General features: G+C 40.7%; 2 protein-coding genes across 8 annotated transcripts; one reads left to right on the forward strand and one right to left on the reverse strand.

Moving 5' to 3' along the window:
* The first annotated feature begins 2740 nt into the window (after positions 1 to 2740).
* Positions 2741 to 66448, forward strand: copg2 (COPI coat complex subunit gamma 2). The gene is made up of 24 exons (XM_060842708.1): positions 2741 to 2826; positions 16935 to 16987; positions 21350 to 21430; positions 26974 to 27045; positions 31258 to 31337; positions 33340 to 33415; positions 34475 to 34567; positions 35916 to 36002; positions 37849 to 38006; positions 39539 to 39672; positions 40726 to 40793; positions 41536 to 41724; positions 42383 to 42478; positions 43284 to 43527; positions 46316 to 46391; positions 48236 to 48339; positions 49530 to 49655; positions 50073 to 50138; positions 54073 to 54212; positions 60399 to 60570; positions 61189 to 61286; positions 62649 to 62787; positions 63335 to 63433; positions 66053 to 66448. The coding sequence occupies exons 1-24, from the start codon at positions 2790 to 2792 to the stop codon at positions 66181 to 66183; spliced, it is 2619 nt and encodes an 872-aa protein (XP_060698691.1). The 5' UTR covers positions 2741 to 2789; the 3' UTR covers positions 66184 to 66448.
* On the reverse strand, positions 63634 to 96461 carry mest (mesoderm specific transcript). 7 transcript variants are annotated; one of them, XM_060842710.1, is made up of 13 exons: positions 96429 to 96457; positions 95478 to 95578; positions 92768 to 93003; positions 91757 to 91836; positions 89276 to 89353; positions 86871 to 87007; positions 85304 to 85362; positions 85163 to 85203; positions 83503 to 83573; positions 82037 to 82138; positions 79206 to 79282; positions 71902 to 71965; positions 63634 to 63957 (listed from the first exon to the last, which is right to left on the reverse strand). In XM_060842710.1, exons 3-13 carry the CDS (start codon positions 92919 to 92921, stop codon positions 63834 to 63836), a joined length of 987 nt encoding a protein of 328 aa, XP_060698693.1. In that variant the 5' UTR covers positions 92922 to 93003; positions 95478 to 95578; positions 96429 to 96457; the 3' UTR covers positions 63634 to 63833. The 7 variants fall into 7 exon arrangements, with proteins under 7 accessions (XP_060698693.1, XP_060698692.1, XP_060698694.1 ...); XM_060842713.1 differs by lacking the exon at positions 95478 to 95578 and adding an exon at positions 69184 to 69350 and having other exon boundaries at positions 63916 to 63954; positions 96429 to 96461; XM_060842709.1 differs by lacking the exon at positions 95478 to 95578 and having other exon boundaries at positions 96429 to 96461.
* Between the last annotated feature and the right edge of the window lie 7774 nt (positions 96462 to 104235).

Genomic DNA, 104235 nt, shown 5'->3' on the forward strand with positions numbered 1-104235 from the left:
ATGACAAATGGATTTTAATATAAGTAAACGTGTAGTGCTGGAAAAGCACAGCAGGTCAGGCAGCATCCAAGGAGCAGGAGAATCAACGTTTCAGGTAAGAGCCCTTCATCAGGAATGAGGCTTGTGAGCCAAGGGGGTGGAGAGATAACTGGGAGGGGGTGGGGTTGGAGGGAAGGTAGCTAAGAGTGAAATCTGTAGATGGAGGTTGGGATAATGCTGATAGGTCAGAGAGGAGAGTGGAGCAGATAGGTGGAAAGGAAGATTGGACGAGTCATGAGGACGATGCTGAGTTAGATGCTGTCTGACCTGCTGTGCTTTTCCAGCACCACACTATCGACTTAGTATAGGATATGGGCCAAGTGCAAGGAAATGAGGTTAGCTTGGATGGATATTTGGTCGGCATTGACTAGTTTGAGCTTGTCTCCATGCTGTAGAACTCTATGACGAGTGAGATTTGGGGGTTCAGATGCATTGCTCTTTAAAATGCCATGACCAAGTACAGAAAATAGTCAAGAAAGCCAATGGAATGCTGGGCTTCATATCTAAAGGGCTGGAGAATAGGCGTGCTAAGGTTTGCTCCAGTTATACAAAACACTAGTTAGACCCCACTTAGACTATTGTGAGCAGACTTGTGCACCACACATTAGGAAAGATGTTTTAGCCCTGGAGGGATTTCAATGTAGATTTACAAGTCTGATACTTGGACTTTAGGAGTTATGAGGAGAGATTAGAAAATTAGGCCTTTATTCTCCAGAATATATAATCTAGGTCTAATCAAGATCTTCAGGATTTTTACAGCGAAACACAGGGCAGATTAAGATAAATTAATTCTACTGGTTGAAAATTCTAGAACCAGGGGAAATAGTCTAAGTATTAGAGCCAGGCTATTCAGGAGAAATGTTAAAAAAAAACACTTCTACACACAAAGTGCAGTGGAAGTTTGGAACTCCCTTCCTCAAATGGTGGTCGATGCTAATTCAATTATTAAATTTAAATCAAGCATCAAGATGGCAGTGAATATAGCTCCTGTTCTGAAGGTCATTCATTCCAACCACTTCACTTACTTCCCTTTACTTACTATCAGTGACAGAGATGAATCCCAGCACGGACGCAAGTGGGCTCATCACGGACCTCATGGCGGCAGTGAGCGGTCCAGTGCAGATCTCATGGCGGTGACTAGAGAACCTATTTACTTTTCTGGGGCAAGCATGGGACCTGGCATCAATATCAGCAGCAGCTACATTGGCAGAGATGACGTCAGCGAGGTAGGCCCAGCAGCAAAGGATATTGCCTGAGAATTGGCGACTTTGTCTTTGGTTGGGTCCAACGCTGGTGGTGGTAGTAAAGGGATAGTGTGGAAGGGCACCACAGCAACATTGTCAAGGTGGGTTCAGTGACATGAGATGCAGCTCTGATGGTAGTGGGCCTGGTGCAGGCAGCAGTGAGACATTAGCAGAGAAGAATCATCTCAATGGCAAAAGCTAGCGCCTGAATAGTGGCGACTTCAACAGTGGTTAGATCTGGGGTCGATGGCATCAAGGCAGTGGAGGAATGGCGCAGGTGTCATTGATGATGGTTCAAGACTGATGGTCTCTCTTTAACCTATATCTCTTTATTTCATTTCTTATTTCTTAAAACTTTTCAAAATGGTGCCGGATTGTGGCGACAGAGGAAAAGCTTTTCACGGCATTTTACTGTTTTTCTCCCTTAAAACACACGTGACAATAAATCATAACTCAGAGATAGCCAAATGTTTATGAAGCAAGGATATCAAGGGATGTGAGCACCCTCTAGCAGATGTATGAAGTTACCACAGATGAGCCATACTCTTCTTGAATGGCAGTGCAGGCTTGACGGGCTGAAAGGTCTACGCCAGTCATTCATTTTGAGAGGCAGGGCTCCATGGTTATTAAGCTGTCAGCTCTTCCGATACATGGGGCTCAATGGCTACTGAAATGTCAGAGCCTGGGAGCCTCTGTGGGTATTGAAAAGTCTCTTATTTTAAGAGCCGGTGCTGAGGCGTATCGAAATGTCCTTCATGGTGAGGGGCGGGGCTCTGGGGTAATGGATTGTCAATCATTTCGAGGGGCGGGGCTCTGGTGCAATGACCTGTCTGTCATTATGATGGGCGGAGCTCTGGGACATGAACTGTCCGTCATTGTGATGGGCGGAGCTCTGGGCCATGAACTGTCCGTCATTGTGAGGGGCGGTGCTCTGGGTAATGAACTGTCCGTCATTGTGATGGGCGGAGCTCTGGCGTATCAAAAAATGCGTTATTGTGAGGGGCGGCACTCTGGGTCGTGAACTGTCCGTCATTGTGAGGGGCGGTGCTCTGGGTAATGAACTGTCCGTCATTGTGAGGGGCGGTGCTCTGGGTAATGAACTGTCCGTCATTGTGAGGGGCGGTGCTCTGGGTAATGAACTGTCCGTCATTGTGAGGGGCGGTGCTCTGGGTAATGAACTGTCCGTCATTGTGAGGGGCGGGACTCTGGGACTTGAGCCGTCAGTCATTATCAGGGGCGGAGCTCATGGGGTAATAAACTATCCATCATTGTTAGGAGTATGTCTGGTAATCCAAAATAAAAAGCAGAAAATGCTGGAAATCCTCAGCAGCTTCCGTAGCGAGAGAAACGAAATAAAGGATTCCGGTCGTGAGTGACTTGTTTAAATGGGAGCTGATTTGAGAGCGGTTAGGGATGTGGGCGTGTCCTTTAACTGTCAATCAGAGTGGGAGGGTGTGGCCAAGTGCTGTCTCCCTGACGACGGCCGCTGGACTCGCTGCTGTGAAAATGTTGAAGAAATTCGATAAAAAAGATGAAGAGTTAGGTCAGTGATTGTGTCTAGGACGTAGAATTGCTGTTTAGTGGTTAATTCTTTTCACTCGCTGTTGCTCGGAGTCAGACCGCCAGCCGTGAGCTGAGGGAACGGCTCACCGAGCATCACAGCAGGGGTCGACTGGACCTCCCAGCCAGCGTCCATTTCAATTCCCCAACCACTCCCTTTCCGACATGACCATCTTTGGCCTTATCCATTGCCAAAACAAACCACAGCTCACGTTGGAGGAATAACATTTTTATCTACCGCCTGGGCACCCTACAGCCCAGAGGAGTCAACATTGAGTTCTCCAGTTTCAAATAACCTCCCTCCCCGTCCCCGGTGTCCCTCCCCCTCACTGCTCCCTGCCACCAACCAGATTCAGTGCATCCACAAACCAACCAAGTTGTACCCTTCACCTGTCCTGACTTCACCACCTCACCCTTTATCTGCAGCTCCCCCCATACTCACTTCCAGCCCTGAAGAAGAGTTCGTTCCTGATGAAGGACTTTTGCCTGAAACCTCGACTTTCCTGCTCCTCGGATGCTGCCTGACCTGCTGTGCTTTTCCAACACCGCTCTAATTTTACACCTGAAATGTCAACTTCTACACCTCCTCATGCTGCTTGGCTTGCTGTGTCTTCTTCCAGCCTCCTTCCTGTCTACTTTGGATTCCAGCATCTGCAGTATTTTTTTTGTCTCCATATCTGGGGATGGGTAGGCAGCAGCTGCTGACCTTGCTCGTGTTTATCACAAAAGAAAGGTTCAGTCTCTGTATTAGACTGCTGTGGGAGTAGTTTAAATGTTTATTCTGGAATACTTATTTCCAGAGAGGCATTGAATTGGAGCTATTAGCATGTTTATTGTCAAGAGATTTAACTGATCACTGTCATCTGAGGGAGAGCGTGATCAATGGTGCACTGCAGATAACGATAAATTGGAACTCCAAGGATCTATAGCAGATTCTCGTTTGCTTTTCTTTTGGGTGGGGGATTGGTGATTGTCCAGCCAGTGTGCTGAAATAGATGTATAATTGAGATTCTAACCACTACACTGCAGCAACTCAAAAATCCAGTACTCTGGGATTGTTCTGGTTGCTAGGCTCAGTTAGTTATCTATGTTGTCCTGTGATGATATGGCCTAGGTCCTATCTTATATGTTAACATGGAGCCCTTCAGTGTCAAGCATCAGATTCCACTTGAGCATTAACAACACTACGGGAGTCAAAGGGTGGGTCAGTAAATTTGCAGACGATACTAAGATTGGTGGAGTAGTGGATAGTGAGGAGGGCTGTTGTTGGCTGCAAAGGAACTTAGATATGATGTAGAGCTGGGCTGAGGAGTGGCAGATGGAGTTCAACCCTGTCAAGTGTGAGGTTGTCCATTTTGGAAGGACAAATAAGAATGCGGAATACAGAGTTAACAGTAGGGTTCTTAGTAAGGTGGAGGAGCAGAGGGATCTTGGGGTCTATGTTCATAGCTCTTTGAAAGTTGCCACTCGGGTGGATAGAGCTTGTAAGAAGGCCTATGGTGTATTAGCGTTCATTAGCAGAGGGATTGAATTCAAGAGTCGTGAGGTGATGTTGCAGCTGTACAGGACTTGGTAAGGCCACATTTGGAGTACTATGTGCAGTTCTGGTCGCCTCACTTTAGGAAAGATGTGGAAGCTTTGGAGAGGGTGCAGAGGAGATTTACCAGGATGTTGCCTGGAATGGAGAATAGGTCATACAAGGATAAGTTGAGACTGCTAGGCCTTTTCTCATTGTAACAGCGAAGGATGAGGGTGACTTGATAGAAGTTTATAAGATGACCAGGGGAATAGATAGAGTAGACAGTCGGAGACTTTTTCCCTAGGTACAACAGAGTGTTACAAGGGGACATAAATTTAAGGTGTAGGGGGGATGTCAGGGGTAAGTTCTTTACCCAGAGAATGGTGGGGGCATGGAATGTGCTGCCTGTGGGAGTGGCAGAGTCAGAATCATTGGTGACCTTTAAGTGGCACTTGGATAGGCACTTGGATAGGTGCTTAAGCTAGGACAAATGTTCGGCACAACATCGTGGGCTGAAAGGCCTGTTCTGTGCTGTATTGTTCTATGTTCTACTACACTTGATCATTGTCTCTGATCTGTTGTGCTTATGGTCTGGCATTCAGTGTGAATAAGACCAAATGTATGCCTCCACTAACACACTGTTCTCCAGCTTCCAGTTCATCCCTTCCATTAGTCATTGTGATACTCGATGATAATGTGCACCATATCCAGAATGACCTCAACAAAAGTCAGACTTGGCCTGCTAAGTAGCATATAATATTTGTGATAGGCGATAACTGTTTCAAAAAGCAAGAATTTAATCACCTCCACTTGAAATTTGATGGCATTATCATTGCTAAATTACCCATCAGCAATGTTCTGGGGTCACCTTTGACCAAAGATTCAATGGTATCAATCACACACATACTGTGGCTCGAAGATGTCTGAGGTTAGGTATTCTGCAATGAGCAACTTACCTCCTGACTCCTCAAAACTTTTCTACCATCTATATAGCCAAGCCAGGGATGTGCATTTCCAGGATGAATGCTGTGCCAATAATATTGATGATAATCCATACCATTCGGGATAAATGTTGGTTGATACCCATTCACACTCTTAACATATGCTGTTTTCACCAACTGTAGCATCTATCTTCCATAAGATACATTGCAGTAACCCACTAAGGCTTCTTAGAGAGCACCTCCTAAACTCTTGATCACCTAGAAGAACAAGCACATTGGAATTTTCACTACCTGCATGTTCAACTCCAAATCATAATTTCCTGATTTAGAAATGTCATCCATCATTTCTAAATCAGGAAATTATGATTTGGAGTTGAACATGCAGGTAGTGAAAATTCCAATGTGCTTGTTCTTCTAGGTTCTTGAAGTCACCTGTAAAGGAGCAGTGCTCTGAAAGCTTGTGATTGCAAATAAACCTGTTGTATTATAACCTGGTTGATTGACTTCTGACCAAATCTTTGGTCACCTGATATTTATTTTGCCTGATAATGGCTCTGTAAAGCAGCTCAAGATGTTTTACAAAGTTATACAGTTATAACTTCAAAATGCTATCATTAATGTTTGGTTCTTCATTCGGTGAGAAACATACCAGTCCTCTGCTCTTTAACTGCACTGCTATACAACAATGGCTCTGCATGCACTTGGACGATTCTCAGCATTTTTGTTAGAATAATATTTCTCAACCCATAATCTTTACATCAAGAAGGACAAGCAGCTACAGTTTCTGTATTAACTTTCAGTTTGAGGGACGGAAAAGATTTTAAACTTAAAGAAGGGCATGAAATCAGAGCTAGCTAAAGTGAACTGACAAATTACACTAGATCACTAGAAATACAGTAACAGACATTAAGGAGATATTTTCCGTTCATACAATAGATACGTTCCATTGAGAAAGAAAATTTTCAGGAGAGCATCTACCATCCATGGTTAATTTAAAAAAGACAAGGATCTATCAAAGGGGTAAAAAAGCAACCAAGTAAAGATGAGTGACAAGTCAGAAGATTGGAAAGAATGTAAACAATGATGAATGTTATTTTAAAAATTAATGAGAGAAAACTGCAGAGCATGAGAACATGTTAGCTAGAAATATAAAAACAGATGGCAAGGGTTTCTATAGATTTTTTAAACAAGCGTTAAAAGGAGTGATTGTCTTATAGAAAGTGAGTCTTGGAAATTAATATTGGAAAATAAGGTGATGCCAGATAAGCAAGTATTTTCTCTAAATCTTCACTATGACAATACAAGTAACATCTCTGAAATAGTCTAAAATAAAAAAAAAGGGAGGGAGGGAGAAACTCAGAAAATTGCAGTCACGATGGAAATGGTATTATGTGAACTGTTGGAGCTGTGGGCTGACAAGTCTTCCAGGTCCTGTGGACTTCATCCTCTGGTTTGAAAAGAAGTGGCTGATGAAATACTTGATGCATTGGTTTTTCCACAGTGTGGAAACAGGCCATTTCAGCCCAACAAGTCCACACCAACCCTCCAAAGAGTAACCCACCTAAATCACTCTGCATTTCCCCTGACCAATGCACCTAACCTACACAACCCTGAACAATATGGGCAATTGAGCATGACCACTTCACCTAACCTGCGCATCTTTGGACTGTGGGAGGAAACTAGAGCACCCAGCGAAAACCCACGCAGATACAGGGAGAATGTGCAAACTCCACAGACAGTCGCCCAAGGTTGGAATCGAATCCAGGTCACTGGTGCTGTGAGGCAGCAGTGCTAACCACTGAGCCACCGTGCTGCCCCACAGTTTTAAATTTCCAAAATTTCTGATATTCATGCAATTTTCTATTAAATTAGAAAATACAGAAAAATAACTTCTTTATTTAATTAAAGAGATAGGTAGAAAGCCAGAAGCAACAGTCCAATTGGTTTAATATATCTTACTAAGGATGTTACAGTTATGCATTTTGAAAAATTCAAGAGAATCAGGCACAGTCACATGGTCTTGTGAAAGGGAAATCATGTTTAACCAACTTAATGGAATTCTTTGAGAAGTAATATACTGTGAATAAAGGGGAACTCCTGGATGTACTGTATATATCATTCTTGAACTTATTTCATAAGGTGCTACATCAAAGATGTTGAAAATAAGATCTTGTGGTGTACAAAGTAACGTACTAGCATGGATAGCAGATTGCCTAGTTCGCTGAAAACATTAGCTTTAAATGAGTCATTTTCTGGTTGGTGAGATGTGCTAATCGGTTATTGATTAGATTCTGACTAGTAGAGGCATTACCATGGAGAATGTATCCATTAATGATGACATTTAACTACCAAGCTTTGTAAACATTTTAAACCAGCCAGGTTGACTCTGGTCAAACAATGCCTTGAGAAATGAATGGTGAATTTTCAGCACCCAAAATGTAATTAGATTAGATTACTTACAGTGTGGAAACAGGCCCTTCGGCCCAACAAGTCCACACCGACCCGCCGAAGCGCAACCCACCCACACCCCTACATTTACCCCTTACCTAAGGCTACAGGCAATTTAGCATGGCCAATTCACCTGACCCGCACATCTTTGGACTGTGGGAGGAAACCGGAGCACCCGGAGGAAACCCACGCAGACACGGGGAGAACGTGCAAACTCCACACAGTCAGTCGCCTGAGTCGGGAATTGGACCTGGGTCTCAGGCGCTGTGAGGCAGCAGTGCTAACCACTGTGCCACCGTGTAATGCCAGACATTAGATGTGATACTGTCATTGGTCAGCATTTGACAGCTAATCTTGAATGTGTAAAGAATTATGTTGATAATCAATTTTGGATTGCCATTCAGGTTCAGGATGTGGTCCACTTGGGCATTCTGGAATCTGCGAATATTAATATACACAGTTCTTTAATTTGAAAACAGATCATATACATATACACTGCCTGTTTCAACTCAAACGAAATGCCCAATTGTTGGTTCATTTCTCAGGGCAATGCCATGATCAATCAAAATCAACCTGGCTGCCTTCAACTTAACAGATACATTCACATTGCATCACCTCTACATGTCACAGGCCACCTGTCAACCAATCAACACTCTTCATTCACCCAGTATAAATGTTACTTTTCCTTTACTTGATATTCTTGTAAATTGTCCTGATTAGTACAAGATGAAAAGCTCTAACAAAATGTGTTTTCTTTCAGCACTACTCAAGTTACGTCCAAAATACTCTCTCTCTGTCCTACAATAATTATCTTCTACTGAACTTACCATTATTGATCATAGCTACCCAAAAGATTTGCTAGTTCCTAAAGCTATGTATTTGATGTTGCTTTTCAGTAGGTGCTGTTATCAATTGACCTTTGATCTTTGTGTGTTTATCTCATTTGCCATACTGCACAAAAAATCATGATCTTTGTTGATTTTTTTTTCAAACTAACAACACAAATTTGTATTCATGTACTTATTTTACCTCTTAATTGCCTGAAGTAAGCCAATAAACTACAGCAGTGAGAGTATATGCTTGCATAATGTAGTGGAATTGGTGCATGATTATGTTCAATTACCTTATCAATGGGAAAATAAACAATTTTGTCTATGAAGGCAAAACCAAAAATGTCAGGATGTGAAAAATCAATTTGTCATTCTTGATGAGCTGAAATGCAAATTTAAACTATGGAAATGAAAGAAGAAATAAATCTTTCTTTTTCAGGATTCACTGTTTTGCATTTCAGTGTAAATTTAATTTTTTTGCAGTACATGGAAGACACAATGATTATTTTGGGAAATATTGTAGATTATATTTTGTGTTTAATACACTATTATTCAGACCTTAAGTTGGTAATTATGTTAAGCTGTAAATGTTAAGCACAAGTGGGTGGCACGGTGGCACAGTGGTTAGCACTGCTGCCTCACAGCGCCTGGGACCCGGGTTCAATTCCCGACTCAGGCGGCAGACTGTGTGGAGTTTGCACGTTCTCCCCGTGTCTGCGTGGGTTTCCTCCGGGTGCTCCGGTTTCCTCCCACAGTCCAAAGATGTGCGGGTCAGGTGAATTGGCCATGCTAAATTGCCCATAGTGTTAGGTAAGGGGTAAATGTAGGGGTATGGGTGGGTTGCGCTTCGGCGGGTCGGTGTGGACTTGTTGGGCCGAAGGGCCTGTTTCCACACTGTAAGTCTAATCTAATCTAATTCAATTGTAAATGGAGCAGCTTGAGTTGGAGGCTAGAGATGAGGGAAGGGCAGCAGAAATGAAACAGTTTGAGTTACAATTAAAAGCAGAAGAGAGAGGAAAAAGAGAGCCGAGAAAGAAAAAGAGAGACCGTTTAAACTTAACAAAAACTGACACTTAAGAAAAGTCAGCTTAAAAGACTGGGATAAAGGCAGAGGATAGGCTTAATGAGGAAGAGAGTGAGGATGAGCAAGCCCCTGGTAGTCAGAAGCCTAGTGAGAAACTGTTTTAAGTATGTTCAAGCATTGCCTAAATTTGATGAGAAGGATATAGAAGCCTTTTTCGTCTCATTTGAAAAGTGGCTAAACAAATGCAGTTGCCAGTGACAATGTGGGTTTTGTTAATCCAAACGAGACATGTAGGTAGGGCTAGTGAGGTCTTCACATCACTATCAGAGGAGGTCTCTAGGAAGTATGAGGAGGTGACAAAAGCCATTTTAAGTGCATATGAGCTTGTACCAGAAGCCTACAGACAATGTTTCAGGAATCTAAGGAGGGGCCCAGGTCAAAACTGTATTGAGTTTGAAAGGATCAAATAGAGTAACTTCGATAAGAGCTTTAAAAATCGAGTAAACCTGTGATTCCCTTAGAAAGGTAATTATTTTGGAGGAATTCAAAAATTCACTGCCTGAAGTAGTGCAACCTCATTTGGAAGAGCGGCACGTTAAAATGACAAGGTTAGCAGCTGAAATGGCTGATGATTATGAGCTGGTCCATAAAACACAGTTTGGCTTCCAGAATCCATTTCAGTCCACGAGGGATAGAAATTGGGGCAAAGAGAAACCCTCACGTGGAAAGGGAAAGTCAGATCTCAGTGGAGATCATAAGGATAACTTACCACAGGGTAAAAAAGAAACCCTTGAGGGTGACAAAGAAGTTTTAAAAATTCCAGCGTTTTCATTGTAATAAAGTGGACCACACAAAATCAGTGTTGGTGAGCTAGGAGAAAGCCAGATGTAGGAAAACCAGACAAGATTGGAAGTTTTTGTTGGACTAGTAACAAAAAGCACAAGGGAAGTTAGATAACTGCCTCAGACTGTACAAGATGATCAGAGGTTGATTAAGAAGGAGGTGCCAGATCTGCTTAAACAATATACATGCAAGTGTAAAGTTATTCACATAGGCCTGGAGCAGTAAGTAAAGAGGTTACAATATTATGGGACACTGGATCCTCTCAGATTGTAATGCTGAAGGATGAGGAGATATGTATGCCTGAGGGACTATTGCCAGAAAATGTACTGGTAACAGGAACTCATGGTGAGAAAAAAGCACTCAATTATGTAAAGTGAGGCTAGAGAGTTCAGAGAAGAGTGGAGAATTTGTGGTAGGAGCACTGGACAAACTCCCAGATCCAGGAATACAAGTTGTCCTTGCAAATGATATGACAGATTCACGGGTAGGTGTGCTGCCGACTCTACTTGAAAAACCAATAGAGATGCAAGCAACTGAAGACATGAAGGATGTTTATCCAAGAATCTTCCGAGATTGTGTGATCACAAGATCTGAGGCACAAGTTGAAGCAGGAGAGTTTAAAAAGCACAATAAGGATGCTGGCATAGCTTTATCCGAGACTTTTTTTTTGATCGGATAAATGACACAGCAGGAGCAAATAGGTAAACATGCAAGTATCTTTAGCTTGCTAAGCTGATTTAAGTTCTCCATGTTTCTGCTGTAACTCAAACAGTTGTATCAAAAGACATATACAGAAAAGGAAAGTGAATGCTTTCCTGTGTATTATTACTTAACAAATGGTGTCTTAATGAGGAAATGGAGACTCTCACACATTCAAGCAACTGAGAAATGGGTAGAGATTTATCAAATTGTTTTGCCCGTAGGATATAGAAAGGAAGTGCTGTGAGTGGTGCATGAGCTACTACTTGGAGGTCATTTAGGGGTGAGGAAAATATAAAGACATTTTTACTGGCCTGGACTACACAAGGATGTAGTTGAATTTTGCCAAAAGTGTCATACATGTCAGTTAATTGGAAAACCACAGGCAGTAATATAACCTGCACCTTTAATACCTATTCCAGCATTTGAGGAACCTTTCAGAAGAGTCTTGATTGATTGAGTAGGTCCCCTACCTCAAACAAAAAGTGGAAATAAGTATTTATTAACAATAATGGATGTGTCAGCTAGATTTCCGGAGGCAATCCCATTACACAACATCACAGTTAAAAGGATTGTAGAAGAATTACTTAATTTTTTTTACTAGACACTGACTACCAATAGCAATCTAGTCAGATCAAGGGTGAAACTTCACAACCAAACCATTCAAGGAGGTTATGGATAACTTGGGAATAAAGCAATTCAAATCTACTATGTACCATCCTGAATCGCAGGGAGCGCTAGAGAGATGGCATCGAACACGAGATCACGTTGAGAGCTTTTGGTCAGGATTATCTGGATGATTGGGATAAGGGAGTTCCATTTGTACTTTTTGCGTTCAGAGATGCATCAAATGAATCGACCAAATCCAGTCCATTTGAATTAATTTTTGGGCATGAAGTAAGAGGACCATTTAAAATTGATTAAAGAAAAATGATTAACTCAGAATTCAGAGACCATTTGGACTATGTGCCAAATTTCAGAGAAGGATTAAATAAAGCTGGGCAGTTGGCTAGACAGCATTTAAAAGTATCACAGCATACAATGTTTGGAAGCGGATTTGCAAAAATTTCCAGTAACAGGTGAGCCTTTAAAAGCAAGGTTTAGTGGACCTTATCAAATTGAGAAGAAATTGAGTGAAGTGAAGCACTTGATAAGGACTCCAGACAGGAAGAAATCTGTGTCATGCGAATGTGCTCAAAAGGTATTTTGATAGGGAAAGAAAGCAAGAGGAGAAGGTGTTAATGATTACAGCATAGAAGGAAGAACCAAGTTCAGAGGATTCTGAATTGGACATTCCTCAAATCAAATTAAGACAATGAGAAAGTTGTCAAAAATTGGGATAAATTATTGAGTTACCTTCCACAAGAGAGTCAAGATGACCTGAAAGAGTTATTACTATCACATGGGGAGATATGTGGAAATAAACTAAGATATACTAACTTAAACACGCATGATGTAGAGATAGGAGAAGCTGTTCTGATTAAGCAACGTTCTTATAGACATAACCCTCTAAAATTGGCACAGGTTCAGAAGGAGATAGAATGCGTGCTCCAAGATGGCATAATTGAAGTGAGTTACAGTGACTGGAGCTCACCCATAGTCATGAAGACAAACCAGATGGTACCAATGATAATGCGTGGACTATTGCAAAGTCTACGCCGTTACAAAGGCTGATGCATATCCAATTCCCCAGTTTGAGGACTGTGTTGAAAAGGTGGGACAAGCTACTTATAAATATAAGTTGGACTTGTTCAGAGGCTACTGGCAAGTACCTCTGTCAGAAAGAGCACAGACAATTTCTGCTTTTGTAACACCAAAAGGACTATACCAGCTCAAAGTCATGCCATTTGGTATGAGAGGGAGAAGGGAGCATCGAGAGTGTCAGTATTGCAGTTGAATAAATGGAATTATGGAGCTATGAGGAAGGAGCTGGCCAAAGTTCAATGGTTCAATACCCCAGCAGGGATGGCAGTGGAACAACAAAGGCAGGTATTTCTGGATATAATGCAGAAGGTGCAGGATCAGTTCATTTCAAAGGGGAAGAAAGATCCTAAGTGGAGGCAGGGGCAGCTGTGGCTGACGAGGGAAGTTAAGGACTGTATAAAGATAAGAGAGAAGAAGTATAACATAACAAAGATGAGCAGGAAGCTAGAGGACTGAGAAACCTTTAAAGAGCAACAGAGGATAACTAAAAAGGCAATACGCAGAGAAAAAAATGTACAAAGGCAAACTGTCCAAAAATATAAAGGAGGACAGTAAAGGCTTTTTTAGGTATGTGAAAAGAAAAAAAACATGGTTAAGATTAAAATTGGGGCCCTTGAAGACCGAAATGGGTAAATTTATTGTGGGCAACAAGGAAATGGCGCAAGAGTTGAATAGGTACTTTGGATCTGTCTTCCTTGGGGAAGACACAAGCAATCTCCCAGATGTAACAGTGGCTGAAGGACCTAGGGTAATGGATGAACTGAAGGGAATTTATATTAGGCAGGAAATGGTATTGGATAGACTGTTATGTCTGAAGGCTGATGAGTCCCCGGGACCTGATGGTCTGCACCCCAGAGTACTTTAGGAAGTGGCTTTAGAAATCGTGGATGCATTGGTAATCATTTTCCAATGTTCTGTTGATTTAAGGATCAGTTCCTGCGGATTGAAGGGTGGCTAATGTTGTCCCACTTTTTAAGATGGGAGGGAGAGAGAAATAGACTGGTTAGCCTGACGTCAATGGTGGAAAAGATGCTGAAGTCAATTATAAAAGATGAAATTATGACTCATTTGAATAGCAGTAACAGGATAGGTCAGTCAGCATAAATTTACAAAGAGGAAATCATGCTTGACTAATCTTCTGGAATTTTTTGAGGATGTAACTATGAAGATGGACAAGGGAGATAGTGGATGTAGAGTATCTAGACTTCCAGAAAGCCTTTGATAAGGTCCCACATAGGAGATAAGTGATCAAAATAAGGGCACATGGTATTGGGGGCAAGGTACTGACTTGGATTGAAAATTGGCTGACTGACTGACAGGAAGCAAAGAGTAGTGATAAACGGGTCCCTTTCGGAATGGCAGGCAGTGACCAGTGGGGTACCACAAGATTGAATGCTGGGCCCGCAGCTGTTTACTATATATGTCAATGATATGGATGAAAGCGTTAAAAGTAATAATAGCAAATTTGCTGATGACACAAAGCTGGGTGGCAGGGTGAAATGTGAGGAGGATGTTATGAGAATACAGGGTGACTTGGACAGGCTAGGTGAGTGGACGGATGCATGGCAGATACAGTTTAATGTGGATAAATGTGTGCTTATCCACTTTGGTGGCAAGAACAGGAAAGCAGATTACTATCTAAGTGGGGTCAAGTTATGTAAAGGGGAAGTACAATGAGATCTAGGTGTTCTTGTACATCAGTCAATGAAAGCAAGCATGCAGGTACAGTGAAGAAAGCTAATGGCATGCTGGCCTTCATAACAAGAGGAGTTGAAGGTAGGAGCAAAGAGGTCCTTCTGCAGCTGTACAGGGCACTGGTGAGACCACACCTGGAGTATTGTGTGCAGTTCTGGTCTCCAAATTTGAGGAAGGACATTCTGGCTATTGAGGGAGTGCAGCGTAGGTTCATGAGGTCAATTCCCGGAATGGTGAGACTATCATATGTTGAAAGATTGGAGTGACTGGGCTTGTATAAACTTGGATTTAGAAGGATGAAAGGGGATCTGACTAAGACATATAAAATTATTAATGGAATTGGACACTCTGGAGGCAGGAAGCATGTTTCTGCTGATGGGTGAGTCCAGAACCAGAGGACACACTTTAAAAGTAAGGGATAGGCCATTTAGAACAGAGTTGAGGAGAAACTTCTTCAGATTAGATTAGACTAGGTTAGGTTACTTAGTGTGGAAGCAGGACCTTCAGCCCAACAAGTCCACACCGGCCCTCCGAACAGCAACTCACCCATACCCCTACACCTAACACCCCTTCACACAGAGAGTAGTGAATATATGGAATGCTCTGCCCCATTAGGCAGTGGAGGTTAGTCTCTGGATACTTTCAAGAAAGAGATGGATAGAGACCTTAGAGATATGGGATCAAGGGTTATGGGGATAAGGCAGGAATAGGATACTGATTGTGGATGATCAGCCATGATCATAATAAATGATGGTGTTGGCTCGAAGGGCCAAATGGCCTACTCCTGCACCTATTGTCTATTGAAAAACTCTCCAGCCACACTTCAGAGACTAACTAATAAGGTGATTGCTGGATTATCCAACTGTGTGGTGTAAATTGATGGCCTGGTGATTTTTAGTCACTCGTGGAAGGAACATTTACGACATTGATTGGACTTGTTCGATTGACATCGGAAGCAGGCTTGGTAGTAAACCTGGCTAAAAGTGAATTTGCCAAAGCCCAAGTCACCTTCCTGAACCATGTTATTGAAAATTGGCATATAGCCCCATGGGATGTGAAAATGAAAGTAATTGGGGAATTTCCCAAACCATCAACAAACAAAAGCAGCGCTACAGTTCTTGGGATTGAGTGGATTTTACCGAAAGCTTGTGCCTAACTTTAGCAGCATAGCTGCTTCAGTCACTGAAATGTTAAAAAAGGGCAACAAGTTTCAGTGGACTGTCAAAAGGCATTTGACAACCTAAAAACTGTGTTATCCACTACCCCAGTATTTGCCATGCCAGATTACACAAAGCCCCTCAAGGTGGCCATCATTGCCAGTGATGCAGGTGTCGGTGCTGTGTTCCTGCAGGAGGATGACAAAGGGATAGAAAAACCCATCGGGTATTTTTCCAGGAAGTTGAATGTTCATCAACAAAAATATTCCAAGGTGGAGAAAGTGACTTTAAGTTTGGTGTTGGCTTTGCAATATTTTAGTCTTTATATTACCAGCAATGCATCTGAGACGCTCATTTACACTGATCATAACCCATTGACATTAGTGGAAAAATTTAATGATAAAAATGCCAGACTGGTTGGATGGAGCTTGTTGTTGCAGCCATTCAATTCAACAATTGTGCATATGGCAGGTCGCAAAAATGTTATTGCCAATGCATTATCAAGACTCGAATGTGATATGGGGGTGATCGGTGGCTGGTGTGCCACTGCCTGAATTCACATGTAGTTGTGCATGTTTTGTATGTTTATAGTTAGTATAGTATATGTGTTTAGACTACTAACAGGGATTTTGAAGGGTTCTAAAAATGAAGCCATCTTTTGATATTGATGGTTAAATTTTTTTAAGGGGGAAGGTGTCACAAAGCTGGTCCCTTCTTTCTAAAAGCTGGTCGTTTTTCTCAAGGAATACTGTGTCCTTAGGTTTTTCTGAGCGAGGTGATAAAACGCTCCCGCTGCTGATTAGACTGGTTTGGTACAGAGAGTAAAGGGTACTGAGAGGCCTTTTTGTTTATATGTAAACAGATGAGCCTTCAGGCCAAAGTGATATTGTTGTAGAAGTGATCTCTCCCTTCTCTCACCCCCCACCCCCCCAACTTCTCCCCCCTCTCCCCTCGAAATTGGCACCTACATAATTTGTGGTAAAATTCTGCCCATAATCTTCCTCATAGTTATACATACCAATCCTACAGTACTTTTGACATCCATAGAAATATTTAGACTGACTCCCATGAGGGTATGTAAATCTATGGGACAAACCAATAGCTCAAAAAAACTGAAGCAAACTGAGCTTAAATATTTGTCAAGACAGCTTTCAAAACACTTCATTTATAACACATAAAATAATACTAATTTGATGATCGTATTTACCTTCATTCTTTGCATGCTTTTTAGGAAGTGGATCCAATCCTTACCAACATTTGGAGAAGAGTGCAGTACTACAAGAGGCAAGTTTTCAACATCAACTTTCTTCTACTGTATTCTGGGAATCAAAGAAACAATGTCATTGCAAATGTTGTGTAATTTAATTTTAAAAAGATGACTTAATTTTTTTAAAAATCCTTCCTATATTCTTATGGTGACGAAAGAAAATTGTGATGCTCATGATGTAGATTTATAATAACTTCAATTTACAGCCCATTGTGTCTAGACTGGTTCTTCAAAAGTGTTTACTCCTACATATCTGATTTTACTCTTAGCCAAATAAGCTTCTCATCCCTAAGTATTTTTACAACTTCCTTTTAAAATTATTTATGAAATTGGCTTCCAGCACCTTTTGAGGGAGATTGTGACGGATCGCTGCAGGTCTTGGCATCTGTTCTCTAGACCTTTATCCAATGATTTTGTTTCTTGAATCTTAAAACTGACCCACTTGACAGATGGAATGTTTTTTCTTCAACTGCTGTGTCAAAATCCCTTCTCATCTTGGAAACTTTTAAAATAGAATGGTAACCTTTAAAAGGCAAAATAAGTATACAGATTTTATTCATGGGTGCATTAAATGCAAAGTTGATTTTTTTTTATCAAGGTATGCAAAATACTGACTAAGCTATATTTGCAATATTGAGCAGTTTTGGGAACATGGAAGTTATAGATGCGTGGAAAAGAGTAAAGGTTAATTGGAATTTATTAGAAATGAGAGGGTATAGTTACAAAATGTAGATTACAAAAAAAACTGAAGCTTTATCAGAAAGGTCATAGAAGCCATCAAAAGTTTAGAAGGTGTTTTAGGAAGGTGTTGTGCTTTATTTCTAGTTATCTGTAAGAAATAGCATAAGCTTGGGATTAGAACCCGGAAAGATAAGTAGTAATACAAGAAGAAATGGTTTCATGTAAACGATTATTACACTGTCAGATGCATTATGACAAGTATATATTAAAAGGTCAGAATTGATTCAAGTTTAAGGAGAATTAACATGAAACATCAGAGTACAGTTATTGATGGTTTTGGGTAAAGAACAACAGGATAATAGAACACATGAATGTGGCACAAACTGAATGGTCTCCATCCTGTGTAGAAATTTAAGTATTTCTCTCTACACTGACTGAATGACAGCCTTTTCATCTGATTGCTGAAAGCTCTGTAAAATGGCTATTTACATACAGAAAATGTTTTAAAAAGGTGCCTTCAACTAGCATTGGATTCAAATATTATTTCATTCCTGAACCAGTTAACCTGCTTGCATGAGATTACATGCCTAATTTAAACTTGTTTTATTTTAAAATATTTCAACAAGGTGAACTGAGCAATTGGCTGATAAATTTTCAGGCATTCAACCAACAGATCAGAAAGGTAAAAACAATGACTGCAGATGCTAGAAACCAGATTCTGGATTAGTGGTGCTGAAAGAGCACAGCAGTTCAGGCAGCATCCAAGGAGCAGCAAAATCGACGTTTCGGGCAAAAGCCCTTCATCAGGAATAAGGGCAGAGAGCCTGAAGCGTGGAGAGATAAGCTAGAGGAGGGTGGGGGTGGGGAGAAAGTAGCATAGAGTACAATAGGTGAGTGGGGAGGGGATGAAGGTGATAGGTCAGGGAGGAGAGAGTGGAGTGGATACGTGGAAAAGGAGATAGGCAGGTAGGACAAGTCATGGGGACAGTGCTGAGCTGGAAGTTTGGAATTAGGGTGAGGTGGGGGAAGGGGAAATGAGGAAACTGTTGAAGTTCACATTGATGCCCTGGGGTTGAAGTGTTCCAAGGCGGAAGATGAGGCATTCTTCCTATTTGCGTCTGGTGGTGAGGGGGCGGCGGTGAAGGAGGCCCAGGAACTCCATGTTCTCGGCAGAGTGGGAGAGTGAGTGCTACCATGCGGAGGTTGAGCATTCATCAACTTCACCAACACATTCCACCCTGACCTTAAATTTACCTGGACCACCTCTGACACCTCCCTCCCTTCCTGGACCTCTCCACCTCCATTAATGACGACCGACTTGACACTGACATTTTTTACAAACCCACCGACTCCCACAGCTACCTGGATTACACCTCTTCCCACCTTACCTCTTGCAAAAATGCCATCCCGTAATCCCAATTCCTCCGCCTCCGCCGTATCTGCTCCCAGGAGGACCAGTTCCACCACAGAACACACCAGATGGCCTCCCTCTTTAGAGACCGCAATTTCCCTTCCCACGTGATTAAAGATGCCCTCCAACGCATCTCATCCACATCCCGCACCTCTGCCCTTAGACCCCACCCCTCCAACTGTAACAAGGAGAGAACGCCCCTGGTGCTCAGCTTCCACCCTACCAACCTTCGCATAAACCAAATCATCCGCCGACATTTCCGCCACCTCCAAAAAGACCCCATCACCAGGGATATATTTCCCTCCCCACCCTTTTCCACCTTCCATAAAGACCGTTCCCTCCGTGACTACCTGGTCAGGTCCACGCCCCCCTACAAACCACCCTCCCATCCTGGCACCTTCCCCTGCCACCACAGGAACTGTAAAAACTGCGCCCACACCTCCTCCCTCACCTCTATCCAAGGCCCTAAAGGAGCCTTCCACATCCATCAAAGTTTAACCTGCACATCCACTAATATCATTTATTTTATCCGTTGCTCCCCGTGCAGTCTCCTCTACATTGGGGAGACTGGGCGCCTCCTGGCAGAGCACTTTAGGGAACATCTCCGGGACACCCGCACTAATCAACCACACCGCCCCGTGGCCCAACATTTCAACTCCCCCCTCCAACTCTGCTGAGGACATGGAGGTCCTGGGCCTCCTTCACCACCGCCCCCTCACCACCAGACGCAAATAGGAAGAATGCCTCATCTTCCGCCTTGGAACACTTCAACCCAAGGGCATCAATGTGTTTCCTCATTTCCCCTTCCCCCCACCCTAGTTCCAAACTTCCAGCTCAGCACTGTCCCCATGACTTGTCCAACCTGCCTATCTCCTTTTCCACCTATCCACTCCACCCTCTCCTCCCTGACCTATCGTCTTCATCCCCTCCCCCACTCACCTATTGTACTCTATGCTACTTTCTCCCCACCCCCACTCTCCTCAAGCTTATCTCTCCACGCTTCAGGCTCTCTGCCTTTATTCCTGATGAAGGGCTTTTGCCCGAAACGTCGATTTCGCTGCTCCTTGGATGCTGCCTGAATTGCTGTGCTCTTCCAGCACCACTAGTCCAGCAGATCAAAAAGTTTGGTTTGCATTTGATTTGCTTTGGTTCAATGTGTCATGGTCCAGATAGGAAAATTTGCAGAGGATCTTAAAGAGATTACCCTGAAATTGCATTATTTCAGTGCCAGAGTATTCACTTGAAATTTGTCCACTATTTTACTGGAGCTTTCAAATCATTTTGTTTTCATTTTTTATGTTTAAGACAAGAGCATCAAGTACTTCTGTTAGTTGTCAGTGTATTTCTGACTTCAGGTCAGTTTTTAAGTATTGGAGTGCATTATATGATCTTTAGAAGCACCAGAGAGCTGGTGGCAATTGCTGGTTATTATTTTAATGGTTGGCTGAGGACTGTTTGGTTTTCATTCTGAAAATTTCCATGAATATTAGATTGACTAATAGTATATTTAAAAATATCAAGGATACTTCAGTATCCTACAGAACAGGACTTAATTAAACACAATTTTTGTTAATTTTGAATTCATGTCAGTTGCACCATGTTTTTGATTTATATTTTGAAAAGTTCTTGATTATTCTGAGTAGTTGAGTGTTTGTCTATATATGTGATAAGCATGTATTCTTGGATATCTGTAGGAATTAATGTGTTAATATCCCATAGCTACCTTTTTATTAAGTTTTAATCCAGCACAATTTGTTAGCAACTTGTAACTTTACACCAACTCTGAAAGTCCTAGTTTAAATGTTTGGGTTGTCTCCCCTTGATCCTGATGATGCTGAGGCCCATATTTAAACAACTGACTGACTCCACCAGCAAGCAGTTGTTTTCTCCTAGTTTGGCCTGACTAATGGAAATGTCACATTAGTGCAGATGAGGGTACTTTTCTGATTGTGTGAAGCACGCTAGGAGAAAATCATATGTGTTGTGTTGTAAAATTGTAAAACTATTTGAAGGCTATGCTTAGAATTTCAGTCCACTGAGCTGAAATTATACCTTTTTTAATTTTGTATAAAGTTAAGACAAAAATCTCTACTCGACTTGCAACATAGTAGACCTAAACAAAGTTAATTATGACATTGGAAGTCATGTTTAGGAAAGGATCTTATTTCCCATCTTGTGGAGGACAAAACTGTCTGAAATAGAATTTTATCAAGGAACATCAGCTCATTTCAATAATTTTATTGCTAGATCTCTATGTTGCCTTAATGAAAGTTTTTATTGTCCACAGGCCCGTATTTTCAATGAAACGCCATTAAATCCCAGAAAATGCTTACATATTCTTACAAAGATTCTGTACCTGCTGAACCAGGTAAGGTGTTAGAGTATATAGAATAGTTACATCACAAAAGAAAATGTCTGTATTGGCTCTCAGGGCAACTCAACTAGTCTCAGTCTACCATATATTCCCCATAGCCCTGCAAGTATTATCCACTTCCCTTTTTCAATACCATAATTGAACAAGCCTCCACTACACTCAAGCTATGCAATTGTCAAGTATTCTTACTATCTGAGATCTTTGTGCACTAAATCTGTTCTTAAGTTTAGAGGGAGTTTACCTTTTGTTAAAATGTTTGTCTGTGAGCAAGATTTATTGAACTGAACTGAACTGAATTGAATTGACTTTGTCATGTGTACCAAGACACAGTGAAAAGCTTTGTCTTGCGAGTAATATAGGCAGATTACAGGATTAAGTAGCAAAGATAAGTAAATAATAGGTAAACAGCGGCAAAAACAAAAACACAGGTACCGGCGAATGTTAAGAGTTTGAGTCCATTCAGTATTCTAACAACAGTAGGGTAGAAACTGTTTCGAAACTGGCTGGTGCGTGTGTTCAGGCTTCTGTACCTTCTCCCCGATGGTAGAGGTTGTAGAAAAACATTGCCTGGATGGGATGGTTCTTTGAGAATGCTGCTGGTCTGCCTTTGACAGCGGGCCTGGTAGATGGATTCTCCAGATGAGAGGTTGGCCTTTGTGATTGTCCAGGCCAAGTTCACCACTCTCTATAACTGTCTCTGATCTTGAATGATACAGTTACCATACCAGGTAGTGATAGATCCAGACATAATGCTCTCGATGGCGCACCTGTAAAAGTTGGCAAGTTTATAAAATGTCTTGAGTGTAATATATTTCTAGGTCTGCATTTTCTATATTCCCTTCAAAGAAAGCATTCCCAGAAGGATCTGATGTATTAGTTTATACAACATGTGAGTCTAAGGAGTTTGGAGAAAATCATATATGCTGTTGCATTGTTTTGGAGAACGTTCTCAAGGGGGAAAGGGGCCAGCAGGAGGTCATTGTACACATTGGAACCAATGACATAGGAAGGGAAAAAGTTGAGATTCTGAGGGGAGATTACAGGGAGTTAAGCAGGAATTTAAAAAGGAGGTCCTCGAGAGTAGTAATATCTGGATTACTCCTGGTGCTATGAGCTAGTGAGAGCAGGAATAGGAGGATAGAGCAGATTAATGCATGACTGAGGAGCTGGTGTATGGGAGAAGGATTCAGGTTTTTGGACCAATGGATCATAGCAAATACAGAAACATGACTCCGGGATGGACAGGACTGGCAGCTTAATGTTCCAGGATACAAATGCTACAGGAAGGACAGAAAAGGTGGCAAGACAGGAGGGGGAGTGGCGTTTTTGGGATCCCACTTTCTTGGGATTGTATTATAGACCCCCTAATAGTCAGAGGGAAATTGAGAAACAAATTTGTTAGGAGTTCTATTATCCGTAAGAATAATAGGATGGTTTTGGTAGGGGATTTTAACTTTCCAAACACAGGTGGAGAGGAATTTAGGTGTGTACAAGAAAGCTTTGTGATTCAGTATGTGAATGTACCTACTAGAGAAGTTGCAAAACTTGACCTACTCTTGGGAAATACGGCAAGGCAGGTGACTGAGGTGTCAGTGGGGGAGCATTTTGGGGCCAACTAGGGAGAGAATAGGGCCCCTCAAAGATCGGCAAGGTGGCCTTTGTGTGGAGGTGCAGGAGATGGGGGAGATATTAAATGAGTATTTTGCATCATATTTATTGTGGAAAAGGATATAGAATGTAGGGAAATAGGTGGTGACATCTTGAAAAATGTCCATATTACAGAGGAGGAAGTACTGGATGTCTTGAAATGTATAAAAGTGGATAAAGCCTCAGGACCTGATCAGGTGTTCCCCAGCACTCCGTGGGAAGCTAGGGAAGTGATTGCTGGGCCTCTTACTGAGATGTTTAGATTAGACTTACAGTGTGGAAACAGGCCCTTCGGCCCAACAAGTCCACACCGACCCGCCGAAGCGCAACCCACCCATACCCCTACATTTACCCCTTACCTAACACTATGGGCAATTTAGCTTGGCCAATTCACCTGACCCGCACATCTTTGTGACTGTGGGAGGAAACCGGAGCACCCGGAGGAAACCCACGCAGACACGGGGAGAACGTGCAAACTCCACACGGTCAGTCGCCTGAGTCGGGAATCGAACCCGGGTCTACAGGCGCTGTGAGGCAGCAGTGCTAACCACTGTGCCACCGTGCCGCCCTTTACTGTGCCACCGTGCCGCCCTTAATCATTTGTATCATTTGTACTCATAGGTGAGGTGCCGGAAGACTAGAGTTTGGCTAAAGTGGTGCCACTGTTTAAGAAAGGTGGTAAGGACAGGCCAGGGATCTATAGACCAGTGAGCCTGACGTTGGTGATGGGCACGTTGCTGGAGGGAATCCTGAGGACAGGATGTACATGTATTTGGAAAGGCAAGGACTGATTCGGGATAGTCAACATGGCTTTGTGCGTGGAAAATCATGTCTCACAAACTTGATTGAATTTTTTGAAGAAGATTGATGAGGGCATAGCGGTAGATGTGATCTATATGGACTTCAGTAAGGCGTTCGACAAGGTTCCCCATGGGAGACTGATTAGCAAGATTAGATCTCATGGATTACATCTACCGCCAATTAGATACAGAACTGGCTCAAAGGTAGATGACAGAGTGGAGGTGGAGGGTTGTTTTTCAGACTGGAAGCCTATGACCAGTAGAGTACTACAAGGATCAGTGCTAGGGCAACTACTTTTCATCATTTATATAAATGATTTGGATGTGAGCATAAGAGATATAGTTGTAAATTTGCAGGCGACATCAAAATTGGAGGAGTAGTGGATAGCGAAGAGGGTTACTTCAGATTACAACAGGATCTTGATCAGATAGGCCAGTGGGCTGAGAAATGGCAGATGGAGTTTAAGTTAAATAAATGTGAAGTGCTGCATTTTGCGAAAGCAAACCTTAGTGGGATTTGCACAGTTAATGGTAAGGTCCTCGGGAGTGTAGCTAAACAAAGAGATCTTGGAGTGCAAGTTCATAGCTCCTTGAAAGTAGAGTCGTCGGTAGATAGGATAGTGAAGAAGGTGTTTGGTATGCTTTCCTTTATTGGTCAGAGTATTGAGCACAGGAGTTGGGAGGTCATGCTGCAGCTGTGCAGGACATTGGTTAGGCCACTGTTGGAATATTGCATGTAGTTCTGGTCTCCTTCCTATCGGAAAGATGTTGTGAAACTTGAAAGGGTTTGAGAAAAGATTTACAAGGATGTGCCAGGGCTGGAGGATTTGAACTATAGGGAGAGGCTGAAAAGGCTGGCGCTGTTTTCTCTCGAGTGTTGGAGGCTGGGTGGGGTCGGGGTGGGGGTGGGGGGTGGTGACCTTTATAGATGTTTAAAAATCATGAGTGGCATGGATAGGATAAATAGACAAAGTCTTTTCCCTGGGGTGGGGGAGTCCAGAACTAGAGGGCATAGGTTTAGGGTGAGAGGGGAAAGACCCAAGAGACCTAAGGGGCAATGTTTTCATGCAGAGGGTGGTACATGTATGAAATGAGCTCCCAGAGGAAGTGGTGGAGGCTGGTACAATTGCAACATTTAAGAGGCATCTGGATGGGTATATGAATAGGAAGGGTTTGGAGGGGTATGGGTTGGGTGCTGGCAGGTGGGACTAGATTGGGTTGGGATATCTGACTACATGGACAAGTTGGACTGAAAGGTCTGGTTCCATGCTGTACATCTCTGTGACTGTAATAACTGATTTTAGTGTCATTTTAGTGCAGAGGAGATTAAGTGTTTCCATTTCTGTATGCTTAGAAACAATTAGAATAATGTGGATTCATAAAGGCATCCAGCATCAAACGCTACCATGTCTGTGCTTGCACTCTGCTATGTCAGTCCAAAACTAATCCCACTGAACTGTCCATTCCTCTAGGTTTGCACCTTCCTTAGCTTCAAATGTTTATCTGAAAAGAAAACATATCTCTCTAATTGTTAATGTTTATTGTTGAGATAATAGAATCACGTGCAAATATTTTAAACATCTCTTCCCTCCTTAAATATTGATTGGCAATGACAATGTGATAGTAAACCAATATCTTCCAGTTCCTTCAGGTCATACAACCTGACTTGGAACTGTGTTGCTGTCCCTTCACTACTATGATATCAAAGTCCTGGAACTGTATCTCTCTCAGCACTGTAAGAGCACCTACACTACATGGACTGCAGTGGTTCCTGATGTGGCCCTTGTCAATAAGAGAGAGGCAATAAATGGTGAACTTGCCAGCAACATTAACAGCCAACAAATCAATAAAAGAAAAGTGAGCAAAAAGTTTGTTAGAAATGGAAGATTTGAATTTGTACAATGTAAAATTATATTTTTGAAACACTTCTGTTAACAGAAAACTTACTAGACCCTTCCATTTCAATCATTTTCAGAACCAGAAACAAGCTATTCTGAACTATTTTACTTTGCAAATATGCATAGCATAAACAAACTTGAAAAGTAAATTAGACTTACTCCAATGCTCTTTGCTGCACAATAAAAAGTCAATTTGTGTATTTGCTGACTAAAATTTCATTTTTTGTAAACAGAAAATTATTGTTGACTCAATTAAAATGGCGCACCCACTCTATTTAAATGATTGAACCTGGCCAGCTTAGTATGTGAGTTAGGTTCTGTTCAAAGAGACATGAGTGGATTATTGAACTGCAACACTGAAATGTTTTCTTTTATTTGTTCATGAGGTGGCAAAGCCAGCATCTTTTGCTCATCCCTACTTGTCCTTGAAAATAGTTCATCTGCATCACATTCTTATTGGTGTAATACTTTGATGCAATTAAGACTTCCGAGGACAAGCTTGCTAGAGAAAATCCTATCATAGGTATGAACTAACTAGGGTCTCTTCTAGAAACTGATTAAAGTTCCAGAGTGAGATGGGTAACTTTCTACAATGACTTAAATATTTTTCTTTGCTTTTTAAAACAGATTTGACATCTGAAAACAGTTACCCATAATTCATGGCTTATGTGATATGATATGCTATCTCCAAAGTGCATCTTAAGCAGTTAGTGTTAAAATTTTATTGGGACTGGCAAGCTCCTGGCCTTGTTCTTTAAAGGCATATCTGATGTTGTGAATTTTCAACTACTGTGTTACACAAAAGAAGTAATAAATAACACATGCATGGACGCAACCTTAGCACATCTTAAAGCATTTGATTGTCAATTAGCTACTTTTGAAATAGTCATTTTTGTAAATGCCGTGAAACCATCAAATTTTTAAACAGCAAGTCCTGCATCAAATAAAAGATAATGTGCACATAGTCTGTTTTAATTATGTCATTTGATGGACAGATAATAGCACTGAGGGAAGACGTGAAGATCATCAAGTTCGAGAACACCAACAGGGTGTTTTTCATGCAATGGCATAACATGATATTTTATCTTGTAATAATAAAAATGTAGCCAAAATTTTCAGAAGACCCAGCTGATGGCTCATTCCGACAATTTATCAGGTAGAGACTCTACTTCCTCTTTCTGTTCTCTTCAAGGGAGATCATTTTGGAACAGCAGAAGCTACTGAAGCCTTCTTTGCAATGACCAAACTGTTTCAGTGCAATGATGTAAGTATCTGTTGGATATGACCATGAAGGAAGTCCTAAGAATGTTTTGGCATTTTAATTAATGTTTTATACTTTTATTTTTGTGTGGCTAACTTCTAGATTACACTCTTAGTTGACTAAGGCGCACAGGATTGGTGCAACATATTAACATAGATTGACAATTGGTTAACAGAAGGAAAACCGTAGAAATAATTTAGTCACTTTGAGGTTGGAAAGAATACCACAAAGATCAGTTTTTGGATCTCAGATGCATATCGTCTATGTCAATGACTTTGAAGAGACAAAGTAATATATCTAAGTTTGCTTGATTGCACATCCAAGTGAGAAAGCTTTGAGGATGCCATAAAGAGGCAACAATGAGCAATGTACTGGTTAAGTGATCAGGCAGGAAGTTGGCTGATGACTATCATGTGTGAAAATGTGAAATTAGCCATTTGGTTGAAGGGAAAGGCAGGTCTTTTTTAAAAAGCAGTGAGGAGACTAATAAATGTGGGTATTCAAAGGGAGTAGGGTAACCTTCTACAAGAATCCAGAAAATGATATACAGGTACTGCAAGCAGTTAAGAAGGCAACTTGTTCATTAACATTTGTTGCAAAAGTGTTTACTACAAGAGAAATAGAATGTTACTACTAATATGCTAATATATAAAACATTGATATTGTGTAGCATTATCATCCTGATAATTGGGACAGATTTAGCAACTCAAAACTGAGGATCCATTGGCAGAGGGGCTGTCAGCAGCCACAAAATTGTATTAATTCAAAGTCTCTCACCCCACGGTCCAACATGTACCCCACTCTACTATTATAGCCGCGACAAATCCTGATTCAATGAAGATTGTAAGAGGACATGCCAAGAACAGCACCAGGCATGCCTAAAAATGAAATGACAAGCCATTGGAGATATTACAGAACTACATACAGTCTAGCTTTCTGTCCTGCCACATCTAGCTGTGAGTGGTAGTTGGCAATTGAACAGCTGACAGGATGAGGAAGCATTCCCATCTTCAGGGATGGGGGAGCGTAACCCATCAATGCGCAAGTCAAGGGTGATGTATTTTCATCCATTTTCAGCCAAAAGTGCTGAGTCTTTGCGTCCTCTGGAAGCCCCCAACAGTACAGATGGCAGTCTTCAGTCAATTGTATTCACTCTATATGATATCAAGAAATAGCTGAAGGCACTAGTTACTGCAAAAGCTATGAGCTCTGACAGTATTTCAGAAATAATACTGAACACTTGCACTCCAAAACTAGGTGCCCAGCCAAAATGTTCCAAGACAGATGTAAAGTTCTATCTACTTGACACTATGGAATGTTGTCTGGTACGTGCTGTGTACAAAGACGCAGGTCAAATCCAGTCTGACCAGTTACCACCCAGTTGTCAGTCACGTGATGAAGAGGGTCATCGACAGTGCAATGAAGCAGCACTTACAAAGAAATAATCTACTGACTAATGCAGCACATTGTGCGAAGCTAGGGATGAAATTGTGGGACCCCTAGCATAAATATTTGTAACGTTTATAAATGGGGAGAAGTATCGGAGGGCTGGAGGGTGACTAATGTATGATTGTTTAAGAAAGACTGTAAGGAGAAGCCTGGAAACTATTCACCTCTAACCCTGACATCAGTAGTAGGTAAGTTGTTTGAGGTGATTCTGTAAGATAGGATTTACATTCATTTGGAGAGGCAAGGACTAATTAGGGATAGTCAGCATGATTTTGTGCAAGGAAAATTGAAGTCACACAGACTTGATTGAGTTTTTTTTTACGAAGTAACAAAAAAAGATGAGGGCAGAGCAGGAGATATTGTTTAGTTAGACTTTAGTAAAGCCTTTGACAAGGTTCCATATGGTATACTAATTAATAAAGTTAGATCACGTGGAATTCAGGGTGCGTTTGCCAGTAGGAGCCAGAGAATGATGGTGGAGTGTTGTTTTTTGGACTGGAGGCCTGTGACCAGTGGTGTTCCACAGGGAGTGGTATTGGGTCTACTTTTATTTGTCATTTATCTAAATGATTTGGATTGAACGTATTGTGAACAGTGAAGAAGGTTATCTAAGCTTACAGAGATCTTGATCAATTGAGTCAAGGCGGTGAGGAGTAACAAATGAAGTTTAATTTGGATAAACGTGAGGTATTGTATTTTGGTAATACAAACAAGGACAGGACTTATACAATTAATGGTAGTGTCCTGGTTAGTGTTGTAGAACAGAGAGATGTAGGGGTTCAGGTACAGAAGTTTTTGAAATTTGCGTCAAAGGTAGACAGGATGGTTAAAAAGGCATTTAGCACGCTTCTCTTCATTGCTCAGACCTTTGAGTATAAGACTTAGGATGTCATTTTGAGGTTGTACAGAACATTGGTGAGACCACTTCTGGAATACAGTGTGCAGGTCTGATCACTCTACTGTGGGGAGGCTATTATTAAATTGGAGAGGGTTCAGGAAAGATTTGCCAGAATGTTAGTGGGAATGAAGAATTTGAGATATAAAAATAAACTGGAAAAGCTGAAACATTTTTCACTGGATTGTAAGAGGTTGATGGGTGACCTTATTGATTATAAGGTTCTGATGAGCCCTCCACATACTGGAAAGAAAAGTCCTGGAAGGACTCAGAAGAGACAGAAATATCATAATCCTCCCAGCAGACAAAAGGCACATGACTGTTGTCCTGAACAAAACACAATACATTGAAAAAGCAAGCATATTACTCACAGATACAAATACCTACCAACAGAAGCCAACGGACCTGACTCCACAGCTAGAAAAACTGTATTTTAGCATCCCTGAGGAAACTTCACAAGGCAGGTGAAATTAATAAGATAGACATCCACAGAATGAAACCTGAAGGATCCAACATACTAATTTCTACAGGTTACCAAAGGTACATAAACAAGGGTCCCCCCCCTCAGATCCATAGTCTCACTTCCCAGTACACTAACATACAGACTAGCAAAGGAACTGCAACACAAACTGAAACAGCTAGTAGAAAATTCAAGTCGCTCCATCCAGGAATTCCTTACCATCATCGAAAATACCAAGGTAGAGGATGACTAGGTCATGGTTTCCTTTGACATGACAGCTCTATTCACATTAATAAACATCACCCTAGCCAAAGAAACACTGGCCTCACTGCTAGACAAACCAAGGATACAAACCTGACAGCAGCAAGGACAGCATCCTCAAACTAGTAGATCTGTGCCTCACAACCCACTTCACCTTCAAAGGTGCTAGCTATGAAGAGAGGTTGAGTAGGTTAGGAGTGTTTTCATTAGAAAAAAGGAGATGGGTGGGGGGGGTGGGGGGGGGGGGGGGGGGGACTTGATTGAGGTCTACAAAATCATGAAGGGTATAAACTGGGTAGATAAAGAGAAGCTTTTTCCCAGGGTGAGGGATTCAATGACGAGAGGTCACAAGTTCAAAGTGAGAGGTGAAAAGTTTAAGGGGGATATATGTGGCAAGTACTTTACACAGAGGGTGGTAGGTGCCTGGAAGGCATTGGCAGTAGAGGTAGGTGCGGTAGATTCATTTAAGGTCTGGACAGATGCACGAGTAGGTGGGGAGCAGAAGGATACAGATGCTTAGGAGTTGGGTGATAGGTTTAGACAGTGGATTTGGATCGGCTCAGGCTTGGAGGTCCGAAGGGCCTGGGCTATAAATTTTCTTTGTTCTTTGAGCCCATGTTCTCTAAAGTTTAGAAAACCTAAGGTAATGTTATTGAAACATATGAAATTCTCAGCATCTAGCCTGTCAAGTCTTCTTTATAGGCTGTTTCCCTGGGCTGAAGAGTCTGGAATTACAGTCTCAGAATAAGGGAATGCCCATTTATGTGAAATGAAGAGAAACATCTTCACTCAGGTCTGAGATTTTTTGGAATTCTTGAGTTAAAGGACTGATGATGCTTAGTCAATAAATATTTTCCAGATCAAAATTAATAGATGTTAAGACAAAAGTGGAAGTAATATAAAAATGCAGCCTTAATAGTAAATTAAGGAACTGGCTTCAAGGCCTGTATTGTCTGCCCCAATCTTATTTCCTGTTTTTAAATGCATTAAAGAATAAAAAATAATTATATTCTTTGATCTGCTTAGGTGTTCTTCAATAACTTGTCTAATGTTCCAGGAAATAGTATTATTCCTCGTTGTTACAATTTAAGCTGCTCATTATTTTCCGAGAGACTATACACTTCTTTAAAAAGAAATTATTCATTTACAGCAAACTCTTAGAAGAATGTGCTACTTGACAATCAAAGAGATGGCGAACATATCAGAAGATGTAATAATAGTCACAAGCAGGTACGAGTGAGAAAGTACAATTAGCCTTAGTAATGAGTTTTTTGATGAAGTAACAAAGAAGATTGATGAGGGCAGAGCAGTCGATGTGATCTATATGAACTTCAGTAAGGCGTTCAACAAGGTTCCCCATGGGAGATTGATTAGCAAGCTTGGATCTCATGGAATACAGGAAGAACTAGCCATTTGGATACAGAACTGGCTCAAAGGTAGAAGACAGAGGGTGGTGGTGGAGGCCTGTGACCAGTGGAGTGCCACAAGGATCGGTGCTGGGCCCTCCACTTTTTGTCATTTACATAAATAATTTGGTTGCGAGCATAAGAGGTATAGTTAGTAAGTTTGCAGATGACACCAAAATTGGAGGTGCGGTGGACAGCGAAGAGGGTTACCTCAGATTACAACAGGATCTTGATCAAATGGGCCAATTGGCTGAGAAATGGCAGATGGAGTTTAACTCAGATAAATGCGAGGTGCTGCATTTTGGGAAAGCAAATCTTAGCAGGACTTATACACTTAATGGTAAGGTCCTAGGGAGTGTTGCTGAACAAAGATACCTTGGAGTGCAGGTTCATAACTCCTTGAAAGTGGATAGGATAGTGAAGAAGGTGTTTGGTATGCTTTCCTTTATTGGTCAGCGTATTGAGTACAGGAGTTGGGAGGTCATGTTGCGGCTGTACAGGACATTGGTTAGGCCAATGTTGGAATATTGCGTGCAATTCTGGTCTCCTTCCTATTGGAAAGATGTTGTGAAACATGAAAGGGTTCAGAAAAGATTTGCAAGGATGTTGCCAGGGTTGGAGGATTTGAGCTACAGGGAGAGGCTGAACAGGCTGGGGCTGTTTTCCCTGGAGCGTTGAGGTTGAAGGGTGACCTTAATAGAGGCTTACAAAATTAAGAGGGGCATGGATAGGATAAATAGGCAAAGTCATTTCCCTTTGGTTGAAGAGTCCAGAACTAGAGGGCATAGGTTTAGGGTGAGAGGGGAAAGATATAAAAGAGACCTAAGGGGCAACAATTTCACGTAGAGGGTGGTACGTGTATGGAATGAGCTGCCAGAGGATGTGGTGGAGGCTGGTACAATTGCAGCATTTAAGAGCCATTTGGATGGGTATATGAATAGGAAGGGTTTGGAGGGATATGGACCAGGTGCTGGCAGGTGGGACTACTTAATTATCTTCAGCACTTTGAGATATTCCAGTTGGAAAAGATGCTAGAACCATTATGTATTAGGGTAATGGTGTTTGGATGTGTAGCCAAGTTCTCAGGGAAATTTCTGAACTGGCCAAAATTACTTAAATAAATTTGCCAACAAAGTTGTGAGCAATTGGCTTTAAAAGCACTATCTGATCCCTTTTGGAAGTATGTGTTACAGCTTCTGGGGAACTACATAGTTACTCTTTTACTTGGGGAATGATGATTTTTCCATTTCTGGCTTTTTCTTTGGTGAAGTACTGATTTTATCTCAGCAATAAAAACTTAGGTAATTACATCTTTGGTATTATCATATTTATTATTTTCCAGTCTATTTCTAATTAACCTGTTCAGAGAGATGTTCTCACACACCTCTGGGAGGTAAGACTTGAACTTGGACTTTGGTGCTCAGACATAAGGGCACTAACATTGCATCATCAGAGCATCTATGCATATTTTGTTCACTTTTACTCACTCTCCTTCCATGTTAAAAACTTAAGGTACTCATGTAAAATTGGCTTGAGTAGGTAAAAACAATGAAGAGGTAGTCGGTAGTATGGAAAGTTCTTATTCCTCGTGACTCTTAGTTTAGAAACTGTCTCAAAGTAGCAAAGAAGTGTAATTGTTGGTGCGACTCTAGGGATACATTTTATGATTTTGGATTGACAAGAGCAGATTATAGTTCAAAATACTGCTAAATTCTATATTAGCTCATCATAATATTCTAAAACTCTATTTGCACACCAACCACGTGACTTTTTAAGGAAGATTTTCCAGTTAATTAATATTATTTTCTGTTTGTTAATATATCAAGTTTGACCAAGGACATGACTGGGAAGGATGATGTGTACAGAGGTCCGGCTGTAAGGGCGCTGTGCCGTATTACAGATGTAAGTACGCCTTCTGGAGAGAGAACAGGTTGTGCAGCTGCTGTGGAGGAATATAATGAAGCCTCCATTTCTTTATTATAAATTTGAGGAATTCTCTAGCAGATTTTGGCTATAATTTTATGTAAAAATGCAGGAAGCAGACTTGAAGCTAGGGCCAGTGGATGTGATTTAGAGTAAAAGTTAACCTGTCTGTTTATGATCAAATCAAAGTTCATGCTTCACTTTGTTGTATAGATGAAATTAAACCAATATCACCAACCTCAAATTTGAATCTAGTTCAGAAGGAAACTAATTGTATACCTGTAGGTTAACAAAAAGAACAAGATATTTCACCTTGTATCTGATAGATCGGTTAACTGAGACTGGTGATAACAGTGCCATACTGTCTGCTTGATTGCTTTTGGAATTTTCCAAACGTGATTTTCATAAATGGGTTTGTACATTCAGTAAGAGATTGCCTGGCTGAAGTTTTGTTTGCAAATCTCTCCATGGCTTGCACCTATCTATCTCTGACTTCCTCCAATCCTACAACCCTCTAAGATGTCTGTGCTTCTCCAATTCCAGCCCTTTGTGCATACCAAGTTTTAACTGCTTTATCAAATTCTCTCCTTGCATTCTCTCTACCTCTCTTTCATTCTTCATCTCATAATTCTGTGAAGTGCCTTGGGTTGGTTTACTCTATGTTAAAGGTGAATATAAATGCAAGTTGTTTTGATAGGACCAGCTAAATAGACTATTTGGTGTTTTCCTGTTTTAGTTTGTATATTCATCAAATTGTTTTGTATTTTAAGTTGATTTCCCCACTGAGCCAACAATTAAAGCACATACCTAGTTCTTTTGTTGGCATGTGCTCAATCAAGCTGACATCTGGAGCAGAGTTTCAGCCCACAGGTGGCTAACTCGGGTGAGATCAACTGAACCAAACAACAGCTCTGCAGCACTCTTCTTTTCACCATTGACAGATATTTAATGCAATGTTAGTGTTTTTGTAGCACAGGTAATATTAGAAGTATTAGAATATGTTTTATTTTAAGTTCATTCCTGTCATTCCCTTGGTAGGTGACAATGCTGCAGGGGATTGAACGTTATATGAAACAAGCTATTGTGGATAAGGTGGCAAGTGTTTCCAGCTCTGCCTTGGTGTCCTCTCTGGTAAAGATGCCTAAAATAGTAATTTTCCATTCATTTTAAAGAAGACCAGACCTTTTGATTGTTTGCAAAATATGAATTATTTTAAATTCAGTATTACCATTTCCAGTTAAAATGCATTATGTGAAGGTATAGCCATTCACAATATTACTATTACTTTGTTACCAGGGTGCATTTAAAGCTTGAATATTTTTCCAAAAAGGGAAGTTTTAAAGAAATATTAAACCTACATAATTTGATAGATAAGAAAAAAATTTACATAGTTTGTTCCTATCTATGAAAGGAAATGAAGGACAGTTTTACTTTGTTAATCCATGGGTCTCTGTGCAGAAAGTTGGGATTTACAAGAAGATGTTAACTTTTAGAAATTCTACCCAGAAATTAGCATCTAATTGACAAGATACCTATTTAAGACACTACTCAAAATAATAAATCTCAGTGGCGATTTTAAAGAACTTTCTCAGGCTAGCTGAAAATCAAAACCATATTTAAGATTCTTCTGCTCTGAATGATATTTCTTCTTATTGCTGGAGCAGGGACAATTTTAAACTAACAGCGCTCTGGGACTTTGACTAAATTTCCATGTTTCTTTAACATGATAGTCAACACACAAAGAACCTTTGCTCCATTTCCTCAAGGGAACTTACATTGTTCAACCATTGTGTTTTTCCCTCACTTCTGCCTATTCCTTTCTAATATTTGGGTTTTTCCCACAATTCCTCAAATGAAAAGTTGAATGATTGACCTCAATCAGGTCTCTGCCAAAACTGTTTTTATTTGTCCACAGCATTTTGCAGAAGAGCAGCCTGGCTTGAATCTTTCTTTTCCCAAGGAAAATAATGCAGTCATAGCTCTCCATTTCTCAACAGCACATTTGAAATGGGGAGAAATAAATGTCCTCCCTCTTTTTGACACACAAAGCCAATGCACAATCTGACTGTACCATTAAATCTCCAAATAAGTCTCTGAGAAACTTGCACAGCAAGTCAACAATATTTTGGAATTGCATTGCAACTAGGCCAATATCTGAAAGTAAGAGAGAGGCTTAATTATTCATTTGCAACTTTGAATTTGGAACAACAATCAAGTCTGTTGTCTCTGCAATTAGGGAGATTTCATTTTCTCGTCAACTGCCAGTGGCCTTTCTGTTTTCCAGAGCAAAAGGGAGATATAATGCAACATTTTCTGTTCTTATCTCCAGCATTCCCAAACTGTCTTTTCATCACCTCAAGAATTCTGTTAGCTATTCACCTAAGAGGTTTTATTTGCTAGTGACGAACACAGTATTAAAAATTATTCTTCAGTGTGCAAGGGCATTTATTCATTTCTCATGGTTTTAAAAATTCTTTAGCATCTCATATCTACAAGCTATGATGTGGTGAAACGTTGGGTGAATGAGGCTCAAGAGGCTGCCTCCAGTGATAATATCATGGTGCAGGTAAGCCAATACAGTTTAGCAAAATGGAATGAGACTAATTATATTGAGGCCAAAAGCTTGGGCTTTAAATACATTTAGTTTGTACCTCCCTCAGCCTTTCTACAAAGTTCACAGGTTTGAGTTCCTCGGAAAGAATGTGTTATAATTGAAATGTATGAACTTGGTCTTCAATTCAGCTTATTTGAGGCAGCAGGGAGGAAAAGGAACAGCAAGAAGCATCATTCTTAACCAGGTATTAGGTGTTCAAAATGGATCATTTTTCAATCCCCACAGTTTAACAGTTTAAATTTTTTAGTTTAGGAATAAGGAAAGGAAAGATCAAAAAAAGGTTGCATCCCTTTATTATGTCCTCAGAGTCCCTAAGATGCTTCACACCAATAAATTTTGAAGTCAAATATATTGCAAAACTATCTAGTTCATAATTAACATGTTTATATATACTGATTCATAATATTCTGACCTCCTGAATCACATAGTTAGATTTTCATGCAGGGGAAGTGAACATTTCAATTTTTCTCTTCGTCTTCATGAAACTGCTCTCCCTGTGTTCTGTGTTGTTTCAGAAGAAGTGCCTGTTCCTCTGTCTTGCTCCGTCTGTTCCATGATAATACTGAACTGCTCAATGGATCCTTGACATCTGCCTTGATTTAATAGCGACCTACCAATGTGGCACTCTCTCAGTACTGAAGTATTGGCCTAAACCTTGTGCAGAATTGTATGGTTTCAGTGTCAGAGGTGCAGGTGCTTCAATGGTTAGCACTGTTACCTTGCAGTGCCAGGAATCGGGGAGGGGAGTGGCGGGCGGGGGGGTGGGGGGGGGGGGGGGGGGGGGGGGTGCGGGGGAGGAGGTTTGGGGGCATGGGTGGTGGGGGGGGACAGGAGGTGGGATAGGGTCTGAATGGAATGAGTTTTGGTATGGACTCTATCGGCCAAGTGGCCTCTTTCCACACTGTAGAGATGATGTGATTGTATGAATACGACATGCAATTTTACTGAGTTATCGGATTATCTTGGCTTTCTGCTGCCACTCGTTATGACACTAGAGAGGATCAAAAGCAAAAGAGCATAGATTTAAAGTAATTGATAAAGAAGCAGATGTGATGTGAGAGAAAGATTTCCAAAGTAGGTAGAGGTTGTAATGCACTGCCTGAGTGCATGATAGATGCAGGTGGGAGATGGGTTGCTGGGAGAAGGCTGAAGCAAGGCACTAAAAAATGTTCATTTCGAGTGCCAGTACATACACAGTGGTATGAATGGCTGTCATCAGCACTGTAATTATTGTAATTTTATAATGGTGTCATATTAATTTGAAAAAAAGTACTGCACTGCCTGTAGATGGTTTCTGGTAAAAGTGAAGCAAGATATGCTGATAGATGACAATAAGGATCTTGACACCTTCCACATCTTATTGAGGACTAGATAATAGTACTTGATGACGATTGGTAGAAACTCTTTAGTAGACTGAATGATAGACTGGATCTCCATTAATTATTTTGGAACTTTATTGCTGTTGTCCTTCCAAATTTACCTTATTTTCTTGTATCCCAATGTGTTCTCCCATTTTGAAATGAAGGCTTATTGCTCAAATTTATTTTTAGTTTTCTATTTTTGCTGGAGCACAAATAGTAGTTCTTCACATTACAGACATGCATTATTCCTAAAACCTTATAGATTTTAAAGCATATGGCACTGTACCAAGAAGGGAATCCTGGTTTTCTAAAGAAATAGAAAGCAAATAGAGGAGTTGTTGCTGAAGAATAATCTGTTGAGGTTATTAATGTTTTCATTATTGATGCTTTGCTTGTTAATGTCTTCATGTCATTCTTACTTCCATGCTCTCTTTCAGTATCATGCTTTAGGCCTCTTGTATCACATACGGAAGACAGACCGGTTAGCTGTTACAAAGATGGTAAATAAATTCACAAAGTGTGGTCTGAAATCCCCATTTGCCTATTGCATGCTGATCCGTATTGCAAGTAAACTCTTGGAGGAAGCGGAGGGAGGGTAAGTTACTCCTTTTATTGTGTTATATTTGACATCCCAACCATATTGCCTAACAAGTTAACTTAGCCATTTTGGGAATCAAAGCAATTTCACTAATTGTATATCTAAAATGCTAAATTACATGGTCAGATATTTTGGTTAGATTTGTTGGTGCTGAGCCTCATTCAGGTTGCAGTCTTGTTTCCATCTCTGTGAAGTCTATCTGGAAAAACTTTTGAGAACCAGATTTTTGCTAGTGTAGATTCTACTGAAATAGTACATTTAGTCATGAAATGATTTTATGCTTGGGCCTTCTTCCTTTCTTAAAATTAGAGAAGACACTAGAACCACAAAGTCAACAGAATGGTTTCAGCACAAAAGGAGGCATTTCATCCTGTTATCTCTGGACAGACTATCTGCAAGAGGAATTCCGTTAGTGCACTTCCTCACCTTTTCCCTCAGACCTACATTTTTTTTTCCCCCTGGTCAAGTAATGATCGAGTTCTGTTTTGAAAGCCATGATTGAATCTGTCCCCACCACATTTTTCAACCACCTGCAGCATTAAAATAATTTTTCTCTTGCGTGCCATTATTTTTATTTTATTTATCTTCTTTTTACTTTGACTTTTTTTCATACAGAAAATGTTATTTTTGTTTATTTTCTACCTTTCCTGAGCTCTTGGGATGCTGCCCCATGGCCTTACCTTATGACGTAAGCTGAAAGAGTGATTCTTCTTATTTTTAAATTTCATTTTTTTCCAAGATGAATTGATCTCAGCCTTATTCACTTTTTTTCCTGTTAGAGTGCTAAGGTCAGAAAACTGTGAATAGTCTTCTTTATTGTGCACATTAAGAGAAATTAACTGTTAGTTGTAACTTGGAAGAAAAAAGAAATGGCGAGCCATGAGAACAAAAGCTGATTTAAAGCTTACTTCTTTAAATATGCATGGTAATTTTTCAACTTTGCTTTTCTGCTGTGAACCTTTCCCACCAGGACTATTTATCAGAAATTCAGGCATACACTGCACATCCTGTTCCAGCCATAATAACTGAAAATTATGTGTTTGCCTTTGTATTTTTGATACAAGCAACCAGAGGCTGAATTTCCCACAATCAGGCAAACTCAGAAAATTACTCTCAGTTGCTTTCAGAAGTTTGGGGTTTGAAAGCTGTCCATGGTGTGCTACAATGCCAACATCTTGTAAGGTGGCCCATTGTAATTAATGTGTTTAACTTGCAAAGTATTGTCACAATAACAACAAATGTACAAATTTGAAAGTGCATGACCAGATTGATAAATGATATTTGCTAACCAGCAAAATAAATCTAAATAAAGCTCTGTCCACAAACCATCATACAGTATATGTAAAGGTAAAAACATTAAAAGGTAAGAATTTTAATCCGGGTTTAGGTGATGGTTCTAATTGCCCAAACCTTGTACTCATTGATTTTGTCTGACCTCCTCTATTAGTTTATTACACTTTAGTCATTTTCAGGGTTCCATATTTCCTCAAATCCATTCATACTGACCCTGGAATCTTATAACCTAACAGGCAGGACTGTCCCTTATTTGATTTCATTGAAAGCTGCTTACGTAATAAACATGAAATGGTTGTCTATGAGGCAGCATCAGCCATCGTCCATCTACCTAACTGCACTGCTAGGGAGCTGGCACCAGCTGTCTCAGGTAAATACCTCACTGATAAGGCAAGTATGATACAACTTAATATTAGATGCAGGGCTGCAACACTAAACTAACCATTACTGAAGCCTGATTCATTACTCAGCCTCCTGAAAAGTTCTTTTTTAAAAAAAAAGTTGTTTGAAAACTGTGGTTCCCTTGATGGATTAATTGTGTAAATACAAAGCTTAGTAGTCAAGCATAGTTAGGAATAACTGACGTTGACTGTGGGAATTCTACTGTCAGTTTTCTGTGCTTGTGGACAAAGGAGAGGAAGAAAATCATCAGAAACATTACTTCATCAGACTCTGTATCTTTGTAGTAATTATATCAGCAATGTTATGGTAAAAAAGAAAGGAATTGACCATACTTCCCACTCTTCTTTATTTGGTCTCTGTACATGGCTTGGAATAAGAACCAGATCTGACATATTTTTGAAATCCACAATGACTGACACCTGCTCAATTTTCACTATTTAAGTTCATCTGAAGAATGGTTTCTGTTCTGAAGGGCTATTAGTTCTCACAACTGTACCCCAGACTTCTTTAGAAGTGGAGATAAAAGTTTTGTTGCCTGAGCCCAGTCTTTGGTTTATTGGCATTTCATCTTTGGATTACATTGGTCCTGGTTGAATAGCATTAGATGAATGAACCAGCATGCTTGTTCTGTTGCATTTGGAGTTTTCTGGTTTTGGAAATGCACCCTGTGATGAATTGGCTGCTTCAAGAAAGTGAATCTTATTACTACCGTCTGTGATAGTATATAATTCATTAGAAGGGCAGGATAACTGTCTCAAATAAATACAAAGAATATTGGAGAAACTGAGCAGGTGTTGCAGCATCTCTTCACAAGTGCTGCTAGGCATGCTGAGTTGTTCCAGCATTCTCTATTTATTTCAGATTTCCAGCAGCCAAGGTATTTTGCTTTTAGTTAGTTCAAGTAATATTTTTCATATCTTTATTTAGTTTTAAATTAATAATCTTTGCTGCTGTTGAATTTTACCTTATTAATTCTTCCTATTTGGTATAGTTGAGTTAACATATTTCATTTTTCAAACAGTTCTGCAGCTTTTCTGTAGTTCTTCCAAACCGGCTCTGAGATTCGCTGCTGTTCGAACTCTCAACAAAGTAAGCTCAGTTTGTTGCTTTTTTCACTATAATAAGTAATGTTTGTGCATTTTAAAAATGTATTAAGTCACTGAATCATTCATTGTACAATTTATTTTTGTTTTTTTTTGTATAACTATCATTGTTTTATCATTGTTTGGCATACACAAAAAGTCACCAAATTATTACGCTGAGAAACATACATAGGTAGACTTTTGCTTTTTCCAAAAGGAATACACATACTATCTTCTTAAAGGATGCTTTAGTTCTAAGAGCTCAGATGCACCTTGAAGGGCTGCATGGGGGCTCCACAGTGTGCATTGTATCGCTACAATTGAATTAATTGATACTTGAACAGCTTATCACTAGAATAGTTATAAACCTCCATCTGTTTGACCCAACTCGGATTATGCCTACAACTGCAGTGTCAGGTAACTGGGTTAGTGGAGTCACCTGAGTGCATTTCAACCTCCTTTGAAAGGCTTACCTTGCAATATTTAATGAGCTAGTGAAGCTAGTCAGTTATCCACAATACCATGCAGTGCTGTAGACCTATCTGTTTAGTTGCTGAATTATTGAAGCTTTTACAGGCAGTTGATTTGGTTCTGAACTTCCATTGTCAAGTGTGTCATCTTGAAGTCACCTGGATGCCATAGAACCCCTAGATACTTCAGTGAAAAACTGGGTTTAGTAGCAAGTATGAATTGCCAGTAAATGAACTGATTGTAACATTATCTCAGTATTTGTTTTTGTTTCCTGGAAGGTTGCGATGAAACACCCATCTGCTGTGACTGCTTGTAACCTGGACCTAGAGAACCTGATCACAGACTCGAACCGCAGTATTGCAACACTGGCTATTACCACATTGCTGAAAACTGGCAGTGAGAGTAGCGTAGATCGGCTTATGAAGCAGATCTCAACTTTCGTGTCTGAAATATCTGATGAATTTAAGGTGAAACATTCAGGAAAATCCTATCCAGCTGTGTGTCTAGAGAATAGGTTCAATGTAATGAAAGGGAGTCTGCACTTTTAGATTTTATTAGTTTTTTTTAAGTGTTCATGAACTCTTCAGTTTTCATTTAATTTTAGAATCATTTTATAATGAAAGTTTTTTTTAGAGAAAAACATTGACCTTAAAATTGTATTTATGGGATACTAAGATATGAATATTTAGCACATGTATCTGAGTTTAGCGAAAAATGTTAATCCATTGTTTAATTAGGTGAACAACTCCACTAATTTGAACAACCATTTTCAGTAAATGGGTTGAGATACTAACAACTTCACTGCAGGTAAAGAAAATGACACTGTAGCAGCATTCCACATGTTTTTGCAGAACTATAGCAGCCTATTTGCTTTATTTATCACTGTTATATTTTAAAGTATGAATATTTAAAGAATGTCTGGTGCTGGACAGAAACAACAATTTATTCACTTGCAAGAGCTGACCTAATTCATGATTTACATCTATTATTAAGTGTCAATTGCATTAAGGTTAGGTAAACATCAACGTCAAAGTATATAGACAAATGTTTGTAAAATGAGGAGATTAAATAGATTGTTTGTTAGAGAGTACTCATCTGAACTGCATTTATACAATTGCTGTTTAGGTGGTTGTAGTGGAAGCAATCAGTGCACTTTGCCAGAAATATCCTCGTAAGCACAGTGTTATGATGAACTTCCTTTCTAACATGCTGAGGGATGAGGTGAGCTAAAATCCTGCTATGGTACATTTTATTGAACATAATTTGTAGTTATGCAAATAGTTGTTGCACATGAACATATGAATTAGGAGCCTTTAATTTGATTCCTTTGTCCCATCAAGAATCAATCTAATTCCACCTAAAAATATTCAATGACCCTGCCTCCACTGCTCTCTGAAGAAAACTGATGTGGAGGTGCCAGTATTGAACTGGGGTGGACAAAGTCAGAAGTCACACAACACCAAGTTATAGTCCAACAGGTTTATTTGAAATCACAAACTTTTGGAGCGCTTTTCCTCCATCAAGTGAAGTCATTTCATCTGACTGTAACCTGGTGTTATGTAACTTCTGACTCTCTGGGAAGAAAAGAAATCTGAAGGCCAATCATCCTTGGAGAAAAAGAGGGGAGGCGATGGCCTAGTGGTATTATCACTGAATTATTAATCCAAAGAACCAGGTAATGTTCTGGGGACCCAAGTTTGAATGTGACTTCAAATCCACAGTAATCTGGTTGAATTTTAACTGTCTTCTGGGATGGGCAATAAATGCTGGCCTTGCCATTGATATGTAATCCTGTGAATGAATAAAAAAATTCTCCTCATCTATTTTAAATGGGTGATCCCTTATTTTAAACCTGTGCCTTGGGGTTCTGAATTCTCTCCACATTCCCCTATTCTGTAAATGTTTTGGGAATTATTAAATTTGACTCAGCTAAAAAATGAAATTGATTGTTAATATGCAGTGTATTCTGCATTATTGTTCTATGATAGTATGTTTTGTTTATTGTGATGTACATTTGTTTGCTTAGGGTGGGTTTGAGTACAAACGTGCCATCGTTGATTGTATTATTAACATCATTGAGGAGAATCCAGATAGTAAAGAAACTGGTCTGGCCCATTTATGTGAATTTATTGAAGACTGTGAGCACACTGTTTTGGCCACTCGTATTTTACACCTATTGGGTAGAGAAGCACCCAAGACTCCAGTTCCTTCCAAATACATACGCTTCATATTCAACAGGGTGGTATTGGAAAATGAGGCAGTGAGAGCTGGTATGTGTAATCTAATGCACAGTGATATTCAAACTGTCTGTTCAGTTTTCTACTGTTTGAGTTTGTGTAATTAGAGAGGAGTACATATGTTACATTTTTTTCTCATTTTTTTAAAATGATAAGCAGATCATGTTTTGTCTTGTTGCCATCTCCATATCTGACTATGTAACCTAAAGACTAGCAACACTTCAGGAGAAATAGGAATTAGCAAGTCTGAATGTCTGTTCATTCCTTGCTCAAGTAGGCCAAGTGTAGAACATAAAATGCAAAAGGGAGGTGTAAAATGTTATGTTTAATCTGTTTTATGAACACATGTAAGCCTATGTAAATTAGGAGCAAGAGTAGGCCATTCGACCCCTCAAACCTGCTCTGCCATTTTGTAAGTGCAAGGCTTCTTGAAATGTGGTTTGAACTTCACATTCCTCCCTACACTTGATCACCTCTGACTCCCTTGTTGATCAGTAATCTATTTACCTCTGCCTTAAAAATATTCAATGATTTTGCCCCCTCCTGTTTCTACTCATCTTGGTCTAAAATGAAAGATAATTTATTTTTTTTAAATGTGTCCTGTAGTATATGGAAAGTTTTAATTTTCTTTCGATTCTTGCATTTTTACTTTCTGCTGACTCATCAACTAGATGATTAATGCTGCTCAACTCCTTCATAATCTGAAGCAGATGGTTAAATCCAACAAAGCTTTTTGCTGTCTGAAGCTTCTCTGTGTATTCAGGATACAGGTGTTCTTTGTAAGCTACTGATTTGGGAACGGTGGGTTTGAATCATTTGAAAGTGGTTACCACAGAGGGAGACTGGACCATAAGGACCATATTAGGGTGTCTCATTCCCCTGCCTTTTCCCTGTGGTCCTTCAAAACTTTGTCTTCAGATGATAATTGAATTCCTTTTCGAAAGCCATAATTGAACTATAAGAAATTGTCCAGTGACACTGAATTTCCTAGGTGGACAATTGTACTCATTAGCAAGTGATTGACAACAGGAAAAAATGTTTTCAAGATCATAATCACCTGCTGGGCAAAACCTATGCTCCTAATGATGAAGAGGAACCACCAGCTCTCTCTCTCTTTTCGTTCCCCTCTCTGATAAATGCAAGGAATTTAAGTGAATCAAATTTTCCCACTTGAAACCAATGTAAGTGTTCATTATTTAAATTCTGAAGGTCCTTTCTCATCAGAAAAAAAATCATTAAAACGTTATATCCTGTCATTTGAAATCTTCATTGCTAATTTCTATACAGCAAACATTTTATTAACCGACATCAGTGGGATCAGGAGAATATGGCTTGATTAAATATTCCAGATATCGAAGAGGTCCATGTTATCAATATAAAAACGCGCTAAGTAATCGAAACGTAATGCAAAGGTAAACACGTCACTGTTCTTTATTTACAGAATAAATCATTTTAAAATAATATAACTTTGCCTTGCATAAAACTTAACAGCAGAGAGCCTTCTCAATCACACACTGAACTGACTACTCTGACATTGTGGTAGATCACAGTATTTGAGGAGAAATTAACTTGAAATTGAATCAACAGTTGATATTTTGAGCGGCCATTCGATTGAACAAGAAGTATACTGAGGTATTAAAAAACTATACTAATTGGACAGAATATTACAACTTCAGTATTCAATGTTTGTAAGTTTTGCAAGTTTATCAAGAGTGTTGGTTCATTAAAATTTGCTGTACTGGTAAATTAAATAGCTTGTAAAATAAAATGAAATTTAATATAATGAAGAAATATGCTAATCACCTTCCTACCTCCTGCATCCCACCAATCCTGCTCAAGACTAATCCTGTTTCCTGAATTTCCCACTTGTCACTCATTCGACTTCCTGACCCAGCTCACTTTGACCATATAACTTTCGAACTTCTTCACTGCCTGGCAGCTTCTCACCTGTTAGCCTTCTGACTTGGGGGCCCTTCCCACTCCTACACATACTCTTTCATCAATGCTTCTTGCCAGTTCACCTTCTCTCGGACTCCTTCATTTGCTACTTCACTCTCCCAAACCGTTATTGTGAATGAGGGCTCTGGAAATGTGCAGCAAGAGGCCACAGGAGTAGCTTCAACTTGTAGGTGGTTCAGTTGTGAACTGGAGAGTCAGCAGTGAGACAAAATGTCAAGGAGTGAGACAGTCTATAAGCCAGAGGCTCAGTGATGACCAGGTAGTTCAGAATTGGGAGAACTTCTGTGGGTCAGCAATGAGAGGAAGGATCCAGCAGGCATTCCAAAATGATACTGGTCATATCACATGGCCCCATATTAGATCCACTGTGAAATGACTTTTAAACAAAATTTGTAATGTTAAACAAGATTAAGGGCCCACTAAATGATTGACAGTAAAGTGAAACTGCTTGAAATTAGGTAACCTAAAACAGGTATTTACTGAATAATGCTTTTCATGATAACTGAACATCCCAGAGTGTTTTACACCAATTAACTACTTTGACATGTTGTCACTGTCAAGAATCCCCCTGAATGATTTTTTTCAGTACTGTGGACCTATGAGCTCCGTACATGACAGTGGCTTCCAGAAGCCGATGTGCTGGCATCCTGATTGGCATGCATGGAACCTCCTGAGTGGCAACACAGCTCAGGGAATTTGGTCACTGTTGTAATGTAGGAAATTGTAATGAAGATTCAACTTAATTGCCCTTTACAAGGGCTATAGCAAATTATCTTTAGTATATTTCACTATAAAAGCAATGCTTTATTTGTCATTGTGTGTGATCTTTTAACCAGTTTGCCATTTCACTTTTTGCCTGCAGCTGCTGTAAGTGCATTAGCTAAGTTTGGAGCCCAAAATGAAGAGCTGCTTCCAAGTGTCTTGGTTCTTTTACAGAGGTTAGAGTCCTATTATCCTCTTGGTTATAAATTTCCCCTTTTAAAAGGGTAGTTGCTTAACAGTTTAGAACTGAAATTAAAACAGAAAAGTCTAGCAGCACCTGTGGAGAAAGAAACAGAGCTGAAGTTTCAGGTTTGACCTTTCACAAGAACTGTCAGTTATGATAAGTGTTCACTGACCACATGCAACATTAATTCTGTCTTCCTACTCATTCTGGAGGGAAAGGTTTGCCTCAAAATAATCCGTGAACTGCCTCAAGAAGCAAAGAATATTTTTGTCAATGAAACCAGAGGAAATAAGTGGCTTAATTAAACAAAAATACTAACACTATTTATTTTGGAAGGGATCAGAAATTGAAATTTATTTTTCCAGGTGTTATGTTCCAGGTATTTTTCTGTATAATTCCACATGTATATTCCCTTGTCTTAAGGGAAAAGGGAAGGCAGGTTGAAGTAATTTGCATGTTTTGAATAGATTGAATGCTTGGAAAAATTCAGATCTGCAGCAATGTTTGCTGTCATTCTCCAGTTGTGTGAGATAGTGACTTGTTAGCAGGGTTAGAGCTCATGGAATACAGAGAGAACTAGCCATTTGGATACAGAACTGGCTCAAAGGCAGAAGACGGTGGGTGGTGGTAGAGGATTGTTTTCCAGACTGGACGCCTGTGACTAGTAGAGTGCCACAAGGATCGGTGCTAGGTCCACTACTGTTTGTCATTTACATAAATGAATTGGATATGAACATAGGAGGTTCATATGTTAGTAAGTTTGCATATGACACCAAAATGGGAACGGTAGTGGACAGCGAAGAAGGTTACCTCAGATTACAACAGACTCTTGATCAGATGGGCCAATGGGCTGAGGCTGAGAATGGCAGATGGAGTTTAATTTAGATAAATGAGATGCTGCATTTTAGGAAAGCAAATCTTAGCAGGACTTATACACTTAATGGAAAGATCCTAGGGAGTATTGCTGAACAAAGAGACCTTGGAGTTCAGGTTCATAGCTCCTTGAAAGTAGAGTCACAGGTCGATGGGATAGTGAAGATGATGTTTGGCATGCTTTCCTTTATTGGTCAGAGCATTGAGTATAGGAGTTGGGGAGTCATGTTGTGGCTATACAGGATGTTGGCTAGGCCATTTTTGGAATATTGCGCGAGATTTTGATCTCCTTCCTATTGGAAAGATGTTGTGAAACTTGAAAGGCTTCAGAAAAGATGAACAAGGATGTTACCAGGGTTGGAGGATTTGAGCTATGGGGAGAGGCCGGGGCTGTTTTCCTGGAGCGTCAAAAGGTTGAGGGGTGACCTGAGAGGTTTATAAAACCATGAGGGGCATGGATAGGATAAATAGACTAGGGGGAGTCCAGAACTAGAGGGCACAGGTTAGGGTGAGAAGGGAAAGATGTAAAAGTGACCTAAGGGGCAACATTTTCAATCTGAGCGTGGTGTGTATATGGAATGAGCTGCCAGAGAATGTGGTGTGAGGCTGATATAATTACAACATTTAAAAGGCATCTGAATGGGTATATGAATAGGAATGGTTTGGAGGGGTATGGGCCAAGTGCTGGCAAATAGGATTAGGTTGGTTTGGAATATCTGGTCGGCATGGACGTGTTGGACCAAAGTGTCTGTTTCCGGGATGTACATCTCTATGACTCCATGACAGTAATATTGGGTGAGGTAGCTGGTCAGCACTTTCCATTCGCACTCAAAATTAGGTTTTGCCAATTAGGTTTCAGCCCAGTCAAGTTCAATTATTTTAAGCTGCTTGCTAAATTTTCCATCTGCTTGGGCTATTGACTGGCAAAAAATTAATATGAACTTGAAATCTTCCACCACACAGGTGTATGATGGACTGTGATGATGAAGTTCGTGATCGTGCAACTTTCTACGTGAATGTATTACAACAACGGCAGAAAGTTCTCAATGCAAGTTATATTTTTAACGGTAAGTTTTCTGAAAGTATGTATACTGTCTTAACCCTGGATATTTGGATAGAGCATATGGAGGACCATTTTATCCCCTTCATTTGACGATTCATTATCAGCCTCAGCCACAGCCATAATTCATAATTCCAGGCCCATTGCTATGATAGGTATTGAAAACTCCCTATCAGTGCTCTCGCTGCAAATCCACAAATGGGAGGCTATAATTGGTGTGATAATTTTGACATGGTTAGTTTTTGCTAAAAATAAAAGAAGTTCTAATATAAAAGATTTGCATACTCGCTGTCACGGTTGCAAAGTGCTTCACAGCCAATGAAATACTTTTCATTTCTTTTATGTTTCATTTTGAAACCTTTCACTTTTGTAGTTGCTGTTGTAATTTAGGAAATGCAGCAGATCAACTTGCTTACAGCAAACTCCTACAAACAGCAGTATGATAATGATCAGATAACATATCTTCACAAAATTGTTGGAGAGGTAAATACTAACCAGGTCACTGGGGATAAGCAACTGAGTTAGATGACATTTAAGGTGAAAATATTAATATAAAAGCAGAGTATATGATTCAAATTAGAACTTGAATTTTCCTGAACACTGGGGTTGCCAATTCTCCTAGCATTCAAAGTTTGGGAGGAGATTTTTTAGCTCGGGTGCTCGTTGCTGTGGTTCTGTTCGCCGAGCTGGGAATTTGTGTTGCAAATGTTTCATCCTCTGTGAAGCGCTTCTGTGATGTTTTCTCCGGCATTTATGAATGCCAGAGAAAGCAGCACAGGAGGCTCCCAAGCACTGAGGATGTCACCTAGACAGGGGACGAAACGTTTGCAACACAAACTCCCAGCTCCACGAACAGAACCACATCTCCTAGCATTGTCCTGGAGTCTTCAAGAACTGACTAATGTACATACTCCATGAAAGAAATGCATAGGAACATTTGAAAAAAAACTTTAAGCAATTCTTAGCAATTGCTGGAAAACCTCAGCAGGTCTGGCAGCATCTTTGGAGAGAAAACAGAATTAATGTTTCAGATTCAACAACTTCTGTTCTTGTTTCTGATTTCCAATGTGTGCAGTTCTTTCAGATTTTTTTAAAGCAATTTTGTTGACTAGTTATACATCTACTAAAGATGAGGTAAAAAGCACAGTTTGTACAATTGTTCAAGGGAAGTGATTACAATTTTTCTTTCCGTCACAGGTTTGTCAGTCTCTATTCCAGGCTTAGAACGAGCTTTACATCAATACACCCTGGAGCCGTCAGATAAACCATTTGACATGAAATCTGTCCCCCTGGTCACTGCTGTTCACATTGAGCCCAAAACTGGTATGTGCAGTGTGATCCAAAGTTCACTGTTGTGTTGAAATTATAGAGTTTATTTATGGGCAAATCATGAAGATTCTACAACCATTTCTCTCTTCCACCAAACAAGTCATGAAGCTGAACAATTCAAGTATGTCATGCTAGATGCTTATTTAATCTACCAATTGGTTATTGTGAGCACTGTGGTGTTATTTGGACTATTTTCTGCAGAATGTAATGTCAAGTGATTTATTTTAATTGTGATTATTACGTAATATATCTATAGTAGACTTAGTTGTAATGTAAACTTAAAAATGTCCAGCATGGTTAGCAAGTTAATATTATATGATGATCTGCTCCGATCATACTCCTGATGCAATCCTGATTTCTTAGATTGTTTCTGAAAATAGAATTCTGCCTTTGCATATTTATTCCCTGCAGAAATTACAGCTGTTGCCAGTAAACAATTGGAGAAGATTGCACCATTGTGTCAAGACATATTCCAAGGTAAAATAAAAGTTTAATTTTTGACTACACGAGGTTCTATGACTTAATGCAATTTTTTTTCATTTATTTAGATATACTCTAATTTTAACATTAAAAAATTACACACCAGGTTATAGTCCAACAGGTTTAATTGGAAACACACTAGCCTTTCGGAGCGTCGCTCCTTCATCAAATGATCTCATCGTATTCAAACAGATGAAAGACTCAAAGACAATCAATTTTTCAATGTATAATTTCAGTTACATCACATTGTAATTTTTTGCTATAAATTCTACATGTTAGGATTGAGCTCTCCACTATCACCTGATGAAGGAGCGACGCTCCGAAAGCTAGTGTGCTTCCAAGTAAACTGATTGGATTATAACCTGGCGTTGTGTGATTTTTAACGCTGTACACCCCAGTCCAACACCGGCATCTCCATATCATCCATTCTTAACATGTGAATCTGCTCTTGAAAAGTTTGTTACTTCGAATTAATATTTCCCTGCCATAAAAGTGCTGCTGTCTGGGGATCTGTGCTTGTGAACCCCATTCTGCCTCTACCATCTCTTACTTGTTAGAATCCCTACCACTGATGTCGACAATGGAGTTAGTGATAATAGAAGTCTTCTAGAAGAAATTAAAAAGGTATTTACTGGAATCTTACCAGAACTAAGGGGTTGTTACCTATTAGGAAAGATTAATCAAGATACCTGTACAAAGATCCCTGAAATTTGCCATCCAGGTTGATAGTGCTGTTAAAAAAGCATACGGTTTCCTTGGTAGAGGGATTGAGTTCTGGAGCCGTAATGTCATGCTGCAACTATACAAAACGCTAGTGCGGCCGCACTTAGAATGTTGTGTACAGTTCTGGTTGCCATATTACAGGGAGGATGTGGAAGCATTGGAAAAGGTGCAGAGGAAATTTACCAGGATGTTGCCTGGTCTGGAGGGAAGGTCTTATCAGGAAAGGCTGAGAGACTTGGGTCTGTTCTCATAGGAAAGAAGAAGGCTAAGAGGGGATTTGATAGAGACATACAAGATGATCACAAGGATTAGATAAGGTAGACAGTGAAAGTCTTTTTCCTAGGATGATGATATCAGTTTGTACGAGGGGGCATAACTACAAATGGAGGGGTGATAGATTTAAGACAGATGTCAAACACAGGTTCTTTACTCGGGGAGCAGTCAGGGTATGAAATTCCCTACCTGCCAATGTAGTTAACTCAGCCATGTTAGTGAGATTTAAATGTTCCTTGGATAAGCACATGGATGATGATAAGATAGCAGAGGAGTATGGATTTAGATTAGTTCACAGGTTGACGCAACATCGAGTATGAGCTGTTTTGTTCTATGTTCTAGTTCGGACATTCCTCTTAGAAAAGGGAAGACTGATGACCTAATGCAGATCTAAAAGATTACAGGAGGTCTTGATAGATGCAGAGAAAGTATTTCCACTTGCAAGCAGGATCAGAGCCAGGAAACCTAGCTACAAGATTGTCACAAATAAATTTAATAGGGAATTCAAGAGAAATTTATTTTCCAAGAGAGTGATTTAAATATGAAACTTAAAACTATAGGGAGTAGTTGAGTTAAAATGCATTTAAGGGAAATCCAGAAAGAAAAAGATCTTTTGCAAGGGTTTTATGAAGTTGGGGGATAGGAAGAGGCTCATGATAACATGGATTTGTTGAATTTATGGCCTGTAAATAATTTATAATATATATCAGATAGTTGACACATTCCAACAAAAATGAAAAATTCTAAAGGACAGACCTGCATTTACAGTTAACCAAAAGTCAACGATAGTATCAAACTTAAAGAAACGTCATGTAATTGAGCAAAAATAGGTAGCAGGTCAGAAGATTGGATAAAATATATAAAACAGCAAATAATTCCTAAAAGAAATAATTAGAAGGAAAAGATTAGAGTTTGAAAAAATTAGCCAAAAATAATTAAGAGTTAGGAAAGGTTTCTTCGGCTGTTTAAAAAACTAATAAAGTAAGTGGTCCAATTGAAAATTAGTTTGAGAAATTAGTAATGGAGGACAAAGAAATGGCAACCAAATTTAACAGATATTTTATATCGGTCTTCATTAGAAATGATACAAGTAGCATCTGTGAAATAACTTTAAATCAGGAAATGAAAAGAAGGGATGAACTCGAGAAAACTACAGGTAACGCAATTGATGAATTGGGGTCGCGGTTCCTATAGCATGAACTTTTAAAACGTGTTGGCTGTAATGTGATTACAGTGACAACACTTTAAGCGCTGTTTCTAAAGTATGATTTTTCTAGAATGTGGGGCTGCACAAGAACACCACCATCACGTTATAGAAGAACTGACTGTACCAGGAAAGTAGTACTGAGCACGTTGTTGGAACTGCAAGTTGACAAATCCCTAGGTTCTGATGGGTCCCCTTAGGGTGCGCCTAGGGTCTTAAAAGGAGTAGCTGGTGAGATATTTGATGCATTGGTTTTAATTCTCCAAACCTCAGTAGATTTGGGGAAGATTTCTTTAGGTTGGAAAATAGCGAACTGAAGTCCTTTATTCAAAACAGGAATGGGGGCAGACAAGTGGAAATTACAGGCCTGTTACCTTAAGGGAAAATGTTAGAACCTACTATTAAAGAGTTTGTAACAGTGGATTTGATAAGTTTAAAAGTAATCAGGCAAAGTCAATGTGGTTTTATCAAAGGAAAATCATATTTTATTAATTTATTGGAGTTCTTGAAGAAATAACTTTTGTTGCAGATAAATGGGAACCATTGGATACGTTATACTTACTAAGTGCTTTCTGGAAATCTGGAGTGCCATATCAAGGGTTCTTGTGGAAAGTAAATGCTCGTGGCTTAGGGGATAACATATTGGCATTGATAGAAACTTGGCTGGCTAACCGGAAGCAGACAGTTGGTATCAAGGGTCTTTTTCATGCTGGCAGAATGTCACAAGGATCAGTGCTGGGACATCAACTCTTTACAATTTATACACATTTATTTGGATGAAGGGACCTAGCTGAGTTCAATGAAGATTCAAAGATAGGTAGGAAAGTGTAAGGAGGACAAAAGAAGCCTGCAAAATGTTATACACATGTTAAATAAACGGGCAAAGATCTGAAAATGGACTACGATGTGGGAAAGTGTGAAATTGTCCATTCTGGAAGAATAAGCATGTTATTCAAGTGGTAAGAGGTCATAGAATTCTGAGGTGCAGAGAGATATGGTGCAATGATCACAAAATTAGTATGCAGGCAACTGCTAGTATTCTGGAAAGCTAATAGAATATGGTGTTTTATTGGAAAGGTAATCGAATGCAAGAGTGAGGAGCTTCTGCTTCAGTTATACAGGCCATCGGTGAGACTGCATCTGTGTACAGTATTGGTCACTGTACTTCAGGAAGAAGGTTAATGCATTGGAAGCTATTCAGAGAAGCTTTACTAGACTAATACCTTAAATGAACGTATTGCTTTATGAGGAAAAGGTGGGCAGGTTAGACCTGTATCCTCTGGAGTTTATAAGTGTCAGACATGTCTTAATTGAAACATAAGATCCTGAGGGGAGTTGACCAGGTGAATGCCAAAAGCGATAGTTTAAAAAATAAGGGGCCGCCTTTTTAAGACCGAGATGAGGAAACATGTTTTTCTCTAAAGTTTGAGAAGCTTTGGAATTCACTTTCTCAAAAGGCAATGGTTGCCGAATTTTTAAATATTTTCAAGGCAGAGTTAGATTCTTGATTACCAAGAAATGAAAGATTAACAGGGTTATGCAGGAATATAGATTTGTGGTTAAAATCAGATCATCCAGGATTCTATTTGAATGGCAGAGAAGCCTCCAAGGTCTGAGTGGCCCACTCTGGTTCCTTGTTCAAAAGTACTTATATTGTAATGTCAGGGTTGAATTTACTGGGTGCTCTTTCATTACACTAGTTTCTTTTTTGCTGGAAATATCTGTACACAGAACAATTGGCAGCTATTCCAGAATTCAAGCATCTTGGCCCACTCTTCAAGTCATCGGCACCTGTACAGCTTACAGAAGCAGAGACTGAGTATGTGGTTCGTTGCATCAAACACACGTTTAAAAAATATATGGTATTTCAGGTAATTACTGTCTTCAGCCTTTGAATTCCATATTGAAAATAAACTATAATTGTTATCATTTTGTGATAGATAACCGAGAATGATAGTATGTAAGATCTTTTTAAAATGTGAAGTATTACATGTTTGATATCTATAGCACCAGTGTGCTTTCCTCTACCAAAGATTAAATAAAAATGCCATTTACTGAAAATTAGATTTGGCATATGTGACATTGTATTCAGTGAAATTATATTAAGGAAAAAATAAATTAAGTATTTGAAGTGCAGTGAAACTGTACTAAGAAATGGTGTATCATTTGAAGTGCATTTGGACGTTTCTATTTTGTAAAGATATCATATAAGTTCAATGAGCTATATGAAAGTAGGTTCAGCACATTGTCACAGTTGTTGTGGAGTGATGAAGGGCCTTCCTAGACCTTTCCATTTCTATCTCGGGCTCCTCCCTCCCCTTCCTAGACCTTTCCATTTCTATCTCGGGCGACCGACTCAACACAGACATCTATTATAAACCGACTGACTCCCACAGCTACCTGGACTACACCTCCTCCCACCCTGCCCCCTGTAAAAACGCCATCCCATATTCCCAATTCCTTCGTCTCCGCTGCATCTGCTCCCAGGAGGACCAATTCCAACACCGCACAGCCCAGATGGCCTCCTTCTTCAAGGACCGCAGATTCCCCCCAGACGTGATCGACGATGCCCTCCACCGCATCTCCTCCACTTCCCGCTCCTCCGCCCTTGAGCCCCGCTCCTCCAACCGCCACCAAGACAGAACCCCACTGGTTCTCACCTACCACCCCACCAACCTCCGCATACAACGTATCATCCGCCGCCATTTCCGCCACCTCCAAACGGACCCCACCACCAAGGATATATTTCCCTCCCCTCCCCTATCAGCGTTCCGCAAGGACCACTCCCTTCGTGACTCCCTCGTCAGATCCACACCCCCCACCAACCCAACCTCCACCCCCGGCACCTTCCCCTGCAACCGCAGGAAATGTAAAACTTGCGCCCACACCTCCACACTCACTTCCCTCCAAGGCCCCAAGGGATCCTTCCATATCCGCCACAAGTTCACCTGTACCTCCACACACATCATCTATTGCATCCGCTGCACCCGATGTGGCCTCCTCTATATTGGTGAGACAGGCCGCTTACTTGCGGAACGCTTCAGAGAACACCTCCGGGCCGCCCGAACCAACCAACCCAATCACCCCGTGGCTCAACACTTTAACTCCCCCTCCCACTCCACCGAGGACATGCAGGTCCTTGGACTCCTCCACCGGCAGAACACAACTACACGACGGCTGGAGGAGGAGCGCCTCATCTTCCGCCTGGGAACCCTCCAACCACAAGGTATGAATTCAGATTTCTCCAGTTTCCTCATTCCCCCTCCCCCCACCTTGTCTCAGTCGGTTTCCTCAACTCAGCACCGCCCTCCTAACCTGCAATCCTCTTCCTGACCTCTCCGCCCCCACCCCACTCCGGCCTATCACCCTCACCTTGACCTCCTTCCACCTATCCCACCTCCATCGCCCCTCCCCCTAGTCCCTCCTCCCGACCTTTTATCTTAGCCTGCTTGGCTCTCTCTCTCTTATTCCTGATGAAGGGCTTATGCTTGAAACGTCGAATTCTCTATTCCTGAGATGCTGCCTGGCCTGCTGTGCTTTGACCAGCAACACATTTGCAGCTCAAGTTTTTATTTTCCAACATGGAGGTTGCCACTTCAACCAGAAGTCAGAGAGGCTCAGTTTGGTGAAGAAGCAAAAATGTCATGTTCCAACTAGTTACCGTAAAAGCCCCTGATTTGCCCACTTTGAATTTGAGGAAGGTGCACGATATAGAGGGAAAGAAAATCATTTTAAATTTTTCAAAGCTTACTGTCTTCATATTCAGCGGTTTTACATTAAAACATCTGCCCAACCTTTGAGAATGACAAATTCTCAAATAAGGTTTGACATTTTAGTAACTTACAATTTCAATTCAAATCCAAATGTAACATACTGTTTTATTATAACGTCCCTTAAATTTCAAAATGCTTAAAGTATGTCAATTTTAGCTTATTTTGTTAGTACCTTGATAATACTTCAGAATTTACAAATTAATGTCCAGCAAAGAGTGCAGACTGTGAAGCTTAAAGAAAGTTTATTTACATATTGGATTTAAAATAGAAACCTTATTATTTACAGCTAGAATTATGAAAAGCTGATTTTTTTTTTAAATGCTTAATTTACATTTAAAAGGTAAAAAGAAATGCAAGACATACCCAGTCAGTAAAGTGCGTGTGCAAGATCAGTGGTTCTGGGCTAATCCAAAGTGTAGAGTTTTGTTGAAGTAACTTTGGTCCCCTTTCTATATTGATGTGGAGAAATTTGTAAAGAACAATGCCTTTGACCATAAGTCTATCAGGAAGTTGTCAGTTTGTAACACCCTTGAGACCCTACGGAAAAAGAGGGTGGGTCAAGTTGGGTTATTCTCTGAGCAGGAGAAAGTGAGATCTGCAGATGCTGGAGATCAGAGCTGACAATGTGTTGCTGGAAAAGCGCAGCAGATCAGGCAGCATCCAAGGAACAGGAAATTCGACGTTTCGGGCATAAGCCCTTCATCAGGAATGAGGAGGGTGTGTCCAGCAGGCTAAGATAAAAGGTAGGGAGGAGGGACTTGAGGGAGGGGCATTGGAGATGTGATAGGTGGAAGGAGGTCAAGGTGAGGGTGATAGGCCGGAGTGGGGTGGGGCGGAGAGGTCAGGAAGAAGATTGCAGGTTAGGAAGGTGGTGCTGAGTTCGAGGGATTCGACTGAGACAAGGTGGGGGGAGGGGAAATGAGGAAACTGGAGAAATTTGAGTTCATCCCTTGTGGTTGGAGGGTTCCCACCACCCCCCACCTTTTCCTCCGCTAACATTCCATCTTCCGCAACTACACTGGCACGACCCCCCACCTTTTCCTCCGCTACATCGATGACTGTATCGGTGCTGCCTCGTGCTCCCACGAGGAGGTTGAACAGTTCATCCACTTTACCAACACTTTCCACCCCGACCTCAAATTCACCTGGACCGTCTCAGACTCCTCCCTCCCCTTCCTAGACCTTTCCATTTCTCTCGGGCGACCAAATCAACACAGACATCTACTATAAACCGACTGACTCCCACAGCTACCTAGACTACACCTTCTCCCACCCTGCCCCCTGTAAAAACGCCATCCCATATTCCCAATTCCTTCGTCTCCACCGCATCTGCTCCCAGGAGGACCAGTTCCAATACAGTACAGCCCAGATGGCCTCCTCCTTCAAGGACCGCAGATTCCCCCCACACGTGATCGACGATACCCTCCACCGCATCTCCTCCACTTCCCGCTCCTCCGCCCTTGAGCCCCGCCCCTCCAACCGCCACCAGGACAGAACCCCACTGGTTCTCACCTACCACCCCATCAACCTCCATATACAGTGTATCATCCGCCGTCATTTCCGCCACCTCCAAACGGACCCCACCACCAGGGATATATTTCCCTCCCCTCCCTGATCAGCGTTCCGAAAAGACCACTCCCTCTGTGACTCCCTCGTCAGGTCCACACCCCCCACCAACCCAACCTCCACTCCCGGCACTTTCCCCTGCAACCGCAAGAAATGCAAAACTTGCGCCCACACCTCCTCCCTTGCTTCTCTCCAAGGCCCCAAGGGATCCTTCCATATCCGCCACAAATTCACCTGCACCTCCATACACATCATCTATTGCATCTGCTGCACCCGATGTGGCCTCCTCTATATTGGGGAGACAGGCCGCCTACTTGCGGAATGTTTCAGAGAACACCTCTGGGGCACCCGGACCAACCAACCCAACCACCCCGTGGCTCACCACTTTAACTCCCCCTCCCACTCCTCCAAGGACATGCAGATACTCCTCCATCACCAGACCATAACAACACGACAGTTGGAGGAAGAACGCCTCATCTTCCGCTTAGGAACCCTCCAACCACAAGGGATGAACTCCGATTTCTCCAGTTTCCTCATTTCCCCTCCCCCCACCTTGTCTCAGTCGAATCCCTCGAACTCAGCACCACCTTCCTAACCTGCAATCTTCTTCCTGACCTCTCCGCCTCACCCCACTCCGGCCTATCACCCTCACCTTGACCTCCTTTCACCTATCACATCTCCATCGCCCCTCCTCCCTACCTTTTATCTTAGCCTGCTGGACACACTTTCCTCATTTCAGATGAAGGGCTTATGCCCGAAATGTCGAATTTCCTGTTCCTTGGATGCTGCCTGACCTGCTGCGCTTTTCCAGCAACACATTTTCAGCTTATTCCCTGAGCAGACTGTCAAATTCCTTTGACAGAACATCTCACCACCAGAATTTTCCATCGCTTGGCTGATGGTGAGGAGGACACTACCTGAGATCCTTCGTGTACGCCCAGACTCTCTGTGCCACCACACGGTGTCTTTGAAGTGGCTGTGGAGGGTGACTGCTGGAATGTACCTTTGCAAAGATAACTGGAGAGATGCAATGGTTTTTGTTAAGGTTCGTCCTGAGCAGCTCCATGATGCAGGACTCTGTGCTCTATGGGCTGTTCCTCGGAACATACACAAAGACAAAAATCAATTGCCCTGGAGGGCTATCAACTCAGTGAAAGACGTCTGTGATCTGCCCAAACCTTGTTGGCCTTCCAGACCAAGGAGTTGACCTCAACTGAGTGTTGCAGTTTGGCACATTCCAAGGTTCAAGACTACGTACTGAGGAATGCACTAAAGGTTGGGACAGCTGCTGCCAAGGCATAGACCACCATCTAAGGTCTTTCTGCCAAAGTACAATGCGTGTCCATTCAGTTTATTGGACACTCCTGGTGCCTCAAATGCATGTAATATAGTCTTATATTAGTAAGAAATGGCTTGAGTTTGGTAAAGATTGTATAGAATTGAACTGCTCTAGTGTCTGTGTATGCATATAAAGATTTTTATGATTAAAGTACATTTTTGAAATTAAAAAAAATCTATATTGACGTCACTGAACAGAGAAGTAGAAAAAGAACCCTAAAATTGAAGTCGCTGAGGCTATTACATATTAATGTTATCAGATGGAACATCTTTGGAATGGAATAGCTTAGTTGAAGAAGTAGTGGTGTAGTGGTAATGTCACTGGACTACCAGTCCAGACTCCCAGGCTGATGCCCTGGGCACATGGTTTGAAGAAAAAGTAAGGACTGCAGATGCTAGAGATCAGGGCTGAAAATGTGTTGCTGGTAAAGCGCAGCAGGTCAGGCAGCATCCAAGGAGCAGGAGAATCGACATTTCGGGCATGAGCCCTTCTTCAGGAATGAGGAAAGTGTGTCCAGCAGGCTAAGATAAAAGGTAGGGAGGAGGGACTTGGGGGAGCGGCGTTGGAAATGCGATAGGTGGAAGGAGGTCAAGGTGAGGGTGATAGGCCGGAGTGGGGTTGGCGCGGAGAGGTCTGGAAGAAGACTGCAGGTTAGGAAGGTGGTGCTGAGTTTGAGCTGGGGATTGCAGGGAATGTAGGTAGCATCACATGTCTGCAAGCGTGGAGAATGTAGGTAGCAGTGCAAGGCTGCAAGCGAACTCAGCACCGCCTTCCTAATCTGCAATCTTCTTCCTGACCTCTCCGCCCCCACCCCCGCTCCGGCCTGTCACTCTCACATTGACCTCCTTCCACCGATCGCATTTCCAACGCCCCTCCCCCAAGTCCCTCCTCCCTACCTTTTATCTTAGCCTGCTGGACACACTTTCCTCATTCCTGAAGAAGGGCTCATGCCCGAAACGTTGATTCTCCTGCTCCTTGGATGCTGCCTGACCTGCTGTGCTTTTCCAGCAACACATTTTCAGCACATGGTTTGAATCCCACCAAGGCAGATTGTGAAATTTTAAAGGGCTATTCTGGTGCAATGGTAGTGTCCCTATCTTTGAGACCAAGAGGCTTGGGTTCACAACGCACCTACTCCAGCAGTTTGCAATAATATCTCTTTAAACAAGTTCATCAGAAAATATCTAGAATGCCTTATTTATGGTAAACGGCTGCTCACAATCACTGGTTTCAGAATGTTACTAATTTTCTGTCAGAATGCTAGAACCAGTGGTGACTGGATAAGGATTCAGTAGGTTTTGCCTTTTCTTTTAATGTGTAATGACTATGTTGGTTCATTGATTGTCTTCACTCTTTCTGTGTAACACTTTGACTTTCAGTTCGACTGTACCAACACTCTGAATGATCAGTTATTGGAAAAGGTCACTGTACAGATGGAGCCTTCAGATGCATATGATATGGTGTGTTCCGTGGCAGCACCAGCTCTTCACTTTAACCAACCAAGCTCTTGTTACACACTTGTGATGCTGCCCAGGGATGATCCTACAGCAGGTAAATACTACCTGGGACAAAATGGTGTCAGGACAATATTGATCTCTGGTTGAACAAATTAAAATAAATCTTACATGTTTTGTGGTGGGAAAGGGAAGATTATTTTGATTATGAAAATAAAGGAATTTCTTTGCTGAGAATATTTGCTTAATTTTAGCACTGTTTCCGAATGAAGTGCGAACAGACTTACTGGTATAGTATTAAATAAGTGCAGAGGTAAGGCTCCCTTACACTATGTTGATACTTCAACTTGATCTTATATCTTTCCAGCAAAGGGGAAATGAAAAAAGTGAAAACAACTGATCAATAGACTTCACCACTGGTTGTTCAATACACCGTAAATGAAAAAAATGCAGCAAGTAAATCCCCATCCTGTTATATATGTAGCTGCTTAATGTGATTGTCAGATCACTGAGTTTTATGCTGTACACTTGTTAAAGCTGACTTGAATTATTTTTCTTAAGAACTCTAAAGTCAGTGTAAAGAGACTTCCGTCTTTTTTGTCATAGTTGGATTCAAATGCAAGTTCTATCATTAAAGGTAAACCCAGTAAGATGTGCGTTAATTAATTTGCAACAATCGCTCCTCATCTGACATCCCCTTATTATTTTTCCTTAGTTTCCTGCACATTTAGCTGTACAATGAAATTTGTAGTGAAAGACTGTGATCCCAACACTGGACTGCCAGAAGCTGAGGGCTACGATGATGAGTATGTGGTAAGTTACAATGAATCTTGGTTATCACTATATTAAGAAATGGAAAGAATATTTTTAAGTGCAAAAATATAATCTCTATTAGGGTGCATGACAAACAGATGTAAAACAAAAGCTATTACTGAAGACCATGATTAATTGAGCATACACAAACTAAATTCACAGCTGGAATACTGCATGCAGTTCTGGTCACCTCTACAGGAAGGATGTGATAGCAGTAAAGGGCGTACATAGGAGGTTCACCAGGATGTTGCCTGGGGTGGAGAAATTGAGCTATAAGGAGAGACTTAATAGGCTTGGATTGTTTTCTTCAGAGCAGAGAAGACTGAAGTGGGACATGATTGAAGTATGTAAAATTATAAAGGGGTATGGATAGGGTGAATAGAGAGCAGCTGTTCCCCTTAGTTGAGGGGGTCAATCACGAGAGGGCATCGTTCTTAGGGTAAGGAGCAGGAGATTCAGAGGAAATTTGGGGAAAAAAAACTTATTTAGTCAATGAGTGGTGCAAATCTGGAATGTACTGCCTAGAGGTTGGAAACTTACAACCCGTTAAATGATGTTTGGATCAGTACATCAAATATCATTATATTCAACAATAGGGGACAAGTGCAGAAAACTAGGATTAGTGCACTTCAAGTGGTAGTTATATCAATACAGCCTTTTCTGTGCTGTATGAATCTGAATTTAGTTAAATGCAGAGTATTTATTTGATGATTTGAAGTTATTTTTCAGATAAAATATTATTGATTTATCAAATCATTTTGACATAATTACTGAATTTAGAGGGGTAGGTATATTACATTTGGCAGGAATTTGCCTAAGTATGAAGCTGCTTGAGTGGAAGTAGAGAGATATCAATGATATTAGTAGCCCCTCTGAGATGCTGGTTCCCAGACCTAGTGTTGGACCTTCATTCAAAGTTCTTCCAGCAGTTATTGATGCCCAAGATGTAGCTGCCATCGAGATATGATAACATTATAAAAATATGTTTTAAAAAATTGTGAAGTCAGGTGGAGCAAAGTTGCTTCATGAACCACAATCCTTGTGATATTTTGCAGCTAAATTTAGGACTATAATGTTAAAGCATAAACACTTTAATTCCAGCTAAATATAATTCTAAGACAGCCCAAAATAACATACTCTACTTTTTCTCTTTAGCAAAACTTTTGCTTTGTAATTAGATATTTTCTTTAATAGGCACTATTTTCTCTACCCCACTCTTCTTGTTGCCATCATTTATGCTTAGGGTGTCATAGTTGGAGTAAGTTTAAAATTAAAAACCTTATCAAGATCCATATAGCAGTCAGAAATGCTGCCGTGTACTAACATGAGATCTCTTCATTCATTTTCTCCTCTGTCCTACAGTTAGAAGACCTGGAGGTGACGGTTTCTGATCATATGCAGAAGGTCCTAAAGCCTAACTTTACAGCTGCTTGGGATAAAATAGGAGACAAGTTTCAGAAAGAGGAAACATTTGCACTCTCTTCTGTGAAGACATTGAATGGTAAGGGAGATTTGCCTCCCACACCCACACCCTCCGCCTCTATCACCCTAAACAAAAAAAAGTCTAACTAACCTGCTTCATGTTGTGTGATTCTAACACAGCATCTTCAGTATTCCAGTGAAAGTAGAAACTTGCTGGTTTTACTCACAGAATTTCATATACAAGTTTTAAAAAAAGGAGTTGTGACCAAGGAAATAGATCATAGGACGTAGATAATTCTGGTGTTGGTCTATATGCTACAGACATCTACAACCTCCAGGGGAGTTTGCTGGGAGTATAGCAGCATCAAAGAGAAATGTGATCATCTTCTGAAACTATACTGGAAGCTCAGAAATACCTCCATGGAAGATATTCAGTGTATTTGAAGTGCAGTACTCACCAAAGGGCACACAGCATTCATATTCAACAGCTAATCCAAGGTTCCAATCAAAAATTTAATCAAATGAAATGGAGGTCATTCCTCTAACAATTTGGTTTGATTTTCATTTCACAGTACCTCCTTTCAGAATACCTTGTCAAAATAATACATATGTTTCTTTTACTGCAGAGGCTGTGAATAATATAATTAGTTTCCTTGGAATGCAGCCTTGTGAGAGATCGGACAAGGTTCCAGAGAATAAAAATGCTCACACACTTTATCTGGCAGGTAAGTTCCTTCAAAGCCCATACGAAGAGAGCCCTTATTACACAGTAATGACTACTATCAAAAGATTATGCAAGCATGTATTATAAAAGTGAGTTGATTGGCTGAACTGCCTTCCTCGTATCCTTGGGAATGTAGCCAGAGTAGAACTGGATTTCAGCTACAAACTTTGGCTTGGTAACTGAATTTAAACAATATGTTGCATTCACACATGCATTCACCAATATGTGGTGTGATTGTAGAAGACATCTCAATCCAGTTTTAAAGAAGTGATGCATGGGATCATGTGTCTCTGGCTGGCCAGCATTTATTGTCCACGTGATATTTATCTTGAGAAGGTGGTCGTGAACAGTCATCTTAAATCACTACAGTACATTTGGATATACCTGTTAGAGGAGTTCCATTATTTTGACCCACAAATAGTGAAGGAACAACCATGTTTCCAAGTCCAGCTAATAAGTTGCTTGAAGGGAAACTTGCAAGTGGTGGTGTTTATCTGCAGTACCAATGAAGCAGGCTGCTTTCTTCTGGAATAATGTGAAGTCAACAGTCAGTCAAAACTAGACTATAAACCAAGGAAAGAATCATTCGCAGGATCAACTAAAAGCTGAACAAATATTTGCATTTAATGGAGGACCTTATAGGAAGAGAAGTAACCACAGAGGTTTAGGAAGGAAATTAAAAAGCTACTGTTTGGGGCTGAGAGCGCCACTGGCAATTTTTTTGGAATAATTCACAAGTTTATCCTCAGTCTATATCCCCATATTATGTGAGCATAGGTGATATGGTTACTGAGTTTACAGACGATACCAAAATTGGTGGTGTAGTGGACAGCCAAGGTTATCTCAGAGTACAACAGATAGGCTAGTGGGGCGAGAAGTGGCAGGTGGAATTTAATTAAGATCAATATGACATATTGCATTTTGGGAAGGCAGATCAGAGTAGGACCAATACAGTTAATACTAAGGTACTGGGGAGTGTTGCTGAATAAAAGACCTTGGAGTGCAGGTTCATAGTTCCTTGCAAGTGGAGTCACAGATAGACAGATAGGATAGTGAAGTTGGCGTTTAGTATGCTTGCCTTTATTGGTCAGTGCATTGAGTATAGGAGTTGTGAGGTTATGTTGTGGCTATACAGAACATTGGTTAGGCCACTTTTGGAATACTACATACAGTTCTGGTCTCCCTACTATAAAAGGCATGTTGTGAAACTTGAAAGAGTTTTAAAGAGATTTAAGGATGTTGCTAGGGTTGGAGGATTTGAGCTAGAGAGTGAGGCTCAGGCTGTTTTCCCTAGAGTGTCAGAAGCTGAGGGGTGACCTTATTCAAGATTTATAAAATCATGAGGGGCATGGATACGGTAAGTAACCAGGGTAGCAGAGTCCAAAACTAGAGGGCATTGGTTTAAGGTGAGAGGGGAAAGATTTAAAAAGGACCCAAGGGGCAACTTTTTTTCACAGAGGGTGGAGTATGTATGAAATGAGCTGCCAGAGGAAATGGAGGAGGCTAGTATGATTACAACATTTAAAAAGCCATCTGGATGTGTCTATGAATATTAAGGGTTTAGAGGGATATGTGCCCAATGGGACTAGATTAATTTAAGATATCTGGTCAGCATGGACGAGTTGGACCGAAGGATCACTTTCCATACTGTATAGCTCTCTGGTTCTGTAGTGAATGCATCTTCCTTCACCATCAACTCCTGGAGTGAAACTTGAACCTGCAGCACAAAACTTTAAGTGGGATTTGCAAGATGCTTGTCCAGCTCCAATCTTTCTTTTATAATGTTTTGAAACTCAAGTTTGGTTTAATTTAATTACAAATATTCTACCTCACTTTTTCCCCTATCTGGATGGTGGTACTTTTCTTGTTTTAAAGGTTCAGTGATCTTCTGATGATTAGACCTATTACGAAGGCTGTACTCATGAGTCACAGACTGTACATGATAGAGAATTATTTTTCTAAAATGATAGAAACATCAATTATCTTTATGAAGAAGTGATGTCTCATAGTCTACTAATGCAGATATCCCCCTCCTCATTTAACAATCAACTTTTCTTCAGAAAGATTAGTGTTTTGGATTATTTTTGTCCTACTGTGCATGCATTTTTTTTCATTGTACTACAGTTTATTATCTGTGGAGGCTAACCTATTCAATTGGGATCAATTGAGCAGATGCGATTGTTTTGAATATGTACAAAGTGAGCCTGATTTGCACATTTTTTTTTGTCAATGTAAAAGGAAGGAAGCCATAGAAACTTTGTCTATCTTACCTGATTTCCAATTATCTAACCTGCAACTAGAATGATCCTGCACTGTAAAATGCAGATCATCAGTTTGTGCTTTTATTAAATAACATATCCTGCATCATCTTCTACTGCACTGCTACAAGTTTATATTGCAGCATAATAATACATCCTCATCAGTTCAAGCTAAAATAGTTTCACAGGAAAAGACTGACTTTTAGCTAGATCTACACTGTTCTTCAGAGTTTATTTTATTCTAGGTTTTCCTCCACTGATCATATGATAGGTTTTCATGCAAGGTAAAGCCTAAACTAACCTGACTGTGTGTTGTTTTGTAATATTTTTAAACCATCATCTTTGTGTCCATCTTATTTCAGGTGTTTTCAGAGGCGGCTATGATGTCCTTGTACGTGCCAGACTAGCTATGGCCGATGGGGTTACAATGCAAGTGACAGTCAGAAGTGAGGCAGAGGTGGCTGTAGATGTGATCCTGGTTTCTGTTGGTTAAACTCTCATTGGTTTACTTAACTTTTTAGTTTCCCATCTTTATGAAGTTATATACTTTTGGTTTAAAAAAATTAATCTGGAACATACATCTTTCTTGGTCCATCTAGGATGCAACTAAGTGTATTGCTGCTTCATTGTGAATTGATGCTCAGATTAATACCTGAACATTCCTTCATGTTTAGACAACAACTGTTTACACTTTGTCATCTGTTAAGCCATGTAACAGAACTGTCTACATAATGAAAAATACATGCATTTTTTGTGAAACTACCTTTATTTACTAAAATAAAGATTAACTATTGTCTTTGTATATGCATTTTGTATGAAATGTACAAAAGTTTTGCCAAACCATTTTCATTTATGGGTTAGATCAAACATTCATCAGAAGCATCTTTTGTTCAACTTCAATATTTTTGCAATGTAGATGCACTCAGTAGCAGCTCCATCCAAGCAGCACAAGCTCCAACCACAGTGTGTATTTTTTATAATGTGTAGCAAATTATCTACACTGTATAACCTTGAACAGAATGGGAAGTGAAATACAACTACAATACAGCAAACGGACAGGGAAAATTTAATTAGCAACAAGCAATAAAATCTTCCAACAAATTCTAATCTGATTTTACTGTAAAGCTTACCCTCTCATTTAACTTGAATGAAGAGCCAAGATTCATAGTGCAGGATACTATTGCAAGTAACGAGAACGGAAGAGAATGTAATTTAGTTCAAGTGACATTTTGCTTGTGTCTGAGAAAAATGGAGAGCGATTTACACAGTGTAAGGAGTCTTTCGTGAATGAAAACTAAATAGGGAAATGTGTGTTGATACATTCACAGCTTGGAAGAAACCAGACAGAAGGGTTCAGAGACGCACATAGCTGAGTGAATTTTGATAAATGAGGAGAGAGGAAACAAATTGCACATTCTTCCAAAAATCTCATCTAATGCATGCTAAGTACTAATTGTTTCCTGTATATGAGAGCTGAAAGAAAGTCTTGGACTTAGATTTTGTAGAATTTTTATGGTTTTAACTAACCATGAGTGCCATTTCAAAAAAAATCTGCTACAAAAGTATTTTGATTAACACTCATTAATGGACTCATATCAAATAAGAGCTAGTCCATTCTACAGAATGTTCTGTGAATGTGCAATGTAACATTTGAAAGAAAGGATCCCACCTGAATTGTTAGCGTTTTATCACAACCATTAATCTATGTTTCCAGTTCAGAAGCTGACTAATCAGTATTGCATTTTGAGAATTCACTACCTCCTTTTAAACTGAATTATTCTTCATGTCTATCAAGAAACAATGATTAAACTAGTGAGTACCAACAGTTAGTCAATGGACTTATTTTGTGTATGAAAGATTGGATTGTTGTGGGCTACAGGATAACTGTGGAGATATGTTCAACTGACAAGTAAAATTTGTTACTAGCAAAATAATAATTCAAACCAGAGATTTCAATGATGAATGAGTCTGAAAAGTGTTGAATTATATATTGGAATAGGGAATGGACCATTTAGCTTGTTCCACCATTCAATTAGATCATTCTGTATCATAACTACATACTTCCCTTGGTTCCAGAGCTCTAGCCTAACAAAAAGAAAATTACAGCTTTAACAGATGTCCCCCACATTTTATATACAGAATTGTTTCCTGGCATCATACCTAAATGACCTAGCTGTTAAGTTTAAGGATACAGTCCTTGTTCTCAACGCTGGAGAGAAAATTAAACAACTCAAATAAATTACCTAAATCTTTCACTGAAAAGAAATGCAAGCCTAGTCTATTCAACCTGCCATAATTTAAAACATTTCAGCCCCATATAGAATACAACATGGCTCACGAATTTACTTCATAAACTTGAGCAAGCATAAGTAACAAACTGTAATTGATGGAAAGTAGGTAAAACTTGGAAAATTATACAAGTTGGTTCTCAGAGCTTCACACAGAGTATATGAAACAAATGAAATTGCTAATTAATGTACCTAAATGCCCATTCTGCACTCCTATTCCATAAAGCTGTGTACTAACTTCACTATTTCATAAACTTGCCAGGGCCTGCAGGATGTAAGTGTTGAGGTAACCAAATTAATCATGTTGAACAATGATATAATTGAATGGGTTTTACAAAGGACCAATATTAATTCAAAACATTCCCATTTTACCCATTTGGTCTATACCAATATATTTGTTCCAAATTAGTAAATTCCCATCCTACTTCATCTGTTTAACTTTTTCTTGAAGACAATATGTTATTCCTCTGAACTGCTCGATAGGGTAGCAAGTTCCTTATTTTAAAATTCCTGGATAAATAAATTTGAATTCCCAATTGGATTTATTAGTGATGAACTTATAGATTTAGATTCCTCTTCTCTCTTTTCCCCCTCAAGAGAAACATTTTCTCTTTGTCTACCATATCAACTTCCTTCATAACTTTGAAGTCCTCTGTCAGATTATCCTTCATGTTTTAGTACAGAATGCAGAAGAAATAGGTAATTTTAAAAACTCAATAAATGGCTAAGGATTTGTGTGTCTCATCCAAACACTGACTAATAAAAAGGTATTATCCTGAAACTGGAAGTGATCCATTTCCCTGGTCTGTTCTTGCCCCAAGACTTATTTTCAAAAGGAGCTATTTAGTTTGTTGGATGTGCCTGACTAATAGGTGTTACACACAGTAATTTCCACAATGAATTATTTCACATTATGGCAGTGAAACATGCAGTAAAATAAAACAAAGACAAATTATCAAAGCCAGAAATGCACAGCCAATAGTCTTACATCCAAAAGGTTTAACATCTTGGAGACTATTGTCTCTTGACTGAACATGACACCCAAAACATTGATGCACTCTTTCAGAAGCTGCTGTGTGCTGTGCATTTCCAAGGTTTCTGGGTTTTATATCAGGTTTCCAGTACTGTAACTTTTTTTTTAAATTTCAGTTTAAATTAAACATTATTTGTTACCACAACTCTCAAATGCAGAAGCAGCTGATCACCATTTAATTAGTCCAGAGTGGTCAGGATCCAATGCCGTATTTTGCCAATTCAGAAAGAGTTGATGAAGTTAATATAGGCTTGTTCAAAGCCTAAAGGATCCTCGAGTTGGGGGTAATGGTTGATATGGTCATCAAGAACTGACACTGTTGACTTCGGTACCAACTTCCTGAAAGAAAACAATCAACTCGAGTGCACAGTCTTTCTACTTCCTGCGCCTACAGCTTCTACTACCCACACAGAAGAGTTCCTTTCTGTATTTTTAAATGGCATCTACAAAGTAACCTTTAACTTTCACCCAAAATTGCAGGTTTCAATTTAGTTTCTTCCTCATGTATCAAAGTGATACAAGAAGTTATTTTGGGGCTTTAACTCTTGTCATTGATCAGCACTTAATTCAGACCCTATAACTGGCATCACATTCAAATGAAATCAAATATTATTAATTAGACATTGACTCATCTCACAGGTCAACTGACAGACTATTCTTCCAATTTAGTTATCCTCTTGGATTAATCTGTCAATTTTTCTCCAGATATCTTTCCCTTTCTCTCAATTTCATCCCATATCAATCTTTCCCTCTCTGTTACATTTCTTCCAAACATATCACTTGCTCTTTGTTAATCTTTCCCCATATGTAGCCATCCCTGTTCCTATAACACTCTCCAGTGTCTATCGATACCTCTGTCTGTCCCTCCTTGGTCTTTATTTCTTCCATCGCATTGTTTTCTCTCACTCTTATTAATACTTCCCTCTCACTTTCTCCTGGTCTCAGGATAAGCAGTTGAATAATTAGAACTGTGATGTTGCTTCACTAAAAGGTTTGTGAATTTCTGGAATTCTCTACCCTAGAGGGTTGTGGATATTCCATTATTGAATACATTTAAGGCTTGAAAAGATGTCGATCCACCAGCTTGAACCAAAAGTAACATGTGCAGAGGATCAGTTATAATTGGCTTGAATGACTAAACAGGTTCAAGGGATTGTCTGGTGAAATTCTCCTTTTGCAATGTTCTTGTGAAATGTTTTTGAATAACCATAAGACATAGGAGTGGAAGTAAGGCCATTTGGCCCATCGAGTCCACTCCGCCATTCAATCATGGCTGATGCGCATTTCAACTCCACTTACCAGCGTTCTCCCCGTAGCCCTTAATTCCTCGAGACAACAAGAATCTATCAATCTCGGCCTTGAAGACATTTAGCGTCCCGGCCTCCACTGCACTCCGTGGCAATGAATTCCACAGGCCCACTACTCTCTGGCTGAAGAAATGTCTCCGCATTTCTGTTCTGAATTGACCCCCTCTAGTTCTAAGGCTGTGTCCACGGGTCCTAGTCTCCTCGCATAACGGAAACAATTTCCTAGCGTCCACCTTTTCCAAGCCATGTATTATCTTGTACGTCTCTATTAAGTCTCCCCTCAATCTTCTAAACTCCAACGAATACAATTCCAGTATCCTCAGCCGTTCCTCATATATTAGACCTGCCATTCCAGGGATCATCCGTGTGAATCTCCGCTGGACACGTTCCAGTGCCAGTATGTCCTTCCTGAGGTGTGGGGACCAAAACTGGACATAGTACTCCAAATGGGGCCTAACCAGAGCTTTATAAAGTCTCAGTAGCACATCTCTGCTTTTATATTCCAACGCTCTTGAGATAAGAGACAACATTCGCTTTCTTAATCACGGACTCAACCTGCATGTTTACCTTTAGAGAATCCTCGACTAGCACTCCCAGATCCCTTTGTGCTTTGGCTTTACTAATTTTCTCACCATTTAGAAAGTAGTTTATGCTTTTATTCTTTTTGCCAAAGTGCAAGACCTCGCACTTGCTCACTTTAAATTCCATCAGCCATTTCCTGGACCACTCTCCCAACCTGTCTAGATCTCCTGGACCACTCTCCCAACCTGTCCTAACTGCCCATGTGATCATCCAGAACAGCTATTTACACACTGAATTAAAATAAAGCTCTTCCCATGTAATCTATTCAAAGTGTACTTTTTGATAATTTTAGAAGCTTGAAACCTTTCACGACTCCTTTTAAAAAGGAGTGAGCAATACAGAGTGATTTCACCAGGAGAACATCACAAATGAGTTTTCAGAGTTGCAACTACCTGTGTTTCTATGTCCTTTGCTCTTATTTTCTTGGTATACATTATAATTTAATAATTAAATGGGCCTTAACTACTACTTCCACAGTGTAAAGTTTTTTCTTCATGATTTGTCATTTATACATAGTTAAAACTCATTGTTCTTTTCGCCATTTGGCATTTTGCAAGTTACCTTTTAATGCATTCTAATCAAAATGTAATTAGACCAGACCAGTACACCTAAAGTTTTGGTGTAACTTCTTTAACTTAGTATTCCACTCTTATGATTTTACTTCCTAGCCTTTTATTGGGTTCTCTGTAGAATAGTTTGGACATTGAATGAGATACACCTTTTGGTCCAATTGAGTTCTCCCTAATGTTTTCCAAAGTTCTCTGGATTGAGTCAATGCTACTTATTCCATACATAAATACATACTTCACATTTCTTTGACCTTCCTGCAACAGTTTACATAATGTTTAATCTTCTGTGTGTTTGTCTATTTTCCTAATGGATCAAAATAGCAATACATAGCAAAGATCCAAAGCCAGATGAAGACAATTCTAGTACATTCCAATCATTTAATTGTTGAAGAAAATCAGCAAACAACAGAAATAAAAGTTACCACCACTTACTGATAAAGATCCAGAAACTCAGGATGAGGGTTCACACAATCCAATGGTCCATAGATTAAATGCACTGCAACAAAAGTTGCATATTAGGGATATTTTTATTCAGTCATTACAGCTACATGTAACAGTATTTGTTAATATTCAGTTCAAGGAACCACAACAGTATTCACATTACTTTGGGTCAAGACTGATGCCTTTGGTTATATTCTGGAAAGACTTGCCATCTTTCCAAAAATCAATCAGGATTGCCTCGGCAGATCCATCCATTTTTTGCAGCCTGTACCTGTCCCACTGAATGTGTTTCTTATCTTAACTCTAATTTTGTCCCCTTTTGGTCTCTTCCCACTTACATTTGTTATTCTCCTGATCAGTTTCACAATTTCCAACTTCCTGGCCCCAGCTTCACCATGGACATGCAGCCCCTTTCCACATCCAGGATGGTCTGAAGTCTCTCCATTCATCCTTGAAAAGAGACCTGAACAGTTCCCATCCCCAACCATCCTCTCTCGCTTGGCTGAGCTCATTCTCACTTTGAGCACTTCTCCTTTATCTCACGTTCTCCAAGTCAAAAGGTGTGGCTTTTGGCTACACAGGTCCCAGCTATGTCTGTGTCTTTGTGAGGTATGTGGAACTTGTTCTAGTTGCACTTGGCCACTTCCCACAACTCTGCTACGTTGATGATGTCACTGGTGCTGCTTCCTGCTCTCATCTGGAATTGGAAAAATTAATTAGTTTTGCTTCCAACTTCCAGTCTTCTTTCTCCTTCACTTGTTCCACTTCTGATTCTTACCTCGCCTTCTCTGAATATTGAAACATATGTCCTTCAATATCCACTACAAATCCACTGACTTCCACTTACTGCAATTACAATTCCTCACATCCCACCTCCTTGATAAGGTATCACACATTCAGTTACTTTGTAAGATAAGAGCTGAACATGTTATAGGGTCACAGCCATACACCATGGAAACAGGCCATTCAGTCCAACCAGTCCATGCCAAGCATAATTCAAACTAAACTAGTGCCAGCTGCTTGCACTTGGCACACATCCCTCCAAACATTTTTTTTCACATAGTATTTAAATGACTTTTAGATAAGTATAACTGTACGGGCAGCAACCACTTCCTCAGGAAGTTCATTCCACAAACCATTCTCTGTGGGGGGAAACAATGCCCTAATTTTTAAAAACATCTTTCTCCTCTCATCTTAAAAATATGCCCGCTGGGCTTGAAAAACTCCAGAGGGGAAAAAAACAACACTTGCCATTCACCTTATTTAATCCTCCCATTATTTTATAAACCTCTAAGGTCATTTCTCAAACTCCTAAACTCCAGTGAAAAAAGTCGCAGTTTCTCTTTATAACTGAAACACTCCATTCCCAGCAACATCCTGATAAATCTCTTCTAAACTCTCTCCTGCTCAATAAAATCCCTCCAATAACAGGGAGACCAGAACTGGACAGAGGGGGTCAGGCCTTTCCAATGTCCTGTACAACCTCACATCCCCAACATCCCAACTCCTTTATTCAAATGTCTGAGCATTAACCACCCTATCTATACGTATTGCAAACTTCAAAAAGTATTGCACCTGAACTCCCAGGTCTCTGTTCCTCAACACTACCCAAGGCCCAACTTTTAATTGTATAAATCTTGCCCTGTATTTTTACCAAAATACCTCGTGTTGGGGTAGCATATTAGCACAAAGTTGAGATAATGGGAACATTTTAGGATGGTAACCTGTAATATAGTTGGTAAATTTGCAGATTACACCAAAACCTCAGAGTACAACAGGACTTTGATCAGATGAGCCAATGGGCCAAGGAGTGGCAGATGAGTTTAATTTAGATAAATGTGAGGTGCTGCATTTTGGAAAGGCAAATCAGGGCAGGACTTGTACATTTAATGGTAAGGTCCTTGAGAGTGTTGCTGAACAAAGACCTTTGAGTACAGGTTCATAGTTCCTTGAAAGTGGAGTCTCAGGTACAAAATTAAAATCACACAACACCAGGTTATAGTCCAATAGGTTTAATTGGAAACACACTGGCTTTCGGAGCATCGGTCCTTCATCAGATGACAGTGGAGGACTCAATCCTAACACACAGAATTTATAGCAAAAATTTACAGTGTGAATGTAACTGAAATTATACATTGAAAAATTGATTGTTGAGTCTTTCATCTGTTTGAATACCATGATAGTTTCACTTCTTTCATGTGTAAATCACAAAACTTTTTTTATTTTAAAAAAGTTGCATTCTCAGGTTAGCTATTAACAATGGGTGATAGCTAGACAATATGTTGACGGTGTTAGCCCCCTGTGTTTTCTGTCTATGCCATGATGTTTAGATTGATTCTAATCTAAAAAGTGAGATAACGGAGTTTTAAATGAATTCATGCAGTTTTTGAGCAAAGTACAATGTAACCCTGCAAGTACAAATTCATCCCACAAAATATGTGTGTGCATGTGGATCTTTGTTGGTCTGTGTGTGGGTGTGCGCCTGGGTTGGGGGTTGTGAGTGTGAGAAAGTGCATGTGCGTGTGTATAGAGTGTCTTAAGTCTGTGAGGGGGTGCATGTGTGTGTGTGTGTGTGTGTGTGTATGTATATAAAGTGCAATGGTGGTCACCTGTAATGTGACATGAACCCAAGGTCCCAGTTGAGGCCCTCCCTATGGGTATCAAAATTAGCTATCAGCCTCTGCCGAGCAATAATTCATGTAAAACTCTGTTATCTCACTTTTTAGATAGAATCAATCTAAACATCATGGCATAGACAGAGAACACAGGGGGCTAACACCTTCAACATATTGTCTAGCTATCACCCAATGTTAACAGCTAACCTGAGAATGCAACTTTTTTTAAAAAAAGGTTTTGTGATTTACACATGAAAGAAGTGAAACTATTATGGTATTCAAACAGATGAATGTCTGTTGAGTCTATCAATTTTTCAATGTATAATTTCAGTTATATCACACTAAGTTTTTGCTATAAATTCTGCGTGTTAGGATTGAGTCCTCCACTATCATCTGATGAAGGAGCGATGCTCCGAAAGCTATTGTGCTTCCAATTAAACCTGTTGGACTATAACCTGGTGTTGTGAGATTTTTAACTTTGTACACCCCAGTCCAACACTAGCATCTCCAAATCACAAGTCACAGGTAGATAGGATAGTGAAGAAGACATTTAGTATGTTTTCCTTTATTGGTCAGAGTATTGAGTTGGGAGGTCATGTTGCATTTGTACAGGTTTTTGGTTTAGCCACTTTTGGAACATTGTGTGCATTCTGCTCTCCCTCCTCTTGGAAGGATATTGTGAAACTTGAAAGGGTTCAGAAAAGATTAACAAGTATGTTGCCAGGTTTGAACTTGTAAGGTAAATCCCCAACAGATACCCTAGACTAAAACTCTCTGAACATGTGTTTGTGAAATTCACATTTGAATTAAGAGTCACTGAGCTCTCTGGCTGAGACAAACTAGGCAATGTGCAAGCATAGGGGCAGCTATCTGGAACAGGGGTTTGGCTTGTAAAGCTAAAAGAGGTGTTAAGTTATTTTTCCTGAGATTCTTACACATATGATGCAACTGCAATATGTGAAATTCTGTGAACAACAACAACAACATTTTATTAAGCACAGTACAGTACAAGCTTTGGAGAAACTCTGAACACTTCACCATGCTTGTGAAGCGTGTCCAGGAAAGCTCTCTGAACAAAGGAGACAGTCATTCCTTTATATCTTTACATCACAGTCAATAATGCTCACAAACTCCCAGTCACTCCCTCACTGTCACATGCCACTCAAGACACAATACAGTGACCACATCACCTCCAGAAACAATGTAATGCAAATCATCCCTTAATGGCCAGTTCTGGTGTGATTATATTTTTTAACTACAGGAAGTGGTCAGAATTCCAACTATAATGTTCTTATTGATTTCTGAATAGGAGATGACAGCAATGTAAATAGCTCTGAATGACAAGGAAATGGCCTTGTAAATGGTTCTGAATAATAGGAGACGATAATGTCAGTTTGTTACAATCTGTAAATCAGAGGCATCCCACCCTAGCCTCGGGACTCCAATTTCCTGCAGGTCAGCGCAGCAACTTGTTAATATCACAGAGGACTGCCACAAATGCCACAGCTGAAAGACTGAACACCAGCTTGCAGAGCAAACAACCGCAACATTCTGGACCCTACAAAATTACAAAACTATTTGACTTTTAATCATGTGCTCTGATACAGAGATACTGTTAAAAATTACATGACACCAGGTTATAGTCCAACAGGTTTATTTGGAAGTACGAGCTTTTGGCGTGCTTTTGTCAGGTGGAGTAGGATCACAGAACACAAAATTTATAGCAAAAGATCATAGTGTCATACACTGGTGCAATATATTGAACAAACCTAGATTGCTATAAAGTCTTTAGAATGGGCTGCAGGTTTCGATTCATTAATATGTAAATCCCAGAACTACTTTCAAGTCACAACGTTTAATTTATTATCTGACCCGAGATGTCATTTCTTTAATAAATCCTTAAGTTATCTCGGGAATTTTGCTTGAAAGAAGTTCTGGGATTTACACATTAATGAATCAAAACCTGCAGCCGGTTCTAAAAAACTTAACAGCAATGTAGATTTGTTCAATATATTGCACTGGTGTATGACACTAGATCTTTTGCTATAAATTGCGCCCTTTGATCCTATTCCACTAGTTACCTGATGAAGGAGCAGCGCTCCGAAAGCTTGTACTTCCAAATACACCTGTTGGACTTTAATGTAGTGTTGTGTGATTTTTAACTTTGTCCAGCCCACTTCAACATCAGCACCTCCACATTATGGCAGAGATACTGAACATTCCACACCACTGTACAACATACAAACCTGTTTGCCCTAAACGGGAAGGCTTTCACACTTTCAGCAACACCTTAACCTACATCCATCTAAGACAAATAATGAACATTTAAAACAATCAGAAACCCATTCACTTTAATTAGAAAACCATTCACACCTCATCTAATACTCAAGAAGGTCATTCAGCCCCAACAGGAGGAACAATGATCAAATCTAGATTTGACAAAAAGATAAGGGAAACTGACAAATCAGTATAACTGGGAAACCCTAATCTCTGGGGTTGGTTCAGCAAGAGGTCCAGGCAGCATCGAGAGAATCAGCCACAGCCACAGCCACAGCCACACAATCTTCTCATCCACGAGCCTACACATGTTGAGAGCCAAGACAATGACTGGGGCAGGGCCAGTGACATCCAACACTGTCCAAGCCAACAGAAACCACTTTGGGGGTGAGCATAACATCATCGAGAACGCACTGTCCCAGCTCAGTAAGATAAGGTAGGAAGTTTGGGCTTCAGGGCCGATGGTGCAGGGCATTCCCCAGGAAAGGGAAACAGGACAGGATGCCGGGATTCACGTTTTCTCTCTCTTTTACCATGGTCACCCAATAATTAACAGCTGTCTGTAATTCAAAACCAACTGTATCAAGTCAGGGCTGCAACAGTTAATTGGGGTGGTAGTAGCGGTCAGTCAAGTCTCATTTCACTTGAAGCATAGGATTGTTGTTTTCCTAAATACTCATTTCCTTATCAGAGGTTTTATATATGCACTTAATTTTGCTTGTTTTAATAAAATCAGAGTTTTCCTTTGCTTCTGAAGCATCTGCCTCCTGTCTTTTCACCACACCGCATCTCACTACATAAGTCCAGAACTAGAGGGCACAGGTTTAGGATGAGAGGGGAAAGATTTAAAAGGGACCTAAGGGGCAACTTTTTCACACAAAGGGTGATACGTGTTTAGAATGAGCTGCCAGAGGAAGAGATGGTACAATTACAACATTTAAAAGGCATCTGGATAGAATTTAGAGGAATATGGGCCAAGTGCTGGCAAATGGGACTAGATTAATTTAGGATATCTGGTCGGCATGGACGGGTTAGACCAAAGAGTCTGTCTCCATGCTGTACATCTCTATGACTCTATAACTAGTACAGTGGCACAGGGATCAGTGCTGGGGTCACATTTTTACAATGTATATTTATATTAATTACTTAGATTTGGTAAGTGAATGTACAATACCCAAGTTTGGGGACGACAAAAATAAATGGGAAAGCAAGTGGTGACGATGACAATGAGGGGCAGTCACATTAAGAGGGTGGGCAAAAACTTGGCAGATGGCAATATAATGTGGGAAAATTTGAGAGTATGCACAATGGCAGGAAGAACAGAGAAGCTAAATATTAATTAGAGAAAGACTGCAGAAAACAGCAGCACAGAAGGATTCAGGAGACTTTGTACATGAATCACAAAACACTAGCAGGCAATAGGGAATGCAAATAAAAATGTTTGATTTTATTTTGAAGTGAATGACATATAAAAGTAGTCTGGATAAAATTATACGAAGCATTAGTCAACCACACCTGAAATACTGTGAATAATTCTGATCCCCTTCTTCTCTGTAAAGATAAACTGGCACTGCAGGTATTCGAGAGAAGGTTCACTAGGTTGATCCTGAATAAGGAGGTATTTTCCTTGAAAGGGAGGTTTAGTAGGTTGGGCCAGAACTCATTGAAGTTTAGAAGAATAAGAGGCAGCTTTATTGAAACATATAAGATTCTTACAGGGACTTCCCAGAGGAGGACGTGGAGAGTTTGTTTCCTCTCCTGGGAGAGCCTCGGACTAAAGGACATAATCTCAGTTAAATCAGATGACAAAGACTTTATTTCATTCAGAAAGTAATAAATTGGGGGAATTCTTTACTGCAAAAGCTGTCAAGGTTGAGTCATTAAGAATGTTGAAGGCTCTGATATTTTTGAGCAGTCACGGAATAAGGGTAATAGGAAAAAGCAAAGTAGACGATCATCAGGTTAGCCATAATCTCACTGAATGGCAGAACAGACTCAAAGGGCGAAAGATTGTTCTACTTCTGCCCCTATGTTTTATAATCTAAATCGGAGACCCAGCAAGGTCAATAACCTTAGTGAGTCGCTAAAGTACACTCTGGAACAGAGCCTCCGGATGATTTGTTCATTTCTCCTTAGCCCAAGGTACAGAGATCAATATGAACTTGACCACTGCTGAAACAGAGACTAATTAAAGCAGCACAGAGTGCAATCAAACCCAAGATGTGCCTGGTATGTGTACTTCAAAAGCGCATAGTTCATTAACCCACAGACTTCTAACAACACAAGGAATATACTGCCAAAAGAAAGGAATTGTTTTACCAATGACAATTTTATTGTAAACAGCTTGTGTATGAGAGTAGTTTCTTTTTTCTGTTAATATAAAGCACAATTTGTTGTACATACGTGGAACAGAAGTCGAAGTCAGGGCTTTTACCCATCGATCCCTGTACTTCCACCTTTGATTAATAAACTGCAAAATACTGAAAAAGAATGAAACTGTAGGATGTTAGACTGACAGATCTAAGAGCTGGGTCATTATGACCATGAAATATCATTTATTAATGGACTCACCGTCTACACAGGCACAAGGTAAGTTTGCATATCACCTACAGTATGTCACTGGAACAGGAAGTTGCTTTGTGACCATCTACACATTATTACTGATCCTCTTCCAGTCTTCAATCTTCCTCTGTTACTTTCATTTTCTAATTGTCCCTTCTTGCCCCTTTCTCATTTGTTACTCTACATTCTCCTACTCTACTGAAACTTCCTGCTATGTCACCCACAGTACACAGTGCTGCCTTGTGTTTCATCAGTTTAAAATCAGGCACTTCAATATTAGGTATCTGACCCTAAATGTAATTTATCTTATCCTCTTATCTAAACAATATCAGCATTTCAATTGCATTTCCTATTTTTCAGAATTTAACACATTAAATGGATATAGAGAAAATAACTCCTTGCTGAGGCATCTGTGCCAAAAGGACAGGAGCAGTAAGCTAGTTGATTTGGACACTCTATGTTCCCCATTTATTCCTCAGCTGCAGTTATCTAAAAGTCAAGGGCAAGAAAACCTACTCCAAAGTTCAAAACTGTTCCAGCAGAATATTTGTCTGAATTACTTGTTTATCTTCTTTATAAGGAACACTAACTCTTTTATTCCAACTTGAATTGTGGTGGTGCTGGGGTGGGAAAATGATAAAATCTCTATTGGTATCAACATCCATTGTCAGCAGGTACTGGCTCCCTTTTAAAGTTTTATCCTGAATCTTTGGAAGTCTGATTATTTTTGACTTAGTCATTCATATTAGTTAGCCTATAATATTAAATATGCTTGCAATTTCTTGTGCTTGAAATCAATGGATTTTGCATGAAGCAATGCAAATTACATAATTCGGAAATGTATCACCAAAATATGACTGCTCAGATCAATTAAATTAAACAACATTGAATTAAAATGTATTAAAAATGTTAAAAATGATAAATAGCAAAGTTTTCTCTCCAACCTTCTACAGGCAGTGTAAAACCTGTTGCACTGTGAACTTTATCAATACAACTCCTCAACTGGGGGAAGGTTTTGTAATAACTTGCATCAATGCTCCATTCAAAGTTAAGTCAATACTGTACAGCCCTGACCCAGCAGATTGACACATTTGCAAGGTTCCAGCAGCTCAAGGAGAAAGGATATTTGCCTGCATCAATGGATTATCTGTACTTAACCTAATAAGCCTCAATCCGGTTCCTAACGAGATACTCAGCTTAATGTTTTTATAGGTATTTATTCACACAGCAATCCAGCTACAAATGGGACACATTTTCACTTCAGCAGAATTCTGCACAAATTCTCCAAACAAATACCCCCCGGGTGTGAAAAAGGCTTAGGTGGTCCTTACCTCTGCAACCCAGTGCAAGGCCTAAAGAATCATAATGCATATCAAGTAAAAACAGATGTTAAAAACATTGTAGTAGCTTTTTTAAACTGCCAGCAACATTAAGACCAATTGACAGTGTGTAAACTGATAACTTGGAAATGTAACTAGCCCAGTCCACACTTAGTTAGAAGTTCAACAAAACACAGAACCTGCTGAACTGAAAGTTTTGATTTAGTCAATTATCAGAAGATGCTTTGTACTAAGACTTTAATTGCTCTGACATTTTCTGATATTTAAAACCTATTAGGTGTTCAACTCCATTAACAAGCATATGCTACTTCTACTGGGCCATGACCTATTCAGTTGGACATTTAGAAAATTTATTTCATTACTGCAGCTAATAATTTGGTTGTCCTCTGAATAAAAAAAAACTTGAAACATTATTGCTATGCTAACACATCATTCCTCATAAGCTTGAAACTGTTAAATACCTTACAGTCATTCATTCATCCAATTTTTACCATCTTCAAGCTTGTAAAAGTCTAATTACAGGTGTAACTTCACCTCTGTATTTCCCTCCAAGCAGCACGTGTTCCTGACTAGGAACTAACCACCATTCTTCCCTATTGCAGAATCAACAACATGGAAATACACAGATGAACTGCAATGATTCAAGAAGACAGCTGAATAGCTAGGTCTTCTCATGAGCAATTAGGAATGGGCAGCAAATGCTGGCCTTACTAGCGATGCTCAAATCCCATGAAACAATAAAATAAAACATGGAATCATCCAACTTGATTTAACTCATCGCCTCTCCATATGAAAAATGTTGCAGGAAAGACCAAAACTCAGTTCATTATCTTAACACCTAAATGTTTAGAAGAGTAGATAGACAAAGTAGTAATCTTTCAGATGGTGTTTTTGCAACATAGCGCCAGTGAGAGGAAGGTTGTGCCGACCATTATCGGTATGTAATATTGATATTAGAGAGAGACAAGTGGGAGGTTTCAAGTTAGAGGGGGATTATACCTTGTATATAAAAGCAAAAATCAGTAGCCAAGATGTGCTTGGCACACATTATTTCCTCACAGATATATTCTCAACTGTTTACACAATTAATACAAAATTGGATGCGGTTTACACCCAACAACATTCCACAAGCTTTTACACTGAGCATCTGTGCATCAAGTATTTGCCTGGTTACTGCAATTTTGAGAAACAGTGAAAATGCCAGTTTCGATGCAATAATAAATACAAAGAGGCACAGCTGGGTGACCTAAAGTGAAACACGCGCAACATTATGTGCTGCTGCAAGCAGTGAACAAAAAATGCGAGCTGAAAGACTTTAGATTTTTCACCCACCTGTCCATCACCAGGTTCCCATCATTGACCCGGACCATGGTCCATATGTCCCAGTATTCTGCATTCGTTGGTTGTGTATGGGGTCCAAACACCGCACTGATCCTGGAAAAAGCCCAAATTATATATATTCTCTCAGGCAGCTTCTTCACACACAAAGTTCCATTTTTCATTAAAATAAAAATGAATAAATGCAGCTATAAAAGGCATGGATTATCGTGATAAACCCAACTAGCTCACAAAAGTTCTTTAAGGACTGAACTCCAATCTCTCACCAACATAGCTCACCAACTTTCTAGCCATTTGAAATGACATTATTAAGAATAGGCAATAAATACCAATCTACATCTTGGTGGTAGAGCAAACCTTTTATTAAACTGGTCCTATGGGACTGGGAGTATGCTAGTTGATCAAATATTCCAGGTAATTAAAAAGGTGCACATAATCAATGCAAAAACACAGACAAAGTAATAGAAACATTATGCAGCGGGTATACATATTGTTATATTTTATTTACACCATAAGTCACAAATAATAATGTAAATTTGCCTAAGATAAAAAAACTTACCAGTTGAGTTAAAAAAAATCACACAATACCAGGTTATAATCCATAAGGTTAATTTGGAAGCACTAACTTTTGAAATGCTGCTCCTTCATCAGGTGGTTGCCACCCAATGAAGGAGGGACATTCTGAAAGCTGGTGTTTCCAAATAAACCTGTTGGACTATAGCCTGGTGTTGTGTGACATCTCCAAATCATGATTATCAGTTGAGAGTCTTCTCACTCAGACTCTCAACTATTCAGACATCACAGTACTTGAGGAGAAATTGATTCAACTGTTAATATTTTGTGGCCAGTCAACTGAACATATATTGACTGAGATAAATAAATTTTTTTAAAAAACGTAATAATTAGACAGAAGAATACAATAAACTTCACAGTATTTGAGTCATATAATTTTTTGCCAGTTTATAGAGAGACAGTCAAAACAAAGTTTCCTGTACTATGACGGTCTTTGGTAAGAGTAGTGAATGCTTAGTGAATAATGCTCTGACACTGGAGATGTGGACCTGGCGTGTTTTTACCATCTGAAACTTTAGCTGGTGCTTAAAATTTACGAAAGAACTGGAGACATATCCTTCCAACAATTGAACCCAACTGGGATATGCTTGTAGTATGCTTTATTTAATTCACCAGGAGGATAAAAATACATCACACCAACATTCTTTGCACTAAGGTTTGTGAATTAAAAGATTGTACTATAATCCTATGGGAAATATTATATCACAAACAGCAATTAAAAACTCTCATCACTCAGAAGGTTCAAATCAGTCCTGCCTTGTTTGTGGAAGAAGTTGAAACTGTGTAGGTTGAGAATGGAACATACACCCTGTCCAATTCTTGTTCAGAGAATTAGTTTATTTCTGTTGCACATTGGCTTTAATCCAAGTTACCATTACAGAGCTTACCCTTTTGAAAAGAAGTAGTAGTTCATAAGTCTGGTAAAGATTGGTGAAAAGCATCCACTGTCCTTGAGCAGCTGTTAAGAAAATAATTATAAATTTAATTTAGAAATCCATCGTTCATACTTCAATTCATGGCATGTAAACGTTTTTGTATCTGCTCTGACACAGCTCTCTCATACTTCACTAGATATTGAAGTGAAAAAATTGGAAATCCTGAGTAGAGTTTGCACTTATATCAATAAACCTCACCCCTGTTGTCAGAGTTCTTGTTACATTTTGAGTCAATATTTAATCATTGTAAACTGATGTCCACATTTCTCCTTCAACTTTACACACCATTCAAAATGTTGTTTCAGATTCTGATCATCTTTGGCACTTTGGAATGAGTTTCTGAAGTCTGTCGCAATTTAGTCAATATTCCTTACTTACACAGACAGTGAGAAAACCATAGTACTTTAACTAGCTATAAATGAAAACAGCTGAAGTAGCTTTTCATTTTTTTTCAAGTAACTTTTCACGTTTTCAAATAGCATTAGTACATTAAGGAACAGCAATGGAATTTTGACGATCCATATTAACTCTTTATCATTCATGAGGGTGTACCAGTATTATATTTTAGAAATAATTGAAAGTCCAGGTTAATTAAATAAGGATATAATGTTAATTTCCTTTCCATTAGTAATACTAGTTACATAAAATTTCAGAGAAAGCCAGCCAAGGAGGAAACTTTATGTCTTGTACTAGATAAAATTCTCCAGTTAGTTCATCTCCACTTTGGGGATTACAAGATTCTAGGTACAATATGCACCTTTGTTAGATGCAGGGTAAAACAAAATAGCCAAGTGTCCTAATTCTAATGAGCAGCTATTGATATGACAAGTACCAAAGCCAGGATCAGGTTTGGGTTTTCCTACTGACTTCCCCCAACCATGGGTCAATAATTTGTCAAGACCATCATTGCTACTACCAAAAGAAAGGACACTTCAGTGAGAAAATGAGCAATTGCAAAGTGCATTGAACTGTACCCCAGCAGAAAGAAGAGTAAAGAATATGCAACTGAATTTAAAACATTGCTTAGATTTTGTAACTTCCAACTGAAAACATATGGAACACACAAAAAAAATTAAACAACCATTCCCCTTAAGCTACAGATCAACTGCTCTTGATTTTCTTCACAATGAACAATACTGGGCCAACACCTCTTCACAGTCCTGGAAAGGTCTAAATACCCATTTGCAGTACACCTTTACCACCGTCCTAAGTGAACAGTCATAATTGCCAAATATTTCAAAGTCAACCCCACTCTCACATTCTGGAACCTCGTCCATTTCCTCCTGCAGTTTTACTGCCTACAATGTTTAGTACTACTGACAGGAAACTGGTGCTTTAAGCTCCAAGATAGCAGCACATTACATTGATCTGCTTCTATGTTCTCAATTAACTTAGCTTCGCTAGTTTGTATGAACATTCATGTTCTATGTGAGCAGCTCCTGCTTTAGTTACTTCACCTCACCATATCAAAAGATTCTTCCCTTGCTCGCTGCTTCATGTACTTAGATATATTAAAAGAGAAGCTTCGTATGATATTCAAGTCTTAATTGGAGCCCCACACTTAGTAAATTGAAATAATGCAGATTTTATTTAAAACAGATTATATACAGACCTTCTGTATAAATCTTGGGTGGTTTGTCTCTGGAAATATTCCTAAAATAATTACAAAGAATGAGATAAGCTGTCATCCAGAGGAACTGAGAATAATATAAATGTGTTATTATTTTAACAAGATAGCCAAATAGTGAAATACCTCCATTTGACAAGCACAGGCTATTAATCATCAGATGTCCAGGTTTACCATGTTCAAACCTAACATAGGAGAGATTACGCACAAAAATTTGAACCATGAAACTTCCACAATGTAGACCCGACAGACTTGAGTCCTATCACAGATCCCAATGTTAGACCAGACTAATGCCACAAGATTCCTGCAGAACCAGTGTAACAGAATCACTTCAGCAATTCAGCCATTATTCCTGCTCAGCAATAGTGATGTCCTATCCATTAGAATAGACAGCATGATGCAGAATTATGCTCAGTAGCGCACAAAGTCCGTGGCTAGTACCAAACTATACAATCTCAGGATTAATCCATGATCTATACCACGTTAGTTGATTTCAATCACAAAGGGACCCCAGATAAAAGACAGAATTCAGAAAAGTGCTCCACTCTCGAACACAATCCAATGACTTGCTGAACACCAGATAAAATCAAACAGATTGTGTTGTGTGAGGTTCCCTCCACAAGTGTGCAGCCAACCTGCAGAGGACAGCTAATAAAGCACTTGGTGGGAGGGTCTTGGGTGGTGGAGGATGCTGGCACTGAACATTGAAGCAGAGAAGGTTGAAGGGATGCCTGATAGAAGTGTATAAGATTGAGAGGCATGGACGGGGTGGATAGAAAGCACTGTGTGCCTTAGTTGAAGGTTAGTGTGGTGCTAGAAAAACACAGCAGGTCAGGCAGCATCCGAGGAGCAGGAAAATCGATGTTCGGGCAAAAGCCCTGCTGACGATGGGCTAATCTTGACTCTAATCCCCAGCACGTGCAGTACCCACTTTCACCTTAATTGAAGGGTCAAGAACAAGGAGACAGATTTTTAAAGTGAAAGGCAGGAGATTTAGAAGGGATCTGAAGAAAACTTTTCTCACCCAGAGGGTGGCATGGGTCTGGAGTACATAGGCGGCTCAGTGGTTAGCACTGCTGTCTCACAGCGCCAGGGACCCAAGTTCAATTCTAGCCTCAGGCAACTGTCTGAGTGGAGGCTGCACATTCTCCCTGAATCTGCATGGATTTCCTCCAGGTGCTCCAGTTTCCTCCCACAATCCAAAGATATGCAGGTTAGGTGAATTGGCCATGCTAAATTGCCCAGAGTGTTCAGCTTAGGGGTAGATGTAGAGTAATGGGGAATGGATTTGAGTGGAATACTCTTTGGAGGGTCAGTGTGGACTTGAGGGTCAAAAGGCCTGTTTCCACACTGTAGGGATTCTATGAATTCCATACACAGCATGGGAGGGGAGTTGAGGCACATAACCTCACAACTTTTATAATGTATTTGGATGAACTTCTGAAGTCATAACATTCAAGGCTATGGGTCCAATGCAGGAAGGTGAGAGTAGAATAGAGAGTAGTGTATTTTTGGCAATACAGACACAATGGGCCTCTTCTGTACTGTGTGATTTTATGAGCATTACCTCACCAAGAAGTCTGCATATACAGTTTTTGAAAAAAATGCAGGTAAACAACATATTTAACATTGTTGTTCAGGAAGTAATTTTCCACTGCCCCCTAAAATGTTATTTATTTTTTAAAGTGATAACCTGTGCAGCAGCTCCAGTGCAACAGTGTCTCCATAATCATGGGCCAGGATGTTGATCTTCTGCTGAGAAAGGCCTAGCTCCATTATTAGCCCCTGGACAATATCTGCCTGCTCAAAAAAGGAGTATCGGTGCAGCCTCTAACGGAGAGAAAATGCATTGCCTTTAGTAATTAACCTTACAGGTACAAAAGCACCCCTCAACCCCAATTCATTGCAAAACAGACACATCTTATAACAATGCTTACAGTTGCACAAACACTTCTTTACCTCCAACCATTTTAAAAAGGCTCTCATAATGAACTATTTCTTTGATTGAAATTACTTGTTATATAGAATGCGGAATACAGGGTTAAGGGTAGGGTTCTTAGTCAGGTGGAGGAACAGAGGGATCTTGGGGTCTATGTACATAGATCTTTGAAAGTTGCCACTCAGGTGGATAGAGCTTGTAAGAAGGCCTATGGTGTATTAGCGTTCATTAGCAGAGGAATTGAATTCAAGAGTCGTGAAGTGATGTTGCAGCTGTACAGGACTTTGGTTAGGCCACATTTGGAGTACTGTGTGCAGTTCTGGTCGCCTCACTTTAGGAAAGATGTGGAAGCTTTGGAGAGGGTGCAGAGAAGATTTACCAGGATGTTGCCTGGAATGGAGAATAGGTCGTACGAGGATAGGTTGAGAGTTCTTGGCCTTTTCTCGTTGGAACGGCGAAGGATGAGGGGTGACTTCATAGAGGTTTATAAGATGATCAGAGGAATAGATAGAGTAGACAGTCAGAAACTTTTTCCCCGGGTACAACAGAGTGTTACAAGGGGACATAAATTTAAGGTGAAGGGTGGAAGGTATAGGGGAGATGTCAGGGGTGGGTTCTTTACCCAGAGAATGGTGGGGGCATGGAATGCGCTGCCCGTGGGAGTGGTAGAGTCAGAATCATTGGCGACCTTTAAGTGGCAATTGGATAGGTACATGGATGGGTGCTTAATCTAGGATAGATGTTCGGCACAACATCGTGGGCCGAAGGGCCTGTTCTGTGCTGTATTGTTCTATATTCTATGTTATATAGTTATATGTAGCAATGAGAAATATGATCCATGAATGAAAGGCAGACAGTTTTGCATTTAAGTGCTTTAGTATCAATGCAGCTAATTTGAAGTGTAGTCTTGGCTGTAATGCTGAAAATAAAGCAGCCAGTTTGTGCACAACACCAATGAAATATAGACCAAATAATCTGTCCTGATAATGCTGCTAATGGGCAAATCTTAGCCTGGGTATTTGCAAATGCAAAAAAGTAAAATGTTCCAACAATCAGCACAATCGGATACTGTATTAGATTATTTTAAAAATCATTCTTTCCTTCAAAAAGTGTTCATTAATGTTTTTGTGAGTTGTAGCTTTCTGCAAATTTATTAATACAGCGTACATAGTTCTGTCACCAAAATAAGCATTTTAAAGTAAGTGTCCCATTCCTCCTCTTCAGTTACCACTTCCTAAAAACGCTGTGGGTGCCCCTACACTCCAAGGATTGCAGCAGCTCAAGAAGGCAGCTCACTATCATCTTCTCTGGGGCAATTAGGAATGGGCAAAAAGTGACAAACAAATATTGAAACAGTCAAAAATGGTCTTAAATATCTATGCTGAACCATTTACTACTTTCATTTATGTACCCGAGTCAGTTACTTCGTAAATTATTTTGACATGGAAAGTCTTTAAAAAGCAGGCCAACTAATACCTATAGGTCTACAACATGTGCTTTAAGAGTTTTCCAAACCACTGGAATTTCACAGTATCAAATTGGAGTGTGGCCAACTGTGAGGGGAGCCTGATCCAAATGAACTAACTTCTAAACAAGGGTAAAAGTTGAAGTCCTCTTGTGACACAGTAATGATGGCCCTACCCCTGAACCAGGAGGTTGGGGTCAAGACCAACTTGCTTCAGAGGTGTAGTAACAACATCTCTGCACAAGATAATTAGAAAAGATAGATTAATTTTATACTGTTTTTTTCAAAATTATCACAAAGTACAAATACTATAAAAGGTAACTTTGGTTGTAACTTGTGTCCATTTCAAATTCTCAAGTTTTTATTCAGTTTTTTTAAAACAATTTTGACCTGTTTTCCCTAATCAACCTGTTCATAGATGTTATCATACTCCTTTGGAACAGGTGGGACTTGAACCCAAGCCTTCCACCACCGTGCCACAAGACAACACAACAGATTTAACTAATTTAGTTGAGGTTGCAATGATCTAACTGGTGCAAACAAGCAGAAACCCTCTCCTTACACATTTATTACAAATTAAAATCCTACAGTTGGCAACTATCCAACTATATATACACTATGAATTACATCCAGTGCTCAAGGGGTTAAACCTTCCGTAAAGGAAATGGACGTTCCACAGCAATCAGATACTCACAGGTTTATCACTAAATCCAAAGCCAAGAAAATCTAATGCAATAACTCGATTAAACCTCCGAGTTAAGCCTTCCCAGATCTGAAACAAAAAGCACGTAACAGTCCTTTTAGTATTCTGTAACATTCTATACAGCAGTTAGATTGTCTAACAACAGAGTCACAGAGTCTGTACAGTTGTAAACAAAGTTGTACAGCATGGAAACAGACCCTACGATCCAACTCGTCCATGCTGACCAGATATCCCAACTTAATCTAGTCCCATTTGTTTGGCCTATATCCCTCTAAACCCTTTCATATTAAAAGGCAACTGGATGGGTAGATGAAATGTTGTAATTGTACCAGTCTCTACCACTTCCTCTGGCAGCTCATTCCATACTCCCACACCATCCTCTGCGTGAACAAGTTGCCCTTGAGGTCCCTTTTATATCTTTCCCCTCTCACTCTAAACCTATGCCCTCCAGTTCTGGATTTCCCCACTCCAGGGGAAAGGCTGACTATTTATCCTATCCATGCCCCTCATGATTTTATAAACTTCTATGAGGTCACCCCTCAGCCTCCAATGCTCCAGGGAAAACAGCCCTAGCCTATTCAGCCTCTCCCTATAGCTCAAATCCTCCAACCCTGGCAACATCCTTGTAAATCGTTTCTGAACCCTTTCAAGTTTCACAACATCCTTCTGATAGGAAGAACAGAATTGCACGCAATATTCCAAAAGTAGCCTAAACAACATCCTGTACAGCCGCAACATGACCTCCCAACTCCTCTACTCAATACTCTGAATAAAAAAAAGCATACCAAATGCCTTCTTCACTATCCTATCTACCTACAACTCCACTTTCAAGGAGCAATGAACCTGCACTCCAAGGTCTCTTTGTTCAGCAACACTCCCTCGGACCTTACCATTAGGTATATACGTCCTGCTAAGATTTGCTTCCGCAAAATGCAGCACCTCACATTTATCTGAATTAAACTCCATCTGCCACTTCTCAGCTCATTGGGCCATCTGATCAAAATCCCACTGAAACCTGAAGTAACTTTTTTTGCTGTCCACTACACCTCCAATTCTGGTGTCATCTGCAAACTTACTAACTACACCTATGTTCATATCCAAATCATTTATATAAATGACGAAAAGAAACGGACCCTGCACCAATCTTTGTGGCACTCCACTGGTCACAGGCCTCCAGCCTGAAAAACAACCCTCCACCACCTTTGAACACATTCTGTATCCAAATGGCTAGTTCTCTCTGTATTCCATGAGATCTAACCTTGCTAACCAGTCTCCAATGGGGAACCTGGTCGAACGCCTTACTGAAGTCCATATTGATCACATTCACAGCTCTGCCCTCATCAATCCTCTTTGTTACTTCTTCAAAAAACTCAGTCAAGTTTGTGAGACATGATTTCCCACGCACAAAGCCATGTTGACTATCCCTAATCAGTCCTTGCCTTTTCATATATGTGTAAATCCTGTCCCTCAGGATTCCCTCCAACAACTTGCCCACCAGTGACATCAGGCTCACAGATCTCTAGCTCCCTGGTTTGTCCTTAACACCTTTCTTAAATAACGGCACCACTTTAGCCAACCTCCAGTCTTCTGGCACCTCATCTGCGACTACTGATGATACAATTATCTCAGCAAGGGACCCAGCAATCAATCACTTCCCTAGCTTCCCACAGAGTTCTAGGGTACACCTGATCAGGACCTGGGGATTTATCCATCTTTATGCGTTTCAAGACATCCAGCACTTCCTCCTCTGTAATATGGAAATTTTTCAAGATGTCACCATCTATTTTCCCACACTCTATATCTTCATTAATGTTATCGGTGAATCTGCTCAAATAAAGAGATGTCTTTGATCATTCACTCTAGTTTATTTCAAAATTAAACAAACTTTTGATAGTAAAACAAGCAAAGTCACCATAGTCTTACCAGACCGTAGGGCTGCTCTGTCACTAGAGAGAGATGACTGGGGTGATTTAACCTGAGGATATCCCACACCTCAGGTGAGCAGAGAGGTTGCGAGGGAATGAGAGTTCATAGAATCCCTACAGTTCTTCTATTAACCTCAGCCGATGTAGGAATTGAACCCACACTGTGGCATCACCAGAGGTCCAGCCAACTGAGTTAACCAATCTCTTAATTTTGATAGTATTCTAGGTTTGAAGAATTCTAGGTACTGAGTGAAATCGGTTTCCAGTAGTAGCCAGAAATAAAACACTCAGCCAATTTCACCCCTCTCAAGTGAAGGTGTACAAGAACCAGCTAAGAATTCGATGAGATGAGATAGCAAAGCTCAGTGTTCAAAAATCTCAGATTTTAGATGTTTTCACAATGGAAGTAGTTTATTCAAACTTTACTGTATTCAATCCAGTTCTACTGTATGTCAGTGCAATGTTTTACCCACAACTCAGGGGCTCACTCCTCAAAGTCACAGCATAGCCAGATCAAATCTTGACATTCTTCTTCCCCACTCCTTACCTTGTGCCAATCATAGCTCGATGTTGGGAAACCATGCAAAAGGATCACTATGTCGGAACTGCCAACAGCACCCAGTGAATCTGAAATTTGTACACAGCTCACATTAAAACAGCCTAGAGAACATTGGGCAAATTTAGGCTAAAGATCCCCTGGCACTAATTGTAGAAAAGAAGTCTGGGCTGGCATTCTTTCCTTAACTATCAAAAACAGCAGATTTATTCATTGCATTGTTTTTGTGAAATCTCCCTGTTCAAAAATGGTTTCCCCATTTATCAGTTTAAAGGTATGATGAGTCAAAGTAATTATATTGAACTCTTTGAAATAACTCCGTGATTACTCAGTGTTGTATATTCAAGAACAGTTAACATGTTCTCACCAACAATCACATTGTGAATCCAGATGGATGATAAAAGCTCCCCTAGATGAGGTTCTGAAGGCACCTACATGCCATTATCACGCCCTAGTGAAACGAGATATTTGGACCAAGTTAGCCAAACATTAAGGCCTTCCAGACAAATGTAGGCCTTGCTAAAGAGGGGTTTCTACTGAATGAGGAACCTGAGAATACAAGTACAAAATTAGGGCAGATGGTCAAAGGATCCTCTTGTGATAAATGGCACAACTTCAAATGTTACTACTAATGTACTTCCTTCATTGCTCACACCTTGCAACGTTTGCATTTCTAACACACTGTCTTCAAAGAGCAGCATTACCTTAACTAACTCAAGAGTATGCCTATTTCCAAAAGCCTGATAATGTTGAGATCAGTGGGTCTGTGCTTTCAACCGAGTTATCACAACTTTTCAGAAAGGGTGTATTTAGAAATGCAAGCTAACATAAGAAAAATATTTGTGTTCGTCATATAAACAAAGTAATGAACATGTGCTTATAGCACAGTTACAGACTCATTAAAGACACATCACCGGAGCATTAAATACAGAACCATATAATTCAGTATCAGGACCCTGCCCTGCCATTTAACATTACTGTCATACCATTCCAAACTCTCACCTCTGTAAAATATGCGGTGGTCTTTGAAAGTAAAGAAGGCTCCAGCCATTCTCCATGTATAGAGAGACGGTGAGAGACTTGGGGGAGGAAGGTGAAGGTAGACTGCAATCAACGGTGCAGCAAGAAGCGCAACCTGAATCCACCATTCTTTCATCTTTAAAACAAAAACTACCAGGCATGGATTCTTCAAAGAAAATCGTAATTCGATCCTGGCTCTTTCTTGGAAGAGGACTTCACTTTCAAATTAGACAGAGGTAAGAGAGAAATTAGTTATCACCAACACCTATAGGTTTATATTCAAACATACTGCAAGCTGTATAACCTCCAGGCTATTAAAAGCAGAACAGTCTTTCAATGTTATTTTAACATTATGGCTAATCTTTTAAACCAACACCCTTTGGGGTAAACATATACAAAACCGTGTTAAACTATCATCCAGATCTAGACACTTGGCCCATACAAAAATATAAAGGGAAGTTTCAATCCTGAAGCACTTTGCTTATAAAAGGTAGACTGTTCAACCTCACAAATGGACAAGGGCACCTCAGGAGTAAGCTCCAAAGTGAGATTCATGGCCTGTATGGAGCTGATTGATCTCCATCAAGACAGCACTTTCAACATTATAATTGGTCAAGGAACCTTTGCACTAGACAGAAAGATGGAAAGAAACAGGAAAACCAAAGCTCTCTGCTGCTATACTTAATCCAGCGACTCTCTCTGTGACGAAGATATATATTTAAAAATGCTCTATCCACACATGGCTTTTAAGTGGCTGTTGGTGACTCTCAGTTTTATAGGTCCTGGAGGCTTACACATTATGGCCAAAGTACCACATGACAATTCTGACTACATTCTGGCTGTGTGTCGAACCTGAGAGAATGGGTGAGATTCTGAATGATTACTTTGCATCAGTGTTCACTGAGGAGAGGAACATGATGAATCTTGAGATTAGAGATAGAAGTTTGATTAGTCTGGATCACGTTGACATAATTGGGAAGATGTATTGGTAGGCTAGAGGTTATTAAGGTGTACAAATCCCTAGGACCGGATGGGATCTATCCCAGGTTGCTGAGGAAGGCAAGAAAGGAAATAGCTGGGGCCCTGACAGATACCTTTATGGCATCCTTAAACACAGGTGCAGTGCTGGAGTACTGGAAGGTTGCTCACATTGTCCCTCTGTACAAGAAGGGTAGTAGGGATATTCCGGGTAACTACAGACCGGTGAACCTGACGCCGGTGGTGGGAAGTTGCTGGAGAAGGTACTGAGGGATAGGATCTATTTATATTTAGTAAAGAATGGGCTTATCAGTGATAGGCAACATGGTTTTGTGCGAGGGAAATCGTGCCTTACCAACTTAATAGAGTTCTTCGAGGAAGTGACCAAGTTGATAGATGAAGGAAGAGCTGTTGACATCATATACATGGACTTTAGTAAGACGTTTGATAAGGTTCCTCATGGTAGGCTAATGGAGAAAGTGAAGTCACATGGTGTGCAGGGTGTTCTAGCTAGGTGGATAAAGAACTGGTTGAGCAAAAGGAGACAGAGAGAAGTAGTTGAAGGGAGTTTCTTGAAATGGAGAAAGGTGACCAGTGGTGTTCCACAGGGGTCAGTGTTGGGGCCACTGTTGTTTGTAATATACATAAATGATTTGGAAGAGGGCACTGTTGGCATGATCAGCAAGTTAGCAGATAACACGAAGATTGGTGGAGTAGCAGAAAGTATAAGGGACTGTCAGAGAATACAGGAGCAAATAGATAGACTGGAGAGTTGGGCGGAAAAGTGGCAGATGGTTTTCAATCGAGACAAATGTGAGGTGATGCATTTAGGCAAGACTAATTCTAGAGCAAATTATACAATGAACGGAAGCGCCTTGGGAAAAGTTGATGGGCAGAGAGATCTGGGAGTGCAGGTCGATTGTTCCCTGAAGGTTGCTGCACAGGTGGATAGAGTGGTTAAGAAGGCATATAGTATGCTTGCCTTCACTGGATGGGGTATTGAGTAGAAGAGCTGGCAAGTCATGTTAAAATTGTACAAGACATTGGTTCAGCCACATTTAGAAAACTGTGTATAGTTCTGGTTGTCATATTACCAAAAGGATGTGGACATTTTGGAGAGGGTGCAGAGAAGGCTTACGAGGATGTTGCCTAATATGGAAGGTGCTAGCTATGAAGAGAAGTTGAGTAGGTTAGGTTTATTTTCATTAGGAAAAAGAAGATTGAGGGGGGACCTGATTGAGTCTACAAAACCATGAAGGGTATAGACAGGGTGAACAGAGACAAGTTTTTTCCCAGGGTGAAGGATTCAATAACAAGAGGTCACGCTTTCAAGGTGAGAGGTGGAAAGTTTAAGGGGGATACATGCGGCAAGTACTTCACACAGAGGGTGGTGGACATTTGGAATGCATGTCCAGCAGAGGTGATAGAAGCAGGCATGGTAGATTCATTTATGATGCGCCTGGACAGATGCATGAGTAGTTGGGGAACAGAGCGATACAGATGCTTAGGAATTGACTGACAGGTTTAGTCAGTACATTTGGAACGGCTCAGGCTTAGAGGGTCAAAGGACCTGCTCCTGGGCTGTAAATTTTCTTTGTTCTCTTTGTTCTTTATGCAGTGCCATTAATGCAGAATGTCCCAAGGCACTTCACAGTAGTGATATTCAACAAAATTTGACAAGCCACACTATGGATTTCTGTTCCAATGTACACACCTTTAGCATGGGGGAGGCAGAGAGAAGGGATGCCACCCTCTAGGATTGTTCTGGAGTCCCCAGGAATTAAATATTAATCTACCAAGCATTGCTGCAAGGAACTGTGAAGAAATATCATACAGACATTAAAATCTGTGTTTTGTTGCATTTTTTCTACTCTTATTTATTATGAAAAATATTGCAAATTGGAAGGAGGCTGTTTGTGCAGGCTAATTCAGGCAACACCATATGACAAACTCCAGGAATATCATTTGGACAGGTGCACAAAGAAAGGTTTAGACGGATATGGGCGAAATACAGGCAAGTGTAACAAATTTAGTTTGAGAAAGTCAACATGGATGAGTTGGACCAAAGGGTCTGCTTCATACTGTATGACTTTATGTCCAACCAGAATTAACAGCCACAAACAGGAGAGATAATAAAAACACATTATTTACATCAAATTAGCATAGTTATATTTTTTTCTTTAAAAAGAATTTTGATCTCACTAACATATCTTATATACACATCTAGTTCTGGAATACTGAACAAAGTCTGTATTTAGCATGATTTAATAAGACCTAGGACTACCATAATCTGAAATTGCCCCATCTTCATGGAAAAAAGACTGACAACAGTCTTAATGATGGACTTTTGCCGAAAGGTCGATTTTACTGCTCCTCGGATGCTGCCTGAACTGCTGTGCTTTTCCAGCACCACTAATCCAGAATCTGGTTTCCAGCATCTGCAGTCATTGTTTTACACAGTCTGTCCCTGTAAATTTGCACAAACTTTTTCAAACAAGTTTGAGCAGCATCTGATCAAATTAAAATACTTTGTTTATTCTAAAATAAAATCTGAAGGGATTTAACTGTCATCTTTCAAATGCTAAATGGGATCATTTGTACTTAAGGTGGGAAAATATAGCATTGAGCGCGAGAAACAAATGAGTAAACTTCAATTACCACTTACCTAGACACAGGTAAGTCTCATAATCCCACAGCACCGCACCTGAGGATGCGATTATTTCCGGGTCAGTTCCGTTAAACTCGCTCCGCCCCTTTTACAATGGCTTATGACTTTTGGAGGATAGTATGTCTCCCACTACTGGCCAGGAGGGTAATCTGCAGCGCCAGATGCCCAATACTTCACCGGGTTGGACCAGCCACTTGCTGCAGTGACAGATTCTATTGTTAAAAGACTCATGAGAAAGCGTTGCGTTGGCCCAAATTCATCAAATCAAGATCTCACCAAAAATGTATCCTCATTTTCTTTCAAAGAAGCACAACCATAACAAAATGCAACAAAACTGAAATTGTTGGAGAAACTCAGCAAGTCTGGCATCATTTGTGGAGAGAGAAATGGGGTCAATATTTCGATTCCAACATGACTTCTTTGGAATTGAGGGGAGTTGAAAAAGTGTTCATTTTTATTCCAAAGGATGTTATTAAATTGCAACGGTGCAGAAAAGATTTATAAGGATGTTACAGGGCTAGAGGGTTTGAGTTATATGGAGAGGCCATTTAGGCAGGAACTTTTTTCCCTAAAGTGTAGGAGGTTAAGGGGTGACTTCATAGAGGTTTATAAAACCATGAGAGGCATAGATAAGGTGAATATCCAAGGTCTTTTCCCTAGTGTACGGGAATCCAAAACTAGAGGGCATATGATTAAGGTTAGAGGGGAAAGATTGAAAGGGACCTGAGGGTGATGTGTAATTGGAATAAACTGCCAGAGGAAGTGGTAGAGTTGGGTGCAATTACAACACATAAATACATTTGGACAGATACATAAATAGAAAATATTTAGAGGGATAGGGACCAAACGCAGAAAAATGGGACTAGTTTCGTTTGGGAAACCTTATCGACATGGATCAATTAGAACAAAGGATCTGTTTCCATGCTGTATGAATATAAGTCAATGACATTCGATCTGAAATGTTAACTGTGTTTCTCTCTACAGAGATGCTCCCAGATATAGTGAGTTTCTCCAGCATTTTTTTAAAATTTCAGGTATCAAGCATCCACAGCACTTTGCTTTTAAATATTAATATGCTCCATAGGAATTGTCCACTAGAGGCCACTAGCTGCGGTGCTCAAAGATAGCAGGCCTCAAGTTATGAATAATTTGGTGGACAATTCTCCAGGACATCAGTGGCCAATGATAACTGTAGTTATGCATCACTGAGTTGCCAAGCTTCTGGCGAGTTTGTGATCAGCTGGGATCAGAAACCTGAAAATCAGAGGACTAAGAAATTTACGACTGCAATTTCTTGGGAGGTCTTGTAGTGGTAACATTCCTACTAATGAGTTAGAACAGCCTAGTTCAACTCTCATTTCTGGACAGGATGACCATAGGGAAGGTGTGTTCACAACACAAAGTCATAGAGATGTACAGCACAGAAACAGACCCTTCAATCCAACTCATCCATGCCGACTAAATTAATCTAGTCTATCATCTCAGGCTAATGTCATGAGGATCAGTAAATCCTTCTATGCCAGTCTGTATGACATGAAGCCGACCGACAGCGCAGCCTCCCAGTCGTTCCTGTCTTCTATCACAGAGGTCTTAGACGATAGAACACACGAGAGGCTGGACCAGCTGCTATCTCTGGACAAGCTGACCAAGGCCCTCAAGTCTTTCGAAAAGAATAAAACTCCTGGAAGCGACGGCTTACCGGTCGAGCTCTATTCTGCTCTGTGAGACTTGTTTGGCCAGGACCTGCTGGAGGTGTATGTCGGTATGCTTCGGGCAGGTACAACGAGTGAATCCATGAGGAAAGGCATCATCACCCTCATCTACAAGCGGAAGGGGGAGAGGGAGGAACTCAAAAATTGGAGACCAATCTCACTGTTGAATGCGGATTACAAATTCTGTCAAAGGTAATCGCCAACCAGGTCAGGTCTGCTCTGGGGTCGGTGATTCACCCTGACCAAACCTGTGCTGTACCAGGCAGGAAGATCGCTGAGTCTCGCACTCCTCAGGGAATACGATCGTCTACGTGCAGGTCAGAGGGTTGGATACCTGCCTGAACAGCCTGGACCAGGAGGAAGCCTTTGACAGGATATCACACAGGTATATGAGAGATGTTCTCTCCAAAATGGGCTTTGGGGAGGGAATCTGCAATTGGATCAGACTGCTCTACACCAACATTATCAGTCCAGTCTCAATCAATGGGTGGGAATCAGACAGCTTCCCAGTCAGATCTGGAGTCAGGCAGGGCTGCTCTCTCCCTCTCCTGCCTTGTTTGTGTAATGGATAGAGCCATTTGCCAAGTCCATCAGGAAGGATGCGAGCCTGAGAGAGGTGACTATTCCTGGCAGCAGGGGCCTGCTGGTTAAGGCCTCCCTGTACATGGATGACGTAGCCGTTTTCTACTCGGATCCGCTGTCCGTGGGCAGACTCATGTGCATATGTGACCAGCTCGAACGGGCCTCGGGGGCCAAGGTAAACTAAGGCAAGTGCGAGGCCATGCTCTTCGGGAACTGGGCCGACCAATCCTCGATCCCCTTCACTGTCAGGACCGACCACCTGAAGGTGCTGAGTATTTGGTTCGGAGGGGCTGGGGCGTGCGCCAAGTCTTGGGAGGAGCGTATCAGCAAAGTGAGGCAGAAACTGGGCAGATGGAAGCTACAGTCACTCTCCATCACAGGAAAAAACCTGGTCATCGGGTGTGAGGCACTGTCATTGCTATTATACGTGGCACAGGTCTGGCCTATTCCCAGAACCTGTGCCGCTGAGTCACCCGGGCCATCTTCCAGTTTATATGGAGGTCAAAGATGGACCGGGTCTGAAGGGACTCGATGTACAAAGATCTGGGCAACGGGGGAAAAAATACACCCAATACCACCCTCACCCTGATGGCCATCTTTGTGTACGGCTGCATCAAGCTGTGCGTGGATCCCCGGTACGCAAACACCAAGTGTCATTACATTCTGAAGTTCTACCTGCCCCTGGTGTTGCGAAGGATGGACCTGGCCTCGCTGCTGCAGAACGCTCCAAGTAGTTGGACCGTTCCGTATCACCTGTCCTTCGTGGAGAAGTTTATGATGAAAAACACCTTTGACCACAAGTCCATTGGGAAGTGGTCAGCATGTAGTGTCCATGAGATCCTTCGGGAAAAGGAGAGGGCGGATCCTATTGAGCGGTTCCCCGAGCAGACTGTCGAAGCAGAATGCCTCATCACCAGAACTTTCCAACAAGCATCAAGACATGGTTTGGCTGGTGGTGAGAAGGGCTCTGCCTGTGAGATCATTTATGCACACCCGGGCTCTCAGCCGCACCACACGCTGCCCTCGAAGACTGTCACACACCTCCTTCTGAAATGTGCCTACGCAGGAGTAGCTCTGGAGAGGAATGCAGTGATGTTTGTCGAGGTTCGTCCCGAGCAGCACCGTGACGCGGGACTCCGTGCTCTACGGCCTGTTCCCCGGGACGCACACCGAGACAAACATCAACTGTGCCTGGAGGATCATCAACTCAATGAAGGACGCTCTCTGGGCGGTCCAAAACCTGTTGATCTTCCAGCTGAAGGAGTTGACCCCGACTGAGTGTTGCAGACTGGCACATTCCAAGGTCCAGGACTACGTGTTGAAGGACGCGCTGAAGCTTGGGGCAGCTGCCGTCAAGGCGCAGTGCCTGCCTAAAGAAGAACAGGGGGCCAATGCAGTCATTTGGGCTCTGCTGATGCCTCAGCTAAAAATGTAATCGTACAGACCTGTAAATAGGAATGATTACTCTGTTTCGGTATGCAAAGAGATGGAATGTTTACATATATATGGCATGTCCAACTGTACAGACCATCAAATTATTTTATGAATAAAGTGTATTTTTGAAATAAAAAAAATCTAGTCCCATTTTCCAGCATTTGGCCCACATCCCACAGAACCCTTCCTATTCATATACCCATCCAGTTGGCTCTTAAATTGCATCAGCCTCCACTACTTCCTCTGGCAACTCATTCAATTCATGCACCACCCACTGTGTGAAATAATTGTCCCTTAGGTCTCTTTTAAATCTTTCCCCTCTGACATTAAACCTATGCCCTCTAGTTTTAGACTCTCCACCCTACGAAAAAGACCTTGTCTATTTACCCCATCCATGCACTTCATGATTCTACAAACCTCTGGAAGGTCACCCCTCAGCCTTCGATGCTCCAGGGAAAATAGCCCCAGCCTATTCAGCATCTCACTATAGTTCAAGCCCTCCAACCCTGGCAACATCTTTGTAAATCTTTTCTGAAACTCTTTCAAGTTTCACAACATCCTTCCTACAGCAGGGAGACCAGAATTGCATACAGTATTCCAACAGTGGCCTAACCAATGTCTTGTACAGCTGCAACATGACCTCCTAACTCCTATACCCAATGCATTGAACAGTAAGGGAACAATACCAAACACCTTCGTCACTATCCTATCTACCTGAGTCTCCACTTTCAAGGAACTATGAAGGTACTGTACTGTAAGGTCCCTTCCCACTCAGCAACACTCCCAAGAACCTGACCATTAATTGTATAATGATTTGCCTTTCCAAAATGCAACACATCACATTTATCTAAATTAAACTCTATCTGCCACTCCTCATCCCTCAAGATCCCATTGTACTCTCAGGTAACCTTCTTTGGTTCCACTTCACCTCCAATTTTGGTGTCATCTGCAAACTTACTAACCATACCAGCTATGTTCATATCCAAAACATGGCCAAACAGTTTAAGCATTAATTTGCCAATCCTCAAATAGCTGATGACAAGAGGAAGAGAAACACCTGGTCAGCAATGCAACAGATAGAAAATTCAAGCCGCTAACATCACTATACATAACTATGGACAAACCCAGCATTTAGAAACATGAATAGTGTCCTATTGACTCCATCAGGGCTGAAAATGTGTTGCTGGAAAAGCGCAGCAGGTCAGGCAGCATCCAAGGAGCAAGAGAATCGACATTTCGGGCATGAACCCTTCTTCAGGAATGAGGAAAGTGTGTCCAGCAGGCTAAGATAAAAGGTAGGGAGGAAGGATTTGGGGGAGGGGCTTTGGAAATGCGATAGGTGGAAGGAGGTCAAGGTGAGGGTGATAAGCCGGAGTGGGGGTGGGGGCGGAGAGGTCAGGAAGAAGGTTGCAGGTTAGGAAGGCGAATCTGAGTTTGAGGGATTTGACTGAGACAAGGTGGGGGGAGGGGAAATGAGGAAACTGGAGAAATTTGAGTTCATCCCTTGTGGTTGGAAGGTTCCTAGGCGGAAGATGAGACGCTCTTCCTCCAGCCGTCGTGTTGCTATTAGATTAGATTACTTACAGTGTGGAAACAGGCCCTTCGGCCCAACAAGTCCACACCAACCCGCCGAAGCGCAACCTACTCATACCCCTACATTTACCCCTTACCTAACACTACGGGCAATTTAGTATGGCCAATTCACCTGACCTGCACATCTTTGGACTGTGGGAAGAAACCGGAGCACCCGGAGGAAATCCACGCAGACACGGGGAGAACATGCAAACTCCACACAGTCAGTTGCCTGAGTCAGGAATTGAACCCGGGTCTCAGGCGCTGTGAGACAGCAGTGCTAAGGTCTGGCGATGGAGGAGTCCAAGGACCTGCATGTCCTTGGTGGAGTGGGAGGGGGAGTTGACGTGTTGAGCCACGAGGTGGTTGGGTTGTTTGGTCCGGGTGTCCCAGAGGTGTTCTCTGAAATGTTCCACAAGTAGGCAGCCTGTCTCCCCAATATAGAGGAGGCCACTTCGGGTGCAGTGGATGCAGTAAATGATGTGTGTGGAGGTGCAGGTGAATTTGTGGCAGATATGGAAGGATCCCTTGGGGCCTTGGAGGGAAGTAAGGGGGGAGGTGTGGGCGCAAATTTTGCATTTCTTGCGGTTGCAGGGGAAGGTGCCAGGAGTGGAGATTGGGTTGGTGGGGGGTGTGGACCTGACGAGGGAGTCACGGAGGGAGTGGTCTTTTCGGAACGCTGATCGGGGAGGGCAGGGAAATATATCTCTGGTGGTGGGGTCCGTTTGGAGATGGCAGATGATACTGTGTACATGGAGGTTGGTGGGGTGGTAGGTGAGGACCAGTGGGGTTCTGTCCTGGTGGCGATTGGAAGGGTGGGGCTCAAGGGCGGAGAAGCAGGAAGTGGAGGAGATGCAGTGGAGGGCATCGTCGATCATGTCTGGGGGGAAAATTGCGGTCTTTGAAGAAGGAGACCATCTGGGTTGTACGATATTGGAACTGGTCCTCCTGGGAGCAGATGCGGCAGAGACTAAGGAATTGGGAGTATAGGATGGCATTTTTTCAGGGGGCAGGGTGGGAGGAGGTGTAGTCTAGGTAGCTGTGGGAGTCGGTCAGTTTATAGTAAATGTCCGTGTTGATTCAGTCACCCAAAATAGAAATGGAAAGGTCTAGGAAGGGGAGGGAGGAGTCTTAGAAGGTCCAGATAAATTTGAGGTCGGGGTGGAACGTGTTAGTAAAGTGGAAGAACTGTTTCCTCATTTCCCCTCCCCCAACCTTGTCTCAGTCAAATTTTTAGGGAAAGACTATAGCAGAGAGGTATCAGAAAGTATTCTAAATCAAACCTGTACAAAGTAACTAAGTAATTAACTAAGCAGAGATGGCTGGGCAGGTGATGTGCTGTAGCTGTATGATGTGGGAGCTGGCTGATCCCAATGTGAATGGCAGTGACCACATCTGCAGCAAGTGTTGGTTGCTGAAAGAACTCCGGATCAGAGTTGATGATCTGGAATCTGAGCTTCAAACACTGCGGCACATCCGGGAGGGGGAGAGTTACCTGGACGCTTTGTTTCAGGAGGCAGTCACACCTGGGAGATTAAGTAATTCACATTCAGCTAGTGATCAGGCTCATCAGAGTGTGACTGTAAGTGAGGCCTCTGGGGGGAGGGAACCTGAGTTCAGGAGTGCAGGAGCCTCAGCCGTTGACCTTGTCCAACAGGTACGAGATTCTTGCTCCCTGTACGGATGAGGAAAAGGGCTCTGGACAGGATGAGCTAGCTGAAGTGGTGCAGAAGGCCATTCAAGAGGGGGGAGCAAATAGACAAGTAGTGGTTATAGGGGATTCTATAATTAGGGGGACAGATAGTATCCTTTGCAAGCCGGTTCGGGAGTCTCGCATGGTGTGTTGCCTGCCCGATACCAGGGTGCGGGACATCTCCAACTGGCTTGAAAGGATATTGGAGCGGGAGGGGGAGGATCCAGTTGTTGTGGTCCACGTTAGTACTAACAACATAGGCAAGACTAGGGTGGAGGACCTGTTTGGGGATTACGAAACAACAGGCAGGAAATTGAAGTGCAGGTCCTCAAGGGTCATAATCTCCGGATTACTGCCCGAGCCACGTGCCAACTGGCATAGGGATAAGAAAATTAGGCAAGTAAACACGTGGTTAAGGGATTGGTGTGGGAAAGAGGGATTCCACTTCATGGGGTATTGGCATCAGTTTTGGAACGGGGGGATCTGTACCGTTGGGACGGTCTCCACCTGAACTGATCAGGTACCAATGTTCTAGCGAAGAGGATAAATAGGGTGGTCAGTAGGACTTTAAACTTCTGAGTTGGGGGGAAGGGAAAGTGAAAGCGACAGGGAGTATGGCGTTAAATGGAAAGCTAAGCAGCAGGATAGCATATGTGCAGGCGGATCTAAACTCGAGGCAGACAGGGAATGCAGCAAAAAGGAAGGATAACTTAGGACATCTTATGACTTCCAATATCTCTAATGATAAAGTTAGCATTAAGGCACTTTACCTGAATGCTCGTAGCATTCATAACAAAGCAGATAAACTAAT

Source organism: Hemiscyllium ocellatum, chromosome 23, assembly GCF_020745735.1.
Source record: "Hemiscyllium ocellatum isolate sHemOce1 chromosome 23, sHemOce1.pat.X.cur, whole genome shotgun sequence".
Lineage (NCBI taxonomy): Eukaryota > Metazoa > Chordata > Chondrichthyes > Orectolobiformes > Hemiscylliidae > Hemiscyllium > Hemiscyllium ocellatum.

Coding starts and splice junctions, on each gene's coding strand:
- copg2 (XM_060842708.1), top strand. CDS start 2,790: ATGTTGAAGAAATTCGATAAAAAAGATGAAGAGTTAG. Junction 33,416..34,474: donor CGCTGTGCCGTATTACAGAT/GTAAGTACGCCT, acceptor TTCCCTTGGTAG/GTGACAATGCTGCAGGGGAT. Junction 54,213..60,398: donor AAAAATATATGGTATTTCAG/GTAATTACTGTC, acceptor TTTGACTTTCAG/TTCGACTGTACCAACACTCT.
- mest (XM_060842709.1), bottom strand. CDS start 92,921: ATGAAAGAATGGTGGATTCAGGTTGCGCTTCTTGCTGCACCGTTGATT. Junction 89,354..91,756: donor CGAGCTATGATTGGCACAAG/GTAAGGAGTGGG, acceptor TTTTTGTTTCAG/ATCTGGGAAGGCTTAACTCG. Junction 71,966..79,205: donor GACTTCGACTTCTGTTCCAC/GTATGTACAACA, acceptor CTTTTGTTGCAG/TGCATTTAATCTATGGACCA.